The sequence below is a fragment of the Camellia sinensis genome, chromosome 12 (genome assembly GCF_055761805.1).
Source record: "Camellia sinensis isolate YWXY chromosome 12, ASM5576180v1, whole genome shotgun sequence".
NCBI lineage: Eukaryota > Viridiplantae > Streptophyta > Magnoliopsida > Ericales > Theaceae > Camellia > Camellia sinensis.
The window spans coordinates 166,817,044-166,961,222 of record NC_138972.1 but is presented as its reverse complement, the minus strand read 5'-3'; positions in this window follow the sequence as shown (position 1 = coordinate 166,961,222).

Below are 144,179 nucleotides of genomic sequence, written 5' to 3'. Positions count from 1 at the left end.
GTCCATGTTTGGGCACTTCTTTTCAAAAATCTGTTTTCTCAAAACGATTTTCCGGATTTGGACTCTTTGGTTCAGATTTAGAACCGCAAACAAAATCGAGTCCGAACTGTAGCGTGTAGCGCGAGGTCCCACGCAGCGTGCTACAGTTTCTGGCGACTCTGCTGGGGATTTTTAGAGAGCTTGACTCGAACTCGTAATATCCTGTTTTGATTTTATTTATGCGTTTCTTTGCATTGCATGTGCATTGGTGCGCCTAGGACACCGTGTTTTCCATCTTCCATTCCTGAACGGTTTGCCGGAGGCTTGTCTTATCAAGGCATGACCATAAGGCTGACCGGTTGTGGGCTCTAACAGTATGGGAACACAAACCCCGGTTTTACCAGGGCACCCTTTTCGACCATTCGACCTAGTGCATATTCGGATCCATAGTGACCATTCCAAGTTAGGACAGGTTGCTTACCCGATGTTAGGTTGTTTGAAAACTGTTGCGTGCGTAGTGAAACCCTAGCTCCTAACAAAATAAGACAGGGAAACCCTATCCCTCTATAGGGGTGTTTTGGCTCTCACTTATCTGCTATGTGCTTTAGAGTATATCTCTACAGGAACGTACATATCAGTTTGCAAGTTTGAGTATCAGGCCCGAGGGCACCAGTATCAGTGTTGTTGAGAAATCAGTTATCTGCAGGTATCAAGTTCAGTTGTGGGAACAGTGGTTCTGGGGAACAGTGATCAGGAGTAGAGTGTAGTTGTTCGGCTACACCTGTGTTTGATCTGTTTGGGCTGAAATGCTGTTTGTTTTTCCCTTGAGTTCAGTGGTTCAGAGAGTTGATACAGAGTAGCTAGTGTTCCCCCTTGCTGAGGTAGGACTTATGATGACGCAGAATTCAGAAGAGATTGTGGTTATGACAGCTATGCTAGATCAAGGGATCACCCTGCAGGATGAAACCAATGTTGATGTATCGCATCCACCCTGGTCGCCTGTTGCACAACCGATTTGGACTCCCCAGTTGTATCAGGCTTGTGAGCCCACTACATTCGAGCTGATGGGAATGATTGGTGACCTCCAGAGATCCGTGGCCGATCTGGCCTATGGAATGTCGGCTTCACTGCCAGCGGCACCGTATGTCGGGAATTTCATACCGCAGGAGCCCCCGCTACTGGGACGGATTGTGATAGAGCTCAGCCAGCCAGAGGTGGCTTCCAGCTACAGCCATGACGTGTCAGCAATAACCGGGCTTCGCTCTGATGTAGCAACCCAAACCCTCGATCAGACCAAGGCCAGAGGCAAGAATAAAATGAAGGCAGATGCCGATCCCATTGAACAACTGCTGCGGGCAGTCGAGGCTTTCAAAGCCGGGGGGATGAACAAGCAATAGATATCTGCAGTTGTGGCAAAAACTGTGGAGGATGCTTTCCCCACTCCACCTGAGGGTAGTTCAAATCAGTCAGAAAATCGGGATAGGCCCCGTCATGCCAGAACAGTTCCTCCTATTCCCAACCCTGCACCTGGGAAAGATCAGAAAGCCAAGGCAGTGCCTGCCGACCCTTTTGCTAGTGCGTCTAGTAAGAATACCCAAACTTCAATGTACCTGCCCCGAGGGCGCAGGGTCTTTCATGCTCTCTACATGCCTCTATCTAAGGCACTTCAGATTCTTGCCGAAAGGGGGCACCTCAAACCCCTTGACCCTCGGCCTCTCCCGAAGAATCTCCCTCTCACACATGATGCTGCTTTGTACTACGCGTACCACCAACAGACCGGTCACACCACCGATAACTGTTTCGGCCTTCGCCATGAAGTGCAGGATCTGTTCGATAATGAAGTCATTCTTCCACCTACCTCAGCGACGTCTGTTACCACCGAGATGTTGGACTTTGAGGATACTGTGAGTATGTGATCAGGGGTTAGACCACCTATGGGCGACGCTCGGTGTATTTCAGATGTGGCGTTTGGCACGCACTTTTTGAGCATTTGTAAATGCAATTTTGTACCTTTTGGCTTGGGTTTTGAGTCAATTCTCTGTTTTCTTTTTGAGTTTGCCTCTTTGCTTTGAGTCAGTCTTTTTGTTTTTGGGTCTGTCTTGTGGTACCGAGTCAGTCCCGTTATATAGGGTGACGAGTGATTCCGGGGTTGTTGGCTCGAACACCGTTTCTGTAGTTAACCTTTTTGCTTTCTTTTTGAATCTGTCTCTACTGCAGAGCCAGTTACATCCGAGAAGCCTGAATGAAACAGCTGCAGCTATCATGTTTCCGTGCTTATTGTTTGTTTTCGGCTAGTTGTGCCAAAGGATTTGAATCAAACGGCCGTGCATTCCACATGTTCTCTTGTGCCCTGAAAATCATCGCATTGACCTATGTTTTTTTTCAAAACTTTTTGAACACTGCGGTGAAAACAAAGAGGAAGGAATTCCTCGGGTTTTGCAAACTTTGATCAAATTGAGAGAAAGAGAGGCATGCTAAGCCTTTAATGAATAAAATCATGCTTGTCAGCATGAGTACTGGGAAGGACCCTGGCTTGATCCAGATTGGTTCCACACTATCTTCGGCTCGAGCGATTTGTCGCTTTCTTAAAAACTTTCAAAAACTAATGTTTTACGCGGCCTTGTGTAGACCTGTGTGGGATCGCTCTTGAGATTGTGCAGCCTAGGATCGCTTTCAGCCTCAGGATTCGACCTGTTTGTCTTGAACCTCGAATTCATTCGGAACATTCAACGGTCAACTGTCAAAGGAGGCCCGTGTAGCCAGTTTTGAAGTAGCCCTCGAACAAGAGGCACCAAAGCTGAATCAAAAAGATTAGATCTCACCAAAAGAAGCTCGTGGAGCAACCATGATGGATTCTTTTGCAAATCATTGCAACAGTCGTTCTCCTAGATGCAGAGAGGCTTCAACTCCGAAAACCATGTGGCATGGACTTGTTGCACTTTTACCCTTTTGAGAGGCTCGCTGAGCCGAAAACCTGGAAGGGCGACCAAGGCAAAAGTTAGAGCAAGAGAAAAACACAAAAAAAAAAGCAAAAAGCAAAAAATGCAAAAGAAAGAAAAAAAAAAGAGAAGAAATAAAATCAAAAAAATCAAGAAAAAAAGAAAAAAAAAGAAAAAGAAAAAATGAAAAGAAGCTCGCAAGGTCGAAAACCCGCATTGGGCACCTTGGCAAAAGTTAGAGCCTGAAAAGTGAAGGTTAAAATACCCGAGTGTACCTTAACCGGAACTACGTAAGGCTTGATTCCCATGTTTGGGATACGTAGGCAACTTCGCCCTAAAGTCCAGCCCCCAACGCTTTCATAGCGACTAAGTCCATGCAATGGTTTTCTTAATCATCCTTGATTCCCATGTTTGGAGTGTCTAGGCAATTTCATCCTGAAGTCCAGCCCTCAACACCTTCAAAGTGACTGTGTCCATATATTGGTTTTGACCATCTCCGTGTTCTCAGCATCTGAGAGTTCGTTTGCAATCATCACTGACGAAGACTGTTTACCAAATGCTATGGCGTCATCCAGACAAGGGACAACCTTCCGTTGCCATGAGTCGCCGTTCAAACCAAGGGCAACTTTCCGTTGCCATCCACCCCTTTCAAGCCAGGGGCAATTTTCCATTGCCTCCGATCCAAGGTTGCGCATCTCAAAGAGTAAGTTTCATGCTCGTTGAGCATTGACTGTTTGCAAAATAGTTTTTGAAAATTTTTACTGAGGTTGACTATTTTTTCGAAAACTATTCCATTTTCCAAAACTGGACCATTTTCTTGGACCCAAAAAGGAAAATTTTCAGTGCTTATAGCCTGACTTGCATGGTTTTCAAATCAAAAATTGAACAAGTACGTTAATCCGACTCTCATCTCGATCAAAACTATTTTAGTAGGAAGCCAAAACAAAAAATGGTCAAAATGATGAACTAGGGGCACAGTTGAGTTAGGCGTTCTGTCTTTCCCCAGTCGTCAACATACTTGCCAGGAGGGCACTCTACCCACTAGAAGAAATAGCTGTGAGCTAACGGCGTTGGGCATGAACCCGCAACTTCCTATTCGCTCATTAATCACCTTGGGGAGGGACGAAAAATAAGAGAATAAAGAATAGAGAGGTGTAAGTTGAGAGAAAAGTAAGAAAAAGGGTTTTGAGAGAAAAAACCGAGCTTGAGTGCCAGAGTGATGTGAGAATCACAAATGAGAAAAGGGTGGGAAACAATACGCAGAGAAACTGGCTCCTCATGATCTGAGGTCCCCCGTCTCCGTTAACGCGTCTGTATGTCGTGTCTTTTGTTTTGTTTACCTCAACCTTTGTTTTGAGTCTTTTCCGAGTGTTACTCGATGTGTTTAGGTCGTGTACCCTTTTGTTTGAGTCCTTCCCGCTGTGTTCAGTTGTAGGCTCGATACCCCGGTTGAAAATCTATTTAATTTCAAAAATCGTTTATACTCAGAATGCTGTGCCATTCTCTATATTTGATTGTGTTTCAACTCCAGCTGGTTTCACCCCCGTAGTCCGTCTTGTCAGATTGGGCTGTTTGTTCAGGATTTGCTGTGTGCAAAATGAACCAAATGCTGTGTTGTAGGCTGTATGCAGATTAATCCCCAGTAGAGTAAAGGTTGTGTGTCCAGAATCAGGCAGTGGGTTGCTTGGGTTATTTTGCTGTTGGCTGTTTAGTTATCTGATTATTACAGTGCAAGTGTTCAATTTCTGGACAACCAATCAATTTCATTTACATTGAGATGTAATATGGTGTGATGCAATGCAAAGTATGAAATGTAAAGATACACGGATGTAAACACTTTTTCAGATAAAAAGCCTGTTTCATTTCATCATCTTTTCAAGTACACAAGTTTTGGAAACAAAAATCTGCCTGCGGCAGTACAAAGTATCCTAACTACCAACAAAAGGGAAAAGTACAAGAAAGAAGAAAAACAACAAAAATCTGTATCCATGTCAAGCGGCTCCGAGGGCTATCGGTCTGTCCTAGTCCTCTTCCTGGACGAAGGTCCAGGAGCATCATCAGCATCGTCATCAGAGCTCGAGCCAGTGCCGCCTCCGGTCTCCTCTTCCGATGACTCCGCCTCCGACTCTGCCTCCGCCTCCGACTCCTCATCATCATCATCAGGGACTGGAGCCCGCGAACTACTCCCGACATGAGTGCGCCCCACCTTGGTACGGGGGAATACTCTGCCCTCCTCATCTCTCCCTCGGGCGGGGATGGAAGGTCTAGCTGAAGCACCTCCTACAACGGGAATCTGGAAGGGAGGCTGAAAAAGTACATAAAAGGCAAATGCATTAGTATACTGTGGGCAGTTTATCAGTGCAGAATGCAGTGTATGAGTACAGTGTGTGAATACTGTGGACAGTTTATCAGTGCAGAATGCAGTGTATGAGTACAGTGTATGAATACTGTGGACGGTTTATTAGTGCAGAATGCAGTGTATGAATGCTGTGGGCAGTTTATCAGAAATGGCGTAGTGCATCAGATTATGTGAAGCAGTGTATGAATGGTTTGAGACAGTGGTCAGAAGAACATACTGGAATGCTGTAGAGGGCCAGGAGGTTGAAGGTCCGCTATAGCATCCCCATCATGGAGGCATTCAACTCCACGGACTGCCGGGTGTACTCGGAGGACGCCTGCAAGAGTACAAGATGTATCAGTATTTTGCGGGATATCAAATAAATTGAAATGAAATGCCAATGCAAGATGCAAAATGCAGTAATACATACCGGAGGCAAGTCGGGGATACCGGCTAACTCATGATCAGCCGGGGGAGGAGCAAAGGGGATCTGGTAGGTCGCCCCATCCCGCCCTCTGTATGTCAGTAAAGTGGGTAGAGCAGACCAGCTGGTCCCCTGCCCTCTCTGAACTCCACCCCTGTTGTGGACTCGAGCTCTCCTCGACGCTCCTGCTCCAGCTCCCGCTCCAGCTGCTGGCGCCACGGGCCTGGCTCCTTCAGCTCGACGGCCGCTGCTTAGAGACCGCATAATGTACGTCTGCACGTACTCTTTGTAGTCCCCGACGCCTCTAAAGCGGGTCGCCTCTGCGCCGATAGTATAATCGGCCAACTGCTCGGTAGTGAGTCTCTCGGTCTCCCTCATCTCCTCAGGAGGGTGAACCGGGACTATCTACTCTGGTAACCCTAGGGTCTGGCGTAGGAAACGCTCACCCAGGTACCAAGCCCGACAGACCAAGCCCTCCAGTAAGATCCGGAAATGCGAGGTCTCCTCAGCACCGACAAATCGGTCCCGAATCGTCGCCGGCAACAGAGCCCAAGGCTGCCAAGTGATCTGAAAGTGACATACAGTTTGTTATCTATCGTTATTGAAATATGCAGTGAAAAGCAAAGCTTAGATAAATTCTGAAATAAAACATACCTCGGCAGGGGTGATAGTGTCGAAGTAGTGGTGAAAGAAGCTAAATGTCTCTCGTGGCCTCCGCACGCATCTCCCGCCGAAGCGTCACGAGAACGGGATGACGAGGGGGGTCTCCGTGTCTGGCACGGGTGCAAGCCTGGGAAAGTAGGTATAGACCCACAACTGTAGAGAAAACATCAATATAATTATCAGATAAGAGCGGAATGCAAAATAAAACAGGAATAACAGGACCACATATTGTGCAGTGCGTTGCGCAGACAGTATATTGTGTACAGTGTACAGTGTGAGCAGTGTACAGTCCGTGTAAAGCAGAGTGTATGTGTGTGCCGTGTGTGCAGTAAACAGTTAGTGAAAAGCAGACTACAGTGTGTGCAACACAGAATACAGTACAGAGTACAGAAGATAGAAAAGCAGAAATGAAAAGCGGGAAAGAAACGTACCTCCCAAGCACGCCAGTAGCCCCCGAGCAACTGTCTGCTGCCACGGGAAGCCGAGCTCAAATACCTGTAGAGTGTGGCCAGAGCGGCGCCACCCCAATCATAGTGCAAGATCTGCCTGACATCCACCAGTGCACTAAGCAGGCAGAGGGGCACGGCGTTCGCCCGGTCGGCGAAAATGGTCATCCCCAGCAGGAACATGAGAAAGCTGCGCGCATATCTCACCACGGCCTCCTGAGTCATCGGAGCCTCCTCCACCAATGCGGGCTGGACCCTGAACTACACCTCGAACCAGGAGTAGCGAACAAAGCCTGGACGGGCGAGAGGTGGCACCTCGCCAAGCAGATGGATCTAAGCGGCAGTCCACTCGTCCATATCAGTGTCGAAGGGGATCGGATCACCTACTACCCCGATGCCTGTGAGCATCGAGAAATCATAGGGAGTCATCGTCATGTCTCCCGTCGTAGATAGATGGAACGAGTCAGTGGTGTCCCACCACCTATCCGCTAGAGCAGCAAGGAGAGGCCTGCTCGTGGTGAGTCTGGATAATCCCCTGCAGAAAGCGCCGAAGCCCGCCTGGTCCACAATGTGGCGAACCGCGTTAGGAAGCTCAGCATACCAGTCCCGAGCGGCAATGTTCCCATACCCGCGGACGGTGTCGGAATCTCCCTGTTTTCAAACAAATAATTGCGAGGCAATATTCAAAACACAGTTTTAAGAAGCACACAAGTATACAGCATATGTGCATGTTTTCAAAATCAAACAGACATCGGGTGCCGGTGTGCTTATAGTGAACTACAACGTGTGACGTGCCAGCGTGTTGGCGTGGTTCAATACAAATATAGCACGTGTGCAAGCTTTTTAGATTCAAACAGATATCGGGTATCGGTTTGATTGCAATAAACTACAGTGTGTGCAGTGTATACTGTGTTGGTGTGTTTGAGTGATTCAGGGCCAACGCAGTGTGTGTGCACATGTCAGCCTCAAACAGATATCAGTTGCCAGTATGGTTGTGATCAACTACAGTGCATAGTGTGTCAGTGTATCTGAGTCAAGCAGCTAAAGAATGTAATCAGCTATGGCAGTTTTTATATTCTACATTGCGAAAAATAAAACAGAGAAAGGAATGTTACCTCGGAAGCGCCGAAGCATAAGTGAGATGTAGGCTCACGCAGGAGGGGCTCTGGTGGCATCGCTCTGTCGAAACTCCGAAACTGGCGAAGTCCATCAGGAGGTAGCACATGAATCGCTGGCCGGTAGGTCGCCGAGTCGAACAGGCGGACGCTCAACGGGAGGAGCTCAACCCTGGGATCCATCTCGTGATCTGGGGGAGTCCCGCCCTATGGAATATCGTCGGCCATGTCAAAAATGGTGAGAAAATAGCCGAAAAAGGGAAAACTGGGCGAAAATATGGAAAGTCAACAGAAAGTCAACCCCTCGAGGGCCGGAAAAGGCCGGAAAGGCCGAAGTGTGGAAGAGGCACGGGTATCGAGAAAAACTCAAGGGAAACGAGCCCCGAATGGCGAAAATCAAGAAAGAGACACCGAAATGAAATTTCCATCGGTTCAAAACGTTCGAAAGGTGAAGGTATTCGCGAATCGGACAACGAAACGGGGGCTAGAACGCACGAAAATGAGAGAATCGAGAGAGAAAAATGCTCTAGAGAGAGAGCGAATGGATTTTCGGCTGAGGAGGATGTGTAAAATAGGGTTTCGAATCCTATTTTAAAAGACCCGAGGTGAAAAGTCAAATTTGCCCCTATTTAGGCATTTTTGGCTGGTCGGCTACATTTTTGGCCGGTCGGCCAAATATTTGGCCAGTGGAATGTATTTATGGCCGATGGACAGCCGGTGGCCTCCTCTTTCGACCGGTGAGCCTCCTGCATCCTTGTTTGGGTCAGATCTGTAGTTTCGGGTTTTCATAGCTCAAAGAAGTATAAGAAAGTGCATCTCCGGCACTCAACCGGCCTCCGTTTTGACCTCGAACCGTGTCCTCTGTACGTGGCACTCGGATTTGTGCATGGCGTATCCTTCCTGCACCCTTTTGTCTCTCACGAAACCTGAAAGTTGCCCCATGCGTATCGCATATCAATCGCATTGTCTTGTGCGCTCGCGTTGTCTAAAACGCATAGCGCTATTTTGCGCATCTCATTGCATGTTTGCATTCAATTTCATTACTTACGTAGACCGCATGTTCTGCTTCCGTAGACCGCATGTTTGTTCAAATTCATTACTTGCGTAGACCGCATGTTTTGCTTGCGTAGACCGCATGTTAATTCAAATTCATTTTACTTGCGTAGACCGCATGTTTTGCTTGCGTAGACCGCATGTTTTTCTTGCGTAGACCGCATGTTTGTTCAAATTCATTACTTGCGTAGACCGCATGTTTTGCTTGCGTAGACCGCATGTTTGTTCAAATTCATTACTTGTGTAGACCGCATGTTTTGCTTGCGTAGACCGCATGTTTGTTCAAATTCATTACTTGCGTAGACCGCATGTTTCGCTTGCGTAGACCGCATGTTTGTTCAAATTCATTACTTGCGTAGACCGGATGTTTCGCTTGCGTAGACCGCATGTTTGTTCAAATTCATTACTTGCGTAGACCGCATGTTTCGCTTGCGTAGACCGCATGTTTGTTCAAATTCATTACTTGCGTAGACCGCATGTTTTGCTTGCGTAGACCGCATGTTTGTTCAAATTCTTTACTTGCGTAGACCGCATGTTTTGCTTGCGTAGACCGCATGGTTGTTCAAATTCATTACTTGTGTAGACCGCATGTTTTGCTTGCGTAGACCGCATGTTTTGCTTGCGTAGACCGCATGTTTGTTCAAATTCATTACTTGCGTAGACCGCATGTTTTGCTTGCATAGACCCCATGTTTGTTCAAATTCATTACTTGCGTAGACTGCATGTTTTGCTTGCGTAGACCGCATGTTTGCATTCAATTTCATTACTTGCATAGACCGCATGTTCTGCTTGCGCAGACCGCATGTTTGTTCAAATTCATTACTTGCGTAGACCGCATGTTTTGCTTGCGTAGACCGCATGTTTGTTCAAATTCATTACTTGTGTAGACCGCATATTTTGCTTGCATAGACCGCATGTTTGTGATCAATCCCATTACTTGCGTAGACCGCATGTTCTGCTTGCGTAGACCGCATTCTTATGTCCAATTTCATTGCTTGCGTAGACCACATGCTCATGATCAATTTCGTTGCTTGCGTAGACCGCATGCTCCACTTACATATCTTTGCCTTCACAGCATTGTCATGCTTCCCCCTTGCTTTGCGTTGTCGCGCATTTTCAAGTACATTAATATGCATGTTGCTAATAACATCGTTCCTGTTGAGTTGCTTTGTTTTCAGGCACAATATTGTATGTCTTTTTACGGTCTAAGAGACCCTAAATCCTCTGAAGGTGCAAGTCCTTCGGTGTTTGTTGTGCCCAAACGACTTTTGATAAGTTGCATTATACATGCATTTCAAGCAACTCGCGTCGTCGCATATTCAAGTTCACGTGCATCTCAAAAGCCACGTGTTGTCACACATTCCATGCATTTCATGCATCATTTGCATTCCAAAAACAAAAAAAAAATATATATATATATATAATTGCATTGTCATGCATCATTGTAATATACTGTATATTGCATTGTAGCTTTATGGCTTGCGCCTTTCCATGATTGAGCTTGGTCTGGTATGTGCCCATACTTTTCACGTCGAAACATAGTTCAGTGGACCATTCTATGTTAGACGTGGCTTGTATGCGTACATGCTTTCCTAGGCAAGATTTGGTTTGGCCCGCAGGCCATATCCATTATATTACATTTCCATTCCATTGCATATAGTGTATATTGCATTATAGCTTTATGGCTCGCGCCTTTCCATGATTGAGCTTGGTCTGGTATGTGCCCATACTTTTCACATCGAAACATAGTTCAGTAGACCGTTCTATGTTAGACACGGCTTGTATGTGTACATGCCTTTCCTAGGCAAGATTTGGTTTAGCCCGCAGGCCATATCCATTATATTACATTTCCATTCCATTGCATATTTGTAGATATTGCATTGTAATTTGCATGCTTTCATTGCATCACCTTCCATTTATGGCTTGCGCCTTTCCATATTGAGCTTGGTCTGGTATGTGCCCATACTTCTCGTGTCGAAGCATAGTTCAGTGGACCGTTCTATGTTAGACGTGGCTTGTATGCGTACATGCTTTGCCTAGGCAAGATTTGGTTTGGCCCGCGTGTCATATCCATTGCCATTTCCCTGGCATTTTCATTATATATTACATTGTAGTGTAATTATTGCATCCAGCATTAGGATCGTAGTCCTTTCCCCAGTGGGTCGTTTCCCCACCTTTGTCATTCCCCCCCAATACTTGTTCTTATGTCTGTCTACGTTACTCATAGTTCTGTTGACCGTTCTATGGTAGACGGACTTGTTACCTCCATCAATCTATTTGACATAGGTGTGGTTTCGAACCGCTTATGATTGGATCATGATTCAATTGCTTTGCATATAGTTTGCATTGTTTCAATTACATTGCATCTTCATTTGCATTGTTTGTACATTGTTTTATATATATTGCGTATCATTTTGCATCCATTTTTGCATTGTCATGCATGTTGCAAATAACATCGTACCTGTTAAGTTGTTTTCTTTGCAGGCACGATATTGTGTGTACGGTTCATTTGAGGCTGGTGCAACCAGACGAGCCGCATAGGTATTGTATCCTCCGAGTAAGACGTATCGAGAATTACATAATTCTCTTACATCCTTTCCGCATTATAGTGTAGTTTGGTGTATGCTAGCTTAAAATCGTCGCATGTTTGCTTCATTACAGCTTTCTTTGCATGACCATAAGTTATGTTTGGCTCTGTGCATTGTCTTGCATTTTGCATCTGCCTTCGGGCGCATATCTTGTTTGTCTTGCATGTTTGTCTGAGTCTTCGGCCTTGTCAAAAATGGGTCGTCTTTGGGCTTTGACATTCACTCCCATCATTGTTATGACTTTCGAGTTCTGTCAAAGTGGGGCAACTATAGACACCCCATTTTTGACCGTCCTCAAGACTTGGACGTCACCGTTTGAACACCCAGTGATCATCCATGTTTGTGTTCGTTTGGAGTTCCTAGAGGTCTCGACTACGCGCCTTGCCTCAGGATCTCCGAAATCGACTGTTTAGTGTCTGGTTTTGCACCAAACACTTGTGTTTTGCCTTGGAGGGGCAGGGAATGCCTTGTGAGGCATCTCCACACATCACCAGCCATGCCCAGAGGCCACCGGCTGGTGTTTTGTTGCCATCGGCAATGTATATTGCCGGTCGGCATTCTTTGTTGCCGGTCGGCAGTACATTTTGTCAAAATGGCAATTTTGAGCAGCCGACTACTGTTCATCTGCTTTTGCAGATATTTTAATACAGCTGGCTTGCATTTTTGTTCCCCTCCATACACGTGTATGGAGGGATGGCTTCCTTGTTAGCTTCTTGAGTAAACTTTACAAGATTGGCTTCTCTATAAGAGGAGCCCTCCTCTCTTGGCTTTAGGGTTGGAAAAAAAAAGGTTAGACATTTTAGACAGCCATTTTAGGGTTTGAGTTCAAGGGTTAGGGTTTGTCTATATCCTAGCTCTATATCTCTCTTCCTCTTGTGTTTAGTGTGTGTGTTTAGGCTCACTATTGCACACAAACACATAGTGTTATACCTTTTCTTGGTTCTGAAGGACCAGAGGTCTGTTCTTGGAGTTTTGGGGCTGGTTTAAGCTCAAGGAAGCAGCTGGTCCACCATTTGTGAAGAAGGTCTTCAAGGGTAAGAAGTTTGCCCCTTTATTCCCCGTTTTTCCATTGTATTTTTACCTACCTTGCAACTATTTTTCGGCTTTGCATACAACACATAAAAGTTCTGTTTTTAGGCCCTCTAAATAGTTTGTTTAGAGTGTTTTGTGGTTTGAGGTTGTTTGACCCCTCTTAAGCCTTATAAGGCTCCATTTCGTGCCATTTTGTGTCAGCTCCGAGACCTTGGTGTTTGGGCCTCCTCACCACTGAAATCTTGAGGGATTTCAGAGGTGAGGATGGTGCCTTGAGGTCCCAAGAAGGAGAGGGCCACCCCCTCTCCTTGTTGTCCTTGAAAAGGACCATTTTTGGCCTCTTGAGGGAGCACCTAGCTAAGCCTCATGTTGACCTTGCCTTGGCTGTTATTTATGCTTATTTTGCCATGAAATAGCATTGTTGTATATTGGTTTTGGTACACCGTGCTTGCTTAGCATACATGCCTTGTAATGCCATTTTGTTGCCTTAACATGCCTTCGGTTGTAAACCGTTATTCTAGCATGTTTTAGGCTTAGCCTTGTGAAGCTTTCATGCTTATTTTGCCATGTTTGAGGTCTGTCCTTAGTTGTTTGGGTTGACTTTGGCATGCTTAGTATAGCCCCTTTGCATTTTTGGTTTGTTGGCCTTAAGTGTGTGAATGTATAGCATGCATCCTTGCCTTAATTTAGTGGGTTGGGACCATTTGCCATGTTATTTCAGTCCCTTTAACATGCTTGTATGCTTGCCTCGGATGCCTCTTTGAAGCTTTGAAAGCTTGTCTTGCATGCTCCATGTTTTGGTCATTGTGCATGCATTTGAATTTTAGCCACTTAGATGCCATCTAGGTGTCCCTTGGGTGTTGTTTAGGTTCGCATTAGACCTATTTTAAGTCCTCTTAGCCTTGTGAGGCTTGGTTGACTTAGTCTTGGTTTAAGCCTCTTGGCTTGTCTTGGGGTTTTGGCTTTTTGTTTGCATGCCTTGTTTATCTTGTTTAATTGGCTTAGCACCTTTTGTAACATGATTTTCAATGCTTACCTTGCATGCCATTAGTCCATGTTATGCCTCTTTCAAGTGTGCTTGAGAGTTGCCCTTTTGTGCTTGAGTGTTAGCCCTTTAACATGTGCATGTGTGTATGTGTGTTTAGTCCTCATTTCATAGCACTTATTGGCCACTGTTTTAGGTCTATTTAAGGCTGCTTAAATCATGTTTAAGTCCATCCCATGCTTGTTTGCATACTTACCTTGCACGTTTTCTTGCATGTATACATTACATTGTCCATGTGGCATGCTAGTTCATACGCCTAGGTTGCATTGCATCATGCATGCATGCCTTGTTCCTTGATCTAGTGATAGGAATTGGGCCCCCTTGGTTTGTTGGTTTGCATTGCATTTGACATCAAAATGTGCACACTTGGTCCCTTGGGCCATCACGCATTGAAATGCGCGCTTGATGGTCCGAGAACCATGGACCATGTCCCCTTGAGTCGTACACATGATGAGGGATAGGATTGGCGCATACATTGTTTGAATTGCATTGCCATGCTATGCCTTGCCCTCTGCTGCTGTCAATTGCAGGTTCTGCAGACATTCTTTGCCGACCGGCAGTGTTTAATGCCGACCGGCAATCCATTGGTGGCCGATAGCTTCACCAACAGCCGATGATCATATACCACTGTCGGTGGCTATTCTACTCAGCCGGTGGTGTCTCCCAATGTCCAGGGAAGCAATTCTGAGACTTTGGCAGTCTTCAAAGAGGCAGAGCAGGGAAAACAGAGGCGGCCTATGCATGGCAGTGTACTTCCGAGCAAGACCCGAGCACGCGCGCATCGGAACCTCTTCCTGAGCCCCCATTTTATTGCTTTCCTTATGCTTAGTTAATTTGTTAATTAATTAGGTGATTTGTAATAATTAATTAGCTTGCGAGTTAGTTAATTTGTATTATTCTTTCGGTCCCTCCGAGCGAGGGAAAATTTGTAATAAGTGTGGGTGAGTGTGTGCATATCTTCCAACCCCCACTTCTTTCTCCCTTTTACTTACCTGCTTTGATGGTTAGTAGTAGGTCACGTTTAATTTAGCATACCTTATGCTATGTATGCGTGCATCATTCATCAGTATTGCATGCATCGGGCTCGGCGCATGATGCTAACTACATTAGTATTTCAAATCTAACTTGAATACATGCTACTTGTGCATTTTCACATGTCATTCATAGACTAGCCAAGCCTACTCTAGTGACATTCCGTATGCGTTGCATTAGACATTTAAACATGGACTTGGATCATGCATTGATTGCTAACGAGTTCTTTGTTTTGGCACGGAGTATGGTGTAAGTTGTTATGCTTTAGCATGCTTGCATGCGTGTGAGTGTTGCCACGGTAGCATGATTACCATGAGGCTAGCTGCTTATGTGATATAACTGCTTGAATGCCTGTGGGTGAAGGTTGGAATGGCTTATTGAAATCCGTGTTTTAGCCTACATGCGAGTAGCAAATTTCAACACGTTTTCCAAAACCAACGGATATGCAATGCTTATTCCCAAATTAGGCAATCTAGTCTATACTTTTGTGCTGTGCGTATAACATAGTAATTCTAGACTAATAACTGGAATAAGAACACATAACGTTTTCAAAAACGGATATCACGGTTAGTAGAGGCCGGTCTGCAGATCGGGCGAGAGGGGGTGCTCATAGCTGACCTTCCCCGATCGTACCCAAGTTCCCGAGCCGAGGCAACTTTGGTGATGACGGACACGTGGCCTTCGGCACCGAGCCAGGGTTCCCTAAATTCCCCCATTAAAATATTTAGGTGGCGACTCTATATCTGGCAAAGCAGTCCATGTTTGGGCAGTTCTTTTACGGTGTAATTATGGTGTTTAATTGCCATTTCTCATACATTAGGGTTCGAACACTCTGACACTTATTCAGACCCTCTTACATGATGACAGATACGTAATTATGGAGTTTACTTGCCATTGCCCATGCATTAGGGTTCGAACACTCGGACACTTATTCAGACCGTCTTGCATGATAGCAGATATGTAATTATGGTGTTTACTTGCCATTTCTCATCCATTAGGGTCCGAACACTTGGACACTTATTCGGACCCTCTTCATGATGGCAGATTTGTAATTATGGTATTTACTTGCCATTTCTCATGCATTAGTGTTAAGACACCCAACACTTTTTCGGGCCATCTTACATGATGGCAAATATGTAATTATGGTGTTACTTGTAATTTCACACGCATTAGGGTTTAGACACCAAGCACTTATTCGGACCCTCTTGCATCATGGCAGATATGTAATTATGGTGTTTATTTGCCATTCCTCATGCATTAGGGTTCAAACACTCAGACACTTATTCGGACCCTCTTGCACGATGGAAGATATGTAATTACGGTGTTTACTTGCCATGTCTCATGCATTAGGGTTTAAACACTCGGACACTAATTCAGACCCTCTTGCGTGATGGCGATATGTAATTATGGTGTTTACATGCCATTTCTCATGCATTAGGGTTCGAACACTCGGACACTAATTCGAACCCTCTTGCATGACGACAGATATGTAATTACGGTGTTTACTTGCCATTTCTCATGCATTAGGGTTTGAACACTCGGACACAAATTCAGACACTCTTGCATGACGGCAGATATGTAATTATCGTGTTTACTTAACATTTCTTATGCATTAGGGATCGAACACTCGGACACTTATTCTGACCCTCCTGCATGATGGCAGATATGTAATTATGGTGTTTAGTTGCCATTTCTCATACATTAGGGTTCGAACACTCAGACACTTATTCGGACCCTCTTGCACGACGGCAGATATGTAATTATGGTGTTTAATTGCCATTTCTCATACGTTAGGGTTCGAACACTCGGACACTCATTCAGACCCTCTTACATGGTGACAGATATGTAATTTTGGTGTTTACTTGCCAGTTCTCACGCATTAGGGTTCGAACACTCAGACACTTATTCGGATCGTCTTGCATGATGGCAGATATGTACATACGGTGTTTACTTGCCAGTTCTGAAGCATTAGGGTTTAAACACTCGGACACTAATTCAGATCCTTTTGCATGATGGCAGATATGTAATTATGGTGTTACTTGCCATTTCTCATGCATTGGGGTTTAGACACCCAGCACTTATTCGGACCATCTTGCAAGATGGCTGATATGTAATTATGGTGTTATTTACCATTTCTCATGCATTAGGGTTTAAACACTCGGACACTTATTCGGACCCTCTTGCATGATAGCAGATATGTAATTCTAGTGTTTATTTTCCATTTCTCATGCATTAGGGTTCGAACACTCAGACACTTATTCGGACCCCCTTGCATGATGGCAGATATGTAATTACGATGTTTACTTGCCGTGTCTCTTGCATTAGTGTTTAACCACACGGATACTAATTCAGACCCTCTTGCATGATGGCGATATGTAATTATGGTGTTTACTTGCCGTCTCTCATGCATTAGGGTTCGAACACTCGAACACTTATTCGAACCCTCTTGCATGACGGCAGATATGTTATTACGGTGTTTACTTGCCATTTCTCATGCATTAGGGTTTAAACACTCGGACACTAATTCAGACCCTCTTGCATGACGGCAGATATGTAATTATGGTGTTTACTTTCCATTTCTCATGCATTTGGGTTCGATCACTCGGACACTTATTCGGACCCTCTTGCATGATGGCAGATATGTAATTATGGTGTTTAGTTGCCATTTCTCAAACATTAGGGTTCGAACACTCGGACACTTATTCGGACCCTCTTGCATGATGGCAGATATGTAATTATGGTGTTTAGTTGCCATTTCTCATACATTAATGTTCAAACACTCGGACACTTATTCGGACCCTCTTGCATGACGGCAGATATGCAATTATGGCGTTTAACTGCCATTTCTCATACATTAGGGTTCGAACACTAGAACACTTATTCAGACCCTCTTACATGATGACAGATATGTAATTATGGTGTTTACTTTCCATTTCTCTTGCATTAGGGTTCGAACACTCGGACATTTATTCGGACCCTCTTGCGTGATAGCAGATATGTAATTATCGTGTTTAGTTGCCATTTTCTCATACATTATGGTTTGAACACTCGGAGACTTATTCGAACCCTCTTGAATGACGGCAGATATGTAATTATGTTGTTTAATTTCCATTTCTCATACATTAGGGTTCGAACACTCGAACACATATTCAGACCCTCTTACATGATGACAGATATGTAATTATGGTGTTTACTTTCCATTTCTCTTGCATTACGGTTCGAACACTAGGACACTTATTCGGACCCTCTTGCATGATAGCAGATATGTAATTATGGTGTTTAGTTTCCACTTCTCATACGTTAGGTTTCGAACACTCGGACATTTGTTCGGACCCTCTTGCATCATGGCAGATATGTAATTATGGTGCTTATTTGCCATTTGTCATGCATTAGGGTTCAAACACTCAGACACTTATTCGGACCCTCTTGCACGATGGCAGATATGTAATTACGGTGTTTACTTTCCATGTCTCATGCATTAGGGTTCGAACACTCTGACACTTATGCAGACCCTCTTGCATGACGGCAGATATGTAATTATGATGTTTAGTTGCCATTTCTCATACATTAGGGTTCGAACACTCAGACACTTATTCGGACCCTCTTGCATGACGGCAGATATGTAATTATGGCGTTTAATTGCCATTTCTCATACGTTAGGGTTCGAACACTCGGACACTTACATGATGACAGATATGTAATTTTGGTGTTTACTTGCCAGTTCTCACGCATTAGGGTTCAAACACTCGGACACTTATTCGGACCATCTTGCATGATGGCAGATATGTACTTACGGTGTTTACTTGCCATTTCTCAAGCATTAGGGTTTAAACACTCGGACACTAATTCAGACCCTCTTGGATGATGGCAGATATGTAATTATGGTGTTACTTGCCATTTCTCATGCATTGAGGTTTAGCCACCCAGCACTTATTCGGACCATCTTGCATGATGGCAGATATGTAATTGTGGTGTTACTTACCATTTCTCATGCATTAGGGTTTAAACACTCGGACACTTATTCGGACCCTCTTGCATGATGGCAGATATGTAATTCTGGTGTTTATTTGCCATTTCTCATGCGTTAGGGTTCGAACACTCAGATACTTATTCGGACCCCCTTGCATGATGGCAGATATGTAATTACGATGTTTACTTTCTGTGTCTCTTGCATTAGGGTTTGAACACACGGACACTAATTCAGACCCTCTTGCATGATGGCGATATGTAATTATGGTGTTTACTTGCCATCTCTCATGCATTTGGGTTCGAACACTCGGACTCTTATTCGAACCCTCATGCATGACGGCAGATATGTTATTACGGTGTTTACTTTCCATTTCTCATGCATTAGGGTTTAAACACTAGGACACTAATTCAGACCCTCTTGCATGACGGCATATATGTAATTATGGTGTTTACTTGCCATTTCTCATGCATTAGGGTTCGAACACTCGGACACTTATTCGAACCCCCTTGCATGATGGCAGATATGTAATTATGCTGTTTAGTTGCCGTTTCTCATACATTAGGGTTCGAACACTCGGACACTTATTCGGGCCCTCTTGCATGATGGCAGATATGTAATTATGGTGTTTAGTTGCCATTTCTCATACATTAGGGGTCGAAGAATCAGACACTTATTCGGACCCTTTTGCGTGACGACAGATATGTAATTATGGTGTTTAATTGCCATTTCTCATACATTACGGTTCGAACACTCGAACACTTATTCAGACCCTCTTACATGATGACAGATATGTGTTTATGGTGTTTACTTGCCATTTCTCGGGCATTAGGGTTCGAACACTCGGACACTTATTCGGACCGTCTTGCATGATAGCAGATATGTAATTATGGTGTTTAGTTTCCATTTCTCATACGTTAGGGTTCGAACACTGGGACACTTATTCGGACTCTCTTGCATGTTGGTAGATATGTAATTATGGTGTTTAATTGACATTTCTCATACATTATGGTTCGAACAGTTATTCAGACCCTCTTACACGATGACAGATATGTACTTATGGTGTTTACTTGCTATTTCTCATGCATTAGGGTTCAAACACTCGGACACTTATTCGGACCCTCTTGCATGATGGCAAATATGTAATTATGGTGTTACTTGCGATTTCTCACGCATTAGGGATTAGACACCCAGCACTTAAACGGACACTCTTGCATGATTGCTGATATGTAATTATGGTGTTTACTTGCCATTTCTCATGCATTAGGGTTTAAACACTCGGACACTTATTCAGACCCTCTTGCATGATGGCAGATATGTAATTATGGTGTTTACTTGTCATTTCTCATGCATTAGGGTTTGAACACTCGGACACTAATTCAGACCCTCTTGCATGACGGCAGATATGTAATTACGGTGTTTACTTGCCATTTCTAATGCATTAGGGTTCGAACACTCGGACACTTATTAGGACCCTCTTGCATGATGATAGATATGTAATTACGGTGTTTAGTTGACATTTCTCATACATTAGGGTTCGAACACTGGGACAGTCATTCGGACCCTCTTGCATGTTGGCAGATATGTAATTATGGTGTTTAATTGTCATTTCTCAGACATTAGGATTCGAACACTCGAACACTTATTCTGACCCTCTTACATGATGACAGACATGTAATTATGGTGTTTACTTGCCATTTCTCATGCATTAGGGTTCGAACACTGGAACACATATTCAGACCCTCTTGCATGATGGCAGATATGTAATTATGTTGTTTACTTGCCATTTCTCATGCATTAGTGTTTGGACACCCAGCACTTATTCGAACCACCTTACATGATGGCAGATATGTAATTATGGTGTTCCTTGTCATTTCTCATGCGTTAGTGTTTAGACACCGAGCACTTATTCGGAGCCTCTTGCATGATGGCAGATGTGTAATTATGGTGTTTACTTGTCATTTCTCATCCATTAGGGTTCGAACACTACGACACTTATTCCGACCCTCTTGCATGATGGCAGATATGTAATTCTAGGGTTTACTTGCCATTTCTCATGCATTCGGGTTTAGGCACCCGACACTTATTCGGACCCATTTGCAAGATGGCAGATATGTAATTATGGTGTTACTTGCCATTTCTCATGCATTAGGGTTTAGACACCCAGCACTTATGCAGACACTCTTGCATGATGGCAGATATGTAATTATGGTGTTTACATGCCATTTGTCATGCGTTAGGGTTTAAACACTCGGACACTAATTCAGACCCTCTTGCATGATGGCGATATGTAATTATGGTGTTTACGTGCCATTTCTCATGCATTAGGGTTCGAACACTCGGACACTTATTCGAACCCTCTTGCATGATGGCAGATATGTAATTACGGTGTTTACTTGCCATTTCTCATGCATTAGGGTTTGAACACTCGGACACAAATTCAGACCCTCTTGAATAACGACAGATATGTAATTATCGTGTTTAGTTACCATTTCTTATGCATTAGGGTTCGAAAACTCGGACAGTTATTCAGACCCTCCTGCATGATGGCAGATATGTAATTATGGTGTTTAGTTGCCATTTCTCATACATTAGGGTTTGAACAATCGGACACTTATTCGGACCCTCTTGCATGATGGCAGATTTGTAATTATGGTGTTTAGTTGCCATTTCTCGTACATTAGGGTTCGAACACTCGGACACTTATTCGGACCCTCTTGCAAGACGGCAGATATGTAATTATGGCGTTTAACTGCCATTTCTCATACATTAGGGTTCGAACACTCGAACACTTATTCAGACCCTCTTACATTATGACAGATATGTAATTATGGTGTTTACTTTCCATTTCTCTTGCATTAGGGTTCGAACACTCGGACATTTATTCGGACCCTCTTTCATGAGAGCAGATATGTAATTATGGTGTTTAGTTGCCATTTCTCATACGTTAGGGTTCGAACACTCGGACACTTATTCGGACCCTCTTGCATGACGGCAGATCTGTAATTATGGTGTTTAATTGCCATTTCTCATACATTAGGGTTCGAACACTCGAACATTCACTTAGACCCTCTTACATGATGACAGATATGTAATTGTGGTGTTTACTTTCCATTTCTCTTCCATTAGGGTTCGAACACTCGGACACTTATTCGGACCCTCTTGCATGATAGCAGATATGTAATTATGGTGTTTACTTTCCATTTCTCATACGTTAGGGTTCGAACACTCGGACACTTATTCGGACCCTCTTGCATCATGGCAGATATGTAATTATGGTGTTTATTTGCCATTTGTCATGCATTAGGGTTCAAACACTCAGACACTTATTCGGACCCTCTTGCACGATGGCAGATATGTAATTACGGTGTTTACTTGCCATGTCTCGTGCATTAGGGTTTAAACACTCGGACACTAATTCAGACCCTCTTGCATGATGGTAAAATGTAATTATGGTGTTTACGTGCCATTTCTCATGCATTGGGGTTCGAACACTCGGACACTTATTCGAACCCTCTTGCATGATGGCAGATAAGTAATTACGGTGTTTACTTGCCATTTCTCATGCATTAGGGTTTGAACACTCGGACACAAATTCAGACCCTCTTCCATGACGGCAGATATGTAATTATCGTGTTTACTTAGCATTTCTTATGCATTAGGGTTCGAACACTCGGACACTTATTCAGACCCTCCCGCATGATGGCAGATATGTAATTATGGTGTTTAGTTGCCATTTCTCATACATTAGGGTTCGAACACACGGACACTTAATCGGACCCTCTTGCACGACGGCAGATATGTAATTATGGCGTTTAATTGCCATTTCTCATACGTTAGGGTTCGAACACTCGGACACTTATTCAGACCCTCTTACATGATGACAGATATGTAATTTTGGTGTTCACTTGCCAGTTCTCACGCATTAGGGTTCGAACACTCGGACACTTATTCGGACCATCTTGCATGATGGCAGATATGTACTTATGGTGTTTACTTGCCATTTCTCAAGCATTAGGGTTTAAACACTCGGACACTAATTCAGAACCTCATGGATGATGGCAGATATGTAATTATGGTGTTTCTTGCCATTTCTCATGCATTGGGGTTTGGACAGCCAGCACTTATTCGGACCATCTTGCATGATGGCAGATATGTAATTATGGTGTTACTTTCCATTTCTCATGCATTAGGGTTTAAACACTCGGACACTTATTCAGACCCTCTTGCATGATGGCAGATATGTAATTCTGGTGTTTATTTGCCATTTCTCATGCGTTAGGGTTCGAACACTTAGACACTTATTCGGACCCCCTTGCATGATGGCAGGTATGTAATTACGATGTTTACTTGTCGTGTCTCTTGCATTAGGGTTTGAACACACGGACACTAATTCAGACCCTCTTGCATGATGGCGATATGTAATTATGGTGTTTACTTGCTATCTCTCATGCATTTGGGTTCGATCACTCGGACACTTATTCGAACCGTCATGCATGATGGCAGATATGTTATTACGGTGTTTACTTGCCATTTCTCATGCATTATGGTTTAACCACTCGGACACTAATTCAGACCCTCTTGCTTGACGACATATACGTAATTATGGTGTTTACTTGCCATTTCTCATGCATTAGGGTTCGAACAGTCGGACACGTATTCGATCCCCCTTGCATGATGGCAGATATGTAATTATGCTGTTTAGTTGCCATTTCTCATACATTAGGGTTCGAACACTCGGACACTTATTCAGACCCTCTTGCGTGATCGTAAATATGTAATTGTGGTGTTTAGTTGCCATTTCTCATACATTAGGGTTCGAACAATCAGACACTTATTCGGACCCTTTTGCATCACGACAGATATGTAATTATGGTGTTTAATTGCCATTTCCCATACATTACGGTTCGAACACTCGAACACTTATTCAAACCCTCTTACATGATGACAGATATGTGTTTATGGTGTTTACTTGCCATTTCTCAGGCATTAGGGTTCGAACACTCGGACACTTATTCGGACCATCTTGTATGATAGCAGATATGTAATTATGGTGTTTAGTTTCCATTTCTCATACGTTAGGGTTCGAACACTGGGACACTTATTCGGACTCTCTTGCATGATGGTGGATATGTAATTATGGTGTTTAATTGACATTTCTCATACATTATGGTTCGAACACTCGAACACTTATTCGACAGATATGTACTTATGGTGTTTACTTGCCATTTCTCATGCATTAGGGTTCAAACACTCGGACACTTATTCGGACCCTCTTGCATGATGGCAAATATGTAATTATGGTGTTACTTGCGATTTCTCATGCATTAGGGATTAGACACCCAGCACCTATTCGGACACTCTTTCATGATTGCAGATATGTAATTATGGTGTTTACTTGCCATTTCTCATGCATTAGGGTTTAAACACTCGGACACTTATTCGGACCCTCTTGCAGGATGGCAGATATGTAATTATGGTGTTTACTTGTCATTTCTGATGCATTAGGGTTTGAACACTCGGACACTAATTCCGACCCTCTTGCATGACGGCAGATATGTAATTATGGTGTTTACTTGCCATTTCTAATGCATTAGGGTTCGATCACTCGGACACTTTTTAGGACCCTCTTGCATGATGGCAGATACGTAATTATGGTGTTTAGTTGCCATTTCTTATACATTAGGGTTCGAACACTGGGACAGTCATTCGGACCCTCTTGCATGATGGCAAATATGTAATTATGGTGTTTAATTGTCATTTCCCAGACATTAGGGTTCGAACACTTGAACACTTATTCTGACCCGCTTACATGATGACAGACATGTAATTATGGTGTTTACATGCCATTTCTCATGCATTAGGGTTCGAACACTCGAACACTTATTCAGACCCTCTTGCATGATGGCAGATATGTAATTATGTTGTTTACTTGCCATTTCTCATGCATTAGTGTTTGGACACCCAGCACTTATTCGAACCATCTTACATGATGGCAGATATGTAATTATGGTGTTCCTTGCCATTTCTCATGCATTAGGGTTTAGACACCCAGCACTTATTCGGACACTCTTGCAAGATGGCAGATATGTAATTATGGTGTTTACATGCCATTTCTCATGCGTTAGGGTGTAAACACTCGGACACTAATTCAGACCCTCTTGCATGATGGTGATATGTAATTATGTTGTTTACATGCCATTTCTCATGCATTAGGGTTTGAACGCTCGGACACAAATTCAGACCCTCTTGCATGACGGCAGATATGTAATTATCGTGTTTACTTACCATTTCTCATGCATTAGGGTTCGAACACTCGGACACTTATTCAGACCCTCCTGCATGATGGCAGATATGTAATTATGGTGTTTAGTTGCCATTTCTCATACATTAGGGTTCGAACACTCGGACACTTATTCGGACCCTCTTGCACGACGGGAGATATGTAATTATGGTGTTTAATTGCCATTTCTCATACGTTAGGGTTCGAACACTCGGACACTTATTCAGACCCTCTTACATGATGACAGATATGTAATTTTGGTGTTTACTTGCCAGTTCTCACGCATTAGGGTTCGAACACTCGGAGACTTATTCGGACCATCTTGCATGATGGCAGATATGTACTTACGGTGTTTACTTGCCATTTCTCAGGCATTAGGGTTTAAACACTCGGACACTAATTCAAACCCTCTTGCACGATGGCAGATATCTAATTATGGTGTTACCTGCCATTTCTCATGCATTGGGGTTTAGACACCCAGCACTTATTCGGACCATCTTGCATCATGGCAGATATGTAATTATGGTGTTACATACCATTTCTGATACGTTAGGGTTTAAACACTCGGACACTTATTCGGACCCTCTTGCATGATGGCAGATATGTAATTATGGTGTTTACTTGTCATTTCTCATGCATTAGGGTTTAAACACTCGGACACTAATTCAGACCCTCTTGCATGACGGCAGATATGTAATTATGGTGTTTACTTGCCATTTCTAATGCATTAGGGTTCGAACACTCGGACACTTATTAGGACCCTCTTGCATGATGGCAGATATGTAATTATGGTGTTTAGTTGCCATTTCTCATACATTAGGGTTCGAACACTGAGACTGTCATTCGGACCCTCTTGCATGATGGCAGATATGTAATTATGGTGTTTAATTGTAATTTCTCAGACATTAGGGTTCGAACACTCGAACACTTATTCTGACCCTCTTACATGATGACAGACATGTAATTATGGTGTTTACTTGCCATTTCTCATGCATTAGGGTTCGAACACTCGAACACTTATTCAGACCCTCTTGCATGATGGCAGATATGTAATTATGTTGTTTACTTGCCGTTTCTCATGCATTAGTGTTTGGACACCCAGCACTTATTCGAACCGTCTTACATGATGGCAGATATGTAATTATGGTGTTCCTTGCCATTTCTCATGCATTCTTGTTTCGACACCGAGCACTTATTCGGAGCCTCTTGCATGATGGCAGATGTGTAATTATGGTGTTTACTTGTCATTTCTCATCCATTAGGGTTCGAACACTACGACACTTATTCTGACCCTCTTGCACGATGGCAGATATGTAATTCTGGTGTTTACTTGCCATTTCTCATGCATTCGGGTTTAGACACCCGACACTTATTCGGACCCAATTGCATGATGGCAAATATGTAATTATGGAGTTACTTGCCATTTCTCATGCATTAGGCTTTAGACACCCAGCACTTATTCGAACACTCTTGCATGATGGCAGATATGTAATTATCGTGTTTACATGCCATTTCTCATGCGTTAGGGTTTAAACACTCGGACACTAATTCAGATCCTCTTGCATGATGGCGATATGTAATTATGGTGTTTACATGCCATTTCTCATGCATTAGGGTTCGAACACTCGGACACTTATTCGAACCCTCTTGCATAACCGCAGATATGTAATTACAGTGTTTACTTGCCATTTCTCATGCATTAGGGTTTGAACGCTCGGACACAAATTCAGACCCTCTTGCATGACGGCAGATATGTAATTATGTTCTTTACTTTCCATCTCTCATGCATTAGGGTTCGGACACTCGGACTCTTATTCGAACCCTCATGCATGACGGCAGAGATGTTATTACGGTGTTTACTTGCCATTTCTCATGCATTAGGGTTTAAACACTCGGACACTAATTCAGACCCTCTTGCATGACGGCAGATATGTAATTATGGTGTTTACTTTCCATTTCTCATGCATTAAGGTTCGAACACTCAGACACTTATTCGGACCCTCTTGCATGATGGCAGATATGTAATTACGGTGTGTAGTTGCCATTTCTCATACATTAGGGTTCGAACACTCGGACACTTATTCGGACCCTCTTGCATGATGGCAGATATGTAATTATGGTGTTTAGTTGCCATTTCTCATACATTAGGGTTCGAACACTCGGACACTTATTCGGACCGTCTTGCATGACGGCGGATATGTAATTATGGCGTTTAATTGCCATTTCTCATACAATAGGGTTCGAACACTCGAACACTTATTCAGACCCTCTTACATGATGACAGTTTACTTTCCATTTCTCTTGCATTAGGGTTCGAACACTCGGACACGTATTCGGACCGTCTTGCATGATAGCAGATATGTAATTATGGTGTTTAGTTGCCATTTCTCATACATTAGGGATTGAACACACGGACACTTATTCAAACCCTCTTGCATGACGGCAGATATGTAATTATGGTGTTTAATGGCCATTTATCATACATTAGGGTTCGAACACTCGAACACTTATTCAGACCCTCTTACATGATGACAGATATGTAATTATGGTGTTTACTTTCCATTTCTCTTGCATTAGGGTTCGAACACTCGGACACTTATTCGGACCCCCTTGCATGATAGTAGATATGTAATTATGGTGTTTAGTTTCCATTTCTCATACGTTAGGGTTCGAACACTCGGACACTTATTCGGACTCTCTTGCATGATGGCAGATATGTAATTATACTGTTTAATTGACATTTCTCGTACATATGGTTCGAACACTCGAACACTTATTCAGACCCTCTTACATGATGACAGATATGTACTTATGGTGTTTACTTGCCATTTCTCATGCATTAGGGTTCAAACACTCGGACACTTATTCGGACCCTCTTGCATGATGGCAAATATGTAATTATGGTGTTACTTGCCATTTCTCAAGCATTAGGGATTAGACATCCAGCACTTATTCGGACACTCTTGCATGATTGCAGATATGTAATTGTGGTCTTTACTTGTCATTTCTCACGCATTAGGGTTCAAACACTCGGACACTTATTCGGACCCTCTTGCATGAAGGCAGATATGTAATTATGGTGTTTACTTGTCATTTCTCATGCATTAGGGTTTAAACACTCGGACACTAATTCAGACTCTTTTGCATGACGGCAGATATGTAATTACGGTCTTTACTTGCCATTTCTAATGCATTAGGGTTCGAACAATCGGACACTTATTCGGACCCTCTTGCATGATGGCAGATATGTAATTACGGTGTTTAATTGCCATTTCCCATACATTAGGGTTCGAACACTCGAACACTTACTCTGACCCTCTTACATGATGACAGATATGTAATTGTGGTGTTTACTTGACATTTCTCATGCATTTGGGTTCGAACACTCGGACACTTATTCAGACCCTCTTACATGATGACAGATATGTAATTTTGGTGTTTACTTGCCAGTTCTCACGTATTAGGGTTCGAACACTCGGACACTTATTCGGACCATCTTGCATGATAGCAGATATGTACTTACGGTGTTTACTTGCCATTTCTCAAGCATTAGGGTTTAAACACACGGACACTAATTCAGACCCTCTTGCATGATGGCGGATATGTAGTTATGGTGTTACTTGTCATTTCTCATGCATTGGGGTTTAGACACCCAGCACTTATTCGGACCATCTTGCTTTATGGCAGATATGTAATTGTGGTGTTACTTGCCATTTCTCATGCATTAGGGTTTCAACACTCGGACACTTATTCGGACCCTCTTGCATGATGGCAGATATGTAATTCTGGTGTTTGTTTGCCATTTCTCATGCATTAGGGATCGATCACTCAGACACTTTTTCAGACCCCCTTGCATGATGGCAGATATGTAATTACGATGTTTACTTGCCGTGTCTCTTGCATTAGGGTTTGAACACACGGACATTAATTCAGACCCTCTTGCATGATGGCGATATGTAATTATGGTGTTTACTTGCCATCTCTCATGCATTTGGGTTCTAACACTCGGACACTTATTCGAACCCACATGCATGACGGCAGATATGTTATTACGGTGTTTACTTGCCATTTCTCACGCATTAGGTTCTAAACACTCGGACACTAATTCAGACCCTCTTGCATGACGGCAGATATGTAATTATGGTGTTTACTTGCTATCTCTCATGCATTAGTGTTCGAACACTCGGACACTTATTCGAACCCTCTTGCATGATGGCAGATATGTAATTATGTTGTTTAGTTGCCATTTCTGACACATTAGGGTTCGAACACCCGGACACTTATTCGGACCCTCTTGCATGACGGCAGATATGTAATTATGGTGTTTAATTGCCATTTCTCATACATGACGGTTCGAGCACTCGAACACTTATTCAGACCCTCTTACGTGATGACAGATAGGTGTTTATGGTGTTTACTTTCCATTTCTCTTGCATTAGGGTTCGAACATTCGGACACTTATTTGGACCCTCTTGCATGATTGCAGATATGTAATTATGGTGTTTAGTTTCCATTTCTCATACGTTAGGGTTCGAACACTCGGACACTTATTCGGACTCTCTTGCACGATGGCAGATACGTAATTATGGTGTTTAATTGACATTTCTCGTACATTATGGTTCGAACACTCGAACACTTATTCAGACCCTCTTACATGATGACAGATATGCACTTATGGTGTTTACTTGCCATTTCTCATGCATTAGGGTTCAAACACTCGGACACTTATTCGGACCCTCTTGCATGATGGTAAATATGTAATTATGGTGTTAATTGCCATTTCTCATGCATTAGGGATTAGACATCCTGCACTTATTCGGACACTCTTGCATGATTGCAGATATGTAATTATGGTGTTTACTTGTCATTTCTCATGCATTAGGGTTTAAACACTCGGACACTTATTCGGACCCTCTTGCATGATGGCAGATATGTAATTTTGGTGTTTACTTGCCATTTCTAATGCATTAGGGTTCGAACACTTGGACACTTATTCGGACCCTCTTGCATGATGGCAGATATGTAATTATGGTGTTTAGTTGCCATTTCTCATACATTAGGGTTCGAACACTCGGACACTTATTCGGACCCTCATGCATGATGGCAGATATGTAATTATGGTGTTTACTTGCCATTTCTATTGCATTAGGGTTCGAACACTCGGACACTTATTCGGACCCTTTTGCATGATGGCAGATACGTAGTTATGGTGTTTAGTTGCCATTTCTCATACATTAGGGTTCGAACACTCGGACACTCATTCGGACCCTCTTGCATGATGGCAGATTTGTAATTTCTGTGTTTAATTGCCATTTCTCATACGTTAGGGTTCGAACACTCGAACACTTATTCTGACCCTCTTACATGATGACAGATATGTAATTATGGTGTTTACTTGCCATTTCTCATGCATTAGGGTTCGAACACTCGGACACTTATTCAGACCGTCTTACATGATGACAGATATGTAATTTTGGTGTTTACTTGCCGGTTCTCACGCATTAGGGTTCGAACACTTGGACACTTATTCGGACTATCTTGCATGATGGCAGATATGTACTTACGGTGTTTACTTGCCATTTCTCAAGCATTAGGGTTTAAACACACGAACACTAATTCAGACACTCTTGCATGATGGCAGATATGTAATTATGGTATTACTTGCCATTTCTCATGCAATAGGGTTTAGACACCCAACACTTATTCGGACCATCTTGCATGATGGCAGATATGTAATTATGGTGTTACTTACCATTTTTCATGCATTAGGGTTTAAACACTCGGACACTTTTTCGGACCCTCTTGCATAATGGCAGATATGTAATTCTGGTGTTTATTTGCTATTTCTCATGCATTAGGGATCGAACACTTAGACACTTTTTCAGACCCCCGTTCATGATGGCAGATATGTAATTACGATGTTTACTTGCCGTGTCTCTTGCATTAGGGTTTGAACACACGGACATTAATTCAGACCCTTTTGCATGACGGCGATATGTAATTATGGTGTTTACTTGCTGTAGACGTCCTCGAACGCCCCGGGAGGAACGAGCTCCCGTTCCGTTCATTTTGGGGTCACTACAGCTCAGGACTCTCAAATTTGTCACGGTTCTAAGTCTGAACCAAAGAGTCCAAATCCGGCAAATCGTATTGAGAAACAGATTTTTGAAAAGAAGTGCCAAACATGGACTTCTTTGCCAGATACAAAGTCGCCACCTAAATGTTTTTTAAATGGGAAATTTAGGAAACCCTGACTCGTTGCCTAAGGCCACGTGCCCGTCATCACCAAAGTTGCCTCGGCTCGGAAACTTGGGTACGATTGGGGAAGGTCACTTTGTGAGCACCCCCGCTCGCCCGATCAAAGATCGGCCTCTACTAACCATGATATCTATTTTTTGAAAACATTGTATGTTCTTATTCCGGTTATTAGCCTAGGTTACAATCTGATGCGTACAGCGTACAAGTATAGACTGGATCGTCTGAATTGGAACAAAACATTTCATGTTTGTTTTTTGAAAGATGGTTTGCTACTCGCAAGTAGGCTTAAAATGCAAATTTTGCCACCCTCGGGTGGGCTTAGTAAAGATGGTTTTGCCACTATCTAGTGGGCTTAAAACACACATTTGATGATTTATTCCAATCTAGATAACCCAACCTTCACCCACAAGCATTCAGGCAGATATATCATGTAAGCACATAGCCTCATGGTAAGCATGCTATCATGGCAGTCACTCACACGCATGCAAGGATGCTAAAGCATAAAACTTACCGAGTACTCAAAGCCAAAATGGAAATCACATTAGAAATCATGCATGACCCTAAGTATACAGAAATGTCTAATGCAACACATGCAAAAATGCAACCTATAGTAGGCTCGGCTATTCTAAACATGGCATATGGAATGCTACAGCTAACATGTATTCAATTTGGAATTGAAAATACAATGCAGTTAGTATGATGCGCCGAGCCCGGTGCATGCAAAACGGATGAATGATGCAAACATGTTGTCATACTGTATGCTAATTGAAATATGCCCTAATCTAACCATCATAAGCGGATAAATAAAAGGGAGAAAGACGTGGGGTTGGAAGACATACAACACACACACGCACACTTATTACAGTTGTGCCCTCGCGCAGAGGGTCCGAATAAATATATAGTCCCGAATAAAAGCATATTACAGTCCAAATATTACAGTCCAAATAATATACAAATTCCTAATTAATTAACAAATTAAATAAGAAAACTGTAAAACTGGCGTGCAAGCCAGGGACTGCCTTGCTTCTGATGAATGATGCATGTCTGGGCTGCCTTGCGCGGAAATCCACTGGGATGCCCCAATTAGCTTCAATTTAGCAGTTATTCTTGGAAAGCATGCCAAGCTCCGAAAAGTTGCTGATTCTTCGTTTTGCTGCAACAGAGAGCAGGAAAGGGGCATAGCAATGTATTTTCACAGATATATGCATGCCTCGATCCTCTTGCCACCAATCACGCATATCGATGCATGATGGCAGAGGAGTCGAAATGTACAACTCAATATAGAATGAATGCACGTATAAACACAACAAGAACCTGACTCCATCATGGGTAATCCGGAGTGTCGGTGACTGGGAATTGAGACACGTTCCGTCACTCGGAGTACGAAACGCACCTCGTTTCCTGTGCCCGGGCTAACTCCTATCCCGAACACGATGCAATATGCATGACATGCATGAATGCAACTAAGATACAGCCTAGCATGCACAATGCTATGAAAATGAGATGCCTCAAAATGCGTGCACACGGGCACCCAACCCGAGGAAATGCATGAATGCGATCTAAGATATAACCCAGTATGCACAATGCTATGAAAATGAGATGCCTCGAAATGCGTGCACACGGGCACGCAAACCGAGAAACTGACATACGCAATATAAATGACATGCAAATGTGATATGGGCTTACACTAACATGAGAGAGCGTCAGCCACACTCACATAAGAGGCCGATAGATGAAAATGAAATGCCTCGAAACGCGTGCACACGGGCACGCAAATCAAGGCAATGGCATATGCAATGCAATATGACATGGAAATATGATATGGGCTTACACTAACATGAGAGAGCCTCAGCCACACTCACATAAGAGGCCGATGGAAGAAAATGAAGTGCCTCGAAACGCGTGCACACGGGCACGCAAACCGAGGCAATGGCATACGCAATGCAAATGACATGGAAATATGATATGGGCTTACACTAACATGAGAGAGCCTCAGCCACACTCACATAAGAGGCCGATGGATGAAAATGAAGTGCCTCGAAACGCGTGCACACAGGCACGCAAACCGAGGCAATGGCATACGCAATGCAATATGGCTAAAATGGCATGTAGAATGCAACATGGACTTATACTAACATGAGAGAGCCTCAGCTACACTCACATAAGAGGCTGATGGATGAAAATGAAGTGCCTCGAAATGCGTTCACACGGGTACGCAAACCGAGGCAATGGCATACGCAATGCAATATGGCTAAAATGGCATGTAGAATGCAACATGGACTTATACTAACATGAGAGAGCCTCAGCTACACTCACATAAGAGGCCGATGGATGAAAATGAAGTGCCTCGAAACGCGTGCACACGGGCACGCAAACTGAGGCAATGGCATACGCAATGCAATATGGCTGAAATGGCATGTAGAATGCAACATGGACTTATACTAACATGAGAGAGCCTCAGCTACACTCACGTAAGAGGCCGATGGATGAAAATGAAGTGCCTCGAAACGCGTGCATGCGGGCACGCAAACCGAGGCAATGGCATACGCAATGCAATGGCATGGAAAATGATATGCAAACATGCTAATGGAATCTCAGCACTGAAATGTGGGGGAAAACAGCCCCGAAACGAGGCGAAAGCACACCCGATGCAGGGAATCTCTCCCGAAATGCAAATTAGGCGCATAGAATGAACTACAGCTATACAAAGCATGGATAATTGATACATGGAATGAAAAGACAGAAGCAAGGCAACCTCAAAATAATCATTTTTACAGTTCAAAGCATGGCCAAACAGCTAACTGAAACAAGGCAAAACTAGCATGCAAAAATGGCCCTAAACATGAGATTATGAAGCAACTCATAGCTTCTAACTCCAAATAGGTTAGGGCCCTTCAACAACATTTAAGAGGGGCCAAAAATAAGCCACTTTATAGAACTGTAAAAACCCTAAAAACAAACATGGATATGGCTAAGCTCTTATGCAAGAAAAAGGGCCAAAAGGTGGCCAAAGAGGCAAGTGGTATATGCAAAGCCCAAACCGAAAAATTCCCTTGTACAACATTGAAGAGGGACAAAAAATATGACTATTTACAGAACTGTAAAAACCCCAAAACAGTATACAAACATGCTAGAAATGCAATGCAAAATGAGGCTCAAAAGAGGCTATAACACAAAGTATACAAAATATTCCACAAACGGCCAAAGACCCTTAATTAAGTATGGATAATGGGCCAAAATAAGACTATTTTTAGTACTGTAAAAAGGCCAAAAACCGAAGCATGATAGGCTACCAAAACATGCAAAAATGGAGATTAAAAGAGAGATATAACATGAAGTGTATAAAATATGCCTCAAAACATGAAAGGCCCTTAATGAAACATGAAGAATGGGCCAAAATAAGAACTTTTCTAGCTCTGTAAAATGACCAAAAATGGAACCAAGATAGGCTTCCAAGTCATACAAGAATAGGGGACCAAAGATGGATATAAAGACAAGTGGTACATGGAGGTCCCAAACAAAGATGAGCCCTTCTTCAATGTTGAAGAGGGGCTCAAAGTAAGCCTACTTACAGTTCATGCGAAACTCCAAAATAGATCACACGTAGGTTAGAAAAAGCATGCAAAATATTGACATACAAAGAGGGTATTGAAGCAAGTGCAAGATGGAGGGCTCAAACAGGGTTGAGACCTTAATGAGACATGAAAATGAGCTCAAAAAAAATGACCTTTTCAGTTTTGGTCGGAGCTCAAAACAGTAAGCATGATGGCTAGAGGAATGGTGCAAAAATGAACTAGAAAAGAGGGAAAATGGACTCACCCTTGAAGATCAATACTTTTGTTGCTTCTTGGACCAAATTTGTTGCCTCTTCGCTGCTGGAATTCCTCCCCTTGCTGTTGGAATGGAGTGGTGGTGGTAGAGCTTGGTGGTGATGAAGAAAATGAGGTGAAACTTGGGTGTTTTTGAGAAAATGAGAGAGATAGAGGGAGATTTGGATGCAAGACTTGAAGACAATTTTTCTAACCTCTTCTTCAAGTGTTGGAGGCTGGTTATATGGAACAAAAAGAGGGAGTAAAGGTGGGGGAAAAAGGAGACAAGCTTTCCCCCACAAAATATCCCCCGGATTGAGATATTTTCTGGGGGATAAAGCTATACAGCTGTAAAGTGAACAGTGTGAGGATCATGGCCGGCCAGGTATTTTTGTTTCAGGTGGCCAGCCGGCAACATCCCCTAGCCGGCCGGCTAGGGGTCAAAAGGGTCAAGTTGGTTTAGTGGCCGGCCACCACATAATGGTGTCCTCCCATGTGCCCTCAACACAACCCTGTGGTTAAAAGTCCAAGAAAGTGGCCCCAAGGTGTTCAACATTAGCTCGGAAGGAGGGGTTCAAAAGGGTCAAGCAACATTAGTGGCCGGCCACCAACTTTTAGGGTCCTCCCATGTGTGTACATCACAAATATGTGGTTCAAAGTTCAAGAAAAAGGGCCCAGGTTGTTCAACATTGGCTCGGAAGGAGGGGTTCAAAAGGGTCAAGCAACATTAGTGGCCGGCCACCAACTTTTAGGGTCCTCCCATGTGTGTACATCACAAGTATATGGTTCAAAGTTCAAGAAAGTGGCCCCAAGGTGTTCAACATTAGCCCGGAAGTGTGAAAAACGGGCATCGGAGGGCGTCGGAGGATATATAACTGGTTGCTGCAACAATTACTGGCCTCCCACCCTTCTACGGCCTTCCCAGTTATAAAACAGAGGTAGCTGGCAAAAATGAACGAAAACCGTTGCAAAACGAATGTTCGGGGGCCAAAACGCGCAGTTCGGGGTCCCGAAAATGGGCTGTTAAGCACCGAAAGTGGCATTCGGCCACGAAGTGGGTTTCTCAGACCTCAGTGTCCCTCAAAAGGGAGTAAATAGGAGGCATGCCAAAAATTGGAGCGATAGGAGATGGTTAAGCGGTCCCGAACCGAGGCACACGGCCTGACGGCTCCGAAAACTGGGAACGGGGTCCCGAAATGGGCAAAATGGCCTATAGCCACAAAATGTTGCCCACGGCCACTGAGAGATGGTCTACGGGACCTCTCCCTCCCCTCAGGAAAAGAAACAGTGAAAACCGAGCCTGGTTCGCAAACCGAGGCAAAGCACAAAAGAGGGTTCGAAAGTCTGGAGGCAGGGCTCACGGCCGCGACTCTGAAACTTCTGAACGAGCACATTATGTAATATCACCAAGTGCTCAACTGGCGACGTCTGAGTCTTAAGGTCGGTCAAAATGGGGTGTCTACAGTTGCCCCTCTTTGATAGAACTCGGAAGTCATAAGTGACGGGAGTGAATGTCAAAGCCCAGAGACGACCCATTTTTGACAAGGCCGAAGACTTAGACATACAAGATAAACAGAGAGGTGCCCGCAGGCATGCCCGCAGGCAGGGGAGCAAAATACAAAGTGATATGCAAGAAGCCGGACAGAGCTCAATGATCATGCAAACGCAGCAAGCTGTAATGAAGCAAGTATTCGCAAATAGATGCAACAGTTTTAAGCAAGAATGCAAAGCAACAACTACATTTCATGCAGTTAAGAATTCGGAGAATTATTCAATCCTCGCCACGTCTCACACGGAGAAGATACGATACCTGCGCGATTCGTCTGGTCGCACCAGCCTCAAATGAACCGTACATACAATATCTAGCCTGCAAAAGAGAGAAATTGCAACAAGTACAATATGCTACCAACATATATTCAATGTGATTCTGGAAGTTTGACACACGCAGTGCCGGTGAGTGAATGCATCGCAATGCAAGAGTGGAACATGCGTGACAACGCATGTTCAAGCATAGAGGTATGCCAATATCAAGAAATGTGCATAAAAATGTAAGTATGCTCATGAGAATGCAAGTTATGTGCATGATAGTGCAAAACGAGCATAAATCAGGGTGCCCGTTTGTCATGAAATAACGAGCACGGAAATGCGTGTTTCGGCGAAGGCGACTCGATCACGGCCTCCGATCCACTTCCTGGAAATGCTACAACTCATTCAAAAAGGATACACTTCGATTTCGATGAATGATGATGAGACACATGTCAGATCTTGAAGCTGAAGTTCCGGCGGAGCAATTTCGCGACCGGAAGTGTACTTTTCTTGAATTGTTTTCAGGTCCCGGGAACTCCAATCTTCCTCAAAATTTGCAGGGAGCTAGGTGAGCCTGTGAGGGACATGGCCGGCCAGTTTTATGAGGGATAGGAGGTGGCCTGCTGGTTTTACAAAAAGTGAATGGCTGGCCGGCCGGTTTTCCAAAAAGGAAATGGCCGGCCGGCTGGAAAAGGTGGCCGGCCGGCTATATGACCAAATCCGAGGGCATTTTGGTCCTTTCACCTCCTTTCTTCATGCTCCTTCATCCCAAGAGTTTGAGCCTATAAATGCAGCCGAGATCTTCTCTTCTCTTGCCTCTTACACCCCTTTCTTCTCTAGATCTGAGTTCCATACGCGTTTTCCAACGCCCCACGCAAGTTGTTTCCGCAAAAATATTCAGTTTCAAGCACTTTGAACTGATTAAATTTTGGTTTCGGAGCTTCTTTTCTCATTTCCGCCACTTGAGGTGAGTTTGTCTCAATATTTGGAAGATTTTCTCAGGAGTTGACTTTTGTTGACTTTTTCATTTCCCGAGAGTTGACTTTTGTTGACTTTTTCCAATTTTGGCTCATTTTCGCTCATTTTTGCTCCTTTTGCAGATTTTCTGAAAATGGCGGGTCATTCTCCTCATGGTGGAGGCTTTCCGGGTGCCGAGGATGATTTTGATCCCATGACTTTGCCCCCGAGGGTCCGACCTTTTATTCCCGGGAGGTACGCTCCGCCAGCACATGTCCTTCCTCGTGCCGTTTTCCGCCATTTCACTGATTTTGATGAGCGAGCCCCTGGGGATCTGCTTCTCCGAGAGCCAGAGCATCACCTCTCCCATGAGGCCCGAGAGGTATTTACTTCATTTTCTGCATTTTTCGTACATTTCGTGCCTTTGCCATGCTTGAACACACAGTTTAGCTTATGACATAGTACTTTATTTGCATCTTGAATCTGTAGCTTAAACACTTGAATTTCTGAACACTCGGCTCATTAATTGATTGCGAACGCACGGCACACATTAGTTAAGAAATGAACACACGGCTCACACACTGATTTGTCGAACACACAGCCCGAATTAAAATGGTGAACATATAGCACTCACTGACTTAGAGTAGAACGCACAGCCCAAACTCTGATTTTCTGAACATGCAGCCCAGATTGATAGTGAACACGCAGCCCACACTAATTGAGAGTTGAACACGCAGCCCAAACTTTAATTTCCTGAACACGCAGCCCAGATCGATAGTGAACATGCAGCCCACACTAGTTGAAAGTTGAACACGCAGCCCAAACTTAAATTTCCTGAACACGCAGCCCAGATTGATAGTGAACACGCAGCCCACACTAGTTGAAAGTTGAACACACAGCCCAAACTTAAATTTCCTGAACACGCAGCCCAGATTGATAGTCAACACGCAGCCCACACTAATTGAAAGTTGAACACGCAGCCCAAACTTAAATTTCCTGAACACGCAGCCCAGATTGATAGTGAACACGCAGCCCACACTGATTGAAAGTTGAACACGCAGCCCAAACTTAAATTTCCTGAATACGCAGCCCAGATTGATAGTGAACACGCAGCCCACCCTGATTGAAGGTTGAACACGCAGCCCACACCTAAATTTCCTGAACATGCAGCCCAGATTGATAGTGAACACGCAGCCCACACTGATTGAAGGTTGAACACGCAGCCCACACCTAAATTTCCTAAACAAGCAGCCCAGATCGACAGTGAACACACAGCCCACACTGATTGAAAGTTGAACACGCAGCCCAAACTTAAATTTCCTGAACAAGCAGCCCAAATTGATAGTGAACACGCAGCCCACACTGATTGAAGGTTGAACACGCAACCCACACTTATTTCATTGGCACACAGCCCAGATCGATAGTGAACACGCAGCCCACACCTAAATTTCCTGAACACGCAGCCCAGATTGATAGTGAACACGCAGCCCACACTGGTTGAAAGTTGAACACGAAGCCCAAACTTATATTTCCTGAACACGCCGCCCAGATTGATAGTGAACACGCAGCCCACACTGATTGAAAGTTGAACACGCAGCCCAAACTTAAATTTCCTGAACACGCAGCCCAGATTGATAGTGAACACGCAGCCCACACTGATTGAAAGTTGAACACGCAGCCCAAACTTAAATTTCCTGAACACGCAGCCCAGATTGATAGTGAACACGCAGCCCACACTGATTGAAAGTTGAACACACAGCCCACACTTATTTCATTGGCACACAGCTCATTCATTTGATACTGACATATGTATTTATTCTGAATGCAGGTTGGTTCTCGCAGTGTACGGGGGTATGGCTCCACCGCCGCGCGGGACTGGTATGTTGAGCTCCCGGAGGCTGTCCGGGATTTAGTAGACTTGGCAGGGTTCGGGGCCTTCTACATTGGGTCGTCACGTTGTCCTGCCAGGTGGACACTGATGGCGGCACTGGTAGAGAGATGGTGGGACACCACCAACTCCTTTCATTTCTCTGCCACCGGGGACATGACTATGACCCCTCTGGACTTCGCTGTATTGACCGGCCTGGACATAGGAGGTCGGTCCATCCCCTATGACGAGGACATGGGCGAGTGGGAGGCCGCTTGGACATATCTGCTGGGGGCTCGCCCGCTTGTTGACAGGGTTTCTGGGAGAGTCCGATATACTTGGTTCTCTTCCCACTTCCGGCGGGCGGAGATGGTGCCCGAGACTCCTGAGGAGACGGAGCAGTACGCCCGTGGTTTCCTTATGTTCCTCTTCGGGACTACCCTGTTTGCCGATAGAGGGAACACAGTCGGGCTATATCTGCTGAGCGCTCTGGTTGACCTATCACAGGTCAGTCGATATGACTGGGGTGGCGCCGGCCTGGCTACCCTTTACTACTATATGAGCGCGACCTCCCGCGGGCGGGGAGACTTACTTGGCGGTTATTGGAGAGCCTGGGAGGTACTTTTCTGTCCCCTTTATTTACATTTCTGCTCTTCATTACTTGTACATTGCACACACAGCGCACTTTACAGTCTGTATTTTGCTCTCAGCACTTTGTACTTACATTTTGCACTGCTTTCCTCAGCTATGGGTCTACGTATACTTCCTAGCATTAGCCCCAGAGTTGGAGGTGGCCGGGCCCCCCATGACCCCATATTCACTGGTGTTCGAGGGCCCGCGCCGGCCGAGACCCCGAGAGACTCATTTATCTGCGACATTATTTTGACACTGTGCGCCCATCGGAGGTACTTCAGAACCCTCAGTTCTTTTCATTTTTATCTCTGATTTGCCCTGCACGTTCCTGATTTCTGATTGGTTTATTCACTTGTTAACCGCAGATTACATGGCAGCCTTGGGCACCCTAGGGCGATGGTCTTCGATTTCAGTATCCCAGAGGATCGGGCACCTCCCAGTACAGGTTCCTGCTCGAAGGACCTGTTGGTAGAGCATGGTTTCGGGGGGAACATTTTCTGCGTCAGGTATGGGGGTATCTTTCTCAGGATCCTCCCGCAGTACCCCCAGTCAGTATGCGGATTGCTGACAGGCTCTCTTTCTCGGAGGTAGTCGGAGCTATGCTGGGTAGCGATGCTTTACTATATCTTGAGGAGGGGGATTACGGCACTTACCGTCATACATATTTGATGCCTCCACTGACGGGGGTTCGCACTCCGATGGCGAGGTCTTCTGGTACGTCATCTTCGAGCCAGGCCCGGGCTTGGGCTGCAGACGCCCCTTCCACCAGCAGGGCTGGTACATCTAGAGGTAGGGGGAGACCGGTTCCCCCGATTTCTTCGACTTATCCTCATCCTGGATGGCCGGACATGCCGTCCGAGTTGACGGGATGGCGTTTTGGGACTCCTTACCCGATTCCGCTAGAGCCTCCACTTCCTGACCATAGATATGTCAGGGATCCTGATTCGCCACCGGTATGATTTATAGCTTTGATTTATCAGTCGGATACTTGGACATTCATTCCTTTACTGATGGTTTTGCCTTTGTATCTGCAGCCTCCAGCTGAGTATGTGGACGACATTCTCGGGGTGATGGCCGCACTTGAGGGCATGGTCCTTCGGAGAGAGACACACCTATCCGTTATGGGTGTGCAGGTACCGTTCATTTTTCTTGTATTTATCACACTTCTGATGACACACTGGTTTTGAGCATTCTTCTATATTGTAGAGCACATCCGACACACACCCCACTCACATACTGTACTCGTATCTGATTTTCATATTTGAACTGATGTATTGAACTTTTCATTTTCAGATGCCTCCTGTATATGCTCCGCCGCGGGCCGGGCCATCTGGGCCTCCTTGGGGAGCTGGGCCATCTGGGCCTTTTTACGGAGCTGGGCCATCTGGGCCTTCTCAGGGAGCTGGGCCATCCAGGCCTTTCCGAGGAGCTGGGCCATCTAGGCCTTTTCGAGGAGCTCGAGGAGGGTCCTCCCACAGACGTAGGGCACGCGTTGTAGAGGCGGAGCCCGAGGAGGAGGAGGAGGAGGAGGTTACCGACCGCCAGTCAGAGACATCTGCCGAGGAGGGGGGCTCCGGTCTTGGTTCAGGGAACAGAGGCGAGGCTGAGGGGGATTCTGAGGATGACAGCTCCGACCCGGATGATGATGATGGTGCAGAGGTTGTCCCGCAGAAGAGGATGAGGAGTGCTTCTCGTTCCCGCTCCCGAGGACATTGATGCTGCGATTTCCTACTTTACTTTTCTTTTTGCTAGTAGTTTGTAGCACTTTGCACATTGTTAGGTAGTTTTATTTTTTGTAAAACTTGTACCTTTGTTCGTTGTAAAACATGATGGAACGAAACAGCTTTCGAAAAGGTGTTTGTATTTCAAACTTTTAGCATCGTATCGCATCATTTTATTTTGCACAAAAATGAAATTGAATGGGAATGCGCATTGTGTAATCACCAAGTCAGGTAGTGAACCAACGCAACAAACTAAGCAACTCAACTTACTAAGATATAACAGAACCTTAGGAAGTTTACAACTCAATAAGCAACATACAACAGTGTTGACAACGTAAATAAACAAGACTTAAACAAAGATTGTTTAATTAGAGAGCAATGACTCGAAAACACGAAACACGTCCGCTCGACAAACAACTCGATAAGCAAAACAACAACTCGATAATCAAAACAACAACTCGATAAACAAAACTCAGCAACAACAGAGTGTACTTCGGACATTCTGGGCACCGGAACGCATCCGAAACAGAGGGAAATGAAGGCCTTTGACTCTGCCGTTGCATGGAAATGATTGAAACTTTCCCTCGAAGGGTAAAACAGGGCCAAGGAGATACACTGAAGCATTGCCGGCCACCTTTGGGAGCCGGCCGGCCAATTTTATGGAGAGGGGGAGCCGGCCGGCCAGTTTTGTAAAAAGCAAATGGCCGGCCAGCCAGAAAAGGTGGCCGGCCGGCCACTTATTCCGGCAGCCACCTAGTTTTTGACACGTGTCCCCGTGAATAGTATTTTCCCTCTATAAAAGCCTCAACTTCGGGAACATTCATTTCATCTTAGTTTTACACAAAGATGGAGGCGTTTCTTGCGGAAAATCTCGCATCTTGGATCTCTTCTCTAGATGGCTCGGAAAAGCTGAACTTCCGGGGTTTCGGTTTGAATGCACTATTCACGCTGAGCCGTACTCCGCTACATCTCCCTTTTCTCCATGCCGCGGCAAGGTTCTGGAACCCAGTGACGCACGTTTTTAGCTTCGGCGGCCAAGAGGTATGTCCCACTTTCGAAGATTTTCAGGTTTTGATGGAGTCTGAATGCTCTGAAGTGATCTTGCCCCAGCTCCGTTTTGGCCATGCCCAGGCTTTAGGGCGGATGTGTGGGCTCACGGCGCATGATGCTCGATCTCTGATCTGCAGTGGGGAACTGGACATCCTCGGCTTGATCCATCGTTTTTCCGATGCCGGTGACCGCAGCAACCATTATTGCCAGGGTTTCCGGCAACACGCCCTCTGCTTGTGTTTGTTGTCTCACTTTCTGCTTTCCTCGGGCTTCGGCAGAGCTAGCATTCGCCTGATTGAAGTTGCCCAAGGCTTGAGAGAGGGAAAGAGCTGCATCGCTATGACCTTGGCCGAGACGCTGACGGGTTTAGATTCTGTCTATCGCCGGGAGGCGACTAGGTTTGCTGGGAGTCCACTGCTGCTGCAGGTAATGTTTCCCACCCAACCTTACATATACATTTGCTCACATCACTCGACCCTCAGGCTCGGTTTTTCTCACCAAAACCCTTGTCTTACTTTTCTCTCATTGTACATCTCTCTGTTCTTTATTCTCTCATTTTCCATCCCTCCCCCAGGTATGGTTAATGGACAAGTTGTTGGTTGTGGACCCTTGCCCGGCCTATTCAGCTCGAGGCTACTTCTTTCGGCAGCGCCTAGTCAATGCTCTTGACGAAAGGTGGTGGTTTGATTGGATGTGCAATTTGTCTGCAGACGGCATTGCTTGGCGTTGTCCTTGGCTCAACCTCCCGGCAATGAGCTATAGTATGTCCTGGCTGATTGGGATCCAATTGATTGGTCTAACCCACTGCGTATTCTATTTTTCGTTCCGGTTCCTGCGTCAATTCGGTCATGATCAGACCTGCCCACCGGAGGGGATTGAGTACCCAGCCGCTTTCCCGGTCCGGGGTGCACAGCTTGCCCGATATGCCACAGCATGGAGGACTAGAGAGCTCCTGGCCCCTGCTTTCACTTTCAGTTGCACTTTGTCCGATGAGTGCTTGGATTGGCTCAACGAGGAGGCACAGGTTGGGCCTAGCTTGGCTTCAGATGCTTCGTCCAGCTCTGGGAGGGGACGCAGAGATACTTGACTCAACTATGCCCCAAATTTATTGCTTATTTAGCATTTTCAAGTTTTCTTTATGAATGTAATAAAAAAGCAACCTCGATTGTATGCAAGAGCAGGAGAACTCTGTTTTGAAATCAATGAAATTAAAGGTTGTGGTACTGAAAATTTTCCGCTTTGGTCCAAAAATGGTTTTAGTCATAAAAAGATTAATTTGAACAAAGTCGACTTTTATTAAAACTTTTCAAAACTATTTTCGATGTGGATCAGAACTGGACATGCCGAAGATCTGTCACTGAGATGCACAACCCCAGATCCCCACAACTGGAAAGTTGCCCCTAGTCTGAGTAACTTTGCACCATCGCGGCAACGGAAAGTTGCCCCTAGTCTGAACAGCACTGTACCGGAGATCGCGATGAATGCTGATGGATAAAGATGACTGAGATGATCAAAATGGACAGAGTTGATCGGGGAAAAGTTTATGGCTGAACTTCAATGTGAAGCTGCCTACGTATCCCAAAGATGGGAATCAAGCCTTACGTAGTTCAGGCCCAGGTTCACTCGAGTATTTGCACTCTCCTTTTGCGCTCTACCTTTTGCCAAGGCCGCCCTTTGCGGGTTTTCAACCTTGCGAGCTCAGTTTTTATATTTTCTAATTTTTTGTGCTCTGACTTTTGCCTAGGTCGCCCTTTCGGGTTTTCGGCCTAGCGAGCCTCTCAAGGGTAATATTTCTTCAACTTGTCCATATTGATCGGTTGTGAGAACTCCAAGCCATCTAGATCCATCAGAACCACAGCTCCACCTGACCAGATAACTTTGATGATGTAAGGGCTAGTCCAATTGGGTTTGAACTTGCCCCTTGGGTCGTGGATGGGAGCTCGGTTGTCTTTGAGCACCAAATCTCCTTCTTTCAGATTCCTGGACTTAACTTTCTTGTTGAAAGCCCGGGCAATTCTGCGTTGATAGCTTTGGATGTGGTACAGTGCTTTCAGTCTTCTTTCATCAAAGAGCATGAGTTCTTCAAATCTGCTCTGCTGCCAATCTGCTTCGGCTATTTGGCACTCAGCCAATACTCGTAACGACGGAACCTCAATCTCGATGGGTAGAACAGCCTCCATTCCATAGACCAATGAATACGGAGTCGCTCCAGTAGAAGTTCTGATTGAAGTCCTGTAGCCCCACAGAGCAAATGGCAGCTTGTCTGGCCAATCCCGGTAGGTTCCCACCATCTTCTGCAGTATATGCTTGATATTCTTGTTGGCGGCCTCGACCACTCCGTTGGTCTGCGGCCGGTATGTAGATGACTTATGAAAAGCCACATTGTATTTTTCCAACAAGTCTATCACTTCCTTCTTGAAGTGGGAACCATTATCTGAAATTATCTCGTTTGGCACCCCGTAGCGACAGATGATGTTGTTTCTGATGAACTTTGCTACGTGCGACGCCTTCAACGCCGCGTATGATTGGGCCTCGACCCACTTTGTGAAATAATCTATCGCTACCAGGATAAACTCATGCCCGTTTGACCCCTTCGGGGTAACAGCTCCGATCACATCAATTCCCCAAACTGAAAAAGGTCATGGCAAAGTCATGTTGTACAGCTTTGACGGCGGGATGTTCATGCGGTTCGCATGAATTTGACACTTGTGGCATCGCCGAACAAAACTAATACAATCCTCCTCCATGGTTGACCAGTAGTAGCCCTGTCTGAGGATCTTTCTGGCCAGCATTACTCCATTCATATGTGCACCGCACGCCCCTCCATGGATGGCCTCCATCAGGCGCTTCGACTCTTCAGCTTCTACACAGAGCTTATGCATTCCCAGATGACCCCTTTTGTACAGCTTACCCCCGCAGATGATGAACTGAGCAGCCATTCTTCTGATGGCCCTCTTATCCTTGGCATTTGCCCCTAGTGGATACGCCTCCTTTTCCAAGAAGTTCCAGATGTCGTAATACCAAGGGTTGCCGTCTTGAGACTCATCTATGGCAGAAATCGACTCGTATGCTGGCGCAAACTTTTGATCAATGATGACTGGACGCATCCGGACTTCGGACGGGATGTCTATCATAGAAGATAGAGTTGCTAGTGAATCTGCGAACCTGTTGTTCTCTCTTACGAGGTGGGTGAAATTTAGCTTCTCAAACTGAGGAATTAACGAATCCAAGGTTTGGTGGTAAATTATCACCCTTTCCTCCTTGACTTTCCAATCTCCTTTTGCTTGAGATACAACTAGGTTTGAGTCCCCAATGACGTCCAACCGTCTTGCCCCTAGTTCTAGGGCTGCTTCCAGGCCAGCAATACATGCCTCATACTCTGCCTCATTGTTCGAGACTTTGAATTGGAGCTTGAATGCTAAAGGGATACGGGAATCGTCAGGCGCTATCAGCAACACCCCTATCCCATACCCATACTGGTTTGACGCTCCGTCAAAGTACATCGTCCAAGTTTCATCTTCGACGTGCAGAATGGCTTCATCTGGGAATAGGTACTCAACCGCTTCATCCCCCGCAACCGGGTGGTCAGCAAGGAACTCTGCTACCGCTCTTCCTTTTATTGACTTGCGCGTTACATACTTCAAATCAAATTCGGAGAGCAACAGCAACCAACGAGCTAGCCTACCCGTAAGTGCTGGTTTCTCGAAAAGATATTTGATGGGATCCAATCGTGAAACCAACATTACAGAGTGAGCTAACAGGTAGTGCCGCAGCTTCCTGGTAGCCCATACCAAGGCCAAACAAGCCTTCTCCAGCGGTGTATAGCGGGTCTCGTAATCCAGCATCTTTTTGCTCAGATAGTAGATGGCCCTTTCCACTTTGTCTTCTGACTCCTGCGCGAGCATGCAGCCCATGGTAGTCTCATTTACCGAAAGGTACAATATCAACGGTCTCCCCGGCTCTGGTGGTGACAACACGGGCAGGTTCTGTAGATATTCTTTGATCTGTTCAAAAGCTGCTTGACATCGGCCGTCCCATTGGAATTTCTTTCCTTTCTTCAGGAGACCAAAAAGTGGTTCACAAGTCCAGGTTAATTTAGAGATAAATCGTCTTATGAATTGCACTTTACCTAGAAAGCCTCGCACCTCCTTTTCAGTCCTTGGTGGTGGCATTTCTAAGAAAGCCTCGCACCTCCTTTTGGAAGGGTTGACCTCGATGCCCCTTTGTGTAATCAGAAACCCTAGCATCTTCCCTGCTGTAACACCAAACGTGCACTTCTGGGGATTCAATCGCAGCCGAAACTCTCTGATCCTTTGAAAAAAATTTTGTAAGGCGGTGTAGTGGCCTTCTCTTTCTTTGGACTTGACAATCATGTCGTCCACATACACCTCGACCTCTTTATGGATCATATCATGCAATATTGTAGTTGCTGCCCGTTGATAAGTAGCTCCAGCATTTTTCAACCCGAATGGCATCACTCTATAACAATATGTACCCCACGGGGTAGTGAATGCAGTCTTCTCCCGGTCTTCGGGTGCCATTACTATCTGATTATAGCCTGAGAAACCATCCATAAATGAAAGCAAGGCGTGTCCTGCCGTGAAATCCACCAATTCGTCAATGTGTGGCAAGGGAAAATCGTCCTTCGGACTGGCCCTGTTCAAATCTCTGAAGTCTACACAGACCCGAATTCTGTCGTCCTTCTTTGGCACCGGAACAATGTTGGCCAACCAAGTTGGGTATTCAGATACCAGCAGGAACCCTGCGTCAATTTGCTTGGTGACTTCTTCCTTAATTTTGAGAGCCCAGTCCGGGCGGATCCTTCTGAGTTTATCTTTGACAGGGCAGGCCTCGGGATCAAGAGGGATCCGGTGCTGTACAATCTTAGGATCGATTCCAGGCATGTCTTCGTAGGACCACGCGAAAACATCTTTGAAATCTTTTAATAAAGCGACTAAGCACTCGCGTTCCTCCGAAGACAACGTGGACCCGATCTGGACCAGCCGCGGGTCCTTCTCAGTACCAACATTCACAGTAGTGATTTCATCCATTAAGGGTTTAACAAATCTTTCCTGCTCTTGATCAATTAACCGTTGCAAAACTGGGGGAATTTCTCCCTTGTTGTTTTCATCAAAATTTTGAAAATCCTGATTTAAGCAATAAATCAAAGGCACAGAAAAATACTCAGAAACCACATCCACATCATTCTCATTAAATATTTCCAAGCCGTCAGATTCCTCTGTTACAACAGACTCAAAAGAAAATGAAAATGACGACCTAGACAGGACTGTGGCATCCGGGTTATCACCCCCAGGAATACCGGACTCAGACTCAAAAGATTCGGTGGAATCAGATTCCGGCTCACTACCTGACCCGGTGCTGCTAGATAAAAAGCCTTCTTCATATTTCCAGATGAGAGAAGGTGCGGTAGATGCATCCAAGATCGGCGCTGGAAAGCCCGCAGCTATTTCATCTCCAATCATAGAAACCGAAGAGTTATCCCCCAAGCAGTCTTGGTCGATCGGAGGATCTGAAAGTAGACACGCCAGTGCTACCCCCATTTCAAGCTCTGTGCTCTCCGGATCCACTGCTCTACACTGCTCAACCTCAGTTGGTGGGTCTGTCTGCGCTTCGACAACGTCATCCCCGGATAATTGTAAGTCGAAGAAGATTTCGAAACCAGGCACGCGCTTTCTCTCCGCGTTCAGCCATGGTTCTGGGAAGCCGCAGAATGGAAAGTCTTCCCCCTCCCGGACGAAGCGTCCGTTTAGGGTACCCCAGATGGGCCTATGCATTAACTCAAATGGCTTCCCAGCCTTCTTCGCTCTGGCTCTTCTGGCCATTTCTTTCCCCTTCCTCACCCAGTCCTCTTTGGTGGGCAGATAACCCAATCCAAAGGTGTGAGGGTTGTGTGGCACTTCGGCCGATACCGCGACGCCCTTCCGGCCGCTTCTTCCTAATCCCATTCCGGGGATATGTTGTAGCTTGTTCATGAGGTAGACAGATTGGGCACTGACGTACATACCCTCATTCACAGCCATGACATTCTGCACCACTCGAGCCTCGGCCAATGTGAACCCCGATAAAAACACATCCTCCGTGCCGTGCTCGATCTCCAAGACAGGTGTGGACACTTCCGGCGGCGGATGGATTGATGAATTCCCAAAAACGATCGCTACCCCTTTCCCGTGAGGGTACTTTAGCATCTGATGTAGAGTGGAAGAGACTGCTTTGACCTGGTGCAACCACGGTCGCCCCAAAAGTAGGTTAAAGGTTGCGGGAACGTCCAAGATATGAAATTCAGTGCTGTGTTGTCCTGGACCAACCTTGGTTTGAATTTTAACAGTCCCCATCACTTCTCTGCTGGTATTGTCGTATGCTCTGATCACTTGAGTAGTTGGGACGAAGTCCACGGGCTTCAACCTGATTGCATATGCCGTTCTGGTCGGGCAGACATTAATCGCAGACCCGGTATCAACAAGTACCACCGGTATCCACTTATCTCTACATTCCACAGAAATATAGAGAGGTTTGTTATGATTTGTGCCCTCAGGCGGTAGTTCCTTGTCCGAAAGGGTTAATGCCGGGGAACCTCCTCCCGGAAAAACCAGCCCAACCAGCTGCTCAGGCGTGGTGTCTATGGAGAGTTTGGACTTGTCCATAGCAGACAGGACAGCTTCCCTATGTACTCGTGATGCCATTAGCAGTCCCCAGATGGAGATGTCTGCTTGTATCTTTTTTAACTGTTTCAGCACAGGTTCCTCTTCAATCTGCTTCTCCTTCTGTTTCTCCGCTTCACTATCCTTCCCGGATGCCTCGGGTTGGTCCAGGTGTGGGGGTTTGAAGTACCGCCCACTTCTCGTCATATGGTCAACCTCATCGAGGTACCAAGTGTCATCCGGTTGATTATTTCCCCAGTCTTCATCCGTGTGGGCAAGACATAAGTCATCGTCTTCCCACCACATTCCGTCGGCAGCCAATAGACACCTGTCTGGCTCCGGTTTTGTTGCACTCGCAGTACTCCCTGTCCACATGCTCGCAGCATTCTCTATCTTCGTGCACACAGCACTTTCAGTCCCCTCAGGGCCCTTAGCTTTCCTAATTCTCTCGGCATCCTCAAACTTTTCTCGTTCCAACTGCATCAGTACAGCTGTTTGTTCAACAATTCCCGTATCCACAATGCCCATGTCTCGAGCGGAATTCTTAGCACCGGCGCTCTCCAGCGATACAACTTGACTTTCGGCCATTCCGGCCACAGCTGATACCCCTGCCCCAGCCGGGCTCTGTTCTGGTTGGGCTTCCCCCACTTCATCTGGTTGATCCTCGAGCCATCCAGTGGCCTCTGCCGATTCCTCATAGTCGAACCAGTTGATTGCCGAATCCCCCGGTTCCTGGTAATCGAAAAATTGCAGGTTGGCAAAGTCCTCCTCTACGGCTGTCAGATCATCTATACCCCCAATTCGGCTCGTTGATAGGATGTACTTGCTTGGATCATAGGCTCCCCCAGCAAAACTCTGTCCAGTCCCAGATTCAACAATCTCATTCTCTCCTGAAATCTGCCCTGCCCCATCTTCGACGGTCACCACCGTCGGTTCTGGTTGGGTTTTGGAGATGTCCACCATGCACAAGAAGTCAGTGCAGTCGGGGAGGAACACCTTCGGCTTGGGTTGGTGGGATGGGGTGATATAGATACTGGGATCGTAAGATGCGACCCCAGTTTGGATAAAATTGATTCTGTTGGGAGGGGGAGCTTGGTTATGTGGTGGGAGAGGGTTGGTTGTGACATTGGGTTTATCGGGAGGCGCGATCACCTGTTTGTCGATAAGATCTTGAATCTCATGATGCAATCTGAAACAACGGTCGGTGTCGTGACCGTGTTGTTGGTGATACACGCAGTACTTTGCTGGGTCATGAGAGGGAGGGAGTGGATTCGGTAGTGGCTTCGGCTCCAGGGGTTTCAGATGCTTTTTCCTGATCAATACCCCTAGAGCTTTGGATAGGGGCATATATAATGGGGTGAAGGTTCTTTGGCCTCGAGGTTGGAATCTGGTGGTTTGTGTGTTGCTTCCGGACGCGCCGGAGAAGGGTGTGGCAGCCATGGGCCTTGGAGGGGGAGGGGGAGTGGTAGTGACCATACTGACTTCCGAGGCTCTTGTATTCGCAGCGCCACTCGGGCCTGCATTGTTGTTACGGTTGAAAGTCCTCCTCGGTTGTTCCCTATCGTGGTCAAACAGACCTTGTTTCATTGCATCTTCGATTTGCACCCCCATCTCGTGTAAATCTGAGAAAGTAGGAAAGGGGATTACAATCATTCCCTGCATCAACTTTGGGTGGAGATTGCGCACAATCATCCGGATTTGGTCCTTATCCGTGGGCCTTAGAGTCATCATTGACGCCTTTGCCCTCCATCGGATTACAAAGTCCGAGAAAGTTTCCTTGGGCTCTTGCCTTGTCGTTTCAAGATCACGAGTTGTAATCTCGATCTGAGTGTTGTACGAATATTGCGCGACAAAGGCCTCAGCCATTTCATCCCAATTCTTCTTCACTTCATCCTCTAACTTTGCGTACCAGTGGGCGGCCACACCCAACAGGGTTCGGCCGAATAATGAAAGCTTCTGTGGTCGCGTTAGGCCCATTGGCCGCAAGATGTCTGAGAACAGTCGGAGATGGACCATGGGGTCCCCGGACCCGTCAAAGCGGTCAATTTGAGGCATTTTGAACCTATCGGGCAATGTTATGGCCACGTCGGTATATCCATCCTCGATATCCGGGATAGCCTTGACCCCCTGGGATTTCTTGAAGAGCTTCTCCAGTTTGCTCAATTTCAGAGCTGTATGATCAACCTCGAACTCGAAGGGAGAGTCCGGGTGATTGGGTGTATGGACCTTGGACAGTTGTGGTGGAAGCGGGGGCGGAGCTGGCCCCGTTGGAAGATTCGTGTCCTCTTGTAAGTTTCGGATATTCGGCAGGGTATTCTGGGCATTTGGTGGGGCGTTCTGAACAGTAGGTGCCTGCTCAGGTAATGGAGCCCCTGCCGGAGGAGGGACTTGATGTGAAGCAGATGCAGCATTCTGCTGTTGCAGTCGGGTAATTAGCTCAGCCTGCTGGGTCATAATCTCGGCCTGTTGCTTGGCGAGTTCATCTAGGCGAACGGCATCCTGCTGCATGGCCCGCATGGTTTCTTGCATTTGGCGCACCATCTCCTCAACTCCTGTTGGCGTTGCCATACTGTTTTGATCTATGTGAACTATTGGCAGATCTGTCTCAATGGGGATCTCAATCCGACTGTCCACTGATGGGGGAAACCACTGTTCTGGTGATCTCTGTTCAGATACACTGTGCTTTTTCTGCTTTCTTCTAGTAACAAGGGGTAGAGAATGGAACACTGGCTGTCCGTCAATTAGATCCTCAGATCGATTGAGTCGACGACCTCGTGTCCAAAGTGCTTGGGGGGTGCCTGCTGGGTTGGAAGCAATTGTGCTAGAACTGACCTAGCAAAAGATAAATAAAGCGAAAAGGAAATAAATAAACAGATAAACGGACAGCATAACAGCTTAAAATAAAATGCATGACACACAGCCGGGCATAACAACACACAGTCAATAAGCTGAATACACGCTGTCCTCAAACACTGATTATTATCCCTGTATCACTGTTCCCTAAAACAAAATCTGATATCCGCAGATAACTATTTCTCAAATATTGGCTGATGCCCGCTGGCCTGATACCCATAATACTGAACTGATGCCCAAACTCATGTACTGAACTGATGCCTGCAGGCCTGATACTGACAATACTGAACTGATGCCCGCAGGCCTGATGCCCAAACTCATATACTGATACATGCATTCCTGTAGAGACGCACTCTAAAGCACATAACATATAAGTGAGAGCTAAAACACCCCTATGTTGGGGTAGGGTTTCCCTGTCCTATTTTGTCAAGAGCTAGGGTTTCACTATGCACACAGCGGTTTCAAACAACCTATAAACGGGTAAGCAACCTGTCCTAGTTTGGAATGGTCACTATGGATCCGAATATGCACTAGGTCGAATGGTCAAAGAGGGTGCCCCGGTAAAACCGGGGTTTGTGTTCCCATACTGGCAGAGCCCACAACCGGTCAGCCTTATGGTCATGCCTTGACAAGACAAGCCTCTGGCAAACCATTCAGGAATAGCAGATGGCAAACACGGTGTCCTAGGCGCACCAATGCAAATGCAATGCAAAGAAACACACAAGTGTAGTCAAAAACAGATATCATGAGTTCGAGTCAAGTTCTCTAAATCCCCAGCAGAGTCGCCAGAAACTGTAGACGTCCCCGAACGCCCCGGGAGGAACGAGCTCCCGTTCCGTTCATTTTGGGGTCACTACAGCTCAGGACTCTCAAATTTGTCACGGTTCTAAGTCTGAACCAAAGAGTCCAAATCCGGCAAATCGTTTTGAGAAACAGATTTTTGAAAAGAAGTGCCAAACATGGACTGCTTTGCCAGATATAGAGTCGCCACCTAAATGTTTTTTAAATGGGAAGTTTAGGAAACCCTGACTCGTTGCCTCAGGCCACGTGTCCGTCATCACCAATGTTGCCTCGGCTCGGGAACTTGGGTACGATTGGGGAAGGTCACTTCGTGAGCACCCCCGCTCGCCCGATCAAAGATCGGCCTCTACTAACCATGATATCTATTTTTTGAAAACATTGTATGTTCTTATTCCGGTTATTAGCCAAGGTTACTATGTGATGCGTACAGCGTACAAGTATAGACTGGATCGTCTGAATTGGAACAAAACATTTCATGTTTGTTTTTTGAAAGATGGTTTGCTACTCGCAAGTAGGCTTAAAATGCAAATTTTGCCACCCTCGGGTGGGCTTAGTAAAGATGGTTTTGCCACTATCTAGTGGGCTTAAAACACACATTTGATGATTTATTCCAATCCAGATAACCCAACCTTCACCCACAGGCATTCAGGCAGATATATCATGTAAGCACATAGCCTCATGGTAAGCATGCTATCATGGCAGTCACTCACACGCATGCAAGGATGCTAAAGCATAAAACTTACCGAGTACTCAAAGCCAAAATGGAAATCACATTAAAAATCATGCATGACCCTAAGTATACAGAAATGCCTAATGCAACACATGCAAAAATGCAACCTATAGTAGGCTCGGCTATTCTAAACATGGCATATGGGATGCTACAGCTAACATGTATTCAATTTGGAATTGAAAATACAATGCAGTTAGTATGATGCGCCGAGCCCGGTGCATGCAAAACGGATGAATGATGCAAACATGCTGTCATACTATATGCTAATTGAAATATGCCCTAATCTAACCATCATAAGCGGATAAATAAAAGGGAGAAAGACGTGGGGTTGGAAGACATACAACACACACACGCACACTTATTACAGTTGTGCCCTCGCGCAGAGGGTCCGAATAAATATACAGTCCCGAATAAAAGCATATTACAGTCTAAATATTACAGTCCGAATAATATACAAATTCCTAATTAATTAACAAATTAAATAAGAAAACTGTAAAACTGGCGTGCAAGCCAGGGACTGCCTTGCTTCTGATGAATGATGCATGTCTGGGCTGCCTTGCGCGGAAATCCACTGGGATGCCCCAATTAGCCTCTATTTAGCAGTTATTCTTGGAAAGCGTGCCAAGCTCTGAAAAGTTGTTGATTCTTCATTTTGCTGCAACAGAGAGCAGGAAAGGGGCATAGCAATGTATTTTCACAGATATATGCATGCCTCGATCCTCGTGCCACCAATCACGCATATCGATGCATGATGGCAGAGGAGTCGAAATGTGCAACTCAATATAGAATGAATGCACGTATAAACACAACAAGAACCTAACTCCATCATGGGTAATCCGGAGTGTCGGTGACTGGGAATTGAGACAAGTTCCGTCACTCGGAGTACGAAACGCACCTCGTTTCCCGTGCCCGGGCTAACTCCCATCCCGAACACGATGCAATATGCATGACATGCATGAATGCAACTAAGATACAACCTAGCATGCACAATGCTATGAAAGTGAGATGCCTCGAAATGCGTGCACACGGGCACGCAAACCGAGAAAATGCATGAATGCGATCTAAGATATAACCTAGTATGCACAATGCTATGAAAATTAGATGCCTCGAAATGCGTGCACACGGGCACGCAAATCGAGAAAATAACATACGCAATATAAATGACATGGAAATATGATATGGGCTTACACTAACATGAGAGGGCCTCAGCCACACTCACATAAGAGGCCGATAGATGAAAATGAAGTGCCTCGAAACGCGTGCACACGGGCACGCAAATCGAGGCAATGGCATATGCAATGCAATATGACATGGAAATATGATATGGGCTTACACTAACATGAGAGAGCCTCAGCCACACTCACATAAGAGGCCGATGGATGAAAATGAAGTGCCTCGAAACGCGTGCACACGGGCATGCAAACCGAGGCAATGGCATACGCAATGCAAATGACATGGAAATATGATATGGGCTTACACTAACATGAGAGAGCCTCAGCCACACTCACATAAGAGGCCGATGGATGAAAATGAAGTGCCTCGAAACGCGTGCACACGGGCACACAAACCGAGGCAATGGCATACGCAATGCAATATGGCTAAAATGGCATGGAGAATGCAACATGGACTTATACTAACATGAGAGAGCCTCAGCTACACTCACATAAGAGGCCGATGGATGAAAATGAAGTGCCTCGAAATGCGTGCACACGGGCACGCAAACCGAGGCAATGGCATACGCAATGCAATATGGATAAAATGGCATGTAGAATGCAACATGGACTTATAGTAACATGAGAGAGCCTCAGCTACACTCACATAAGAGGCCGATGGATGAAAATGAAGTGCCTCGAAACGCGTGCACACGGGCACGCAAACCGAGGCAATGGCATACGCAATGCAATATGGCTAAAATGGCATGTAGAATGCAACATGGACTTATACTAACATGAGAGAGCCTCAGCTACACTCACATAAGAGGCCGATGGATGAAAATGAAGTGCCTCGAAACGCCTGCATACGGGCACGCAAACCGAGGCAATGGCATACGCAATGCAATGGCATGGAAAATGATATGCAAACATGCTAATGGAATCTCAGCACTGAAATGTGGTGGAAAACAGCCCCGAAACGAGGCGAAAGCACACCCGATGCATGGAATCTCTCCCGAAATGCAAATTAGGCGCATAGAATGAACTACAGCTATACAAAGCATGCATAATTGATACATGGAATGAAAAGACAGAAGCAAGGCAGCCTGAAAATAATCATTTTTACAGTTCAAAGCATGGCGAAACAGCTAACCGAAACAGGGCAAAACTAGCATGCAAAAATGGCCCTAAACATGAGATTATGAAGCAACTCATAGCTGCTAACTCCAAATAGGTTAGGGCCCTTCAACAACATTGAAGAGGGGAAAAAAATAAGCTACTTTATAGAACTGTAAAAACCCTAAAAACAAACATGGATATGGCTAAGCTCATATGCAAGAAAAAGGGCCAAAAGGTGGCCAAAGAGGCAAGTGGTATATGCAAAGCCCAAACCGAAAAATTCCCTTCTACAACGTTGAAGAGGGACCAAAAATATGACTATTTACATAACTATAAAAACCCCAAAACAGTATACAAACATGCTAGAAATGCAATGCAAAATGAGGCTCAAAAGAGGCTATAACACAAAGTATACAAAATATTCCACAAACGGCCAAAGACCCTTAATGAAGTATGGATAATGGGCCAAAATAAGACTATTTTTAGTACTGTAAAAAGGCCAAAAACCGAAGCATGATAGGCTACCAAAACATGCAAAAATGGGGATTAAAAGAGAGATATAACATGAAGTGTATAAAATATGCCTCAAACCATGAAAGGCCCTTAATTAAACATGAAGAATGGGCCAAAATAAGAACTTTTCTACCTCTGTAAAATGACCAAAATTGGAACCAAGATAGGCTGCCAAGTCATACAAGAATAGGGGACCAAAGATGGATATAAAGACAAGTGGTACATGGAGGTCCCAAACAAAGATGAGCCCTTCTTCAATGTTGAAGAGGGGCTCAAAATAATCCTACTTACAGTTCATGAGAAACTCCAAAATAGATCACACGTAGGTTAGAAAAAGCATACAAAATATTGACATACAAAGAGGGTATTGAAGCAAGTGCAAGATGGAGGGCTCAAACAGGGTTGAGCCCTTAATGAGACATGAAAATGAGCTCACAAAAATGACCTTTTCAGTTTTGGTCGGAGCTCAAAACAGTAAGCATGATGGCTAGAGGAATGGTGCAAAAATGAACTAGAAAAGAGGGAAAATGGACTCACCCTTGAAGATCAATACTTTTGTTGCTTCTTGGACCAAATTTGTTGCCTCTTAGCTGCTGGAATTCCTCCCCTTGCTGCTGGAATGGAGTGGTGGTGGTAGAGCTTGGTGGTGATGAAGAAAATGAGGTGAAACTTGGGTGTTTTTGAGAAAATGAGAGAGATAGAGGGAGATTTGGATGCAAGACTTGAAGACAATTTTTCTAACCTCTTCTTCAAGTGTTGGAGGCTGGTTATATGGAACAAAAAGAGGGAGTAAAGGTGGGGGAAAAAGGAGACAAGCTTTCCCCCACAAAATATCCCCCGGATTGAGATAATTTCTGGGGGATAAAGCTATGCAGCTGTAAAGTGAACAGTGTGAGGATCATGGCCGGCCAGGTATTTTTGTTTCAGGTGGCCGGCCGGCTAGGGGTCAAAAGGGTCAAGTTGGTTTAGTGGCCGGCCACCACATAATGGTGTCCTCTCATGTGCCCTCAACACAACCCTGTGGTTAAAAGTCCAAGAAAGTGGCCCCAAGGTGTTCAACATTAGCTCGGAAGGAGGGGTTCAAAAGGGTCAAGCAACATTAGTGGCCGGCCACCAACTTTTAGGGTCCTCCCATGTGTGTACATCACAAATATGTGGTTCAAAGTTCAAGAAAAAGGGCCCAGGTTGTTCAACATTGGCTCGGAATGAGGGGTTCAAAAGGGTCAAGCAACATTAGTGGCCGGCCACCAACTTTTAGGGTCCTCCCATGTGTGTACATCACAAGTATGTGATTCAAAGTTCAAGAAAGTGGCCCCAAGGTGTTCAACATTAGCCCGGAAGTGTGAAAAACGGGCATCGGAGGGCGTCGGAGGATATATAACTGGTTGCTGCAACAATTACTGGCCTCCCACCCTTCTACGGCCTTCCCAGTGATAAAACAGAGGTAGCTGGCAAAAATGAACGAAAACCGTTGCAAAACGAATGTTCGGGGGCCAAAACGCGCAGTTTGGGGTCCCGAAAATGGGCTGTTAAGCACCGAAAGTGGCATTCGGCCACGAAGTGGGTTTCTCAGACCCCAGTGTCCCTCAAAAGGGAGTAAATAGGAGGCATGCCAAAAATTGGAGCGATAGGAGATGGTTAAGCGGTCCCGAACCGAGGCACACGGCCTGACGGCTCTGAAAACTGGGAACCGGGTCCCGAAATGGGCAAAATGGCCTATAGCCACAAAATGTTGCCCACGGCCACTGAGAGATGGTCTACGGGACCTCTCCCTTCCCTCAGGAAAAGAAACAGCGAAAACCGAGCCAGGTTCGCAAACCGAGGCAAAGCACAAAAGAGGGTTCGGAAGTCCGGAGGCAGGGCTCACGACCGCGACTCTGAAACTTCTGAACGAGCACATTATGTAATATCACCAAGTGCTCAACTGGCGACGTCTGAGTCTTAAGGTCGGTCAAAATGGGGTGTCTACAGTTGCCCCTCTTTGACAGAACTCGGAAGTCATAAGTGACGGGAGTGAATGTCAAAGCCCAGAGACGACCCATTTTTGACAAGGCCGAAGACTTAGACATACAAGATAAACAGAGAGGTGCCCGCAGGCATGCCCGCAGGCAGGGGGGCAAAATACAAAGCGATATGCAAGAAGCCGAACATAGCTCAATGATCATGCAAACACAGCAAGCTGTAATGAAGCAAGTATTCGCAAACAGATGCAATAGTTGCCATTTCTTATACATTAGGGTTCGAACACATGGACACTCATTCGGACCCTCTTGCATGATGGCAGATATGTAATTATGGTGTTTATTTGTCATTTCTCAGACATTTGGGTTCGAACACTCGAACACTTATTCTGACCCTCTTACATGATGATAGATATGTAATTATGGTGTTACTTGCCATTTCTCATGCAATGGGGTTTAGACACCCAACACTTATTCGGACCATCTTGCATGATGGCAGATATGTAACTTTGGTGTTACTTACCATTTCTCATGCATTAGGGTTTAAACACTCGGACACTTATTCGGACCCTCTTGCATGATGTCAGATATGTAATTCTGGTGTTTATTTGTTATTTCTCAAGCATTAGGGATCGAACACTTAGACACTTTTTCGGACCCCCTTGCATGATGGCAGATATGTAATTACGATGTTTACTTGCCGTGTCTCTTGCAATAGGGTTTGAACACATGGAAATTAACTCAGACCCTCTTGCATGACGGCGATATGTAATTATGGTGTTTACTTGCCATCTCTCATGCATTTGAGTTCGAACACTCGGACACTTATTCGAACCCTCATGCATGACGGCAGATATGTTATTACGGTGTTTACTTGCCATTTCTCATGCATTAGGGTTTTAACACTCGGACACTAATTCATACAATCTTGCATGACGGCAGATATGTAATTATGGTGGTTACTTGCCATTTCACATGCATTAGGGTTCGAACACTCGGACACTTATTCAAACCCTCTTGCATGATGGCAGATATGTAATTATGGTGTTTAGTTGCTATTTCTCATACATTAGGGTTCGAACACTCGGACACTTATTCGGACCCTCTTGCATGGTGGCAGATATGTAATTATGGTGTTTAGTTGCCATTTCTCATACATTAGGGTTCGACCACCCGGACACTTATTCGGACCCTCTTACATGACGGCAGATATGTAATTATGGTGTTCAATTGCCATTTCTCATACATTACGGTTCGAACACTCGAACACTTATTCAGACCCTCTTACATGATGACTGATATGTGCTTATGGTGTTCACTTGCCATTTCTCTTGCATTAGGGTTCGAACACTCGGACACTTATTCAGACCCTCTCGCATGATAGCAGATATGTAATTATGTTGTTTAGTTTCCATTTCTCATACGTTCGGGTTCGAACACTCGGACACTTATTCGGACTCTCAAGCATGATGGCAGATATGTAATTTTGGTGTTTAGTTGACATTTCTCATACATTATGGTTCGAACACTCGAACACTTATTCAGACCCTCTTACACGATGACAAATATGTACTTATGGTGTTTACTTGCCATTTCTCATGCACTAGGGTTCAAACACTCGGATACTTATTCGGACCATCTTGCATGGTGGCAAATATGTAATTATGGTGTTACTTGCCATTTCTCATGTATTAGGGATTAGACACCCAGCACTTATTCGGACACTCTCGCATGATTGCAGATATGTAATTATGGTGTTTACTTGCCATATCTCATGCCTTAGGGTTTAAACACTCGGACACTTATTCAGACCCTCTTGTATGATGGCAGATTTGTAATTATGGTGTTTACTTGTCATTTCTCATGCAGTAGGGTTTAAACACTTGGACACTAATTCAGACCCTCTTGCATAACGGCAGATATGTAATTATGGTGTTTACTTGCCATTTCTAATGTATTAGGGTTCGAATACTCGGACACTTATTCGGACCGTCTTGCGTGATGGCAGATATGTAATTATGGTGTTTAGTTGCCATTTCTCATACATTAGGGTTCGAACACACGGACACTCATTCGGACCCTCTTGCATGATGGCAGATATGTAATTGTGGTGTTTAATTGTCATTTCTCAGACATTTGGGTTCGAACACTCGAACACTTATTCTAACCCTCTTACATGATGACAGATATGTAATTATGGTGTTTACTTGCCATTTCTCATGCATCAGCGTTCGAACATTCGGACACTTATTCGGACCCACTTGCATGATGGCAGATATGCAATTATGGTGTTTACTTGTCATTTCTCATCCATTAGGGTTCGAACACTACAACACTTATTCCGACCCTCTTGCATGATGACAGATATGTAATTTTGGTGTATACTTGCCATTTCTCATGCATTCGGGTTTAGACACCCGACACTTATTCGGACACTCTTGCATGATGGCAGATATGTAATTATAGTGTTTACATGCCATTTCTCATGCATTAGAGTTTAGACACCCAACACTTATTCGGACACTCTTGCATGATGGCAGATATGTAATTATGGTGTTTACATGCCATTTCTCATGCGTTAGGGTTTAAACACTCGGACACTTATTCGAACCCTCTTGGATGATGGCAGATATGTAATTATGGTGTTTACTTGCCATTTCTCATGCGTTAGGGTTCGAACACTTGGACAGTTATTCGGACCCACTTGCATGATGGCAGATATGTAATTACGGTGTTTACTTTCCATTTCTCATGCATTATGGTTTAAACACTCGGACACTGATTCAGACCCACTTGCATGATAGCGATATGTAATTATACTGTGTACTTTCCATTTCTCAAGCGTTAGGGTTCGAACACTCGGACACTTATTCGGACCCTCTTGCATGACGGTAGATATGTAATTATGGTGTTTACTTGCCATTTCTCATGCATTAGGGTTTAGACACTTGGACACTTATTCAGACCCTCTTGCATGATGACAGATATGTAATTCTGGTGTTTAATTTCCATTTCTCATACATTAGCGTTTTAACACTCGGACACTAATTCTGACCCTCTTACATGATGACAGATATGTAATTATGGTGTTTACTTGCCATTTCTCATGCATTTGGGTTCGAACACTCGGACACTTATTCGGACCCTCTTGCGTTATGGCAGATATGTAATTACGGTGTTTACTTGCCATTTCTCATCCATTAGGGTTGAAACACTCGGACAGTTATTCGGATCCTCTTGCATGGTGACACATATGTAATTATGTTGTTTACTTGCCATTTCTCATGCATTAGTGTTTAGACACCCAACACTTATTCGAACCATCTTACATGATGGCAGATATGTAGTTATGGTGTTCCTTGCCATTTCTCATGCATTAGGGTTTAGAACCAAGAACTTATTCGGAACCTCTTGCATGATGGCAGGTATGTAATTATGGTGTTTACTTGCCATTTCTCATGCATTACGGTTTAAACACTCAGACACTTATTCAGACACGCTTACATGATGGCAGATATGAAATTGTTGTGTTTACTTGCCATTTCTCATGCATTTGGGTTCGAACAGTCGGACACTTATTCAGACCCTCTTGCATGATGGCAGATATGTAATTATGGTGTTTACTCGCCATTTCTCATACATTAGGGTTCGAACACTCGGACACTTATTCAGACCCTCTTACATGATGGCAGATATGTAATTATGGTGTTCACTTGCCATTTCTCATGCATTAGGGTATGAATACTCGGACACTTATTCGGACCCTCTTGCAAGATCGTAGATATGTAGTTATGGTGTTCACTAGCCATTTCTCATCCATTTGGGGTCGAACACACGGACACTTATTCGGACCCTCTTGCATGATAGCAGATATGTAATTCTGATGTTTACTTGCCATTTCTCATGCATTAGGGTTTAGACACCCATCACTTATTCGGACCATCTTAAATGATGGCAGATATGTAATTACGGTGTTCCTTGACATTTCTCATGCATTAGGGTTTAGAACCAACCACTTATTCGGAACCTCTTGCATGATGGCATATATGTAATTATGTTGTTTACTTGCCATTTCTCATGGATTAGTGTTTAGACACCCAGCACTTATTCGGACCATCTTAGATGATGGCAGATATGTAATTATGGTGTTCCTTGCCATTTCTCATGCATTAGGGTTTAGAACCAAGCACTTATTCGGAACCTCTTCTATGATGGCAGATACGTAATTATGGTGTTTACTTCCCATTTCTCGTGCATTACGGTTTAAACACTCGGACACTTATTTAGACTCGCTTACATGGTGGCAGATATGTAATTGTTGTGCTTACTTGCCATTTCTCATGCATTAGGGTTCGAATAGTCGGACACTTATTCGGACCCTCTTGCATTATGGCAGATATGTAATTATGGTGTTTACTTGCCATTTCTCAAACATTAGGGTTCGAACACTCGGACACTTATTCAGACCCTCTTACATGATGGCAGATATGTAATTATGGTGTTTACTTGCCATTTCTCATGCATTAGGATTTGAATACTCGGACACTTATTCGGACCCTCTTGCATGATCGTAGATATGCAGTTATGGTGTTCACTAGCCATTTCTCATCCATTTGGGGTCGAACACATGGACACTTATTCGAACACTCTTGCAAGATAGCAGATATGTAATTCTGGTGTTTACTTTCCATTTCTCATGCATTAGGGTGTAGACACCAAGCACTTATTCGGATCATCTTGCATGACGACAAATATGGAATTATGTTGTTTACTTACCATTTCTTATGCATTAGGGTTTAAACACTCGGACACTTATTCGGACCCTCTTGCATGATGGCAGATATGTAATTATGGTGTTACTTGCTATTTCTCATGCATTAGGATTTAGACACCCTGCACTTATTCGGACCCTCTTGGATGATCGCAGATATGTAATTATGGTGTTACTTGCCATTTCTCATACATTCGGGTTTGAACAATTGGACACTTATTCGGAACCTCTTGCATGATGGCCGATATATAATTATAGTGTTTACTTGTCATTTCTCATCCAATAGGATTCGAACACTACGACACTTATTCGGACCCTCTTGCATGATGGCAGATATGTAATTCTGGTGTTCACTTGTCATTTCTGATGCATTAGGGTTTAGACGCCCGACACTTATTCGGACCCTTTTGCGTGATGGCAGATATGTAATTATAGTGTTACTTGCCATTTCTCTTGCATTAGGGATTAGACACCCAGCACTTATTCGGACACTCTTGCATGATGGCAGATATGTAATTATGGTGTTTATTTGCCATTTCTCATGCATTAGGGTTTAAACACTCAGACACTTATTCGGACTCTCTTGCATGATGGCAGATATGTAATTATGGTGTTTACTTGCCATTTCTCATGCGTTATGGTTCGAACAATTGGACACTTATTCGGACCCTCTTGCATGATGGCAGATATGTAATTACGGTGTTTACTTGCCATTTCTCATGCATTAGGGTTTAAACCCTCGGACACTAATTCAGACCCTCTTGCATGATGGCAAATATGTAATTGCGGTGTTTACTTGCCATTTCTCATGCGTTAGGGCTCGAACACTAGGACACTTATTCAGACCCTCTTGCATGATGGCAGATATATAATTATGGTGTTCACTTGCCATTTCTCATGCATTACGATTTAAACACTCGGACACTGATCCAGACCCTTTTGCATGATGGCAGATATGTAATTATGGTGTTTATCACAACCCAAACCCGCCCCTAGAAGTTTGGGCATGACCACTACAGAAACGGACACTTAACCTGTTATATATAACGTATGGGGCCTGAATGGAAGCATAAATTTTTATATAATAACTTGCTAGAAAAGAGCTACATCCATTGAGCGACCACTATCATCCCAGGATCACAAACAGACAGATAATAATAGTTACACACACATATACAACCCCACCCGTGTTTGGGCGTATAACAAAAAATAAAAAGATTAGAATTTACAACATATTATGGACAATCAGAATGTAAGCAAAAAATTCACAAAACGAGTTGGCTTCACCCAAATGCTTGGACGCACGGAGGCTAACAAAGGGAGACGAGCATTAGGAGTTGTGGCTGACCTCCAAACGCCGGACCTACGGAATCAGACAAAATACAGGGTAAGATAACCTTAGTGAATAATAGTACTTGAATAATTGAATGTTCGACTTGAATTATAATGCAAATCATATAATATAAAAGACAGGTAGTTAATCTGATTCTGTACTAATGTCAGAATGGCCTTGGATCCAGCCTTTAAAACAAATTGGCTTTATTTCCAAAGATTTCACAAATTGGCCCTTGGTCTAATAGGTTCACAAGTTCACAGATTGGCCCTCGGCCTCATAAGTTCACAGTATCACAGAATGGCCCTCGGCCTCATAGGTTCACAATGTCACAAATATTCATAATTTCACAAATGGGCCCTTACACAGAACGGCATTAAGCCCAGAATGGCATATAGCCCTTTTCATGTACGCATGAACTCAAGAGGTGGCTCGCACGGATTCTAGAGGTGGCTCGCATAGCAGCACTTAGCTCCGTGCAGCACTTTGTTTCATGCTAACAGATCAGACAGAATGGCCGTAGGCCTCATAACTTTCATAGAACGGCCATAGGCCTCATAACTTTCACAGAATGGCCACATAACTTTCACATTGGCTTTAAGCCCAGTTTACATATGTATGGACTCAAGAGGTGGCTTGTACGGATTCTAGAGGTGGCTCCCACCAAAGTGTGGCACTTAGCTCCGTACAGCACTTTGCTCCATATCAGAAATACATAATGGCCTCTGGCCTAAAAGTTCATATAGAAGCACATAGTTCCTTCTAATTATTCACATGAGTTAACGTAGTTACGTTACGTTCAACAGAGTGCTAATAGCAGCTATTAACAGATTGGACTTCATAATGCACTCACATCCCATTTGTTTGTCACGAATTCATGCCACTAGTTCATAGATAATAGAATGTTCGTATTAACTAGTAACATGGTTGTCTCGTAAATAACAATGCATAACATTAATGAGGATCAAAGGGCGAATGTACCATTAACAGAGGCATATATATCATTCCATTACATTTAATAAGGATAAACCAATTTACATTCTAACGTGGTCACATCGTAACATTAAACCTTTGCATACGTGTCATAGGATCAGAACAATCTAGGTTTCATAGGTGACATATTCGTTATTGATAGAATAGAACGATTGCAAAGTCATACCGATATGTGCCAATCTTTCAACATTCACATTGATTTCCAATCGTCATAACTATTTGTGTGACACTTACGAGGAACAGAGCGTTAGTGACAATAATTATCAATAGTAGATAAAATATACATTTCCGTACTATTACTCACAGTGTTCAGGTGCTTGGTCCGCCCCTGTAGCTGACCCTACACAATTCACGTAATTCAAACATAATTCATCATAGTACAACACTATTCAATTCAATAGTAGTCAACACAGCATAATCCAACAAAGTCAACACCACTTAGTTCATTAACACCATTTGCAATTCAACATAATTCAAAATATACCCTTGAATCTCATTTCAACATTCCAAAACCGAGTTCATATCATCCATGTCAGTCATAGATTATTTTCCCAATTTTCCCTTCACATTATAGCATGAATTACAATTTTCATAACGTTGTTCATTCGCAAATTTTTAAACATAATTTTCAAATATTTCTAAATTCCGATTAAACTTGAACACATATAATTCAATACCTCAATTTCACTATTCTACTTTCAATTCTGGCCAAATCATTGGTTATCATCATTAATCAACCTAGGGTTTTAAGGAAAATTGGGGGTTTCCCTCTTTTCTTAGTTAAATCTTTAAACCAACAATTACTATTTATCAATATGCTAAAAACATTCAACATCCTCTGAAAAGTGGAGTGGAAACCCCATTTGTAAGTAAACAACAAGCCATTAATGTTTCTAACCCATAATCAACTCAATATTCCAAAATGTCAACAAAATCCCAAAGTGGCAACAAAATCACTTTGAATCATAAACATTCAAGGCTAAGAGAACCTCCTACCTCTAGATTGGAAGTAAAGAAGCTAGAACGAAAGCGTCCTCTCGAAAATCTCAAAATCTAATCGGTTAGAAAAGTTGATCATCCCTTCTTCTTCATCCTTGATGCACGATCCATGGTGGATTGTTGGTGAGAATGGATGAAATCAAGGGTTTGAGGGTTAGGTTTTCGGACCTAGGAAGAGAGGAAGGAAGAGGGAAGAAGACAATATAAGAAATGATCCATAAATCCCGTTTTTACGCTGCTGTGCTCGCATCACCCGCTCGAGCGTCCCTCTTCACGCTCGAGCGTACCAGCTTCCAGCACAGATTCCAAAACTTCAAACAGGTATAACTCTCCCATCCGGACTCCGTTTTAGGTCGTTCTTGTGTCCAAATTGAAGCCCCAGAAATAATCTTTCCAATGGTTCTAACCTCACATTCAAATTAAAAATGTGGAAAAGGAAAAGGGCAAATGAGTGACAGCTGATCGTAGAATAACTATCCGGATTGTATTCTTTGGTCCAATCTTACTTTACTAGCATACCACCACCTCAATCAATACCCCAAAATAAGTTAAGAACATTCCAAATACACTAAAAAGAATGTCAAAAATGAGCCCACATGCCTCAAAAGTTCAAACATAACCAGGCGGCCCGCTCGAGTGCCCAACCTTGCGCTCGAGCGCGGAGACCAACAAAGTCGTCCGCTCGAGCGACCATTTCTACGCTCGAGCGGAAAATCACCACTCCCAGAATTTCAATCCGCCTACAAAATTACTGGAAACCCCAAAAGTTCGCTCGAGCGTCAACTCCCCCGCTCGAGCGGAGGGAAAAAAAATCCCGGTCGTTATAGTAAAGGTCAACAATTCCAGTTTTAAAATCAAAACTCAACAGATAGTTCTTCAATTCCAATAAATATAGGTGAATTAAAACACATTAACCCCGAATTAGATAAGGATGACTTCCTATACGAATTTTCAACCACACAAACACTTATTCACACCCTCTTACATGATGACAGATATGTAATTATGGTGTTTACTTGTCATTTCTCATGCATTAGGGTTCGAACACTCGGACACTTATTCGGACCCTCTTGCATGATGGCAGATTTATGGTGTTTACTTGCCATTTCTCATCCATTGGGGTTCGAACACTCGGACACTTATCCGGACCCTCTTGCATGATGGCAGATATGTAATTATGGTATTTACTTGCCATTTCACATTGTAACAAGCCCGCGGGGGACCTCGCTACAGCTCGGACTCGACTTTGTAGTCACGGTTCTAAGTCTGAACCAAAGAGTCCAAATCTGGCAAATCGTTTTGAGAAAACAAATTTTTGAAAGAAGTGCCAAACATGGACTGCTTTGCCAGATACAGAGTCGCCACCTAAATATTTTATTTTGGGAAATTTAGGAAACCCTGACTCGGTGCCAAAAGGCCACGTGTCTGTCATCACCAAAGTTGCCTCGGCTCGGGAACTTGGGTACAATTGGGGAAGGTCACTTCGTGAGCACCCCCGCTCGCCCGATCAAAGATCGGCCTCTACTAATCATGATATCTATTTTTGAAAACATTGTGAGTTCTTATTCCGGTTATTAGCCTAGGTTACTATGTGATGCGCACAGCATACAAGTATAGACTGGATCGCCCGAATTGGAACAAAACATTTCATGCTTGTTTATTTGAAAGATGGTTTGCTACTCGCAAGTAGGCTTAAAATGCAGATTTTGCCACCCGCAGGTGGGCTTAAGAAAAGATGGTTTTGCCACTATCTAGTGGGCTTAAAATAAACATTTGATGAATTGTTCCAATCCAAGTAACCTAACCTTCACCCACAGGCATTCAGGCAGTTATATCACATAAGCAATTAGCCTCACGGTAAGCATGCTATTCATGGCAGTCACTCACACGCATGCAAGGATGCTAAAGCATAAAACTTACCGAGTACTCCTAGCCAAAACAGAAACTACATTAGAAGTTATGCATGATCCTAAGTATACAGAAATGCCTAATGCAACACATGCAAAAATGCAACTATAGCAAGCTCGGCTATTCTAAACATGGCATATGAAATGCTACAACTAACATGTATTCAATTTGGAATTGAAAGTACAATGCAGTTAGTATGATGCACCGAGCCCGATGCATGCAATACAGATGAATGATGCAAACATGCTGTTATACTGTATGTTAATTGAAATATGCCCTAATCTAGCCATCATAAGCGGATAAATAAAAGGGAGAAAGACGTGGGGTTGGAAGACATACATCACACTCACGCACACTTATTACAGTTGTGCCCTCGCGCAGAGGGTCCAAATAAATATACAGTCCCGAGTAAAAGAATATTACAGTCCAAATATTGCAGTCCGAATAATATACAAATTCCTAATTAATTAATGAATTAACTAAGAAAGCTGTAAAACTGGCATGCAAGCCAGGGACTGCCTCGCTTCTGATGGATGATGCATGTCCGGGTTGTCTCGCGCGGAAATCCACCGGGATGCCCCAATTAGCCTCTGTTTAGCAGTTATTCTTGGAAAGCGTGCCGAGCTCTGAAAAGTTGTTGATTCTTCATTTTGCTGCAACAGAGAGCAGGAAAGGGGCATAGCAATGTATTTCACAAATATATGCATGCCTCGATCCTCGTGCCACCAATCACGCATATCGAGGCATGATGGCCGAGGAGTCGAATTGCACAACTCAATATAGAATGAATGCACATGAAAACACAACAAGACCTAACTCCATCATGGATAATCCGGAGTGTCGGTGACTGGGGAATTGAGACACGTTCCATCACTCGGAGTACGAAACGCACCTCGTTTCCCGTGCCCGGGCTAACTCCTATCCCGGACACGATGCAATATGCATGATATGCATGAATGCAACTAAGGTACAGCCTAGCATGCACAATGCTATGCGTTTCCCGTGCCTGGGCTAACTCCTATCCCGGACACGATGCAATATGCATGATATGCATGAATGCAACTAAGGTACAGCCTAGCATGCACAATGCTATGAAAATGAGATGCTTCGAAATGCGCGCAACAAACCGAGAAAATGACAGAATGCGATCTAAGATACAACCTAGCATGCACTATGCTGTAAAAATGAGATGCCTCGAAATGCGTGCACACGGGCACGCAAACCGAGAAAATGACAGACGCAATGCAATAGGTCTAAAATGACATGGAAAATGTAACATGGACTTATGCTAACATGAGAGAGCCTCAGCCACACTCACATAAGAGGCCGATGGATGAAAATGAAGTGCCTCGAAATGCGTGCACACGGGCACGCAAACCGAGGCAATGGCATACGCAATGCAAATGACATGAAAACATGATATGGGCTTATACCAACATGAGAGAGCCTCAGCCACTCACATAGGATGCCGATGGATGAAGATGAAGTGCCTCGAAATGCGTGCACACAGGCACGCAAACCGAGGCGATGGCCTAAGCAATGCAAATGACATGAAAACATGATATGGGCTTATACCAACATGAGAGAGCCTCAGCCACACTCACATAGGATGCCTATGGATGAAGATGAAGTGCCTCGAAATGCGTACACACGGGCACGCAAACCGAGGCGATGGCATACGTAATGCAAATGACATGAAAACATGATATGGGCTTATACCAACATGAGAGAGCCTCAGCCACACTTACATAGGATGCCGATGGATGAAGATGAAGTGCCTCGAAATGCGTGCACACGGACACGCAAACCGAGGCGATGGCATACGCAATGCAAATGACATGAAAACATGATGTGGGCTTATACCAACATGAGAGAGCCTCAGCCACACTCACATGAGAAGCCGATGGATGAAGATGAAGTGCCTCGAAATGCGTACACACGGGCACGCAAACCGAGGCGATGGCATACGCAATGCAAATGACATGAAAACATGATATGGGCTTATACCAACATGAGAGAGCCTCAGCCACACTCAGATAGGATGCCGATGGATGAAGATGAAGTGCCTCGAAATGCGTGCACACGGACACGCAAACCGAGGCGATGGCATACGCAATGCAAATGACATGAAAACATGATATGGGCTTATACCAACATGTGAGAGCCTCAGCCACACTCACATAGGATGCCGATGGATGAAGATGAAGTGCCTCGAAATGCGTGCACACGGGCACGCAAACCGAGGCAATGGTATATGCAATGCAAATGTGGAAAAAATGGTATGCAAGCATGCTAATAGATTTTTAGCAATGAAATGTGGGGTAAAACAGCCCCGAAATGAGGCGAAAACACACCCGATGCATAGAATCTCTCCCGAAATGCAAATTAGGCGCCCGAAATGGCCTATAGCTATGCAATGCGTGCACAATATGGACATGAAGTGCAAATACAGAATCTAGGCAGTCCCTAAATAGGAATTTTTTCAGTTATGAACATGGTCAAACAGCAAGCATAGGTAGAGCAAAAATGGCATGCAAAAATGAGGTTCAAGAGAGGGGTATGAAGCAAGTGGTATATGCAAAAGCCAAACTGACAAATTCCCTTCTACAACACTGAAGAAGGACCAAAAATATGCACATTTACAGTTTATGGAAGCCTCAAAATCAGTATACAAACATGCTAGAAATGCAATGCAAAATGAGGCTCAAAAGTGGCTATAACATGAGGTATACAAAGCATTCACCAAACAGAAAAATATTGTTAATGAAACATGACAAGGGGGTCAAAATATGGCCACTTTCAGTTTTGATCATGCTCGAAAAGTGAAAACACAATAGGCTAAAAAAACATGCAAAAATGAGGGGGAAAGAGGGCAATAATGGTAGGTGGCATATAGAAACATCAAATGGTGATGGGCCCTTCAAAAATGTTGAAGAAGGGCCCAAAATAACACATTTACAGTTTATAGAATGCTCAAAAAAAGATCACACATGGGCTAGAAATATCATGCAAAAAGGATGGCATACAAGAGGGTTGTGAAGCAAGTGCCAAAAATAAAACTCAAACAGAGAAATATCCTTAATGAAAGATGAAAATGAGCTCAAAATAACACTAATTTCAGTTATGTCCGGAACTCAAATGTACAAGAAAGAGAGGCTAAGAAATATTGCAAGAAATGAGCTAAAAAGAGAGAAATGGCAACTCACCCTTGTAGACCAAACTCTAGCAACTTCTTGGACCAAATTTGTTGCCTCTAAGCTGCTGGAATTCCTCTCCTTGCTACTGAGATGGAGTGGTGGTGGTAGAGCTTGGTGGTGATGAAGAAAACAAGGTGTAGGACTTGGAGTTTTCAAGCAAAATGAGAGGGATGGAGGGAGAATTTTGTATCTAGCCTTGACGAGCAAATTTTCTAACCCCTAAATGTGATGCCACCAGTTGGTTATATGGACAAGAAAAGGGGAGTAAAGGAGGGGCAAAAGGTGGGGTAAAATAGGCAAGTTTTCCCCCACAAAATATCCCCCGGATTGGGATATTTTCTGGGGGAAAGGGCTACACAACTGTAAAGTGGAAGGAGAGAGGAACATGGCCGGCCACCTATTGGGATTGGAAGTGGCCGGCCGGCCACCCCCCCTAGCCGGCCAGCTAGTGGTCAAAAGGGTCAACTTGAAATAGTGGCCGGCCACCACATATTGGTGGCCTCCCAGGTCTCCTCTTCACAACCCTGTGGTTCGAATTTGGAAACTCTAAAATAGGAGAGAGAACAAGCCATTTTGAGGAGGGGTTCAAAAGGTTCAAATGGAATTAATGGCCGGCCATAAACTTTTAGGGTCCTCCCATGTGTGTACAACACAAATATGTGGTTCAAAGTTCAAGAAAGTAGCCCAAGGGTGTTCAACATTGGCTCGGAAGGAGGGGTTCAAAAGGGTCAAGAAGCATTAGTGGCCGGTCATGAACTTTTAGGGTCCTCCCATGTGTGTACATCACAAATATGCGGTTTGGGTTTGAAGAAAATGGCTCCAAGGTGTTCAACATTGGCCCGGAAGTGCGAAAAACGGGCGTCAGAGGGCGCCGGAGGAGTAAAAAACTGGTTGTTGAAACAATTGCTGGCCTCCCACCCTTCCATGACCTTCCTAGTGATGAAACAGAGGTACCTGCCAAAAACGAATGAAAATCGATGCAAAACGAATGTTCGGGGGCCAAAACACGCAGTTCGGGGCCCTGGAAACTGCCCGTTAAACACCGAAAGTGGCGTTCGGCCACGAAGTGGGTTTCTCAGACCCCAGTGTCCCTCGAAAGGGAGAAAATAAGATGTATGCCAAAAATCAGAGCAAATGGAGATGGTTAAGCTGTCCCGAACCGGGGCACATGGCCAACGGTCCCGAAAAACCGGAAACCGGACTCCGAAATGGGCAAAATGGCCTGCGGCCACAAAATGTAGCCCACGGCCACTGAGAGATGGTCTATGGGACCTCTCCCTCCCCTCAGGAAAAGAAACAGCGAAAACCGAGCTTGGTTCCCAAACCGAGGCAAGGCACAGAAGAGGGTTCGGAAGTCCGGAGGCAGGGCGCACGGCCGTGACTCTGAAACTTCTGAATGAGCATAATATGCAACGTCACCAAGCGCTCAATCGGTGATGTTTGAGTCTTAAGGTCGGTCAAAAATGGGGTGTCTACACACATGCATTAGGGTTTAGACACCTAGGACTTATTCGGACCATCTTACATGATGGCAAATATGAAATTATGGTATTTACTTACCATTTCTCATGCATCAGTGTTTAAACACTCGAACACTTATTCGGACCCTCTTTCATGATGGCAGATATGTAATTATGGTGTTTACAGGCTATTTCTAATGCATTAGGGTTTAGACACCCAACACTTATTCGGGCACTCTTGCATGATGGCAGATATGTAAATATGGTGTTTACTTGCCATTTCTCACGCATTAGGGTTTAAACACTAGGACACTTCTTCGGACCCTCTTGCATGATGGCAGATATGTAATTATGGTATTTACTTGCCATTTCTCATGCGTTAGGGTTCGAACACTCGGACACTTATTCGGACCCTTTTTTCATGATAGCAGATATGTAATTACGGTGTTTACTTGCCATTTCTCATGCATTAGGGTTTAAACACTCGGACACTAATTCAGACCCTCTTGCATGATGGCAAATATGTAATTATGGTGTGTACTTGCCATTTCTCATCCATTAGGGCTCGAACACTCGGACACTTATTCGGACCCTCTTGCATGACGGCAGATATGTAATTATGGTGTTTACTTGCTATTTCTCATGCATTAGGGTTCAAACACTCAGACACTGATTCAGACCCTCTTGCATGATGGCAGATATGTAAATATGGTGTTAGTTGCCATTTCTCATGCATTGGGGTTTAGACACCAAGCACTTATTCGGACCCTCTTGCTTGATGGCAAACATGTAATTATGGTGTTTACTTTTCATTTCTCATGCATTAGGGTTTAAACACTCGGACACTTATTCAGACCCTCTTACATGATGGAAGATATGTAATTGTGGTGTTTACTGGCCATTTCTCAGGCATTAGGGTTCGAGCAATCGGACACTTATTCGGACCCTCTTGCATGATGGCATGTATGTAATTATCGTGTTTAATTGCCAGTTCACATACATTAGGGTTCGAACACAAGGACTCTTATTCAGAACCTCTTACATGATGACAGATATATAATTATGGTGTTTACTTGCCATTTCTCATGCATTAGGGTTCGAACAGTCAGACACTTATTCGGACCCTCTTGCATGTTGGCAGATATGTAATTATGGTGTTTACTTGCCATTTCTCATCCATTAGGGTTCGAACACTCGGACACTTATTCGAACTCTCTTGCATGATGGCAGATATGTAATTATGTTGTTTACTTGCCATTTCTCATGCATTGGCGTTTAGACACCCAGCACTTATTCGGACCATCTTACGTGATGGCAGAGATGTAATTATGGTATTTACTTAACGTTTCTCATGGATTAGTGTTTAAACACTCGGACACTTATTCTACCCTCTTGCATGATGGCAGATATGTAATTATGGCGTTTACTTGCTATTTCTCATGCATTAGGGATTAGACACCCAGCACTTATTCGGACCCTCGTGCATGATGGTAGATATGTAATTTTGGTGTTTACTTGCCATTTCTCATACATTAGGGTTCGAACACTCGGATACTTATTCGGACCGTCTTGCATGACGGCAGATATGTAATTATGGTGTTTACTTGCCATTTCTCATGCATTAGGGTTTAAACACTCGGACACTTATTCAGACCCTCTTGCATAATGGCAGATATGAAATTATGGTGTTTACTTGCTATTACTCATGCATTAGGGTTTAGACGCCCAGCACTTATTCGGACCCTCTTGCATGATGGCATATATGTAATTATGGTGTTTACTTGCCATTTCTCATCCATTAGGGTTTAAACACTCGGACACTTATTCGGACTCTCTTGCATGATAGCAGATATGTCATTTTGGTGTTTACTTGCCATTTCTCATGCATTAGGGTTTAGACACCCAGCACTTATTCGGACCATCATACATGATGGCTGATATGTAATTATGGTATTTACTTATCAATTCTCATGCATTAATGTTTACACACTCGGACACTTTTTCGGACCCTCTTGCGTGATGAATATATGTAATTATGGTGTTTACTTGCTATTTCTCATGCTTTAGGGTTTAGACACCAAGCACTTATTCGGACCCTCTTGCATGATGGCAGATATGTAATTGTGGTGTTTACTGGCCATTTCTCATGCATTAGTGTTCGAGCACTCGGACACTTATTCGGACCCTCTTGCATGATGGCAGGTATGTAATTGTCGTGTTTAATTTCCAGTTCACATACGTTAGGGTTCGAACACACGGACTCTTATTCAGAACCTCTTACATGATGACAGATATATAATTATGGTATTTACTTGCCATTTCTCAAGCATTACGGTTCGAACAGTCGGACACTTATTCGGACCCTCTTGCATGTTGGCAGATATGTAATTATGGTGTTTACTTGCCATTTCTCATCCATTAGGGTTCGAACACTCAGACACTTATTCGAACTCTCTTGCATGATGGCAGATATGCAATTATGTTGTTTACTTGCCATTTCTCTTGCATTAGCGTTTAGACAGCCAGCACTTATTCGGACCATCTTACATGATGGCAGAGATGTAATTATGGTATTTACTTACCATTTCTCATGGATTAGTGTTTAAACACTCGGACACTTATTCTACCCTCTTGCATGATGGCAGATATGTAATTATGGTGTTTACATGCTATTTCTCATGCATTAGGGATTAGACACCCAGCAGTTATTCGGACCCACATGCATGATGGTAGATATGTAATTATGGTGTTTACTTGCCATTTCTCATCCATTAGGGTTCGAACACTCGGACACTTATTCGAACTCTCTTGCATGATGGCAGATATGTAATTATGTTGTTTACTTGCCGTTTCTCATGCATTGGCGTTTAGACACCCAGCACTTATTCGGACCATCTTACGTGATGGCAGAGATGTAATTATGGTATTTACTTAACGTTTCTCATGGATTAGTGTTTAAACACTCGGACACTTATTCTACCCTCTTGCATGATGGCAGATATGTAATTATGGCGTTTACTTGCTATTTCTCATGCATTAGGGATTAGACACCCAGCACTTATTCGAACCCTCGTGCATGATGGTAGATATGTAATTTTGGTGTTTACTTGCCATTTCTCATACATTAGGGTTTGAACACTCGGATACTTATTCGGACCGTCTTGCATGACGGCAGATATGTAATTATGGTGTTTACTTGCCATTTCTCATGCATTAGGGTTTAAACACTCGGACACTTATTCAGACCCTCTTGCATAATGGCAGATATGAAATTATGGTGTTTACTTGCTATTACTCATGCATTAGGGTTTAGACGCCCAGCACTTATTCGGACCCTCTTGCATGATGGCATATATGTAATTATGGTGTTTACTTGCCATTTCTCATCCATTAGGGTTTAAACACTCGGACACTTATTCGGACTCTCTTGCATGATAGCAGATATGTAATTTTGGTGTTTACTTGCCATTTCTCATGCATTAGGGTTTAGACACCCAGCACTTATTCGGACCATCATACATGATGGCTGATATGTAATTATGGTATTTACTTATCAATTCTCATGCATTAATGTTTAAACACTCGGACACTTTTTCGGACCCTCTTGCGTGATGAATATATGTAATTATGGTGTTTACTTGCTATTTCTCATGCTTTAGGGTTTAGACACCAAGCACTTATTCGGACCCTCTTGCATGATGGCAGATATGTAATTGTGGTGTTTACTGGCCATTTCTCATGCATTAGTGTTCGAGCACTCGGACACTTATTCGGACCCTCTTGCATGATGGCAGGTATGTAATTGTCGTGTTTAATTTCCAGTTCACATACGTTAGGGTTCGAACACACGGACTCTTATTCAGAACCTCTTACATGATGACAGATATATAATTATGGTATTTACTTGCCATTTCTCAAGCATTACGGTTCGAACAGTCGGACACTTATTCGGACCCTCTTGCATGTTGGCAGATATGTAATTATGGTGTTTACTTGCCATTTCTCATCCATTAGGGTTCGAACACTCAGACACTTATTCGAACTCTCTTGCATGATGGCAGATATGCAATTATGTTGTTTACTTGCCATTTCTCTTGCATTAGCGTTTAGACAGCCAGCACTTATTCGGACCATCTTACATGATGGCAGAGATGTAATTACGGTATTTACTTACCATTTCTCATGGATTAGTGTTTAAACACTCGGACACTTATTCTACCCTCTTGCATGATGGCAGATATGTAATTATGGTGTTTACATGCTATTTCTCATGCATTAGGGATTAGACACCCAGCAGTTATTCGGACCCACATGCATGATGGTAGATATGTAATTATGGTGTTTACTTGCCATTTCTCATCCATTAGGGTTCGAACACTCGGACACTTATTCGAACTCTCTTGCATGATGGCAGATATGTAATTATGTTGTTTACTTGCCGTTTCTCATGCATTGGCGTTTAGACACCCAGCACTAATTCGGACCATCTTACGTGATGGCAGAGATGTAATTATGGTATTTACTTAACGTTTCTCATGGATTAGTGTTTAAACACTCGGACACTTATTCTACCCTCTTGCATGATGGCAGATATGTAATTATGGCGTTTACTTGCTATTTCTCATGCATTAGGGATTAGACACCCAGCACTTATTCGAACCCTCGTGCATGATGGTAGATATGTAATTTTGGTGTTTACTTGCCATTTCTCATACATTAGGGTTTGAACACTCGGATACTTATTCGGACCGTCTTGCATGACGGCAGATATGTAATTATGGTGTTTACTTGCCATTTCTCATGCATTAGGGTTTAAACACTCGGACACTTATTCAGACCCTCTTGCATAATGGCAGATATGAAATTATGGTGTTTACTTGCTATTACTCATGCATTAGGGTTTAGACGCCCAGCACTTATTCGGACCCTCTTGCATGATGGCATATATGTAATTATGGTGTTTACTTGCCATTTCTCATCCATTAGGGTTTAAACACTCGGACACTTATTCGGACTCTCTTGCATGATAGCAGATATGTAATTTTGGTGTTTACTTGCCATTTCTCATGCATTAGGGTTTAGACACCCAGCACTTATTCGGACCATCATACATGATGGCTGATATGTAATTATGGTATTTACTTATCAATTCTCATGCATTAATGTTTAAACACTCGGACACTTTTTCGGACCCTCTTGCATGATGAATATATGTAATTATGGTGTTTACTTGCTATTTCTCATGCTTTAGGGTTTAGACACCAAGCACTTATTCGGACCCTCTTGCATGATGGCAGATATGTAATTGTGGTGTTTACTGGCTATTTCTCATGCATTAGTGTTCGAGCACTCGGACACTTATTCGGACCCTCTTGCATGATGGCAGGTATGTAATTGTCGTGTTTAATTTCCAGTTCACATACATTAGGGTTCGAACACACGGACTCTTATTCAGAACCTCTTACATGATGACAGATATATAATTGTGGTATTTACTTGCCATTTCTCAAGCATTACGGTTCGAACAGTCGGACACTTATGCGGACCCTCTTGCATGTTGGCAGATATGTAATTATGGTGTTTACTTGCCATTTCTCATCCATTAGGGTTCGAACACTCAGACACTTATTCGAACTCTCTTGCATGATGGCAGATATGCAATTATGTTGTTTACTTGCCATTTCTCTTGCATTAGCGTTTAGACAGCCAGCACTTATTCGGACCATCTTACATGATGGCAGAGATGTAATTATGGTATTTACTTACCATTTCTCATGGATTAGTGTTTAAACACTCGGACACTTATTCTACCCTCTTGCATGATGGCAGATATGTAATTATGGTGTTTACATGCTATTTCTCATGCATTAGGGATTAGACACCCAGCAGTTATTCGGACCCACATGCATGATGGTAGATATGTAATTATGGTGTTTACTTGCCATTTCTCATACATTAGGGTTCGAACACTCGGATACTTGTTCGAACCCTCTTGCATGACGGCAGATATGTAATTATGGTGTTTACTTGCCATTTCTCATGCATTAGGGTTTAAACACTCGGACAGTTATTCAGACTCTCTTGCATGATGGCAGATATGTAATTATGGTGTTTACTTGCTATTACTCGTGCATTAGGGTTTAGACACCCAGCACTTATTCGGACCCTCTTGCATGATGACATATACGTAATTATGGTGTTTACTTTCCATTTCTCATCCATTAGGGTTTAAACACTCGGACACTTATTCGGACTCTCTTGCATGATAGCAGATACGTAATTTTGGTGTTTACTTGCCATTTCTCATGCATTAGGGTTTAGACACCCAGCACTTATTCGGACCATCATACATGATGGCTGATATGTAATTATGGTATTTACTTATCAATTCTCATGCATTAGTGTTTAAACACTCGGACACTTTTTCGGACCCTCTTGCATGATGAATATATGTAATTACGGTGTTTACTTGCTATTTCTCATGCTTTAGGGTTTAGACACCAAGCACTTATTCGGACCCTCTTGCATGATGTCAGATATGTAATTGTGGTGTTTACTTGCCGTTTCTCATACATTAGGGTTCGAACACTCGGACACGTATTCGGACCCTCTTGGATGACGGCAGATATGTAATTATGGTGTTTGCTTGCCATTTCTCATGCATTAGGGTTTAAACACTCGGACACTTATTTAGACCGCCTTACATGATGACAACTTTGAAATTGTGTTGTTTACTTGCCATTTCTCATGCATTAGGGTTCGAACACTCGGATACTTATTCTGACCCTCTTGCATGATGGCAGATATCTTATTATGGTGTTTACTTGCCATTTCTCACACATTAGGGTTCGAACACTCGGACACTTATTCAGACCCTGTTACATGATGGCTGATATGTAATTATGGTGTTTACTTGCCATTTCTCTTTCATTAGGGCACGAACACTCGGACACATATTCGGACCCTCTTACATGATGGCAGATATGTAATTCTGGTGTTTACCTGCCATTTCTCATCCATTACGGTTCGAACACTCGGACACTTATTCGGACCCTCTTGCATGATGGCAGATATGTAATTATGGTGTTTACATGCCATTTCTCTTGCATTAGGGTTCGAACACTCGGACACTTGTTCGGACACTCTTGCGTGATGGCCGATATGTAATTACGATGTTTACTTGCGATTTATCATGCATTAGGATTCGAACACTCGGACACTTATTTGGACCCTCTTGCATGACGGCAGATATGTAATTATCGTGTTTACTTGCCATTTGTCATCCATTAGGGTTTAAACACTCGGACAATTATTCAAACCCTCTTGCGTGATGGCAGACATGTAATTATGGTGTTACTTGCCATATCTCATGCATTACGGTTTAGACACGTAGCACTTATTCGGACACTTTTCCATGATTACATATATGTAATTATGGTGTTACATGCCATTTTTCAAGCATTAGGGTTTAAGCACTCGGACACATATTCGGACCCTTTTGCATGATGGTAGATATGTAATTATGGTGTTTATTTGCCATTTCTCATGCATTAGGGTTCGAACAGTCGGACACTTATTCGGACCCTCTTGCATGATGGCAGATATGTACTTACAGTGTATACTTGCCATGTCTCATGCATTAGGGTTTAAACACTCGAACACTAATTCAGACCCTCTTGCATGATGGCAGATATGTAATTATGGTGTTTACTTGCCATTTCTCGTGCATTAGGATTCGAACACTCGGACACATATTCGGACCCTCTTGTATGACGGCAGATATGTAACTATGGTATTTACTTGCCATTTCTCATGCGTTATGGTTTAAACACTCGGACGCTTATTTAGACCCTCTTGCATGGTGGCCGATATGTAATTACGGTGTTTACTTGCCATTACTCATGCATTAGGGTTTAAACACTCGGACACTTATTCGGACCCTCTTGCATGATGCCAGATATGTAATTATGGAGTTCATTTGCCATTTTCCATGCATTAGGGTTCGAACACTCGGACACTTATTCGGATCTTCTTGCATGATGGCGGATATGTACTTACGGTGTTTACTTGCCAATGCGTTAGGGTTTAAACACTCAGACACTAATTCAGACCCTCTTACATGATGGCAGATATGTAATTATGGTTTTGCTTGCCATTTCTCGTGCATTTGGATTCGAACACTCGGACACATATTCGGACCCACTTGGATGACGGCAGATACATAGTTATGGTGTTTCCATGCCATTTCACATGCATTAGGTTTTAACACTCGGACACTTATGCAGACCCTCTTGCACGATGGCAGATATGTAAATATGGTGTTACTTGCCATTTCTCATGCACTAGGGTTTAGACACCCAACACTTATTCGGAGCCTCTTGCATGATGGCAGATATGTAATTATGGTGTTTCATTGCCATTTCTCATGCATTAGGGTTCAAACACTCGGACACTAATTCGGTCCCTCTTGCATGATGGCAGAAATGTAATTATGGTGTTTACTTGCCATTTCTCATGCATTAGGGTTCGAACACTCGGACACTTATCCGGACCCTCTTGCGTGACGGCAGATATGTAATTATGGTGTTTACTTGCCATTTCTCAAGCATTTGGGTGTAAACACTCGGATACTTATTCAAACCCGCTTGCATGATGGCAAATATGTAATTATGGTGTTACTTGCCATTTCTCACGCATTAGGGTATAGACACCCAGCACTTATTCGGACCCTCTTGCATGATGGCAGATACGTAATTATAGTGTTATTTTCCATGTCTCATGCATTAGGGTTCGAACACTCGGACACTTATTCGGACCCTCTTGCATGATGACAGACATGTACTTACGGTGTTTACTTGCCCTGTCTCATGCATTGGGGTTTAAACACTCGGACAATAATTCAGACCCTCTTGCATGATGACAGATATGTAATTACGGTGTTTGCTTGCGAATTCTCTTCCATTAGGGTTCGAACACTCGGACACTTATTTGGACCATCTAGCGTGATGGCAGATATGTAATTACGGTGTTTACTTGCCATTTCTCATGCATTAGGGTTTAAACACTCGAACACTAATTCAGACCCTCTTGCAGGATGGCATATATGTAATTATGGTGTTTACTTGCGATTTCTCATGCATTAGGGTTCAAACACTCGGACACTTATTCGGACCCTCTTGCATGACGACAGATATGTAATGATGGTGTTTACTTGCCAATTCTCATGCATTAGGGTTTAAACACTCGGAAAATTATTCAGACCTTCTTACGTGATGGCAGATATGTAATTATGGTGTTACTTGCCGTTTCCCATGCATTAGGGTTTAGACACCCAGCACTTATTCGGACCCTCTATCATGATGGCAGATATGTAATTATGGTGTTATTTGCCAATTCTCATGCATTAGGGTTCGAACAGTCGGATACTTATTCGGACCCTGTTGCATGATGATAGACATGTACTTACGGTGTTTACTTGCCCTGTCTCATGCATTAGGGTTTAAACACTCGGACACTAATTCAGACCCTCTTACATGATGACAGATATGTAATTATGCTGTTTGCTTGCCAGTTCTCTTCCATTAGGGTTCGGACACTAGGACACTTATTCGGAGCCTCTTGCGTGATGGCAGATATGTAATTACGGTGTTTACCTGCCATTTCTCATGCATTAGGGTTTAAAAACTCGGACACTAATTCAGACCCTCTTGCAGGATGTCAGATATGTAATTATGGTGTTTACTTGCCATTTCTCATGCATTAAGGTTCGAACACTCGGACACTTATTTTGACCCTCTTGCATGACGACAGATATGTAATTATGGTGTTTACTTTCCATTTCTCATGCATTAGGGTTTAAACACTCGGACAATTATTCAGACCCTCTTGCGTGATGGCATATATGTAATTATGGTGTTACTTGCCATTTCTCATGCATTAGGGTTTAGACACCGAGCACTTATTCGGATCCTCTTGCATGATGGCATATATGTAATTATGGTGTTATTTGTCGTTTCTCATGCATTAGGGTTTAAACACTCGGACACATATTCGGACCCTTTTGCATGATGGCAGATATGTAAATATGGTGTTTATTTGCCATTTCTCATGCATTAGGGTTCGAACACTCGGACACTTATTTGGACACTCTTGTCTGATGGCTGATATGTACTTACGGTGTTTACTTGCCATGTCTCATGCATTAGGGTTTAAACACTCGGACACTAATTTAGACCCTTTTGCATGTTGGCAGATATATAATTATGGTGTTTACTTGCCATTTGTCATACATTAGGGTTCGAACACTCGGTTACTTATTCGGACCCTCTTGCATGACGGCAGATATGTAATTATGGTGTTTAGTTGCTATTTGTCATGCATTAGGGTTTAAACACTCGGACAATTGTTCAGACCCTCTTGCGTGATGGCTGATATGTAATTATGGTGTTACTTGCCGTTTCTCATGCATTAGGGTTTAGACACCCAAAACTTATTCGGACCCTCTCGCATGATGGCAGATATGTAGTCATGGTGTTATTTGCCATTTCTCATGCATTAGGGTTCGAATAGTCGGACACTTGTTCAGACCCCCTTGCATGATGACAGACATGTAATTACGGTGTTTACTTGCCATGTCTCATGCATTAGGGTTTAAACACTCGGACACTAATTCAGACCCTCTTGCATGACGACCGATATGTAATTATGGTGTTTGCTTGCCAATTCTCCTCCATTAGGGTTCGAACACTCGGACTCTTATTCGGAGCCTCTTGCGTGATGGCAGATATGTAATTACGGTGTTTATTTTCCATTTCTCATGCATTAGGGTTTAAACACTCGGACACTAATTCAGACCCTTTTGCATGATGGCAGATATGTAATTATGGTGTTCACTTGCCATTTCTCCTACATTAGGGTTCGAACACTCGGTTACTTATTCTGACCCTCTTGCATGACGGCAGATACGTAATTATGGTGTTTACTTGCCATTTCTCATGCATTAGGGTTGAAACACTCGGACAATTATTCAGACCCTCTTACGTGATGGCAGATATGTAATAATGGTGTTTCTTGCCATTTCTCATGCATTCGGGTTTAGACACCCAGCACTTATTCGGAACCTCTTGCATGATGGCAGATATGTAATTATGGTGTTTTTTACCATTTCACACGCAGTAGGGTTCGAACAGTCGGACACATATTCGGACCCTCTTGCATGATGACAGACATGTACTTACGGTGTTTACTTGCCATATCTCATGCATTAGGGTTTAAACACTCGGACACTAATTCAGACCCTCTTGCAGGATGGCAGATATGTAATTATGGTGTTTACTTGCCATTTCTCATGCATTAGGGTTCGAACACTCGGACAATAATTCAGACCCTCTTGCAGGATGACAGATATGTAATTATGGTGTTTACTTGCCATTTCGCATGCATTAGGGTTCGAACACTCGGACACTTATTCGGACCCTCTTGCATGACGACAGATATGTAATTATGGTGTTTACTTGCCATTTCTCATGCATTAGGGTTTAAACACTCGGACAATTATTCAGACCCTCTTGCGTGATGGCAGATATGCAATTATGGTGTTAGCTACCATTTCTCATGCATTAGGGTTTAGACACCCAGCACTTATTCAGATCCTCTTGCATGATGGCAGATATGTAATTATGGTGTTACTTGCCGTTTCTCATGCATTAGGGTTTAAACACTCGGACACATATTCGGATCCCCTTGCGTGATGGCAGATATGTACTTACGGTGTTTACTTGCCATGTCTCATGCATTAGGGTTTAAACACTCGGACACTAATTCAGACCCTCTTGCAGGATAGCAGATATGTAATTATGGTGTTTACTTGCCATTTCTCATGCATTAGGGTTCGAACACTCGGACACTAATTCAGACCCTCTTGCAGGATGACAGATATGTAATTATGGTGTTTACTTGCCATTTCTCATGCATTAGGGTTCGAACACTCGGACACTTATTCGGACCCTCTGGCATGACGACAGATATGTAATGATGGTGTTTACTTGCCATTTCTCATGCATTAGGGTTTAAACACTCGGACAATTATTCAGACCCTCTTGCGTGATGGCAGATATGTAATTATGGCGTTAGCTGCCATTTCTCATGCATTAGGGTTTAGACACCCAGCACTTATTCAGATCCTCTTGCATGATGGCAGATATGTAATTATGGTGTTACTTGTCGTTTCTCATGCATTAGGGTTTAAACACTCGGACACATATTCGGACCCTTTTGCATGATGGCGGATATGTAAATATGGTGTTTATTTGCCATTTCTCATGCATTAGGGTTCGAACACTCGGACACTTGTTTGGACACTTTTGCATGATGGCTGATATGTACTTACGGTGTTTACTTGCCATGTCTCATGCATTAGGGTTTAAACACTCGGACACTAATTCAGACCCTTTCGCATGATGGCAGATATGTAATAATGGTGTTTGCTTGCCATTTCTCATACATTAGGGTTCGAACACTCGGTTACTTATTCGGACCCTCTTGTATGACGGCAGATATGTAATTATGGTGTTTACTTGCCATTTCTCATGTATTAGGGTTTAAACACTCGGACAATTAGTCAGACGCTCTTGCGTGATGGCAGATATGTAATTATGGTGTTACTTGCCATTTCTCATGCACTAGGGTTTAGACACCCAGCACTTATTAGGACCCTCTTGCATGATGGCAGATATGTAATTATGGTGTTACTTGCCATTTCTCATGCATTAGGGTTCGAACAGTCGGACACATATTCGGACCCTCTTGCATGATGACAGACATGTACTTACGGAGTTTACTTGCCATGTCTCATGCATTAGGGTTTAAGCACTCGGACAATAATTCAGACCCTCTTGCATGATGACAGATATGTAATCATGGTGTTTGCTTGTCAATTCTCTTCCATTAGGGTTCGAACACTCGGACACTTATTCGGAGCCTCTTGCATGATGGCCAATATGTAATTACGGTGTTTACTTGCCATTTCTCATGCATTTGGGTTTAAACACTCTGACACTAATTCAGACACTTTTGCATGATGGCAGATATGTAATTATGGTGTTTACTTGCCATTTCTCATACATTAGGGTTCGAACACTCGGTTACTTATTCGGACCCTCTTGCATGATGGCAAATATGTAATTGTGGTGTTTACTTGCCATTTCTCATGCATTAGGGTTTAAACACTCGGACAATTATTCAGACCCTCTTGCGTGATGGCAGATATGTAATTATGGTGTTACTTGCCATTTCTCATGCATTAGGGTTTAGACACCCGGCACTTAATCGGACCCTTTTGCATGATGGCAGATACGTAATTATGGTGTTATTTTGCATTTCTGATGCATTAGGGTTCGAACAGTCGGACACTTATTCGGACCATGTTGCATGATGACAGACATGTACTTACGGTGTTTACTTGCCATGTCTCATGCATTAGGGTTTAAACACTCGGACACTAATTCAGACCCTCTTGCATGATGACCGGTATGTAATTATGGTGTTTGCTTGCCAATTCTCTTCCATTAGGGTTCGAACATTCGGACATTTATTCGGAGCCCCTTGCGTGATGGCAGATATGTAATTACGGTGTTTACTTGCCATTTCTCATGCATTAGGGTTTAAACACTCGGACACTAATTCAGACCCTTTTGCAGGATGACAGATATGTAATTATGGTGTTTACTTGCCATTTCTCATGCATTAGGGTTCGAACACTTGGACACTTATTCGGACACTCTTGCATGACGACAAATGTGAAAATCTGGTGTTTACTTGCCATTTCTCATGCATTAGGGTTTAAACACTTGGATAATTATTCTGACCCTCTTGCGTGACGGCAGATATGTAATTATGGTGTTAGTTGCCATTTCTCATGCATTAGTGTTTAGACACCCAGTACTTATTCAGATCCTCTTGCATGATGGCAGATATGTAAAGATGGTGTTTATTTGCCATTTCTCATGCGTTAGCGTTCGAAGACTCGGACACTTATTTGGACACTCTTGCATGATGGCTGATATGTACTTACGGTGTTTACTTGCCATGTCTCATGCATTAGGGTTTAAACACTCGGACACAAATTCAAACCCTTTCGCATGATGGCAGATATGTAATAATGGTGTTTAGTTGCCATTTCTCATACATTAGGGTTCGAACACTCGGTTACTAATTCAGACCCTCTTACATGACGGGATACATGTAATTATGGTGTTTACTTGCCATTTCTCATGTATTAGGGTTTAAACACTCGGACAATTAGTCAGACCCTCTTGCGTGATGACAGATATGTAATTATGCTGTTACTTGCCATTTCTCATGCATTAGGGTTTAGACACCCAGCACTTATTCGGACCCTCTTGCATGATGGCAGATATGTAATTATGGTGTTATTTGGCATTTCTCATGCATTAGTGTTCGAACAGTCGGACACATATTCGGACCCTCTTGCATGATGACAGACATGTACTTACGGAGTTTACTTGCCATGTCTCATGCATTAGGGTTTATGCACTCAGACAATAATTCATACCCTCTTGCATGATGACAGATATGTAATCATGGTGTTTGCTTGCCAACTCTCTTCCATTAGGGTTCGAACACTCGGACACTTATTCGGAGCCTCTTGCGTCATGGCCAATATGTAATTAAGGACTTTACTTGCCATTTCTCATGCATTAGGGTTTAAACACTCGGACACTAATTCAGACCCTTTTGCATGATGGCAGATATGTAATTGTGGTGTTTGCTTGCCATTTCTCATACATTAGGGTTCGAACACTCGGTTACTTATTCGGACCCTCTTGCATGATGGCAAATATGTAATTGTGGTGTTTACTTGCCATTTCTCATGCTTTAGGGTTTAAACACTCGGACAATTATTCAGACCCTCTTGCGTGATGGCAGATATGTAATTATGGTGTTACTTGCCATTTCTCATGCATTAGGGTTTAGACACCCAGCACTTATTCGGACCCTTTTGCATGATGGCAGATACCTAATTATGGTGTCATTTGCCATTTCCCATGCATTAGGGTTCGAACAGTCGGACACTTATTCGGACCCTGTTGCATGATGACAGACATGTACTTACGGTGTTTACTTGCCATGTCTCATGCATTAGGGTTTAAACACTCGGACACTAATTCAGACCCTCTTGCATGATGACCGATATGTAATTATGGTGTTTGTTTGCCAATTCTCTTCCATTAGGGTTCGAACACTCGGACACTTATTCGGAGCCTCTTGCGTGATGGCCGATATGTAATTACGGTGTTTACTTGCCATTTCTCATGCATTAGGGTTTAAACACTCGGACAATTAGTAAGACCCTCTTGCGTGTTGGCAGATATGTAATTATGGTGTTACTTGCCATTTCTCATGCATTAGGGTGTAGACACCCAGCACTTATTCGGACCCTCTTGCATGATGGCAGATATGTAATTATGGTGTTATTTGCCATTTCTCATGCATTAGGGTTCTAACAGTCGGACACATATTCGGACCCTCTTGCTTGATGACAGACATGTACTTACGGAGTTTACTTGCCATGTCTCATGCATTAGGGTTTAAGCATTCGGACAATAATTCAGACCCTCTTGCATGATGACCGATATGTAATCAGGGTGTTTGCTTGCCAGTTCTCTTCCATTAGGGTTCGAACACTGGGACACTTATTCGAAGCCTCTAGCGTGATGGCCGATATGTAATTACGGTGTTTACTGGCCATTTCTCATGCATTAGGGTTTAAACACTCAAACACTAATTCAGACCCTCTTGCAGGATGGCAGATATTTAATTATGGTGTTTACTTGCCATTTCTCATGCATTAGGGTTCAAACACTCGGACACTTATTCGGACCCTCTTGCATGACGACAGGTATGTAATTATGGTGTTTACTTGCCATTTCTCATGCATTAGGGTTTAAATACTCGGACAATTATTCAGACCCTCTTGCGTGATGACAGATATGTAATTATGGTGTTAGTTGCCATTTCTCATGCATTAGGACTTAGACACCCAGCACTTATTCTGATCCTCTTGCATGATGGCAGATATGTAATTATGGTGTTTGTTTGCCATTTCTCATGCATTAGGGTTCGAACACTCGGACACTTATTTGGACACTCTTGCATGATGGCTGATATGTACTTACGGTGTTTACTTGCCATGTCTCATGCATTAGGGTTTAATCACTTGGACAATAATTCAGACCCTCTTGCATGATGATAGATATGTAATCATGGTGTTTGCTTGCCAGTTCTCTTCCATTAGGGTTCGAACACTCGGACACTTATTCGGAGCCTCTTGCGTGATGGCCGATATGTAATTACGGTGTTTACTTGCCATTTCTCATGCATTAGGGTTTAAACACTCGGACAATTAGTCAGACCCGCTTGCGTGTTGGCAGATATGTAATTATGGTGTTACTTCCCATTTCTCATCCATTAGGGTTTAGACACCCAGCACTTATTCAGACCCTCTTGCATGATGGCAGATATGTAATTATGGTGTTATTTGCCATTTCTCATGCATTAGGGTTCTAATAGTCGGACACATATTCGGACCCTCTTGCATGATGACAGACATGTACTTACGGAATTTACTTGCCATGTCTCATGCATTAGGGTTTAAGCACTCGGACAATAATTCAGACCCTCTTGCATGATGACAGATATGTAATCATGGTATTTGCTTGCCAGTTCTCTTCCATTAGGGTTCGAACACTCGGACACTTATCCGGAGCCTCTTGCGTGATGGCCGATTTGTAATTACGGTGTTTACTTGCCATTTCTCATGCATTAGGGTTTAAACACTCGGACACTAATTCAGACCCTCTTGCAGGATGGCAGATATTTAATTATGGTGTTTACTTGCCATTTCTCATGCATTTGGGTTCGAACACTCGGACACTTATTCGGACCCTCTTGCGTGACGTCAGATATATAATTATGGTGTTTACTTGCCATTTCTCATGCATTAGGGTTTAAACACTCGGACAATTATTCAGACCCTGTTACGTGATGGCAGATATGTAATTATGGTGTTTGTTGCCATTTCTCATGCATTAGGGTTTAGACACCCAGCACTTATTCAGATCCTCTTGCATGATGGCAGATATGTAATTATGGTGTTACTTGCCGTTTCTCATGCATTAGGGTTTAAACACTCGGACACTAATTCAGAACCTTTTGCATGATGGCAGATATGTAATTATGGTGTTTACTTGCCATTTCTCATACATTAGGGTTCGAACACTCGGTTACTTATTCGGACCCTCTTGCATGATGGCAGATATGTAATTGTGGTGTTTACTTGCCATTTCTCATGCATTACGGTTTAAACACTCGGACAATTTTTCAGACCCTCTTGCGTGATGACAGATATGTAATTACGGTGTTACTTGCCATTTCTCATGCATTAGGGTTTAGACACCCAGCACTTGTTCGGACCCTTTTGCATGATGGCAGATACGTAATTATGGTGTTATTTGCCATTTCTCATGCATTAGGTTTCGAACCGTCGGGCACTTATTCAGACCCTGTTGCATGATGACAGACATGTACTTACGGTGTTTACTTGGCATGTCTCATGCATTAGGGTTTAAACACTCGGACACTAATTCAGACCCTCTTGCATGATGACCGATATGTAATTATGGTGTTTTCTTGCCAATTCTCTTCCATTAGGGTTCGAACACTCGGACACTTATTCGGAGCCCCTTGCGTGATGGCAGATATGTAATTACGGTGTTTACTTGCCATTTCTCATACATTAGGGTTTAAACACCCGGATACTAATTCAGGCCCTCTTGCAGGATGGCAGATATGTAATTATGGTGTTTACTTGCCATTTCTTATGCATTAGGGTTCGAACACCCGGACACTTATTCGGACCCTCTTGCATGACGACAGATATGTAATTATGGTGTTTACTTGCCATTTCTCATGCATTAGGGTTTAAACACTCGGACAATTATTCAGTCCCTCTTGCGTGATGGTAGATATGTAATGATGGTGTTAGTTGCCATTTCTCATGCATTAGGGTTTAGACACCCAGCACTTATTCAGATCCTCTTGCATGATGGCAGATATGTAAATATGGTGTTTATTTGCCATTTCTCATGCATTAGGGTTCGAACACTCGGACACTTATTTGGACACTCTTGCATGATGGCTGATATGTACTTACGGTGTTTACTTGCCATGTCTCATGCATTAGGGTTTAAACACTCGGACACTAATTCAAACCCCTTCGCATGATGGCAGATATGTAATAATGGTGTTTACTTGCCATTTCTCACACATTGGGGTTCGAACACTCGGTTACATATTCGGACCCTCTTGCATGACGGCAGATATGTAATTATGGTGTTTACTTGCCATTTATCAGGCATTAGGGTTTATACACTCGGACAATTATTCAGACCCTCTTGCGTGATGGCAGATATGTAATCATGGTGTTACTTGCCATTTCTCATGCATTAGGGTTTGGACACCCAACACTTATTCGGACCCTTTTGCATGATGGCAGATATGGAATTATGGTGTTATTTGCCATTTCTCATGCATTAGGGTTCGAACAGTCGGACACTTATTCGGACCCTCTTGCATGATGACAGACATGTACTTACGGGGTTTACTTGCCATGTCTCATGCAATAGGGTTTGAACACTCGGACACTAATTCAGACCCTCTTGCACGATGACCGATATGTAAATATGGTGTTTGCTTGCCAATTCTCTTCCATTAGGGTTCGAACACTCGGACATTTTTTCGGAGCCCCTTGCGTGATGGCAGATATGTAATTACGGTGTTTACTTGCCATTTCTCATGCATTAGGGTTTAAACACTCGGACACTAATTCAGACCCTCTTGCAGGATGGCAGATATGTAATTATGGTGTTACTTGCCATTTCTCATGCATTAGGGTTTACACACCCAGTACTTATTCGGATCCTCTTGCATGATGGCAGATATGTAATTACGGTGTTACTTGCCGTTTCTCATGCATTAGGGTTTAAATACTCGGACACATATTCGGACCCTTTTGCATGATGACAGATATGTAAATATGGTGTTTATTTGCCATTTCTCATGCATTAGGGTTCGAACACTCGGACACTTCTTTGGACACTCTTGCATGGTGGCTGATATGTACTTACGGTGTTTACTTGCCATGTCTCATGCATTAGGGTTTAAACACTCGGACACTAATTCAGACCCTTTTGCATGACGACAGATATGTAATTACGTTGTTTACTTGCCATTTCTCATGCAATAGGGTTTAAACACTCGGACACTTGTTCAGACCCTCTTGGATGATGGCAGATGTGTAATTATCGTGTTACTTGCCATTTGTCATGCATTAGGGTTTCGACACCAAGCTCTTATTCGGATCCTCCTGCATGATGGCAGATAGGTAATTATGGTGTTTACTAGCCAATTCTCTTGCAATAGGGTTTAAACACTCGGACACTTATTCAGACCCTCTTACATGATGACAGATATGTAATTGTGGTGTTTACTTGCCATTTCTCATGCATTATGGTTCGAACACTCGTACACTTATTCAGACCCTTTTGCATGATGGCGGAAATGTAATTATGGTGTTTACTTGCCTTTTCTCATATATTCGGTTTCGAAGACTCGGACACTCATTCAGACCCTCTTACATGATGGCAGATATGTAATTATGGTGTTTACTTGCCATTTCTCATGCATTAGGGTTCAAATACTCGGACACTTATTCGGACCCTCTCGTATGACGGCAGGTATGTAATTATGGTGTTTACCTGCCATTTGTCATCCATTAGGGTTCGAACCCTTGGACACTTATTCGGACAATCTTGCATGATGGCAGGTATGTAATTATGGTGTTTACTTGGCATTTCTCATGCATTAGGGTTCGAACACTTGGGCACTTATTCGGACCCTCTTGCGTGATGGCAGATATGTAATTACGGTGTTTACTTGCCATTTCTCATGCATTAGGGTTTAAACACTCAGACACTAATTCAGACCCTCTTGCATGATGGCAGATATGTAATTATGGTGTTTACTTGCCATTTCTCATGCATTACGGTTCGAATACTCGGACACTTATTCGGACCCTCTTGCATGACGGCAGATATGTAATTATGGTGTTTACTTGCCATTTCTCATGCAATAGGGTTGAAACACTCGGATACTTATTCAAACCCTCTTGCATGATGGCAGATATGTAATTATGGTGTTACTTGCCATTTCTCGTGCATTACGGTTTAGACACCCAGCACTTATTCGGACCCTCTTGCACGCTGGCAGATATGAAATTATGGTGTTACTTGCCATTTCCCATGCATTAGGGTTTAAACACTCGGACACTTATTCGGACACTCTTGCAAGATGGCAGATATGTAATTACGATGTTTATTTGCCATTTCTCATGCATTAGGGTTCGAACACTCGGACACTTATTCGGACCCTCTTGCAGGATGGCAGATATGTAATTACGGTGTTTACTTGCCATGTCTCGTGCATTAGGGTGTAAACACTTGGACACTAAGTCTGACCCTCTTGCATGATGGCTGAAATGTAATTATGGAGTTTGCTTTCCATTTCTCATGCATTAGGGTTTAGGCACCAAGCACTTATTCGGACAGTCTTGCATGATGGCAGTTATGTAATTATGGTATTAACTTGCCATTTCTCATGCATTAGGGTTCGAACACTCAGACACTTGTTCGGACCCTCTTGCGTGACGGCAGATATTTAATTGTGGTGTTTACTTGCCATTTCTCATGCACTAGGGTTCTAACACTCGGACACTTATTCGGACCCTCTCGCATGACGACAGATATGTAATTATGGTATTTACCTGCCATTTCTCATCCATTAGGGTTCGAACCCTCGAACACTTTTTCGGACCCTCTTGCATGATGGTAGGTATGTAATTGTGGTGTTTACTTGCCATTTCTCATGCATTAGGGTTCGAACACTCGGACACTTATTCGGACCCTCTTGCGTGATGGCTGATATGTAATTACGGTGTTCACTTGCCATTTCTCAGGCATTAGGGTTTAAACACTCAGACACTAATTCAGACCCTCTTGCATGATGGCAGATATGTAATTATGGTGTTTAGTTGCCATTTCTCATGCATTAGGGTTCGAATACTCGGACACTTATTCGGACCCTCTTGCATGACGGCAGATATGTAATTATGGTGTTTACTTGCCGTTTCTCATGCGATAGGGTTTAAACACTCGGATACTTATTCAGACCCTCTTGCATGATGGCAGAGATGTAATTATGGTGTTACTTGCCATTTCTCATGCATTAGGGTTTAGACACCCAGCACTTATTCAGACCCTCTTGCATGATGGCAGATATGAAATTACGGTGTTACTTGCCATTTCCCATGCAATAGGGTTTAATCACTCGGACACTTATTCGGACCCTTTTGCAAGATGGCAGATATGTAATTATTGTGTATATTTGCCATTTCTCATGCATTAGGGTTCGAACACTCGGACACTTATTCGGACCCTCTTGCACGATGGCAGATATGTAATTACGGTGTTTACTTGCCATGTCTCATGCATTAGGGTTTAAACACTCGGACACTAAGTTAGACCCTCTTGCATGATGGCCGAAATGTAATTATGGTGTTTGCTTGCCATTTCTCAAGCATTAGTGTTTAGGCGCCAAGCACTTATTCGTACCCTTTTGCATGATGGCAGATATGTAATTATGTTATTTACTTGGCGTTTCTCAGGCATTAGGGTTCGAACACTCGGACACTTATTCGGACCCTCTTGCATGACGGCAGATATGTAATTATGGTGTTTACTTGCCATTTCTCATGTATTAGTATTTAATCCCTCGGCCCCTATTCAGACCCTCTTGCATGATGGCAAATATGGAATTATGGTGTCTACTTGCCATTTCTCATGCATTAGGGTTCGAACACTCGGACACTTATTCGTACCCTCTTGGATGATGGCAGATATGTAATTACAGTCTTTACTTGTCATTTCTCATGCATTAGGCTTTAATTCCGACCTTCTTGCATGATGGCATATATGTAATTATGGTGTTTATTTTCCATTTCTCATCCATTAGGGTTCGCATAATCGGACACTAATTCTGACCCTCTGGCATGATAGCAAATATGTAATTATGGTGTTTACTTGCCATTTCTCGAGCATTAGGGTTTAGATAGCCAGCACTTATTCGGACCATCATACATGATGACAGATATGTAATTATGGTATTTACTTACCAATTCTCATGCATTAGTGTTTAAACACTCGGACATTTTTTCGGACCCTCTTGCATCATGGCAGATATATATTTATGGTGTTTACTTGCTATTTCTCATGCATTAGGGTTTAGACACCTGGCACTTATTCGGACCCTCTTGCATGCTGGCATATATGTAATTATGTTGTTTACTTGCCATTTCTCATGCGTTAGGGTTCGAACACTCGGACATTTCTTCAGACCCTCTTGCATGATGGCAGATATGTAATTATGGTGTTTACTTGCCATTTCTGATGCATTAGGGTTCGAACACTCGGACACTTATTCGGACCCTCTTGCATGACGGCGGATGTTGAATTATGGGCTTTACTTGCCATTTCTCATGCATTAGTGTTTAAACACTCGGACAATTATTCAGACCCTCTTGCACGATGGCAGATATGTAATTATGGTGTTTGCTTGCCATTTCTCATGCATCAGGGTGTAGGCACCAAGAACTTATTCGGACCCTCTTGCATGATGGCAGATATGTAATTATGGTATTAACTTGCCATTTCTCATGCATTAGGGTTCGAACACTCGGACACTTATTCGGACCCTCTTGCATGACGACAGATATGAAATTATGGTGTTTACTTGCCATTTCTCATGCATTAGGGTTTAAACACTCGGCCCCCTATTCGGACCCTCTTGCATGATGGTAGATATAGAATTATCGTGTCTACTTTCCATTTCTCATTCATTAGGGTTCGAACACTCGGACACTTACTCGGACCCCCTTGGATGATGGCAGATATGTAATTACGGTGTTTACTTGTCATTTCTCATTCATTAGGGTTTAAACACTCGGACACTAATTCCGACCTTCTTGCATGATGGCATATATGTAATTATAGTGTTTATTGGCCATTTCTCATCCATTAGGGTTCAAACAATCGGACACTTATTCTGAGCCTCTTGCGTGATGGTAGATATGTAATTATGGTGTTTACATGCTATTTCTCATGCATTAGGGTTTAGACACCCAGCACTTATTCGGACCCTCTTGCATGATGGCAGATATGTAATTGTGGTGTTGTTTGCCATTTCTCATGCATTAGGGTTCGAAAACTCGGACACTTATTCGGACCCTCTCGCATGACGGCAGATATGTAATTGTGGTGTTTACCTGCCATTTCTCATCCATTAGGGTTCGAACCCTCGGACACTTTTTCGGACCCTCTTGCATGATGGTAGGTATGTAATTGTGGTGTTTACTTGCTATTTCTCATGCGTTAGGGTTCAAACACTCGGACACTTATTCGGACCCTCTTGCGTGATGGCAGATATGTAATTACGGTGTTCACTTGCCATTTCTGATGCATTAGGGTTTAAACACTCAGACACTAATTCAGACCCTCTTGCATGATGGCTGATATGTAATTATGGTGTTTGCTTGCCATTTCTCATGCATTACGGTTCGAATACTCGGACACTTATTCGGACCCTCTTGCATGACGGCAGATATGTAATTATGGTGTTTACTTGCCATTTCTCATGCAATAGGGTTTAAACACTCGGATACTTATTCAGACCCTCTTGCATGATGGCAGAGATGTAATTATGGTGTTATATGCCATTTCTCATGCATTAGGGTTTAGACACCCAGCACTTATTCGGACCCTCTTGCACGATGGCAGATATGAAATTACGGTGTTACTTGCCCTTTCCCATGCATTAGGGTTTAAATACTCGGACACTTATTCGGACCCGTTTGCAAGATGGTAGATATGTAATTATTGTGTTTATTTGCCATTTCTCAAGCATTAGGGTTCGAACAATCGGACACTTTTTCGGACCCTCTTGCACGATGGCAGATAAGTAATTACGGTGTTTACTTGCCATGTCTCATGCATTAGGGTTTAAACACTCGGACACTAAGTCAGACCCTCTTGCATGATGGTCGAAATGTAATTATGGTGTTTGCTTGCCATTTCTCATGCATTAGGGTTTAGGCGCCAAGCACTTATTCGTACCCTCTTGCATGATGGTAGATATGTAATTATGTTATTTACTTGGCGTTTCTCATGCATTAGGGTTCGAACACTTGGACACTTATTCGGACCCTCTTGCATGACGGCAGTTATGTAATTATGGGGTTCACTTGCCATTTCTCATGTATTAGGGTTTAATCCCTCGGCCCCTATTCAGATCCTCTTGCATGATGGCAGATATGGAATAATGGTGTCTACTTGCCATTTCTCATGCATTAGGGTTTGAATACTCGGACACTTATTCGTACCCTCTTGGATGATGGCAGATATGTAATTACAGTCTTTACTTGTCATTTCTCATGCATTAGGGTTTAATTCCGACCTTCTAGCATGATGGCATATATGTAATTATGGTGTTTATTTGACCATTTCTCATCCATTAGGGTTCGAACAATCGGACACTAATTCTGACCCTCTGGCATGATAGCAGATATGTAATTATGGTGTTTACTTGCCATTTCTCAAGCATTAGGGTTTAGATAGCCAGCACTTATTCGGACCATCACACATGATGGCAGATATGTAATTATGGTATTTACTTACCAATCCTCATGCATTAGTGTTTAAACACTCGTACATTTTTTCGGACCCTCTTGCACCATGGCAGATATATAATTATGGTGTTTACTTGCTCTTTCTCATGCATTAGGGTTTAGACACCCAGCACTTATTCAGACCCTCTTGCATGCTGGCATATATGTAATTATGTTGTTTACTTGCCATTTCTGATGCATGAGGGTTCGAACACTCGGACACTTATTCAGACCCTCTTGCATGACGGCGGATATTTAATTATGGGCTTTACTTGCCATTTCTCATGCATTACGGTTTAAACACTCGGACACTTATTCAGACCCTCTTACATGATGGCAGATATGTAATTATGGTGTTACTTGCCATTTCTCATGCATCAGGGTTTAGATTCGGACCCTCTTCCATGATGGCAGATATGTTATTATGGTGTTTACTTGTCATTTCTCGTACATTAGGGTTCGAACACTCGGACACTTATTCGGACCCTCTTGCATGACGACAGATATGTAATTGTGGTGTTTGCTTGCCATTTCTCGTGCGTTAAACATTTGGACACTTATTCAGACCGTCTTACATGATGACAGATATGTAATTGTGGGGTTTACTTGCCATTTCTCTTGCATTAGGGTTCGAACACTCAGACACTTATTCGGACCGCCTTGTAAGACGGCTGATATGTTATTATGATGTTTACTTTCCATTCCTCACACATTAGGGTTCGAACACTCGGACGCTCATTCAGACCCTCTTACATGATGACATATATGTAATTATGGTGTTACTTTCCATTTCCCATGCATTAGGGTACGAACACTCGGACACATATTCGGACCCTCTTGCAAGATGGCAGATACGTAATTATGCCGTTTACCTGCCATTTCTCATCCATTACTGTTCGGACACTCGGACACCTATTCAGACCATCTTGCATGATGGAAAATATGTAATTATGGTGTTTACATGCCATTTCTCTTGCATTAAGGTTCGAACACTCGGACACTTATTCGAACCCTCTTCCGTGATGGAAGATACGTAATTACCGTGTTTACTTGCCACTTCTCATGCATTAGGGTTTGAACACTCGAACACTAATTCAGACCCTTTTGCATGATGGCAGATATGTAATTATGGTGTTTATTTTCCATTTCTCATGCATTACGGTTCGAACAATCGGACACTTATTCGGACCCTCTTGCACGATGGCAGATATGTAATTACGGTGTTTACTTGCCATGTCTCATGCATTAGGGTGTAAACACTTGGACACTAAGTCAGACCCTCTTGCATGATGGCTGAAATGTAATTATGGTGTTTGCTTGCCATTTCTCATGCATTAGTGTTTAGGCACCACGCACTTATTCGGACCCTCTTGCATGATGGCAGATATGTAATTATGTTATTAACTTGCCATTTCTCATGCATTAGGGTTCGAATACTCGGACACTTATTCGGACCCTCTTGCATGACGGCAGATATGTAATTATGGTGTTTACTTGCCATTTCTCATGCATTAGGGTTTAAACACTCGGCCCCCTATTCAGACCCTCTTGCATGATGGCAGATATAGAATTATCGTGTCTACTTGCCATTTCTCATGCATTAGGGTTCGAACACTCAGACACTTATTCGGACCCTCTTGGATGATGGCAGATATGTAATTACGGTGTTTACTTGTCATTTCTCATACATTAGGGTTTAAACACTCGGACACTAATTCTGACCTTCTTGCATGATGGCATATATGTAATTATGTTGTTTATTTGCCATTTCTCATCCATTAGGGTTCAAACAATCAGACACTTATCCTGACCCTCTTGCGTGATGGCAGATATGTAATTATGGTGTTTACTTGCTGTTTCTCATGCATTAGGGTTTAGACACCCAGCACTTATTCGGACCCTCTTGCATGATGGCATATATGTAATTATGTTGTTTGCTTGACATTTCTCATGCATTATGGTTCGAACAATCGGACAATTATTCAGACCCGCTTACATGATGGCAGATATGTAATTATGGTGTTTACTTGCCATTTCTCATGCATTAGGGTTCGAACACACGGACACTTATTCGGACCCTCTCGCATGACGGCAGATATGTAATTATGGTGTTTACCTGCCATTTCTCATCCATTAGGGTTCGAACCCTCGGACACTTTTTCGGACCCTCTTGAATGATGGTAAGTATGTAATTGTGGTGTTTACTTGTCGTTTCTCATGCATTAGGGTTCGAACACTCAGACACTTATTCGAACACTCTTGCGTGATGGTAGATATGTAATTACGGTGTTCACTTGCCATTTCTGATGCATTATGGTTTAAACACTCAGACACTAATTCAGACCCTCTTGCATGATGGGAGATATGTAATTATGGTGTTTACTTACCATTTCTCATGCATTAGGGTTCGAATACTCGGACACTTATTCGGACACTCTTGCATGACGACAGATATGTAATTATGGTGTTTACTTGCCACTTCTCATGCATTAGGGTTTGAACACTCGAACACTAATTCAGACCCTTTTGCATGATGGCAGATATGTAATTATGGTGTTTATTTTCCATTTCTCATGCATTACGGTTCGAACAATCGGACACTTATTCGGACCCTCTTGCACGATGGCCGATATGTAATTACGGTGTTTACTTGCCATGTCTCATGCATTAGGGTGTAAACACTTGGACACTAAGTCAGACCCTCTTGCATGATGGCTGAAATGTAATTATGGTGTTTGCTTGCCATTTCTCATGCATTAGTGTTTAGGCACCAAGCACTTATTCGGACCCTCTTGCATGATGGCAGATATGTAATTATGTTATTAACTTGCCATTTCTCATGCATTAGGGTTCGAATACTCGGACACTTATTCGGACCCTCTTGCATGACGGCAGATATGTAATTATGGTGTTTACTTGCCATTTCTCATGCATTAGGGTTTAAACACTCGGCCCCCTATTCAGACCCTCTTGCATGATGGCAGATATAGAATTATCGTGTCTACTTGCCATTTCTCATGCATTAGGGTTCGAACACTCAGACACTTATTCGGACCCTCTTGGATGATGGCAGATATGTAATTACGGTGTTTACTTGTCATTTCTCATACATTAGGGTTTAAACACTCGGACACTAATTCTGACCTTCTTGCATGATGGCATATATGTAATTATGTTGTTTATTTGCCATTTCTCATCCATTAGGGTTCAAACAATCAGACACTTATCCTGACCCTCTTGCGTGATGGCAGATATGTAATTATGGTGTTTACTTGCTGTTTCTCATGCATTAGGGTTTAGACACCCAGCACTTATTCGGACCCTCTTGCATGATGGCATATATGTAATTATGTTGTTTACTTGACATTTCTCATGCATTATGGTTCGAACAATCGGACAATTATTCAGACCCGCTTACATGATGGCAGATATGTAATTATGGTGTTTACTTGCCATTTCTCATGCATTAGGGTTCGAACACACGGACACTTATTCGGACCCTCTCGCATGACGGCAGATATGTAATTATGGTGTTTACCTGCCATTTCTCATCCATTAGGGTTCGAACCCTCGGACACTTTTTCGGACCCTCTTGAATGATGGTAAGTATGTAATTGTGGTGTTTACTTGTCGTTTCTCATGCATTAGGGTTCGAACACTCAGACACTTATTCGAACACTCTTGCGTGATGGTAGATATGTAATTACGGTGTTCACTTGCCATTTCTGATGCATTATGGTTTAAACACTCAGACACTAATTCAGACCCTCTTGCATGATGGGAGATATGTAATTATGGTGTTTACTTACCATTTCTCATGCATTAGGGTTCGAATACTCGGACACTTATTCGGACACTCTTGCATGACGACAGATATGTAATTATGGTGTTTACTTGCCATTTCTCATGCAATAGGGTTTAAACACTCGGATACTTATTCAGACCCTCTTGCATGACGGAAGAGATGTAATTATGGTGTTACTTGCCATTTCTCATGCATTAGGGCTTAGACACCCAGCACTTATTCGGACCCTCTTGCACGATGGCAGATATGAAATTATCGTGTTACTCGCCATTTCCCATGCATTAGGGTTTAAACACTCGGACACTTATTCGGACCCTTTTGCAAGATGGCAGATATGTAATTATTGTGTTTATTTGCCATTTCTCAAGCATTAGGGTTCGAACAATCGGACACTTTTTCGGACCCTCTTGCACGATGGCAGATAAGTAATTACGGTGTTTACTTGCCATGTCTCATGCATTAGGGTTTAAACACTCGGACACTAAGTCAGACCCTCTTGCATGATGGTTGAAATGTAATTATGGTGTTTGCTTGCCATTTCTCATGCATTAGGGTTTAGGCGCCAAGCACTTATTCGTACCCTCTTGCATGATGGTAGATATGTAATTATGTTATTTACTTGGCGTTTCTCATGCATTAGGGTTCGAACACTTGGACACTTATTCGGACCCTCTTGCATGACGGCAGTTATGTAATTATGGGGTTCACTTGCCATTTCTCATGTATTAGGGTTTAATCCCTCGGCCCCTATTCAGATCCTCTTGCATGATGGCAGATATGGAATAATGGTGTCTACTTGCCATTTCTCATGCATTAGGGTTTGAATACTCGGACACTTATTCGTACCCTCTTGGATGATGGCAGATATGTAATTACAGTCTTTGCTTGTCATTTCTCATGCATTAGGGTTTAATTCCAACCTTCTAGCATGATGGCATATATGTAATTATGGTGTTTATTTGACCATTTCTCATCCATTAGGGTTCGAACAATCGGACACTAATTCTGACCCTCTGGCATGATAGCAGATATGTAATTATGGTGTTTACTTGCCATTTCTCAAGCATTAGGGTTTAGATAGCCAGCACTTATTCGGACCATCACACATGATGGCAGATATGTAATTATGGTATTTACTTACCAATTCTCATGCATTATTGTTTAAACACTCGTACATTTTTTCGGGCCCTCTTGCACCATGGCAGATATATAATTATGGTGTTTACTTGCTCTTTCTCATGCATTAGGGTTTAGACACCCAGCACTTATTCGGACCCTCTTGCATGCTGGCATATATGTAATTATGTTGTTTACTTGCCATTTCTAATGCATGAGGGTTCGAACACTCGGATACTTATTCAGACCCTCTTGCATGACGGCGGATATTTAATTATGGGCTTTACTTGCCATTTCTCATGCATTAGGGTTTAAACACTCGGACACTTATTCAGACCCTCTTGCATGATGGCAGATATGTAATTATGGTGTTACTTGCCATTTCTCATGCATCAGGGTTTAGACACCCAGCACCTATTCGGACCCTCTTCCATGATGGCAGATATGTTATTATGGTGTTTACTTTTCATTTCACATACATTAGGGTTCGAACACTCGGACACTTATTCGGACCCTCTTGCATGACGACTGATATGTAATTGTGGTGTTTGCTTGCCATTTCTCATGCGTTAAACATTTGGACACTTATTCAGACCGTCTTACATGATGACAGATATGTAATTGTGGGGTTTACTTGCCATTTCTCTTGCATTAGGGTTCGAACACTCAGACACTTATTCGGACCGCCTTGTAAGACGGCTGATATGTTATTATGATGGTTACTTTCCATTCCTCACACATTAGGGTTCGAACACTCGGACGCTCATTCAGACCTTCTTACATGATGACAGATATGTAATTATGGTGTTACTTTCCATTTCCCATGCATTAGGGTACGAACACTCGGACACATATTCGGACCCTCTTGCAAGATGGCAGATACGTAATTATGCCGTTTACCTGCCATTTCTCATCCATTACTATTCGAACACTCGGACACCTATTCAGACCATCTTGCATGATGGCAAATATGTAATTATGGTGTTTACATGCCATTTCTCTTGCATTAAGGTTCGAACACTCGGACACTTATTCGAACCCTCTTCCGTGATGGCAGATACGTAATTACCGTGTTTACTTGCCACTTCTCATGCATTAGGGTTTGAACACTCGAACACTAATTCAGACCCTTTTGCATGATGGCAGATATGTAATTATGGTGTTTATTTTCCATTTCTCATGCATTACGGTTCGAACACTCGGACACTTATTCGGACCCTCTTGCACGATGGCAGATATGTAATTACGGTGTTTACTTGCCATGTCTCATGCATTAGGGTGTAAACACTTGGACACTAAGTCAGACCCTCTTGCATGATGGCTGAAATGTAATTATGGTGTTTGCTTGCCATTTCTCATGCATTAGTGTTTAGGCACCAAGCACTTATTCGGACCCTCTTGCATGATGGCAGATATAGAATTATCGTGTCTACTTGCCATTTCTCATGCATTAGGGTTCGAACACTCAGACACTTATTCGGACCCTCTTGGATGATGGCAGATATGTAATTACGGTGTTTACTTGTCATTTCTCATACATTAGGGTTTAAACACTCGGACACTAATTCTGACCTTCTTGCATGATGGCATATATGTAATTATGGTGTTTATTTTCCATTTCTCATCCATTAGGGTTCAAACAATCGGACACTTATCCTGACCCTCTTGCGTGATGGCAGATATGTAATTATGGTGTTTACTTGCTATTTCTCATGCATTAGGGTTTAGACACCCAGCACTTATTCGGACCCTCTTGCATGATGGCATATATGTAATTATGTTGTTTACTTGACATTTCTCATGCATTATGGTTCGAACACTCGGACAATTATTCAGACCCTCTTACGTGATGGCAGATATGTAATTATGGTGTTTACTTGCCATTTCTCATGCATTAGGGTTCGAACACACGGACACTTATTCGGACCCTCTCGCATGACGGCAGATATGTAATTATGGTGTTTACCTGCCATTTTTCATCCATTAGGGTTCGAACCCTCGGACACTTTTTCGGACCCTCTTGAATGATGGTAAGTATGTAATTGTGGTGTTTACTTGTCGTTTCTCATGCATTAGGGTTCGAACACTCGAACACTTATTCGGACCCTCTTGCGTGATGGCAGATATGTAATTACGGTGTTCACTTGCCATTTCTGATGCATTATGGTTTAAACACTCAGACACTAATTCAGACCCTCTTGCATGATGGCAGATATGTAATTATGGTGTTTACTTACCATTTCTCATGCATTAGGGTTCGAATACTCGGACACTTATTCGGACACTCTTGCATGACGACAGATATGTAATTATGGTGTTTACTTGCCATTTCTCATGCAATAGGGTTTAAACACTCGGATACTTATTCAGACCCTCTTGCATGACGGAAGAGATGTAATTATGGTGTTACTTGCCATTTCTCATGCATTAGGGCTTAGACACCCAGCACTTATTCGGACCCTCTTGCACGATGGCAGATATGAAATTATCGTGTTACTCGCCATTTCCCATGCATTAGGGTTTAAACACTCGGACACTTATTCGGACCCTTTTGCAAGATGGCAGATATGTAATTATTGTGTTTATTTTCCATTTCTCATGTATTAGGGTTCGAACACTCAGACATTTATTCGGACCCTCTTGCACGACGGCAGATATGTAATTACGGTGTTTACATGCCATGTCTCATGCATTAGGGTTTGAACACTCGGACACTAAGTCAGACCCTCTTGCATGATGGCCGAAATGTAATTTTGGTGTTTGCTTGCCATTTCTCCTGCATTAGGGTTTAGGCGCCAAGCACTTATTCGTACCCTCTTGCATGATGGCAGATATGTAATTATGTTATTTACCTTGGCGTTTCTCATGCATTAGGGTTCGAACACTCGGACACTTATTCGGACCCTTTTGCATAACGGCAGATATGTAATTATGGTGTTTACTTGCCATTTCTCATGTATTAGGGTTTAATCCCTCGGCCCCCTATTCAGACCCTCTTGCATGATGGCAGATATGGAATTATGGTGTCTACTTGCCATTTCTCATGCATTAGGGTTCGAACACTCGGACACTTACTCGTACCCTCTTGGATTATGCAGATATGTAATTACAGTATTTACTTGTCATTTCTCATGCATTAGGGTTTAATTCCGACCTTCTTGCATGATGGCATATATGTAATTATGGTGTTTATTTGCCATTTCTCATCCATTAGGGTTCGAACAATCAGACACTAATTCTGACCCTCTGGCATGATAGCAGATATGTAATTATGGTGTTTACTTGCCATTTCTCAAGCATTAGGGTTTAGATAGCCAGCACTTATTCGGACCATCATACATGATGGGAGATATGTAATTATGGTATTTACTTACCAATTCTCATGCATTAGTGTTTAAACACTCGGACAATTTTTCGGACCCTCTTGCATCATGGCAGATATATAATTATGGTGTTTACTTGCTATTTCTCATGCATTAGGGTTTAGACACCCAGCACTTATTCGGACCCTCTTGCATGCTGGCATATATGTAATTATGTTGTTTACTTGCCATTTCTCATGCATTAGGGTTCGAACACTCGGACATTTCTTCAGACCCTCTTACATGATGACAGATATGTAATTATGGTGTTTACTTGCCATTTCTCATGCATTAGGGTTCGAACACTCGGACACTTATTCGGACCCTCTTGCATGACGGCGGATATTGAATTATGGGCTTTACTTGCCATTTCTCATGCATTAGGGCTTAGACACCCAGCACTTATTCGGACCCTCTTACATGACGGCGGATATGTAATTATGGTGTTACTTGCCATTTCTCAGGCATCAGGGTTTAGACACCCTGCACTTATTCGGACCCTCTTGCATGATGGCAGATATGTTATTATGGTGTTTACTTGTCATTTCTCATACATTAGGGTTCGAACACTCGGACACTTATTCGGACCCTGTTGCATGATGACAGATATGTAATTATGGTGTTTGATTGCCATTTCTCATTCATTAGGGTTTAAACATTCGGACACTTATTCAGACCGTCGTACATGAAGACAGATATGTAATTGTGGTGTTTACTTGCCATTTCTCTTGCATTAGGGTTCGAACACCCGGACACTTATTCGGACACCCTTGTAACACGGTTGATATGTTATTATGATATTTACTTGCCTTTTTTCACACATTAGGGTTCGAACACTCGGACGCTTATTCAGACCCTCTTACATGATGGCAGATATGTAATTATGGTGTTACTTGCCATTTCCCAAGCATTAGGGTACGAATACTCGGACACATATTCGGACCCTCTTGCATGATGGTAGATATGTAATTATGGCGTTTACCTGCCATTTCTCATCCATTACGGTTCGAACACTCGGACACTTATTCTGACCCTCTTGCATGATGGCAAATATGTAATTATGGTGTTTACATGCCATTTCTCTTGCATTAAGGTTCGAACACTCGGACACTTATTTGGACCCTCATCCGTGATGGCAGATACGTAATTACGGTGTTTACTTGCCATTTCTCATGTATTAGGGTTTGAACACTCGAACACTAATTCAGACCCTTTTGCATGATAGCAGATATGTAATTATGGTGTAAACATGCCATTTCTCATGCATTAGGGTTCGAGCACACGGACACTAATTTGGACCCTCTTGCATGACGGCAGATATGTAATTATGGTGTTTACTTGCCATTTCTCACGCACTTGGGTTTAAACACTCGGACAATTATTCAGACCTTCTTGCGTGATGGCAGATATGTAATTATGGTGTTACTTGCCATTCCTCATGCATTAGGGTTTAGACACCCAACACTTATTCGGACCCTTTTGCATCATGGCAGAAATGCAATTATGGTGTTACTTGACATTTCTCATGCATTAGGGTTTAAACACTCGGACACATATTCTGACCGTTTTGCATGATGACAGATATGTAATTATGGTGTTTATTTGCCATTTCTCATGCATTAGATTTTATCACTCGGACACTTGTTCAGACCCTCTTGCATGATGGCAGATATGTAATTATGGTGTTACTTGCCATTTCTCATGCATTAGGGTTTAGACACCCAGCACTTATTTGGTCCCTCTTGCATGATGGCAGATATGTAATTACGGTGTTTACTTGCCATTTCTCATGCATTAGGGTTCAAAACACTCGGACACTAATTCGGACCCTCTTGCAGGATGGCAGATGTGTAATTATGGTGTTTACTTGCCATTTCTCATGCGTTAGGGTTCGAACACTCGGACACTTATTCGGACCCTCTTGCGTGACGACAGATATGTAGTTATGGTGTTTACTTGCCATTTCTCAAGCATTTGGGTTTAAACACTCGACACTTATGCAAATGCTCTTGCATGATGGCAGACATGTAATTATGTGTTACTTCCCATTTCTCATCCATTAGGGTTTAGACGCCCTGCACTTATTCGAATCCTCTTGCATGATGGCAGATATGTAATTATCGTGTTATTTGCCATTTCTCACATGTTAGGGTTTAAACACTCGGACACTTATTCGAACCCTCTTGCATGATGGCAGATACAATTATGGTGTTTATTTTTCATTTCTCATGCATTAGGGTTCGAACACTCGAACACTTGTTCTGACTCTCTTGCATGATGACTGATACGTACCTACGGGGTTTACTTGCCATGTCTCATGCATTAGGGTTTAAACACTCGGACACTAATTCAGACCCTCTTGCATGACGGCAGATATATAATTATGGTGTTTACTTGCCATTTCTCGTGCATTAGGGTTTAAACACTCGGACACTTATTCTGACCCTCTTGCATGATGGCAGATATGTAATTATGGTGTTACTTGCCATTTCTCATGCATTAGGGCTTAGACAATCAGTACTTATTCAGACCCTCTTGCATGATGGCTGATATGTAATTATGGTGTTTTTAGTTGCCATTTCTCATGCATTAGGGTTTAAACACTCGGACACTTATTCAGACCCTCTTGCATGATGGCAGATATGTAATTATCGTGTTACTTGCCATTTCTCATGCATTAGGATTTAGACAATCAGCACTTATTCGGACCCTCTTGCATGATGGCAGATATGTAATTATGGTGTTTACTTGCCATTTCTTTTGCATTGGGGTTCGAACACTCGGACACTTATTCGGACCCTCTTGCATGATTGCAGATTTGTAATTACGGTGTTTACTTGCCATTTCTCATGCATTAGGGTTTAAACACTCGGACACTAATTCAGACCCTCTTGCATGATGGCAGATATGTAATTATGGTGTTTACTTGACATTTCTCACGCATTAGGGTTCTAACACTCAGACACTTATTCGGACACTCTTGCATTATGGCAGATATGTAATTATGGTGTTCACCCGCCATTTCTCATCCATTAGGTTTCGAACACTCGGACACTTATTCGGACCCTCTTGCATGATGGCAGATTTGTAATTCGGGTGTTTACTTCCATTTCTCTTGCATCAGGGTTCGAACACTCGGACACTTATTCAGACCCTCTTGCGTGATGGCAGATATGTGATTACGTTGTTTACTTGCCATTTCTCATGCATTCGGGTTCGAACACTCGGACACTTATTCGGAACCTCTTGCATGACGACAGATATGTAATTATGGTGTTTACTTGCCATTTCTCATGCATTAGGGTTTAAACACTCGGACAATTATTCAGACCCTCTTGCGTAATGGCAGATATGTAAATATGGTGTTACTTGCCATTTCTCAGGCATTAGGGTTTAGGCACCCAACACTTATTCGGACCCTCTTGCATGTTGACAGATATGTAATTATGGTGTAACTTGCCATTTCTCATGCATTAGGGTTTAAACACTCGGACACATATTCGGACCCTTTCGCATGATGGAGATATGGAAATATGGTGTTTATTTGCCATTTCTCATGCATTAGGGTTCGAACACTCGGACACTTATTCGGACACTCTTGCATGATGGCAGATATGTACTTACGGTGTTTACTTGCCATGTATCATGCATTACGGTTTAAACACTCGGATACTAATTCAGACCCTCTTGCATGATGGCAGATATGTAATTATGGTGTTTACTGGACATTTCTCGTGCATTAGGATTCGAGCACTCGGACACTTATTCGGACCCACTTGCATGACGACCCACTTGTAATTATAGTGTTTACTTGCCATTTCCCATGCATTAGGGTTTAAACTGTCGGACACTAATTCCGACCCTCTTGCATGATGGTAGATATGTAATTATGCTATTTACGTGCCATTTCTCATACATTCGGGTTCGAACATTCGGACACTTATTCGGACCCTCTTGCATGACGGCTGATATGTAATTATGGTGTTCACTTGCCATTTCTCTTCCATTTCTCATCCATTAGGGTCTAAACACTCGGACACTTATTCGGACCCTCTTGCGTGATGACAGATATGTAATTATGGTGTTTACTTGCCATTTCTCATGCATTAGGGTTCGAACACTCGGACACGTATTCGGAACCTCATGCATGATGGCAGATATGTGATTACGGTGTTTACTTGTCATTTCTCACGCATTAGGGTTTAAACACTCGGACACTAATTTAGACCCTCTTGCATGATGGCAGATATGTAATTATGGTGTTTACATGCCATTTCTCATACATTAGGGTTCGAACACTCGGACACTTATTCGGACCCTCTTGCATGACGGCAGATATGTAATTATGGTGTTTGCTTGCCATTTCTCATGCATTTGGGTTTAGACACTTGGACACCAATTTGTTCCCTCTTGCATGATGGCCGATATGTAATAATGGTGTTACTTGCCATTTCTAATGCATTAGGGTTTAAACACTCGGACACTAATTCTGACCCTCTTGCATGACGGCAGATATGTAATTATTGTCTTTACTTGCCATTTCCCAAGCATTAGGGTTCGAACACGCGGACACTTATTCGGACCGTCTTGCATGACGACAGATATGTAATTTTGGTGTTTACTTGCCATTTCTCATGCATTATGGTTTAAATACTCGGACACTTATTCAGACCGTCTTTCATGATGGCAGCTATGTAATTATGGTGTTTACTTGCCATTTCTCATGCATTAGGGTTCGAACACACGGACACTTATTCGGACCCTCTTGCATGATGGCAGATATGTAATTACGGTGTTTGCCTGCCATTTTTCATCCATTAGGGTTCGAACACTCGGACACTTATTCGTACCCTCTTGCATGATGGCAGCTATGTAATTATGGTGTTTACTTGCCATTTCTCTTGCATTAGGGTTCGATCACACGGACACTTATTCGGACCGTCTTGCATAAGGGTAGATATGTAATTATGGTGTTTACCTGCCATTTCTCATCCATTAGGGTTTGAACACTCGGACAGTTATTCGGACCCTCTTGCATGATGGCAGATATGTAATTACGGTGTTTATTTGCCATTTCTCATGCATTAGGGTTCTAACACTCGGACAATTATTCGGACCCTCTTGTGTGATGGTAGATATGTAATTACGGTGTTTACTTGCCATTTCTCATGCATTAGGGTTTAAACACTCTGACACTAATTCCCACCCTCTTGCATGATGGCAGATATGTAATTATGGTGTTTACTTGGCATTTCTCATGCATTAGGGTTCGAACACTCGGACACTTATTCAAACCCTTTTGCATGATGGCAGATATGTAATTATGGTGTTACTTGCCATTTTTGATGCATTAGGGGTTAGACACCCAGCACTTATTCGGACAATCTTACATGACGGTAGAAATGTAATTATGGTATTTACATACCATTTCTCATGCATTTGTGTTTAAACACTCGGACACTTATTCGGACCCTCTTGCATGATGGCAGATATGTAATTATGGTGTTTAGTTGCTGTTTCTCATGCGTTAGGTTTTAGACACCCAGCACTTATTCCGACCCTCTTGCATGATGGCAGATATGTAATTATGGTGTTTACTTGCCATTTCTCATACATTATGGTTCGAACACTCGGACACATATTCGGACCCTCTTGCATGACGGTAGATATGAAATTATGGTGTTTACTTGCCATTTCTCATGCATTAGGGTCTAAACACTCAGACGTTTATTTGGACCCTCTTGCATGATGGCAGATATGTAATAATGGCGTTACTTGCCATTTCTCATGCATTAGGGTTTAGAAACCAAGCACTTATTCGGATCCTCCTGGATGATGGCAGATATGTAATTATGGTGTTTACTTGCCATTTCTCGTGCATTAGGGTTTAAACACTCGGACGCTTATTCAGACCCTCTTACATGATGACAGATATGTAATTTTGGTGTTTACTTTCCGTTACTTTGGCATTAGGGTTCGAACACACGGACACTTATTCGGACCCTCTTGCATGATGGCAGAGATGTAATTACGGTGTTTACTTGTCATTTCTCATGCATTAGGGTTTAAACACTCGGACACTTATTCGGACCCTCTTGCAGTACGGCAGATATGTAATTATGGTGTTTACTTGACATTTCTCAGGCAATAGGGTTCGAACACTCAGACATTTATTCGGACCCTCTTGCATGACGGCAGATATGTAATTATGGTGTTTACTTGCCATTTCTCATGGATTTGGGTTTAAACACTCAGACACCGATTCGGACCCTCTTGCATGATGGCAGATATGTAATTATGGTGTTTACTTGCCATTTCTCATACATTAGGGTTCGAACACTCGCACACTTATTCGGACCCTCTAGCATGACGGCAGATTTGTAATTATGGTGTTTACTTGCCATTTCTCATGCATTAGGGTTTAAACACTTGGACACTTATTCAGGCCCTCTTGCATGATGGCAGATATGTAATTATCGTGTTACTTGCCATTTCTCATGCATTAGGATTTAGACAATCAACACTTATTCGGACCCTCTTGCATGATGGCAGATATGTAATTATGGTGTTTACTTGCCATTTCTCTTGCATTGGGGTTCGAACACTCGGACACTTATTCGGACCCTCTTGCATGATTGCAGATTTGTAATTACGGTGTTTACATGCCATTTCTCATGCATTAGGGTTTAAACACTCGGACACTAATTCAGACCCTCTTGCATGATGGTAGATATGTAATTATGGTGTTTACTTGCCATTTCTCACGCATTTGGGTTCTAACACTCAGACACTTATTCGGACACTCTTGCATTATGGCAGATATGTAATTATGGTGTTCACCCGCCATTTCTCATCCATTAGGGTTCGAACACTCGGACACTTATTCGGAACCTCTTGCATGATGGCAGATTTGTAATTCCGGTGTTTACTTCCATTTCTCTTGCATCAGGGTTCGAACACTCGGACACTTATTCGGACCCTCTTGCGTGATGGCAGATATGTGATTACGGTGTTTACTTGCCATTTCTCATGCATTCGGGTTCGAACACTCGGACACTTATTCAGAACCTCTTGCATGACGACTGATATGTAATTATGGTGTTTACTTGCCATTTCTCATGCATTAGGGTTTAAACACTCGGACAATTATTCAGACCCTCTTGCGTAATGGCAGATATGTAAATATGGTGTTACTTGCCATTTCTCAGGCATTAGGGTTTAGGCACCCAGCACTTATTCGGACCCTCTTGCATGTTAACAGATATGTAATTATGGTGTAACTTGCCATTTCTCATGCATTAGGGTTTAAACACTCGGACACATATTCGGACCCTTTCGCATGATGGAGATTTGGAAATATGGTGTTTATTTGCCATTTCTCATGCATTAGGGTTCGAACACTCGGACACTTATTCGGACACTCTTGCATGATGGCAGATATGTACTTACGGTGTTTACTTGCCATGTCTCATGCATTAGGGTTTAAACACTCGGATACTAATTCAGACGCTCTTGCATGATGGCAGATATGTAATTATGGTGTTTACTGGACATTTCTCGTGCATTAGGATTCGAGCACTCGGAAACTTATTCGGACCCACTTGCATGACGACCCACTTGTAATTATAGTGTTTACTTGCCTTTTCCCATGCATTAGGGTTTAAACTGTCGGACACTAATTCCGACCCTCTTGCATGATGGTAGATATGTAATTATGCTATTTACGTGCCATTTCTCATACATTCGGGTTCGAACATTCGGACACTTATTCGGACCCTCTTGCATGACGGCTGATATGTAATTATGGTGTTCACTTGCCATTTCTCTTCCATTTCTCATCCATTAGGGTCTGAACACTCGGACACTTATTTGGACCCTCTTGCGTGATGACAGATATGTAATTATGGTGTTTACTTGCCATTTCTCATGCATTAGGGTTCGAACACTCGGACACGTATTCGGAACCTCATGCATGATGGCAAATATGTGATTACGGTGTTTACTTGTCATTTCTCACGCATTAGGGTTTAAACACTCGGACACTAATTCAGACCCTCTTGCATGATGGCAGATATGTAATTATGGTGTTTACATGCCATTTCTCATACATTAGGGTTCGAACACTCGGACACTTATTCGGACCCTCTTGCATGACGGCAGATATGTAATTATGGTGTTTGCTTGCCATTTCTCATGCATTTGGGTTTAGACACTTGGACACCAATTTGTTCCCTCTTGCATGATGGCCGATATATAATTATGGTGTTACTTGCCATTTCTAATGCATTAGGGTTTAAACACTCGGACACTAATTCAGACCCTCTTGCATGACGGCAGATATGTAATTATTGTCTTTACTTGCCATTTCTCATGCATTAGGGTTCGAACACTAGGACACTTATTCGGACCGTCTTGCATGACGACAGATATGTAATTTTGGTGTTTACTTGCCATTTATCATGCATTATGGTTTAAATACTCGGACACTTATTCAGACCCTCTTTCATGATGGCAGCTATGTAATTATGGTGTTTACTTGCCATTTCTCATGCATTAGGGTTCGAACACACGGACACTTATTCGAACCCTCTTGCATGATGGCAGATATGTAATTACGGTGTTTGCCTGCCATTTTTCATCCATTAGGGTTCGAACACTCGGACACTTATTCGTACCCTCTTCCATGATGGCAGCTATGTAATTATGGTGTTTACTTGCCATTTCTCTTGCATTAGGGTTCGATCACACGGACACTTATTCGGACCCTCTTGCATAAGGGTAGATATGTAATTATGGTGTTTACCTGCCATTTCTCATCCATTAGGGTTTGAACACTCGGACACTTATTCGGACCCTCTTGCATGATGGCAGATATGTAATTACGGTGTTTATTTGCCATTTCTCATGCATTAGGGTTCTAACACTCGGACAATTATTCGGACCCTCTTGTGTGATGGTAGATATGTAATTACGGTGTTTACTTGCCATTTCTCATGCATTAGGGTTTAAACACTCGGACACTAATTCCCACCCTCTTGCATGATGCCAGATATGTAATTATGGTGTTTACTTGGCATTTCTCATGCATTAGGGTTCGAACACTCGGACACTTATTCAAACCCTTTTGCATGATGGCAGATATGTAATTATGGTGTTACTTGCCATTTCTGATGCATTAGGGTTTAGACACCCAACACTTATTCGGACAATCTTACATGACGGCAGATATGTAATTATGGTATTTACATACCATTTCTCATGCATTTGTGTTTAAACACTCGGACACTTATTCGGACCCTCTTGCATGATGGCAGATATGTAATTATGGTGTTTAGTTGCTGTTTCTCATGCGTTAGGTTTTAGACACCCAGCACTTATTCCGACCCTCTTGCATGATGGCAGATATGTAATTATGGTGTTTACTTGCCATTTCTCATACATTATGGTTCGAACACTCGGACACATATTCGGACACTCTTGCATGACGGTAGATATGTAATTATGGTATTTACTTGCCATTTCTCATGCATTAGGGTCTAAACACTCGGACGTTTATTTAGACCCTCTTGCATGATGGCAGATATGTAATAATGGCGTTACTTGCCATTTCTCATGCATTAGGGTTTAGAAACCAAGCACTTATTCGGATCCTCCTGCATGATGGCAGATATGTCATTATGGTGTTTACTTGCCATTTCTCGTGCATTAGGGTTTAAACACTCGGACGCTTATTCAGACCCTCTTACATGATGACAGATATGTAATTGTGGTGTTTACTTTCCGTTACTTTGGCATTAGGGTTCGAACACATGGACACTTATTCGGACCCTCTTGCATGATGGCAGATATGTAATTACGGTGTTTACTTGTCATTTCTCATGGATTAGGGTTTAAACACTCGGACACTTATTCGGACCCTCTTGCATGACGGCAGATATGTAATTATGGTGTTTACTTGACATTTCTCAGGCATTAGGGTTCGAACACTCAGACATTTATTCGGACCCTCTTGCATGACGGCAGATACGTAATTATGGTGTTTACTTGCCATTTCTCATGGATTTGGGTTTAAACACTCAGACACCTATTCGGACCCTCTTGCATGATGGCAGATATGAAATTATGGTGTTTACTTGCCGTTTCTCATACATTAGGGTTCGAATGCTCGAACACTTATTCGGACCCTCTAGCATGACGGCAGATTTGTAATTATGGTGTTTACTTGCCATTTCTCATGCATTAGGGTTTAAACACTCGGACAGTTATTCAGACCCTCTTGCATGAGGGCAGATATGTAATTATGGTGTTACTTTCCATTTCTCTTGCATTAGGGTCTAGACACCAAGCACTTATTCGGACCCTCCTGCATGATGGTAGACCTGTAATTATGGTGTTTACTTGCCATTTCTCGTGCATTAGGGTTTAAACACTCGGGCACTTATTCAGACCCTCTTACATGATGACAGATATGTAATTGTGGTGTTTACTTGCCATTTCTCATGCATTAGGGTTCGAACACTCGGACAGTTATTCGGACCCTCTTGCATGATGGCAGATATATAATTATGGTGTTTACTAGCCATTTCTCATACATTAGGGTTCGAACACTCGGACACTTATTCGGACCCTCTTGCATGATGACAGATATGTAATTATGGTGTTTACCAGCCATTTGTCATGCATTGGGGTTCGAACATTCGGACACTTATTCGGACCCTCTTGCATAATGGCAGATATGTAATTATAGTGTTTACTTGCCATTTCTCGAGCATTAGGTTTCGAACACCCGGACTCGTATTCGAACCGTCTTGCATGATGGCAGATACGTAATTACGGTGTTTACTTTCCATTTCTCATGCATTAGGGTTAGAACACTCGGACACTGATTCGGACCCTCTTGCGTGGTGTCAGATATGTAATTGCGGTGTTTATTTGTTATTTCACATGCATTAGGGTTCAAACACTCGGACACTAATTCCGATCCTCTTGCATGATGGCAGATATGTAATTATGGTGTTTACTTGCCATTTCTCATGCATTAGGGTTCGAACACTCGGACACTTATTCAGACCCTGTTGCATGACGGCAAATACGTAATTATGGTGTTTACGCGCCATTTCTCATGCATTAGGGTTTAAACACTCGGACACTTATTCAGACCCTCTTGCATGATGGCAGATATTTAATTATGGTGTTACTTGCCATTTCTCATGCATTAGGGATCGAACAATCGGATACTTATTCGGACCCTCTTGCATGATGACAGATAAGTAATTACGGTGTTTACTTGCCATTTCTCATGCATTAGGGTTTAAACACTCGGACACTTATTCGAACCCTCTTTCATGATGGCAGATATGTAATTATGGTGTTTATTTGCCATTTCTCATGCATTAGGGTTCGAACACTCGGACACTTATTCGGACCCTATTGCATGACGGCAGATATGTAATTTTGGTGTTACTTGCCATTTCTCATGCATTTGGGTTTAAACACTCGGGCACATATTCGGACCCTCTTGCATGATGGTAGACATGTAATTATGGTGTCACTAGCCATTTCTCATGCATTAGGGTTCGAACAATCGGACACTTGTTCGGACCCTCTTGCATGATGACAGATATGTAATTATGGTGTTTACTTGCCATTTCTCATGCATTAGCGTTTAAACACTCGGACACTAATTCAGACCCTCTTTCATGGTGGCAGATATGTAATTATTGTGTTTACTTGCCATTTCTCATGCAGTGGAGTTCGAACACTCGGACACTTATTCAGACCGTCTTGCATGACGTCAGATATGTAATTTTGGTGTTTACTTGCAATTTCTCATGCGTGAAGGTTTAAATACTCGAACACTTATTCAGACCCTCTTGCATGATGGCAGCTATGTAATTAGGGTGTTTACTTGCCATTTCTAATGCATTAGGATTCGAACACACGGACACTTATTCGGACTATCTCGCATGAAGGCAGATATGTAATTATGGTGTTTACCTGCCATTTGTCATTCATTAGCGTTCGAACACTCGGACACTTATTCGGACCGTCTTGTATGATGGCTGATATGTAATTATGGTGTTTATTTGCCATTTCTCATGCATTAGGGTTCGAACACTCGGACACTTATTCGGAACCTCTTGCGTGATGGCAGATATGTAATTATGGTGTTTACTTGCCATTTCTCATGCATTAGTGTTTAGACACCCATCACTTATTCGGACCATCTTACATGATGGCAGATATGTAATTATTTTATTTACTTACCATTTCTCATGCATTAGTGTTTGAACACTTGGACACTTATTCGGATCCTCTTGCATGATGGCAGATATGTAAATATGGTTTTTAGTTACTATTTCTCATGCATTAGGATTTAGACACCCAGAACTTATTCGGACCCTCTTGTATGATGCCAGATATGTAATTATGGTGTTTACTTGACATTTCTCATACATTAGGGTTCGAACAATCAGACACTTATTCGGGCCCTCTTGCATGATGGCAGATATGTAATTATGGTGCTTACTTGCCATTTCTCATGCATTAGGGTTTAAACACTCGGACACTTATTCAGACCCACTTGCATGATGGCAGATATGTAATTATGGTGTTACTTGCCATTTCTCATGCATTAGGGTTTAGACACTGTAAACACCCCATTTTTGACCGTCCTCAAGACATGGACGTCACCGCTTGAACCCTCGGTGATCATCCATGTTTGTGTTCGTCTTGAGTTCCCAGAGGCCTCGGCTACGCGCCTTCCTTCAGGATCTCTCGACTCGACCGTTTTGTGTCTGGTTTTGCACCAAACACTTGTGTTTTTGCTTTGGAGGGCAGGGAATGGCTTTTGGGACATCCCCACATTCCACCGGCCATGGCTTGAGGCCACCGGCTGTGTTATGTTTCCATCGGCCAAATGTGATAGCCGGCCGACCAATTTGACTGCCAGTCGACCACTTTGATAGTCGGCCGGCCAAATGTGGTTTTCAACAGATATTTCTGTAGACAGCTGGCAGCTGTCATTCCAGGCCATACCCCAGCCCATGCCTAGACGTAGGAGTTCTGATGAGCTGCAGATATATCTATATCAATCAAGCTCTCTTAAAAGGGATAGTAGAAGAGGAAGGAAGAGATATAGAACTTAGAGCAAAAAAATCTCTCTCTCTCTCTCTACATTTTATGCCTCTCTCTCTAAGGTTTAGGGCTTGTTTGTGCTTAAAAGTGTATTTTCCTTGCACTTTTGCCCCCAAACACCTAGTTCTCTACTCCCTTTATTGAGCTGAGGTCCTTGAAGGTGATTTTTGGGGTGATTTGAAGCCTTTTTTTGGTCCAAAAGTTGCTGATTTGCTACTGTGCTTCAAGGGTGAGCTATTACCTCTTTTAAGCCTTGTTTTCATAGCTTGTTTTGCCATATTTGCATCTATTTTTAAGCTTAACATATAACATAGAAAAGTCTTGTTTTTGAGTGGTCTAAATAGTTTGTTAAGGGTGTTTTAAGCTTTAGGGTTGTTTGAACCCTCTTAAGGCTTGTTTGGCCTTTGTTTTATGCCATTTCGGTTGAGCTCCGGGACCATTCTGTTTGGGCCTCCTCACCACTAAAATCTTGAGGGATTTCAGTGATGAGGATGGTGCCTTGAGGTCCTAGGAAGGAGAGGGCTACCCCCTCTCCTTGTTGTCCTTGAAAAGGGCCATTTTTATCGTCTTGAGGGAGCATATAGTTTGATTATGTATTGACCATGCCTTGACTGATTTTCATGCTTATTATGTCATAATATAGCATTGTTGTATGTTGGTTTTGGTACACCATGCTTGCTTCGCATACATGCCTTGTAATGCCTTCCTTAACATGTCCTATGCTTTGAAACCTTATTCAAGCATGTTTAGGCCTAGCTTTGTGAAGCTTTTATGTTTGCCTTGCCATGCTTAAGGTCTGTCCTTGGCTGTTTTGGTCGACCAAGACATGCATTGCATAGTCCATTTGCATCTTGGATTGTTAGCCTCAAGTTTGTGAGTGTGTAGTGTGCGTTGCTTGCATCATTTTCAGTGGTTTGGAACAACTTACCATGTTATTTCAATTGTCATAACATGCTTGCATGCATGCCTTTGGTGCCACTTTGATGCCTTAAAAAGTTGTGTTGTATGCTCCATGTTTGGCCTCTTTTGCATGCTTCCATGTTTAAGCCACTTAGATGCAATCTAGGTGTTCCCTTTGCATGGTCTAGGCCTACCTTGAACCTATTTTAAGCCCTCTTGGCCTTGTGAGGCTTGGTTGGCTTAGCCATGGTTGAAGTCTCCTTGACTAGCCTCAAGTACTTGGACCAATTGTACGTTATGTTTGTCTTGGTTAAGTTGGTTTGGCACCATCATTAGCATGGTTTTGAGAGCTTACATTGCATGCCCTTAGTCCATGTTTAGTCTCTTCCAAGCGTGCTTGAGAGTTTCCTTTTGATGTTTAAATGTCGGCCCATTAACATGTGCATGTGTGTGTGTGTGTTGGTCCTCATGTTTGAGCACTTCGGCCGCTAATTTTGGCATGCTTGCGAGCCATCCTAAATTAGTTTAAGTCCATCCCCTTTGCTTGATAGTGTGCTCACCCTGTATGTTTGCTTGCATACTTGCATATTCGCATTGCATTGCCATGTTGTATGCTAGTTCACATGCTTAGGATTGCATTGCATGAGTATGCATGCTTGACCTCTTGAAGTGAGTATGATAGAGGTTAAGTTCAATTTGTTTGTTTATGTGCATTACATTTCATTTGAAATTAAAATGCACACATGATGCTTTGGGCCATCATGCATGGAAATGCGCGATTGGTGGTCCGAGAATCGAGAATCATATCCCTTTGAGTCATGAATATGATAAGGGGTGTGATTGGTGCATACATTGCTTGAAATACATTGCCATGCTAAGTTCTGTCCTCTACTACTGTCAAAACAGATTCAGCAGGAACATTTGGCCGGCCGGCAGTGTTCGGTGCCGACCGACAAAACAGGTTTGGCCGAGAGCATAATTTTGCGGCCGGTGACCATTCTCCATGGCCGGTGGAGTTCTCACTCAGCCGGTAGTGTCCCACAATACTCAGAGAATCAACCTTGGGAGTTGTGCAATTTTCAGAGAAGCTGAACAGTCAAAGTAGAGGCAAACTTGTGCATGGCGTTGGAGTTTCGAGCAAACCCGAGCACGCGCCATTGGATCCTCTTCCCGAGGCCTTTACTACTTTCTTAGCTTAGTTAATTTGCTTAATTAATTAGGTGGTCTGTAATAATTAATTAGCTTGTAGGTTAATTAATTTGTATTATTTTTTTTGGGTCCCTCCGAGCGAGGGTGAATTTGTAATAAGTGTGGGTGCGTGTGTGCATGTCTTCCAACCCCCACTTCTTTCTCCCTTTTACGTACCTGCTTTTGATGGTTAGTACTACGGCACGTTTAATTTAGCATACCTTATTCTATGCATGCATGCATCATTCATCAGTATTGCATGCACCAGGCTCGGCGCATCATACTAACTGCATAAGTATTTCAAATCTAACTTGAATATATGCTTCTTGTGCATTTTCACATATCATTTATAGACTAGCCGAGCCTACTCTAGTGACATCCCGTATGTGTTGCATTAGGCATTTAAACATGGACTTGTGTCATGCATGATTACTAACATGTTCTTGTTTTGGCACGGAGTACTCGGTAAGCATTTATGCTTTAACATACCGCATGAGTGTGAGTGTTGCCATAACAGCATGATTACCATGAGGCTAGTTGCTTATGTGATATAACTGCTTGAATGCCTATGGATGGAGGTTGAATTACGTAAATTGGGATAACGCATTAAAACTGTGAGTTTTGAGCCCACTAGATAGTGGCAAAATCATCTTTTCTAAAGCCCACTTGAGGGTGGCAAAACCTGCTTTTCAGCCTACTTGCGAGTAGCAAACCATTTTCAAAAGAAGCATGAAATATTTTGTTCAAATTTAGGCAATTTGGTCTATACTTGTTTGCTGCACGCATAACATAGTAATTCTAGGCTAATATATGGAATAAGAACACATAACGTTTTCAAAAACAGATATCACGGTTAGTAGAGGCCGATCTTCGAATCGGGCGAGAGGGGGTGCTCATAGCTGACCTTCCCCAATCGTACCCAAGCTCCCGAGCCGAGGCAACTTTGGTGATGACGGACACGTGGCCTTGGCACCAAGTCAGGGTTTCCTAAATTCCCCCATAAAAAAAATATTTAGGTGGCGACTCTGTATCTGGCAAAGCAGTCCATGTTTGGCACTTCTTTTCAAAAATCTGTTTCTCAAAACAATTTGCCGGATTTGGACTCTTTGGTTCAGATTAACGACCGTGACACAAATTGAGTCCGAACTATAGTGAGGCCCACGGGCCCTCGGGTATATATGTGTGCCGTGTGTGCAGTGTACAGAGTATAGAAAATGTAAAGCAGAAATGTAAAGCAGAAAAAGAAAATGTACCTCCCAAGCGCGCCAATAGCCTCCGAGCAACTGCCCACTGCCACGGGAAGCTGAGCTCATGTACGCATAAAGAGTGGCCAGAGCGGCGCCGCCCCAGCCGTAGTGCAGGATATGCCTAACATCCACCAGTGCACTAAGCAGGCAGAGAGGCACAGTGTTCGCCCGGTCGGCGAAAATGGTAGTCCCAAACAGGAACATGAGAAAGCCGCGTGCGTATCTCTCCACAGCCTCTTGAGTCATCGGAGCCTCCTCGGTCAAAGCTGGTTGGACCCTAAACTGGACCTCGAACCAGGAATATCGAATGAAGCCGGGATGCGCAAGAGGCGGCACCTCGCCGAGCAGATGGATCTGAGTAGCCGTCCACTCATCCATATCAATATCAAAAGGGATCGGATCACCCCCTACCCCGATGCCTGTGAGCATCGAGAAATCGTAGGGAGTCATCGTCATGTCTCCCATGGCAGAAAGGTGGAACGAGTCGGTGGTGTCCCACCACCTCTCTGCTAGAGCGGTAAGGAGAGGCCTGCTCGTCGTCAGTCTGGAAAGCCCTCTGCAAAATGTGCCGAAGCCGGCCTGGTCCACGATGTGGCGAACTGCGTCGGGTAGCTCTGCATACCAATCCCGAGCGGCAATATTCCCATACCCCTGGATGGTATGGGAATCTCCCTGTTTTCAAGCAGACAATGGCGAAGAAACACTAAAGTATAGTTTTGAAAAGCATTCAGATTTGGTAGTGAACTACAACATGTGATGTGTCAGTATGTTTGCATGGTCCGGTATAGATACAGCATGTGTGCACATTTTCCAGATTCAAACGGATATCGGGTGTCAGTGTATTTGAGTGGTTCAGGGCAAGTGCAGTGTGTGTGCATGCGTTCAGATTCAAACAGATAACAGTTGCAAGTGTGTTCACAGTCGATTACAGTGTACAGTGCCTCAATGCATTTGGACTAAGCAGTTAAAGAGCATAATCAGTTATGGCAGCTAAGTGTTCTACATTACGGAAAGTAAAGCAGAGGGAAAAATGTTACCTCAGAAGCGCCGAAGGTCAAATAAGATGTAGGCTCGCGCAAGAGTAGCTCTGGAGGCACGCCCCTCTCGAAGTTCCTGAATTGGCGCAGTCCATCAGGAGGCAGGATGTGAATCACTGGCCGGTAGGTCGCCGGGTCGAACGGGCGGATGCTCAAGAGGAGGAGCTCGGCCCTGAGGTCCATCTCGTGGTCCGGGGGAGTCCCGCCCTGTGGAATATCGTCCGCCATACCAAAAGTGACGAGGAAACCGGTCGAAAAAGGAAAACAAAGCTAGAATGCGAAGGGTCAACGAAAAGTCAACCCCCGGGAGGGTGGAAAATGGCCGGAAAAGCCAGAACATGGAAAATGTGGGAAAATCAAGGAAAACTCGAGGGGAACAAACCCCAAAAAGAGGAAATAGCAGAGGAACCACCGAAACGAAGTTTCGATCGGGTGAAAGTGTTCGAAACGCGATAAACTTTGCGAATCAAACGATGGAACGGGCGTAAAACGCGAGAAAACAGACAAAGAAAGGGGGGGAAATCTTCTAGAGAGAGAGGGAATGTAATTTCAGCTAGGGGGAATGAAAGAAATAGGGTGCGAAACCCTATTTTAAAAGAACCAAGGCGAAAAGTCAAAACTGCCCCGAATCAGGCATTTTTGGCCGGTCGGCTATATTTTTGGCCGACCATCTACAATTTTGGCCGGTGATGTGTTTTTGCAGCCGGTGGATGGCCGGTGGCTTCCTCTTCCAGCCGGTGAGCCTCCTACAGCCTTGTTTGGGTCAGATCTGTAGTTTGGGGTCCTCATTGCTCAAGATAGTACAAGAAAAGGCATTTTCGAAGCTCAACCGGCCTCCGTTTCAACCTCGGACCGTGTCTTCTACACGTGGCACTCGAATTTGTGCAAGGTGTATCCTTTTGGTACCCTTTTTATCTCTTACAAGGTTCGAAAGTTGCCCCACATGGGTTACGTTGCAACGCTCTGTCGTGAACGAGCTGATTTTGCGTCATTTTTGTCACGTCGTTGCACACACATCTCGCATTAACATGCGCATGTCATAATCGTGCATAATCATGCATTCAAAATAACAAAATTTATGTATTTGCCCGGTCTGGCGAGACCTTAAACCCGGTCGGTTGCATTGTCATGCATTTCAAACGACGCGCATGGTTGCGCATTCGGGTACACATGCATTGTCATGCATATCAAAAGACGTGCGTGGTCACGCACTTACATCAACATGCATTGTCATGCATCTCAAAAGCCGCGCATTGTCGCGCATTTCCAAACTATGCATTTTCAAAAGAAAAACAAAAAAAGAGATCATTTGCATCACTACGGTTTGGCGAGACCTTAAATACGCTCGGTCTAGGAGACCTTAAATCCTCTAAGGGTGCAAGTCCTTCGGTGTTTGTCGTGCCCGAATGACTTTTGCTATGTTGCATTGTACATGCATTTCAAAAGACGTGTGTGGTTGCGCATTCGGGTTCACATGCATTGTCTTGCATATCAAAAGGCGTGCGTTGTCACGCACTTGCTTCAACATGCATTGTCATGCATCTCAAAAGCTGCGCTTTGTCACGCTCGGTCTAGGAGACCTTAAATCCTCTGAAGGTGCAAGCCCTTCGGTGTTTGTCGTGCCCGAATGACTTTTGATAAGTTGCATTATACACGTATTTCAAGCGACTCGCGTCGTCGCATATTCAAGTTCACGTGCATTCCAAAAGCCGCACGTTGTCGCGCATTTCAAGATCATCTGCATTGTCATGCATCTCAAAAGTTGCACGTTGTCGCGCATTTCAAAATCATGCATCATCATGCATTTGCATTTCAAAAACAAAAAAAAAAAAAAATGCATATGTCATGCATCATTGTAATAGTGCATATGTCATCCATCATTGTAAATAGTGCATATGTCATGCATTCATTGTAAATAGTGCATATGTCATCCATACCACCGTAAATAATGCATATGTCATGCATCTTACTGTAAATATTCCATTCCATTGCATATTTGTAAATAGTGCATTGTAGCTTGCATGCATCGACTGCATCACCCCCATCTATGGCTTGCGCCTTTCCATGTTGGGCTTGGTCTGGTATGTGCCCACACTTTTCACGGCGAAGCATAGTTCTGCATGTGTACACGCCTATTCCATGCTGGTATGTTGGTTTGAGGGTTGCGGCACCGTTTCTGTGTTAGATGCGGTTTGTTTGTGTACATGCCTTTCCTAGGCAAGATTTGGTTTCCCCCGCGTGCCTTATCCATTATAAATATTCCATTCCATTGCATAGTTGTATATGTTGCATTGTAGCTTGCATGCATTCACTGCATCACTTCCATCTAGGGCTTGCGCCTTTCCATGTTGAGCTTGGTCTGGTATGTGCCCATACTTTTCACGTCTATACACTCATAGTTCTGTATGACCGTTCTATGTTAGACGTGGCTTGTGTGTGTCCATGCCTTTCCTAGGCAAGATTTGGTTTGGCTGCTTGCCATATCCATTGTATATATATTACATTATAGTGTAATTTTCGCATCCAGCATTAGGATCATTGGTCTTTAGTTAGCGGGTCATTTCCCCACTTATGCCATTCCACCCAATTACTTGTTCTTGTGTTCATCTACATCACTTATAGTTCTGCATGTGTATGCGCCTATTCCACGTTGGTATGTTGGTTTGAGGGTTGCGGCACCTTTTCTATGGTAGGCGGACTTTGCATCTCCACCAATCAATTTGACATTTGTGTGGTTTTGAAACGCTCATGATTTGATTATGATTCAATTGCATTGCATTTTCATCTGCATTATTATACATAGTTTTGGATATATCGCATATCATTTTGCATTCATTTTTGCGTATTGCTAACGATATCTGTACCAGTTAAGTTTTTTTTCTTTCAGGCACGATATTGTATGTACGGTTCATTTGAAGCTGGTGCAACCAGACGAACCACGTAGGTATTGTATTTTTCGAGTGAGACATATCGAGAATTACATAATTCACTTACACCCTTTCTGCATTGTAGTGTAGTTTGGTGTATGCTAGCTTAAAACTGTCGCATGTTATGCTTCGTTACAGCTTTCTTTCCATGATCATAAGTTATGTTCGGCTTTGTGCATTATCTTGCATTTTGCCCCTGCCTTTGGGTGCATATCTTGTATGTCTTGCATGTTTGTCTAAGTCTTCGGCCTTGTCAAAAATGGGTCGTCTCTGGGCTTTGACATTCACTCCCGTCATTGTTATGACTTTCGAGTTCTGTCAAAGAGGGGCAACTGTAGACACCCCATTTTTGACCGTCCTCAAGACTTGGACGTCACCGCTTGAACACTCAGTGATCATCCATGTTTGTGTTCGTCTTGAGTTCCTGGAGGCCTCGGGTACGCGCCTTTCCTTAGGATCTCTCGACTCGACCGTTTTGTGTCTGGTTTTGCACCGAACACTTGTGTTTTTGCTTTGGAGGGCATTGAATGGCTTTTCGGACATCCCCACATTCCACCGGCCATGGCTTGAGGACACCGGCTATGTTATGTTGCCATCGGCCAAATGTGATGGCCGGCCGGCCAATTTGATTGCCCGTCGACCACTTTGATAGTCGGCCGGCCAAATGTGGTTTTCAACAGATATTTCTGTAGACAGCTGGCAGCTGTCATTCCAGGCCATACCCCAGCCCATGCCTGGACGTGGGAGTTTTGAGGAGCTGCAGATTGATATATCGGTATCAATCAAGCTCTCTCAAAAGAGATAAGAGAAGAGGAAGGAAGAGATATAGAACTTAGAGCAAAAAAATCTCTCTCCCTACAATTTCTGCCTCTCTCTCTAAGGTTTAGGGCTTGTTTGTGCTTAAAAGTGTATTTTCTTTGCACTTTTGCACACAAACACCTAGTTCTCTACTCCCTTTATTGAGCTGAGGTCCTTGAAGGTGATTTTTGGGGTGATTTGAAGCCTTTTTTGGGTCCAAAAGTTACTGATTTGTGGCTGTGCTTCAAGGGTGAGCTTTTACCTCTTTTAAGCCTTGTTTTCATAGCTTGTTTTTTCATATTTGCAACTATTTTTGAGCTTAACATATAACATAGAAAAGTCTTGTTTTTTAGTGCTCTAAATAGTTTGTTAAGGGTGTTTTAAGCTTTGGGGTTGTTTGACCCCTCTTAAAGCTTGTTTGGCCTTTGTTTTGTGCCATTTCGGTTGAGCTCCGGGACCATTGTGTTTGGGTCTCCTCACCACTGAAATCTTGAGGGATTTCAGTGATGAGGATGGTGCCTTGAGGTCCTAGGAAGGAGAGGGCTACCCCCTCTCCTTGTTGTCCTTGAAAAGGGCCATTTTTAGCCTCTAGAGGGAGCATATAGTTTGATTGTGTATTGACCAAGCCTTGACTGATTTTCATGCTTATTATGTCATAATATAACATTGTTTTATGTTGGTTTTGGTACACCATGCTTGCTTAGCGTACATGCCTTGTTTTAGCCTTAACGTGTCCTATGCTTTGAACCCTTATTCAAGCATGTTTAGGCCTAGCTTTGTGAAGCTTTTATGTTTGTCTTGCCATGCTTAAGGTCTGTCCTTGGCTGTTTTGGTCGACCAAGACATGCATTGCATAGTCCCTTTGCATCTTGGATTGTTAGCCTCAAGTGTGTGAGTGTGTAGTGTGCGTTGCTAGCATCATTTTCAGTGGTTTGGAACCACTTACCATGCTATTTCAGTTCTCATAACATGCTTGCATGCATGCCTTTGGTGCCTCTTTGATGCCTTAAAAGCTTGTGTTGTATGCTCCATGTTTGGCCTCTTTTGCATGCTTCCATGTTTAAGCCACTTAGATGCCATCTATGTGTTCCCTTTGCATGGTCTAGGCCTACCTTGAACCTATTTTAAGCCCTCTTGGCCTTGTGAGGCTTGGTTGGCTTAGCCATGGTTTAAGTCTCCTTGACTAGCCTCAAGTACTTGGACCAATTGTACGCTATGTTTGTCTTGGTTAAGTTGGTTTGGCACCATCATTAGCATGGTTTTGAGAGCTTACATTGCATGCCCTTAGTCCATGTTTAGTCTCTTCCAAGCGTGCTTGAGAGTTGCCTTTTGACGTTTAAATGTCGGCCTATTAACCTGTGCATGTGTGTGTATGTGTTGGTCCTCATGTTTGAGCACTTCGGCCGCTGATTTTTGCATGCTTGCGAGCCATCCTAAATTAGTTTTAAGTCCATCCTCTTTGCTTGATTGTGTGCTCACCCTGTATGTTTGCTTGCATACTTGCATATTCGCATTGCATTGCCATGTTGTATGCTAGTTCACATGCTTAGGATTGCATTGAATGAGTATGCATGCTTGACCTCTTGAAGTGAGTATGATAGAGGTTGAGTTCAATTTGTTTGTTTATGTGCATTACATTTCATTTGAAATTAAAATGCACACATGATGCTTTGGGCCATCATGCATGGAAATGCGCGATTGGTGGTCCAAGAATCGGGAATCATATCCCTTTGAGTCATGAATATGATAAGGGGTGTGATTCGTGCATACATTGCTTGAAATACATTGCCATGCCAAGTTCTGTCCTCTGCTGCTGTCAAAACAGATTCAGCTGAAATATTTGGCCGGCCGACAGTGTTGGGTGCCGACCGGCAAAATAGGTTTGGCCGAGAGCATAATATTGTGGCCGGTGACCATTCTCCATGGCCGGTGGAGTTCTCACTCTGCCGGAAGTGTCCCACAACACTCAGAGAAGCAACCTTGGGAGTTGTGCAATTTTCAGAGAAGCAGAACAGTCAAAGCAGAGGCAAACTTGTGCATGGCGTTGGATTTCCGAGCAAACCCGAGCACGCACGCATTGGATCCTCTTCCCGAGGCCTTTACTACTTTCTTAGCTTAGTTAATTTGCTTAATTAATTGGGTGGTCTGTAATAATTAATTAGCTTGTAGGTTAATTAATTTGTATTATTTTTTTTGGGTCCCTCCGAGCGAGGGTGAATTTGTAATAAGTGTGGGTGCGTGTGTGCATGTCTTCCAACCCCCACTTCTTTCTCCCTTTTACTTACCTTCTTTTGATGGTTAGTACTAGGGCACGTTTAATTTAGCATACCTTATGCTATGCATGTGTGCATCATTCATCAGTGTTGCATGCACCAGGTTCGGCGCATCATACTAACTATATAAGTATTTCAAATCTAACTTGAATATATGCTGTTTGTGGATTTTCACATATCATTTATAGACTAGCCGAGCCTACTCTAGTGACATCTCGTATGCGTTGCATTAGGCATTTAAACATGGACTTGGATCATGCATGATTACTAACATGTTCTTGTTTTGGCACGGAGTACTCGGTAAGCATTTATGCTTTAGCATACCGCATGCGTGTGAGTGTTGCCATAACAGCATGATTACCATGAGGCTAGTTGCTTATGTGATATAACTGCTTGAATGCCTGTGGATGGAGGTTGAATTACCTAAACTGGGATAACGCATTAAAACTGTGAGTTTTGAACCCACTAGATAGTGGCAAAATCATCTTTTCTAAAGCCCACTTGAGGGTGGCAAAACCTGCATTTCAGCCTACTTGCGAGTAGCAAACCATTTTCAAAAGAAGCATGAAATGTTTTGTTCCAATTTAGGCAATTTGGTTTATACTTGTTTGTTGCGTGCATAACATAGTAATTCTAAGCTAATAAATGGAATAAGAACACATAACGTTTTCAAAAACGGATATCACGGTTAGTAGGGGCCGATCTTCGGATCGGGCGAGAGGGGGTGCTCATAGCTGACCTTCCCCAATCGTACCCAAGCTCCCGAGCCGAGGCAACTTTGGTGATGACGGACACGTGGCCTTTGGCACCGAGTCAGGGTTTCCTAAATTCCCCCATAAAAAAAATATTTAGGTGGCGACTCTACATCTGGCAAAGCAGTCCATGTTTGGCACTTCTTTTCAAAAATCTGTTTCTCAAAACGATTTGCCGGATTTCGACTCTTTGGTTCAGATTAAGGACCGTGACACAAATTGAGTCCGAACTGTAGTGAGGCCCACGGGCGCGTCTACAGACACCAAGCACCTATTAGGATCATCCTGCATGATGGCAGATATGTAATTACGGTGTTTGCTTGCCATTTCTCGTGCATTAGGGTTTAAACACTCGGACACTTATTCAGACCCTCTTACATGATGACAGATGTGTAATTGTGGTGTTTACTTGCCATTTCTCATGCATTAGGGTTCGAACAGTCGGACACTTATTCGGACCCTCTTGCATGGGGGTAGATATGTAATTATGGTGTTTACTTGCCATATCTCATACATTAGGGTTCGAACAATCAGACACTTATTCAGACCCTCTTCCATGATGGCAGATATGTAATTATGGTGTTTACTTGCCATTTCTCAAGCATTAGCGTTCCAACACTCGGACACTTATTCGGACCCTCTTGCATGATGGCAGATATATAATTATGGTATTTACCTGCCATTTCTCATCCATTAGCGTTTGAACACTAGGACACTTATTCGGACCCTCTTGCATGATGGCAGATATGTAATTATAGTGTTTACTTGCCATTTCTCTAGCATTGGGGTCCGAACACTCGAACACTTATGCGGACCCTCTTGCGTGATGGCAGATATGTAATTACGGTGTTTACTTTCCATTTCTCATGCATTAGGTTTCAAACACTCGGACACTAATTCCGACCCTCTTGCATGATGGCAGATATGTAATTATGGTGTTTCCTTGCCATTTCTCATCCATTAGGGTTCGAACACTCGGACACTTATTCAGACCCTCTTGCATGACGGCAGATATGTAACGATGGAGTTTACTTGCCATTTCTCACGCATTAGGGTTTAAACACTCGGACAGTTATTCAGACCCTCTTGCATGATGGCAGATATGTAATTATAATGTTGCTTGCCATTTCTCATGCATTAGGGTTTAGACACCCCGCACTTATTCGGACCCTCTTGCATGATGGCAGATATGTAATTATGGTGTTATTTGCCATTTCTCATGCATTAGGGTTTAAACACTCGGACACATATTTGGACCCTCTTGCATGATGGCAGATATGTAATTATGGGGTTTATTTGCCATTTCTCATGCATTAGGGTTCGAACACTTGGACACTTATTCGGACCCTCTTGCATGACGGTAGATATGTAATTATGGTGTTACTTGCCATTTCGCATGTATTAGGGTTTAAACACTCGGACACTTATTCGGACTCTCTTGCATGATGGCAGATATGTAATTATGGTGTTACATGCCATTTCCCATGCATTAGGGTTTAGACACTCAGCACTTATTCGGACCCTCTTGCATGATAGCAAATATGTAATTACGGTGTTTACTTGCCATGTCTCATGCCTTAGGGATTAAACACTCGGAGACTAATTCAGACCCTCTTTCATGATGGCAGATATGTAATTATGGTGTCTACTTGCCATTTCTCATGCATTATGGTTCGAACACTCGGACACTTATTCAGACCCTCTTGCATGACGGCAGATATGTAACTATGGTGTTTGCTTGCCATTTCTCATGCATTAGGGTTTAAACACTCGGACACTTATTTCAGACCCTCTTGCATGATGGCAGATATATATAATTATGGTGTTTACTTGCCATTTCTCACGCATTAGGGTTCGAACACCCGGGCACTTATTCGGGCCCTCTTGCATGATGGCAGATATGTAATTACGGTGTTTGCTTCTCATTTCTCATGCATTATTGTTCAAACACTCGGACACTAATTCAGACCCTCTTGCATGATGGCAGATATGTAATTATGGTGTTTACTTGCCGTTTCTCATGTACTAGGGTTCGAACACTCGGACACTTATTCAGACCCTCTTGCATGACGGCAGATATGTAACTTTGGAGTTTACTTGCCATTTCTCACGCATATGGGTTTAAACACTCAGACACTTATTCAGACCGTCTTGCATGATGGTAGATATGTAATTATAGTGTTGTTTGCCATTTCTCATGCATTAGGGTTTAGACACCCAGCACTTATTCAGACCCTCTTGCATGATGGCAGATATGTAATTATGGTGTTACTTGCCATTTCTCATGCATTACGGTTTAAACATTCGGACACTTATTTGGACCCTCTTGCGTGATGGCAGATATGTAATTATAGTGTTCATTTGCCATTTCTCATGCATTAGGGTTCGAAAACTCGGACACTTATTCGGACCCTCTTGCATGACGGCAGATATGTAATTATGGTGTTACTTGCCAATTCCCATGCATTAGGGTTTAGACACTCAGCACTTATTCGGACCCTCTTGCATGATAGCAAATATGTAATTACGGTGTTTACTTGCCATGTCTCATGCATTAGGGAATAAACACTCGGAGACTAATTCAGACCCTCTCGCATAATGGCAGATATGTAATTATGGTGTCTGCTTGCCATTTCTCATGCATTACGGTTCGAACACTTGGACACTTATTCGGACCCTCTTGTATGACGGCAGATATGTAACTATGGTGTTTACTTGCCATTTCTCATGCATTTCTCATGCATTAGGGTTTAAACACTCGGACACTTATTCAGATCCTCTTGCATGATGGCAGATATATAATTATGGTGTTTACTTGCCATTTCTCATGCATTAGGGTTCGAACACTCGGACACTTATTCGGGCCCTCTTGGATGACGGCAGATATGTAATTACGGTGTTTGCTTGTCATTTCTCATGCATTATTTTGAAACACTCGGACACTAATTCAGACCCTCTTGCATGATGGCAGATATGTAATTATGGTGTTTACTTGTCATTTCTCATGCATTTGGGTTCGAACAATCAGACACTTATTCGGACCCTCTTGCATGATGGCAGATATGTAATTATAGTGTTTACTTGCCATTTCTCTAGCATTGGGGTTCGAACACTTGGACACTTATTCGGACCCTTTTGCGTGATGGCAGATATGTAATTACGGTGTTTACTTGCCATTTCTCATGCATTAGGTTTCAAACACTCAGACACTAATTCCGACCCTCTTGCATGATGGCAGATATGTAATTATGGTGATTAGTTGCCATTTCTCATGCATTAGGGTTCGAACACTCGGATACTTTTTCAGAACCTCATTCATGACAGCAGATATGTAATTATGGAGTTACTTGCCATTTCTCACGCATTAGGGTTTAAACACTCGGACACTTATTCAGACCCTCTTGCATGATGGAAGATATGTAATTATGGTGTTACTTGCCATTTCTCATGCATTAGGGCTTAGACAACCAGCACTTATTCGGACCCTCTTGCATGATGGTAGATATGTAATTATGGTGTTACATGCCATTTCTCATGCATTACGGTTTAAACACTCGGACACTTATTCGGACCCTCGTGCATGATGGCAGATATGTAATTATAGTGTTGTTTGCCATTTCTCATGCATTAGGGTTTAGACACCCAGCACTTATTCAGACCCTCTTGCATGATGGCAGATATGTAATTATGGTGTTACTTGCCATTTCTCATGCATTACGGTTTAAACACTCGGACACTTATTTGGACCCTCTTGCGTGATGGCAGATATGTAATTATAGTGTTCATTTGCCATTTCTCATGTATTAGGGTTCGAAAACTCGGACACTTATTCGGACCCTCTTGCATGACGGCAGATATGTAATTATGGTGTTACTTGCCAATTCCCATGCATTAGGGTTTAGACACTCAGCAATTATTCGGACCCTCTTGCATGATAGCAAATATGTAATTACGGTGTTTACTTGGCATGTCTCATGCATTAGGGAATAAACACTCGGAGACTAATTCAGACCCTCTCGCATAATGGCAGATATGTAATTATGGTGTCTACTTGCCATTTCTCATGCATTACGGTTCGAACACTTGGACACTTATTCGGACCCTCTTGTATGACGGCAGATATGTAACTATGGTGTTTACTTGCCATTTCTCATGCATTAGGGTTTAAACACTCGGACACATATTCAGAACGTCTTGCATGATGGCAGATATGTAATTATGGTGTTTACTTGCCATTTCTCATTGATTAGGGTTCGACCACTCGGACACTTATTCGGACCCTCTTGCATGATGGCAGATACGTAATTACGGTGTTTACTTGTAATTTCTAATGCATTGGGGTTCAAACACTAGGACACTAATTCAGACCCTCTTGCATGATGGCAGATATGTAATTATGGTGTTTACTTGCCATTTCTCATGCATTAGGGTTCGAACAATCGGACACTTATTCGGACCCTCCTGCATGACGGTAGATATGTAATTATGGTGTTTACTTGACATTTCTCATGCATTTGGGTTTAAACACTCGGACACCTATTCGGACCCTCTTACAGGATGGCAGATATGTAATTATGGTGTTACTTGCCATTTCTCATGCATTAGGGTTCGAACAGTCGGACACTTATTTGGACCCTCTTGCATGATGGCAGATATGTAATTATGGTGTTCACTTGCCGTTTCTCATGTTTTTAGGTTTAAACACTCGGACACCTATTCGGACCCTCTTGCATGATGGCAGATATGTAATTATGGTGTTACTTGCCATTTCTCATGCATTAGGGTTCGAACACTCGAACACTTATTCAGACCCTCATGCTAGATGGAAGATATGTAATTATGGTGTTTGCTTGCCATTTCTCATGCATTAGGCTTCGAATACTCGGACACTTATTCGGACCCTCTTGCATGACGGCAGATTTGTAATTATGGTGTTTACTTGCCGTTTCTCATGCATTAGGGTTTAGACACCAGGCACTTATTTGGATCCTCCAGCATGATGGCCGACATGTAATTATGGTGTTTAGTTGCCATTTCTGATGCATTAGGGTTTAAACACTCTAACACTTATTCAGACCCTCTTACATGATGGCAGGTATGTAATTGTGGTGTTTACTTGCCATTTCTCAGGCATTTGGGTTCGAACACTAGGACACTTATTCGAACCCTCTTGCATGATGGCAGATATGTATTTATGGTGTTTACTTGCCATTTCTCAAAGATAAGGGTTCGAGCACTCGGACATTTATTCAGATCCTCTTACATGATGGCAGATATGTAATTATGGTGTTTACTTGCCATTTCTCATGCATTAGGGTTCGAACACTCGGACAATTATTCGGACCCTCTTGCATGATGGCAGATATGTAATTCTGGTGTTTACTTGCCATTTCTCATGCATTAGGGTATAGACACCCAACACTTATTTGGACCATCTTGCATGATGTCAGATATGTAATTATGGTGTTTATTTGCCATTTCTCATCCATTAGGGTTTAAACACTCGGACACTTACTCGGACTCTCTTGCATGATGGCAGATATGTAATTATCGTGTTTCCTTGATATTTTTCATGCGTTAGGATTTAGACACCCAGGACTTATTCGGACCCTCTTGCGTGATCGGAGATATCTAGTTATGGTGTTTACTTGCCATTTCTCATACATTAGGGGTCAAACACTCAGGCAATTATTCGAACCCTCTTGCATGATGGTAGATATGTAATTATGGTGTTTATTTGCCATTTCTCATGCATTAGGGTTTTGACACCCAGCCCTTCTTCGGACCCTCTTGCATGATGGCAGATATGTAATTATGGTGTTTACTTGGCATTTCTCATACATTAGGGTTCCAACACTCGGACACTTATTCGGACCCTCTTGCATGATGGCAAATATGTAATTATGGTGTTACTTGCCATTTCTCATGCAATAGGGTTTAGACACCCAGCACTTATTCGGACCCTTTTGCATGATGGCAGATATGTAATTATAGTGTTTACTTGCCATTTCTCATGTATTAGGGATTAAACAATATGACACTTATTCGGACCCCCTTGCATGATGGCAGATATGTAATTATGGGTTTTACTTGCCATTTCTCGAGCATTAGGGTTCGAATACTCGGAAACTTATTCGGACCCACTTGCATGACGGCAGATATGTAATTATGGTGTTTACTTGCCATTTCTCTTGCATTAGGGTTTAAACACTCGGACATTTATTCAGACCCTCTTGCATGATGGCCGATATGTTATTATGGTGTTACTTGCCATTTCTCATGCATTGGGGTTTAGACACCAAGCACTTATTCAGACCCTCTTGCATGATGCTAGATGCGTAATTGTGGTGTTTACTTGCCGTTTCTCATGCATTTGGCTTTAAATACTCGGACACTTATTCAGACCCTCTTACATGATGGCAGATATGTAATTGCGGTGTTTACTTGCTATTTCTCAAGCATTAGGGTTTGAACACTCGGACACTTATTCGGACCCTCTTGCATGATTACAGATATGTAATTATGACGTTTACTTGCCATTTCTAATGCATTAGGGTTAAAACACTCGGACACTAATTCAGACCCTCCTGCATGATGGCAGACATGTAATTACGGTGTTTACTTGCCATTTCTCATGCATTAGGGTTTAGACACTCAGCACTTATTCGGACCATCTTGCATGATGACAGATATGTAATTATGGTGTTTACTTACCATTTCTCATGCATTCGGATTTAAACACTCAGTCACTTATTCGGACCCTCTCGCATGATGGCAGTTATGTAATTATGGTATTTCCTTGGTATTTCTCATGCATTAGGATTTAGACACCCAGCACTTATTCGTACCCTCTTGCATGATCGCAGATATCTAATTATGGTGTTCACTTGTCATTTCTCATACATTAGGGGTCGAACACTCAGGCAATTATTCGGACCCTCTTGCATGATGGCAGATATGTAATTATGGTGTTTCTTTGCCATTTCTCATGCATGAGGGTTTGGACATCTAGCACTTCTGCGGACCCTCTTGCATGATGGCCGATATGTAATTATGGTGTTTACTTGGCATTTCTCATACATTAGGGTTCCAACACTAGGACACTTATTCGGACCCTCTTGCATGAGGGCAGATATGTAATTATGGTGTTTACTTGCCATTTCTCATGTATTAGGGTTTAAACAATCGGACACTTATTCGGACCCTCTTGGACGATGGCAGATATGTAATTATGGTGTTTACCTGCCATTTCTCATGCATTAGGGTTCGAACACTCGAACACTTATTCAGACCCTCTTGCTAGATGGCAGCTATGTAATTATGGTGTTTGTTTGCCATTTCTCATGCATTAGGCTTCGAATACTCGGACACTTATTCGACCCTCTTGCATGGCGGCAGATATGTAATTATGGTGTTTACTTGCCATTTCTCATGCATGAGGGTTTACACACCAAGCACTTATTCGGATCCTCCAGCATGATGGCCGGTATGTAATTATGGTGTTTACTTTCTATTTCTGATGCATTAGGGTTTAAACACACGGGCACTTATTCAGACCCTCTTACATGATGGCAGGTATGTAATTGTGGTGTTTACTTGCCATTTCTCATGCATTTGGGTTCGAACACTCGGATACTTATTCGAACCCTCTTGCAAGATGGCAGATATGTATTTATGGTGTTTACTTGCCGTTGCTCATACATTAGGGTTCGAACATTCGGACATTTATTCAGATCCTCTTACATGATGGCAGATATGTAATTATGGTGTTTATTTGCCATTTCTCATGCATTAGGGTTCGAACACTCGGACAATTATTCAGACCCTGTTGCATGATGGTAGATATGTAATTCCGGTATTTACTTGCCATTTCTCACGCATTAGGGTATAAACACCCAGCACTTATTCGGACCATCTTGCATGATGACAGATATGTAATTATGGTGTTCACTTACCATTTCTCATGCACTAGGGTTTAAACACTAGGACAATTACTCGGACCCTCTTGCATAATGGCAGATATGTAATTATGGTGTTTCCTTGATATTTCTCATGCATTAGGATTTAGACACCCAGCACTTGTTCGTACCCTCTTGCATGATCACAGATATCTAATTATGATGTTTTCTTGTCATTTCTCATACATTAGGGGTCCAACACTACGGCAATTATTCGGACCCTCTAGCATGATGGCAGATATGTAAATATGGTGTTTATTTGCCATTTCTCATGCATTAGGGTTTGGACATTTAGCACTTCTTCGGACCTTCTTGCATGATGGCAGATATGTAATTATGGTGTTTACTTGCCATTTCACATGCATTAGGGTTTGGACACCAAGGACTTATATGGATCCTCCGGCATGATGGCCGATATGTAATTATGGTGTTTACTTGCCATTTCTGATGCATTAGGGTTTAAACACTCGAACACTTATTCAGACCCTCTTACATGATGGCAGGTATGTAATTGTGGTGTTTACTTGCCATTTCTCATGCATTTGGGTTCGAACACTCAGACACTTATTCGAACGCTCTTGCATGATGGCGGATATGTATTTATGGTGTTTACTTTCCATTTCTCATACATAAGGGTTCGAACACTCGGATATTTATTCAGATCCTCTTACAAGATGGCAGATATGTAATTATGGTGTTCACTTGCCATTTCTCATGCATTAGGGTTCGAACACTCGGACAATTATTCGGACCCTCTTGCATGTTGGCAGATATGTAATTCTGGTGTTTACTTGCCATTTCTCATGCATTAGGGTATAGACACCCAGCACTTATTTGGACCATCTTGCAATGATGGCATATATGTAATTATGGTGTTTACTTGCCATTTCTCATTCATTTGGGTTTAAACACTCGGACACTTACTCGGACTCTCTTGCATGATGGCAGATTTGTAATTATCGTGTTTCCTTGATATTTTTCATGCATTGGGATTTAGACACCCAGCACCTATTCGGACCCTCATGCATGATCGCAGATATCTAGTTATGGTGTTTACTTGCCATTTCTCATATATTAGGGGTCAAACACACAGGCAATTAGTCGAACCCTCTTGCGTGATGGCAGATATGTAATTATGGTGTTTATTTTCCATTTCTCATGCATTAGGGTTTAGACACCCAGCCCTTCTTCGGACCCTCTTGCATGATAGCAGATATGTAACTATGGTGTTTACTTGCCATTTCTCATACATTAGGGTTCCAACACTCGGACACTTATTCGGACCATCTTGCATGATGGCAGATATGTAATTATGGGGTTACTTGCCATTTCTCATGCAATAGGGTTTCGACACCCAGCACTTATTCGGACCCTCTTGCATGATGACAGATATGTAATTATGGGGTTTACCTGCCATTTCTCATGCATTAGGGTTCGAATACTCGGACACTTATTCGGACCCACTTGCATGACGGTTGATATGTAATTATGGTGCTTATTTGCCATTTCTCTTGCATTAGGGTTTAAACACTCGGACACTTATTTAGACCCTCTTGCATGAGGGCCGATATGTTATTATGGTGTTACTTGCCATTTCTCATGCACTAGGGTTTACACACTTATTCGGACCCTCTTGCGTGATGCTAGATGCGTAATTGTGGTGTTTACTTGCCGTTTCTCATGCATTTGGGTTTAAATACTCGGACACTTATTGAGACCCTCTTACATGATGGCAGATATGTAATTGCGGTGTTTACTTGCTATTTCTCAAGCATTAGGGTTCGAACACTCGGACACTTATTCGGACCCTCTTGCATGATTACAGATATGTAATTATGGCGTTTACTTGCCGTTTCTCATGCATTAGGGTTAAAACACTCGGACACTAATTCAGACCCTCTTGCATGATGACAGATATGTAATTACGGTGTTTACTTGCCATTTCTCATGCATTAGGGTTTAGACACTCAGCACTTATTCGGACCATCTTGCATGATGGCAGATAAGTAATTATGGTGTTTACGTACCATTTCTCGTGCATTCGGATTTAAACACTCGGACACTTATTCGGACCCTCTCGCATGATGGCAGATATGTAATTATGGTATTTCCTTGGTATTTCTCATGCATTAGGATTTAGACATCCAGCACTTCTATGGACCCCCTTGCATGATGGCAGATATGTAATTATGGTGTTTAGTTGTCATTTCTCATGCATTAAGGTTTAGAAACCTAGCACTTATTCGGACCCTCTTGCATTATGGCAGATATGTAATTGGGGTGTTTACTTGCCATTTCCCATGCATTGGGGTTTAAACAATCAGACATTTATTCGGACCCTCTTGCATGATGGCAGATATGTAATATGGGTGTTTACTTGCCGTTTCTCAGGCATTAGGGTTCGAACACTAGGACACTTATTCGGACCCTCTTGTAAGATGGCAGATCTGTAATTACGGTGTTTACTTGCGGTTTCTCATGCATTAGGGTTTAAACACTCAGACACTAATTCAGACCTTCTTGCATGATGGCAAATATAGTGTTTATTTCCCATTTCTCAGGCATTAGGGTTCGAATACTCGGACACTTATTCGGGCCCTCTTGCATGACGGCAGATATGTAATTACGGTGCTTACATGCCATTTCTCATGCATTAGGGTTTAAACACTCAGACACCGATTCAGACTGTCTTGCATGATGGAAGATACGTAATTATGGTGTTTACTTCCCATTTCTCAGGCATTAGAGCTTAAGCACTCGGGCAGTTATTCAGACCCTCTTACATGATGGTAGATATGTAATTGTGGTGTTTACTTGCCATTTCTCATGCTTTAGGGTTCGAACACTTGGACACTTACTCCGACACTCTTGCATGAAGGCAGATATGTAATTGTGGTGTTTACTTGCCATTTCTCATGCATTAGGGTTCGAACACTCGGACACTTACTCCGACCCTCTTGCATGATGGCAGATATGTAATTGTGGTGTTTACTTGCCATTTCTCTTGCATTAGGACTCGAACACTCGGACACTTATTCGGACCCTCTTGCATGATGGCAGATATGTAATTATGGTGTTTACTTGCCATTTCTCATGCATTAGGGTTCGAACACTCGGACACTTATTCGGACCCTCTTGCATGATGGCAGAAATGTAATTACAGTGTTTAGTTGCCATGTCTCACGCATTAGGCTTTAAAAACACGAACACTAATTCAGACGCTCTTGCATGACGGGAGATATGTAATTATGGTGTTTGCTTGCCATTTCTCATGCATTAGGGTTCGAACACTCGGACCCTTATTCAGACCCTCTTGCATGACGGCAGATATGTAATTATGGTGTTTACTTGCCATTTCTCATGGATGAGCGTTCGAACACTCGGACACTTATTCGGACCCTCTTGCATGGTGGCAAATATGTAATTATGGTGTTTACTTGCCAATTCTCATGCATTAGGGCTCGAATACTCGGACACTTATTCTGACCCTCTTGCACGATGGCAGATATGTAATTACGGTGTTTACTTGTCATTTCTCATGCATTAGGGTTTAAACACTCGGACACTAATTCAGACCCTCTTGCCTGATGGCAGATATGTAATTATGGTGTTTACTTGCCTGTTCTCATGCATTAGGGTTCGAACACTCGGACACTATTCGGACCCTTTTGCATGATGGAAGATATGTGATTATGGTGCTAGTTGGCATTTCTCATGCATTAGGGTTTAGACACCAAGCACTAATTCGGATCCTCCAGCATGATGGCAGATATGTAATTATGGTATTTATTTTCCATTTCTCATGCATTAGTGTTTAAACACTCAGACACTTATTCAGACCCTCTTACATGATGGCAGATATGTAATTATCGTGTTTACTTGCCATTTCTCACGCATTAGGGTTCGAACACTCAGACACGTATTCGGACCCTCTTGCATGACTACAGATATGTATTTATGGCGTTTACTTCCCATTTCTTATGCATTTGGGTTTAAACACTCGGCCACCTATTCGGACCCTCTTGCATGATGGCAGATATGTAATTATGGTGTTTATTAGCGATTTCTCACGCATTAGGGTTTAGACACCCAGCCCTTCTTCGGACCCTCTTGCATGATGGCAGATATGTAATTAAGCTGTTTACTTGGCATTTCTTATACATTAGGGTTCCATCACTCGGACACTTATTCGAACCCTCTTGCATGATGGCACATATGTAATTATGGTGTTACTTGCCATTTCTCAGGCATTAGAGTTTAGACACCCAGCACTTATTCGGACCCTCTTGCATGATGGCAGATATGTAATTATGGTGTTTACTTGGCATTTCTCATGCATTAGGGTTCGAACACTTGGACACTTATTCGGACCGTCTTGCATGACGGCATATATGTATTTCTGGTGTTTACTTGCCATTTCTCATGCATTTGGATTTATACACTCGGACACCTATTCGGACTCTCTTGCATGACGGCAGACATGTAATTATGGTGTTTATTTTCCATTTCTCATGCATTAGGGTTTAGACACCCAGCCCTTCTTCGGACCATCTTGCTTGATGGCAGATACGTAATTATGGTGTTTACTTGGCATTTCTCATACATTGGGGTTCCAACACTCAGACACTTATTCAAACCCTCTTGCATGATGGCAGATATGTAATTATGTTGTTACTTGCAATTTCCCATGCATTAGGGTCTTGACACCCAGCACTTATTCAGACCCTCTTGCATGATGGCCGATATGTAATTATGGTGTTTACTTGCCATTTCTCATGCAATAGGGTTCGAACACTCGGACACTTATTCGGACCCTCTTACATGACGGCAGATATGTATTTTTGGTGTTTACTTGCCATTTCTCATGCATTTGGGTTTAAACACTCGGACACCAATTCGGACCCTCTTGCATGATGGCAGATATGTAGTTATGGTGTTTTTTTGGAATTTCTCTTCCATTAGGGTTTAGACACCCATCCCTTCTTCGGACCCACTTGCAAGATGGCAGATATGTAATTATGGTGTTTACTTGGAATTTCTCATACATTAGGGTTCCAACACTCGGACACTTATTCGGACCCTCTTGCATGATGGCAGATATGTAATTATGGTGTTACTTGCCATTTCTCATGCATTAGGGTTTAGACACCCAGCACTTATACGGACCCTCTTGCATGATGGGAGATAGGTAATTATGGTGTTTACTTGGCATTTCTCAGGCATTAGGGTTCGAACACTCGGACACCTATTCGGACCCTCTTGCATGACGGCAGATATGTATTTACGGTGTTTACTTGCCATTTTTCATGTATTCGGGTTTAAACACTCGGACACCTATTCGGACCCTCTTGTATGATGGCGGACATGTAATTA